General features: G+C 38.2%; 5 protein-coding genes and 1 pseudogene across 9 annotated transcripts in view; 1 reads left to right on the plus strand and 5 right to left on the minus strand.

Moving 5' to 3' along the window:
• Nucleotides 1–42,432, minus strand: part of vps13a (vacuolar protein sorting 13 homolog A) — a 54,799-nt gene extending 12,367 nt beyond the window's left edge. Inside the window, exons 1-61 of one of the 3 annotated variants that reach the window (XM_026269692.1) lie at nt 42,136–42,432; nt 40,745–40,788; nt 40,610–40,652; nt 40,398–40,493; nt 39,946–40,047; nt 39,757–39,866; nt 39,523–39,582; nt 39,070–39,129; nt 38,901–38,981; nt 38,760–38,817; nt 38,546–38,673; nt 38,369–38,475; nt 38,118–38,289; nt 36,228–36,290; nt 35,879–36,011; nt 35,343–35,437; nt 34,830–34,972; nt 34,271–34,472; nt 32,174–32,288; nt 31,868–32,004; nt 31,126–31,258; nt 30,935–31,052; nt 30,691–30,835; nt 29,767–29,851; nt 29,454–29,623; nt 29,152–29,308; nt 28,114–28,193; nt 27,963–28,022; nt 27,660–27,846; nt 27,461–27,577; nt 27,276–27,379; nt 26,636–26,803; nt 25,903–26,210; nt 25,639–25,786; nt 25,422–25,563; nt 24,559–24,680; nt 24,279–24,448; nt 23,674–23,897; nt 22,957–23,285; nt 19,041–19,394; nt 17,240–17,341; nt 17,007–17,159; nt 16,656–16,914; nt 15,255–15,415; nt 14,202–14,305; nt 13,325–13,610; nt 8,795–9,205; nt 8,602–8,706; nt 7,524–7,670; nt 7,315–7,446; nt 7,103–7,236; nt 5,511–5,597; nt 4,774–4,900; nt 4,393–4,622; nt 3,905–4,058; nt 3,101–3,247; nt 2,877–2,958; nt 2,641–2,710; nt 2,444–2,558; nt 1,059–1,172; nt 234–379 (exon numbers count right to left, since the gene is read on the minus strand). In XM_026269692.1, coding sequence (XP_026125477.1) covers nt 234–379; nt 1,059–1,172; nt 2,444–2,558; nt 2,641–2,710; nt 2,877–2,958; nt 3,101–3,247; nt 3,905–4,058; nt 4,393–4,622; nt 4,774–4,900; nt 5,511–5,597; nt 7,103–7,236; nt 7,315–7,446; nt 7,524–7,670; nt 8,602–8,706; nt 8,795–9,205; nt 13,325–13,610; nt 14,202–14,305; nt 15,255–15,415; nt 16,656–16,914; nt 17,007–17,159; nt 17,240–17,341; nt 19,041–19,394; nt 22,957–23,285; nt 23,674–23,897; nt 24,279–24,448; nt 24,559–24,680; nt 25,422–25,563; nt 25,639–25,786; nt 25,903–26,210; nt 26,636–26,803; nt 27,276–27,379; nt 27,461–27,577; nt 27,660–27,846; nt 27,963–28,022; nt 28,114–28,193; nt 29,152–29,308; nt 29,454–29,623; nt 29,767–29,851; nt 30,691–30,835; nt 30,935–31,052; nt 31,126–31,258; nt 31,868–32,004; nt 32,174–32,288; nt 34,271–34,472; nt 34,830–34,972; nt 35,343–35,437; nt 35,879–36,011; nt 36,228–36,290; nt 38,118–38,289; nt 38,369–38,475; nt 38,546–38,673; nt 38,760–38,817; nt 38,901–38,981; nt 39,070–39,129; nt 39,523–39,582; nt 39,757–39,866; nt 39,946–40,047; nt 40,398–40,493; nt 40,610–40,652; nt 40,745–40,788; nt 42,136–42,235 — 8,636 coding nt within the window. In that variant the 5' untranslated portion in view covers nt 42,236–42,432. Of the gene's footprint in view, nt 1–233; nt 380–1,058; nt 1,173–2,443; nt 2,559–2,640; nt 2,711–2,876; nt 2,959–3,100; nt 3,248–3,904; nt 4,059–4,392; nt 4,623–4,773; nt 4,904–5,510; nt 5,598–7,102; nt 7,237–7,314; nt 7,447–7,523; nt 7,671–8,601; nt 8,707–8,794; nt 9,206–13,324; nt 13,611–14,201; nt 14,306–15,254; nt 15,416–16,655; nt 16,915–17,006; nt 17,160–17,239; nt 17,342–19,040; nt 19,395–22,956; nt 23,286–23,673; nt 23,898–24,278; nt 24,449–24,558; nt 24,681–25,421; nt 25,564–25,638; nt 25,787–25,902; nt 26,211–26,635; nt 26,804–27,275; nt 27,380–27,460; nt 27,578–27,659; nt 27,847–27,962; nt 28,023–28,113; nt 28,194–29,151; nt 29,309–29,453; nt 29,624–29,766; nt 29,852–30,690; nt 30,836–30,934; nt 31,053–31,125; nt 31,259–31,867; nt 32,005–32,173; nt 32,289–34,270; nt 34,473–34,829; nt 34,973–35,342; nt 35,438–35,878; nt 36,012–36,227; nt 36,291–38,117; nt 38,290–38,368; nt 38,476–38,545; nt 38,674–38,759; nt 38,818–38,900; nt 38,982–39,069; nt 39,130–39,522; nt 39,583–39,756; nt 39,867–39,945; nt 40,048–40,397; nt 40,494–40,609; nt 40,653–40,744; nt 40,789–42,135 lie in introns of all 3 variants that reach the window. The other 2 variants (XM_026269691.1, XM_026269693.1) reach the window with 2 other exon arrangements.
• Nucleotides 42,433–48,217: 5,785 nt separating this feature from the next.
• On the minus strand, nt 48,218–73,721 carry LOC113107291 (RING finger protein 122). 2 transcript variants are annotated; one of them, XM_026269697.1, is made up of 6 exons: nt 73,410–73,721; nt 52,880–53,036; nt 51,606–51,651; nt 51,440–51,481; nt 50,376–50,455; nt 48,218–49,409 (listed from the first exon to the last, which is right to left on the minus strand). In XM_026269697.1, exons 1-6 carry the CDS (start codon nt 73,432–73,434, stop codon nt 49,295–49,297), a joined length of 465 nt encoding a protein of 154 aa, XP_026125482.1. In that variant the 5' UTR covers nt 73,435–73,721; the 3' UTR covers nt 48,218–49,294. The 2 variants fall into 2 exon arrangements, with proteins under 2 accessions (XP_026125482.1, XP_026125481.1); XM_026269696.1 differs by having other exon boundaries at nt 50,376–50,458.
• Nucleotides 73,722–74,692: 971 nt separating this feature from the next.
• LOC113106741 (gamma-glutamyl hydrolase) lies at nt 74,693–78,314 on the minus strand. Its single transcript, XM_026268770.1, has 9 exons — nt 78,085–78,314; nt 77,812–77,926; nt 77,238–77,288; nt 76,968–77,052; nt 76,647–76,785; nt 75,750–75,856; nt 75,343–75,436; nt 75,120–75,257; nt 74,693–75,027 (listed from the first exon to the last, which is right to left on the minus strand). Exons 1-9 carry the CDS (start codon nt 78,176–78,178, stop codon nt 74,909–74,911), a joined length of 942 nt encoding a protein of 313 aa, XP_026124555.1. The 5' UTR covers nt 78,179–78,314; the 3' UTR covers nt 74,693–74,908.
• A 1,183-nt stretch (nt 78,315–79,497) lies between these two features.
• LOC113107292 (DNA-directed RNA polymerase III subunit RPC4-like) lies at nt 79,498–89,704 on the minus strand (annotated as a pseudogene).
• Nucleotides 89,705–98,430: 8,726 nt separating this feature from the next.
• Nucleotides 98,431–118,704, plus strand: LOC113107293 (phytanoyl-CoA hydroxylase-interacting protein-like). Of its 2 annotated transcripts, none has more exons than XM_026269700.1 (5): nt 98,431–98,730; nt 103,259–103,458; nt 114,698–114,872; nt 115,397–115,514; nt 116,648–118,704. In XM_026269700.1, the coding sequence occupies exons 2-5, from the start codon at nt 103,285–103,287 to the stop codon at nt 117,180–117,182; spliced, it is 1,002 nt and encodes a 333-aa protein (XP_026125485.1). In that variant the 5' UTR covers nt 98,431–98,730; nt 103,259–103,284; the 3' UTR covers nt 117,183–118,704. The 2 variants fall into 2 exon arrangements, with proteins under 2 accessions (XP_026125485.1, XP_026125484.1); XM_026269699.1 differs by having other exon boundaries at nt 98,432–98,730; nt 103,282–103,458.
• Nucleotides 118,705–118,789: 85 nt separating this feature from the next.
• Nucleotides 118,790–120,649, minus strand: LOC113107294 (protein phosphatase 1 regulatory subunit 3C). Its single transcript, XM_026269701.1, has 3 exons — nt 120,496–120,649; nt 120,300–120,405; nt 118,790–120,004 (listed from the first exon to the last, which is right to left on the minus strand). Exons 2-3 carry the CDS (start codon nt 120,311–120,313, stop codon nt 119,248–119,250), a joined length of 771 nt encoding a protein of 256 aa, XP_026125486.1. The 5' UTR covers nt 120,314–120,405; nt 120,496–120,649; the 3' UTR covers nt 118,790–119,247.
• Nucleotides 120,650–121,896: the final 1,247 nt, after the last annotated feature.

Genomic DNA, 121,896 nt, shown 5'->3' on the forward strand with positions numbered 1-121,896 from the left:
ATATAACAATGCATGTCTAATTTTGAATCCTCATTGCTTACGCACAGTTTTGCTCCCTTGACATACAAGTTCTAGCTTGTTTTGGTCTTTCCACTAGAGGGCAGTTTGACAGCACAAAAAGTAAGGAGTGTGTTTTGTTGACAGCTTCTAACCACATGTGAACCAAATGTGTGAAGTGAGGGTTCAGACTGGAACTACAGATTTCCTGCCGCAGTGAGAGAGTGTGTAATTACTTGAAGAGGACGTCCTGAGCGTCAGTGAGTGTTGCTCCAATGCTCTTCAGCAGGAGGTGGAGAGACTGAACGGGAATGACCTCTGTCTCGCGCTCTTTCTTATTCCCGTCTTCACCACCGGTGCTCAGAGAGAAACTCAAGTGAAGCTGCCCCACAGAAACACAGTTACACAGTATATGTATACACAGTATATGCCTTTTTCTTTCAGACGAATCAACACACATTTTCCTGGCTCTTTAAAGTTCTATCATTGCAGTGGGTGGGTGTTTCTGTTCAACAGTCCAAAACACGTCAAATAAAGTGCATGCATCCATAATAAAATGTGCTCTGGGGCTCTGAATACGAAAAATATCCATATTTCAACGGTAATAAACAATAAAGGTTCTTCACTAATCACACAATGCCGATGTCCCACATCATCCACCGGAACGGCTTCAGCTTTTCACAGTTAGATGAAGTGAGAGACGTGATTATAACATTTTAAATATGGAATTTTTTCTTATAAAAATGCATCAGTTCCCTTCAGGAGGCCCTTATTCCCCACCCGGATCCTTGTGAGACACTTGTTATTATGGATGCACACACTTTTTCTGATGCCTTGTGGACTGATGATAAAAAGCACCTGCCCATGCTATGATTGAGCTTAGAAGTGCCAGAACCATTTTTTATATAAATCCGATTGGATTCGTCTGAATGAAGAAAGTCATACTCTGTACACCTAGGATGCCTTGAGGGCGACTACTTTTTGGGTGAGCTAACCCTTTAAGCTTTTATTTCTGTGCTTGTGTGGCTACAGTGAATTGGGCCAAGGTTTTGGTAACTGACCTTGATGGGCGAGATGTGGAAGTACTCGTACAGGCTGATGGGTGACGTGTCCGTCGCTGAACTGTGATTCAACTCAGTCTTCAGGTACTCAATGTCCTTCTCAAACAACTCCACCTACAGTACAACACCACACACATCTCTTCAAACGTCTCTTATGCTCACACAGGCTGCATTTATTTGGGACGGGGTGACATTTAACAGGTTAAAGCATCATTACTCCAGTCATCAGTGTCACGTGATCCTTCAGAAATCATTGTGATGTGTCGCCTTGAAATAGAAACTTCAAAAGAACAGCATTTGTAGCTATGGTGAATGTTAATGGTTAACTAATGAGATTGTAAAGTGATACCTATGGATCTTTATAGTTTTTCTGCACTTTAATCTGTGCAAAACTTTTAACTTTATATATTTTTCTTTATTGTTTTATTTTATTTAAATGTTCAGTAATTTTTGTTATTAGAAAAAAAATTTTTTTAACTAAATTTCAATATTGTGATAATACCGTTTACCGTGATAAAAGCATGAGCAATTAATCGCAACAGGAGAACTTGATACCGCCATTTCCCTAATCCCAACACTATGTGTGAATGTTATAATAATTTATTAATAGAGCTGTTGTAAGGAAATTATTATTATCATCATTATTACTGACTTTTTTTATTGTATTTTATAGAACACCAGTAAAATTTACAATTCTATAATTTATACATGTCAGTGGAGTTGTTGCTTTTTCTCTGCTTTTATTTTGGGCAGAAACCTGCAGGAAGATCTCTGTACTTTTTTTTTTTTTGACAACAGCAGATTAATAAATGATTCTCATGACGAATTTGGGAGGATGTTTGTCGCCCATATCACACATATCACACATTGTCATATGCCTTTAAAAAATGTCATAAAAATGTTACTGAGCAACTTTTTTTACTCGTCTTACAAAAGCCAAAAGATCCTATGAATGAACAACACTGAGTGGATAATACTCTCCCAAATAATAATAGTGCAGTTAGCGGGTAATAAATGTTGCCAACATATGTATAGGCAAAATGCTACTATGAAATGGTAAGTGGTTTATTTTAGCCTTACAACTTTCACACATAGCTAACTTTGTGTCTTCTTCACTAACGGTAAAAAACTTCCACACCAGCGACATGTTTGCATGCGGCTTTGACGTCAACATTGCGGCTGTGCTTGCACTCACAACCAGATGTAGACATATCAGCTCAAAATCAGAAAGATGTGAGACTGATCAGCCGATCGATCGGTGCATCTCTACTGAGAAGTATCAATAGACGAGAGTATGGAGTTGCCGGCACATACAGAAGAATCAGTGACTGGTAGCTTTCACAGATGGCTGTGCAGATCTTAGGGCTGTGGGAGCATTACTGTACCTCCTGTTCAGAAGTGACAGCACTGGCGTTCTCAGCAGCAAAGAGCTCAAGTATGGCATACAGGAACCCTAGATCTATCCGCAGGTCCATCTCCTGAATCAACACTTTAAAATACCTGCAGAGCAGAAAAGAAGCATGTTTTGCAGTTTCTTTAAAAGCAAGAGGTGAAATTAAATTGTATTAAGGAGGAAACATACTTGATGCGAAGAATGTCTGAATGTCCGGCTGCTCTGGTGATGATGCTGACATCAGCGAGTGGTTTGGGCTCTGAAATAATAAGAAAATGCCAGACTGGTTAGACACAAATAAATACAATAATATAGAAAGAAATAAAAGAAAAATAAATAAAAGAAGATCGAATTAAATAAAATAAAGCAATTATTTTTGCATTGGCTTTTGAATGAATAGGCCTCAAGGCTGTGGATCGACTGACCTGAGTCCATGCTGACTGATTTGGGAGGTTTGATGGGGTAGAACACAAATGGGAAGATGGCTCCAGGCAACTGATTTTGGATCTGAGGAGTAAACAGGGGCATGTTCATGTTCACTGACCATAATAACTGCATCAATTATTGAATTGTGCTGATCTATGCTCTGTGGACGCTCTGGTTTTATAATGTGTCTGAAGCTGGATTGGTTCATTGGGGTGAAGCAGACCTGAATCCTGTTGATCTGGACTCTGTAGGTCTTCTGGCGGGTGGAGACACTGTACTCCACCTTCAGTGCTGGCAGGAAGTTCCTCCTGAGCGGCGCGTCAAACGGCTGCATTATCCTCATGTCCACCCCGTTAGCAGCAAACAACACCTGATGAACATTCAGCACAGCCAGAGACGGATTAAAACAGACAGAACCTTCTCTGAATAACCTCGGTCCTTGTTGCAGCCCATTTTATTCAGCAACGTGGGGAAGAGTAAGGTTGTGGGTTCGAGTCTCTTTTAATACTGTTATGCAAAAGCTATTTTATCTAAAAAGTAAAAATGCAATTGCAATATGAAACAGTTTCAAGCATATTATACAAAATGTAAACACTTTGCAAACCTTGAAAATACTACATTGAAATTAAGCATTTCAAGCACCCATACAAACCCTGAAAAATGCCTCTTACACAAGCTGTTTTTTATTTATTTATTATACTGCGTTAAGCTGAGTCTTGTTATAGCACTTGTATATCATTGCTCTTTTGGTTGCTTCCATTCTCCTCATTTGTAAGTCGCTTTGGATAAAAGCATCTGCTAAATGACTAAATATAAATGTGAATATGGTAGTTGAAAAATGCATATGAAAGCAATGCAAGTTGATCACTTGAGAGTATTAGCTCTTGAAGCTCTGCCTCTTCTGCAAAGGGGGTGGGAGCACCAGCTCATTTGCATTTAAAGGGACAAAGACAAAAAAAAAAAGGGGCGTTTTGGCTCATAATAGGTCCCCTTTTAGAGCTGTGAACTGGTTCATGTAAGCACTAACCTGGTAGTCGTTCTCTAGGTCAATGACGATGCTGTCCACTGGCCCGCTCTCCATATAATCTCTGTAGCGCTGCTCCAACATCGTCACCTCTTTACCACTCAAAACCTTCCACCGGCTGCGCTTCTTGGGCTTGGTTTCCCACACCACATCAGAACTGACCGACACACACAAATTTAATTCATTTGATCTATTTCAGTAAGCAAAATATGAAGAGTTTATTTGCAAAAACAGATTACTTAAATCGTGTTTTTTTTATGTTTTAGTGTATTAGTTATTTTTTAACCTAATCAAAATAACCCAACTGCAGTTTAACTGAGATTAACTGGAATGCTCAATGAAAAAAAGCTGAGTAATCCGTTTTGGCAAATAAACTCTTCATATATTCTAAGTTGAAGTGGATGCTAATATAGCTAACTTTCTTGTTGTGAAAAGGCCTTAAACGTGCATAACACTTTTTTGACGTATGCCACCATGACCCCCAGCAGTACCTGGTGATGCCAATGAAGGCCACTTCCTGGCTGTTGGTGTTGTTGACCAGTGAAATGCCCATGTTCTGTAACGAGATGCAGGTTTCCTGTTCAGCCAGCTCCATTTTCTCGTTATCGTAAATCTTCTTGAAGACACGCAGCTCGGTGGTGAAAAGCACCACACGCTGGAGGCCTTCATAAAACGAGATAACAAACAATTTCCCCTCCTTGTTCACATCCAATAACTGGTCCTATAGAACAAAAAAAACACAGAGTCAAACGAGCATCACGTTGCACATCTTCAATGACGAGTGAGGTTTAGTTATCACATTTAACTGAATGCAATTTATCACAATTAAATGTTGTTGTTTTCAATCACCAGATCTGATTTTTATTTCTAACCTCTTCACTCTTGAGCTCTCCTTTGTATTTGGCCCATTTCCAGCTCAGTATCCTTGAGCCGGTGGGCTCGGCCCAGGTGTAGTACACCGCCTGACCTGGAGCCAGATCATCCATTTCTGCCTGAGAGCTGCTAGAATAAAACCAGCAGTTCAGACTTGCTAAAGAATATATAACATCCTCACAAAACATCCAACAACTGCAACAAACTTCAACCAATTCTGCACAACAATGCAGAAATTATAAGCATATAGTATTAACAAAATAATATCTGAGAATAATTTACACTTGATATAAAGCACAAGCAGTTAACTTCCCTTTAACAGCAGCCAAAGTCACAATAACTAAGTGTCCAATGAGAGAAAAAAGAACCTGTATCTCATCAGGTTCCACTGAGACACAAGAGAATACATTTCATTTGTTAGGAAGTGGAAATGAAAGCAGCTGTAAGCACAGAATCAGGAAGCAAGTACAGTAGTTTTGTCCACAAGGTGCAAAACATCCTGCAAAATCATCACCGAGAAGAGAAAGATTCACTTCAGACGGCAACCTTAAGCTGTGGAAGGAAAATGAGTTAAAGACCATAATAACTGTACTCATGTTTTTCCCCAAAGTGTTTTGGAAGGGGTCTAGCAGCTCCCCTTCACCAAATCCCACGTTAGCTTGCAAGGAGAAGAAAGAAATACTGTTTCATGCATCTCAACCAACATCACTTTGTTTGTCAGTGTGAAAGTGTGTACCAGAGGGATTCAGTCTCTTCACAGACTGATAAAGAGAGATCCAATCTCTCATCCCGAAGCCAAGTAGAAGCTTTCCGCTTACTGGTGCTACAAAGAAAGAAGGATACAACAAAAATGCAACTAAATAAAACACTCTAGTAACATAAATACAAAAAAAAGCAGAGAATTAAAGAATTAAAAAAAGAAACATTTTGGTTTTCTAGCTGCTCCCATCTACTGCAAAAGCATTTTTAACTTGATTGACAAATGCATAAAGAAAATGTATAAAGCATAATGAATAAAGCAAAATTTTGATTGGTTAACTATATAAAACTTATTTTTTTTAAATATATTTTAAAGAACAAATTAAATAAATGTTTACTTATTTGCCCATTTCTGAAGTGATTTATTTACATTTTTATTTTTGAATTAAAACACTTTGTGTTATTTTTAGAAGCAACATTCCTAATCTCCTATAACAGTGAACATCAAGCTTAAAATAATATAGTGTGAGATTTATTATTTAATGACAATAATTATAATAATAATTATATTTTCCTATAATATTAAAGATATTTTGATATTAACTTTTTGTACTACTTGTTTAAATAACATTTTCAGTGGCCCAACCAAAAAAGTTAAATTAAAATTAAATTAAAGCAGGGGTTTACACTAACTTTTTTTGCACTTGTTGCACTGGTGCACCTAACTTTTTTTCACAAATGTTAGTTGCATCCAAATCTTTGACCGCATCGCATTTTACACCACAGTTTTACCAAGTTCACTTTTCTTTTTTTTTTTTAATCGCTGTCCATTTAGGCAATATTGACTTGTAGCCTAAATGATTAACTAACAATTTAACTATTTTTTCAGAAAAATTCATTATATATTGCCTGATGCTTCAAAGACTATGACAAATCAATCAGTTTGAACCCCAAACTACCAACGATAACTATTCTGATACATCTAATTCAGAAGAATTTACAATCACAATGTCCAATTCCTCAATAAAAACTAAATCCTTGCAAGACATATAAATGTACCGTATATGGGGCCGTTCACTTATCGCGCCTAAAAACGGGTGGAAAACGCTAGGCGCGCCGCTTTTTCCTTCTTTCCAAAGCGCTCGGACAGTTGCGCTCCTGAGGTGCCTGCCTTTGCTAAGCAACCATGATGTGCTCACTCCATGAAGATGCCGAAATTTCAGCGAAGGATAAATGGATTTGCAGCACTAAAAATCGCTCGCAGTAGCTCTGCTACAAAATTTATTTCAAAATGGCAATCCATATACAACTATGGTCAGCTGTTCCTTCATCTTGGCTGAGTTTTCAACGTTGTTATGGAAAAGGATGAAGCTGATTGGTTAGTTTTTGTCACATGACCCGCGGTGCGCTTGCATTCTGAAAAGTTGAGATGTTTTTAACTCGATGCGGTGCGGACGCGCCTGGAAAAACGCGCGCGCCTACATTGGAAATAACGAACTTGCGCGCGCAAAAGACGCGATATGTGAACGGCCCCGAAGATCAACAAGGCCAGAGACCACAGCTGTTTCTCATTGTTTCTTTATATAGTTTGATCTTAGATCACAGATCTCATGTGTCTGTCCTTCTCACCTCTGGTGGTAATGTAGCGTCTCATCTTTAGTGTGGTTGATGAGGAGGAATGGAGCGGCACCATCGTGGTAATCAGAGAAGCGGATCACGGCAGAATGTTCTGTCAGATTCACATCCACAATAATACCACCCAACTACAAACAACAGGAGACAAGAAGAGGATCAATCGAGGGAGAGTGTGCTTGCAGTCTGTGTAGGAAACACTAACTCACGGTTTTGTCCAGATGCAGCAGGAGGCAGTTCTCTGGCTGGTGGAAGAAAAATGCCCGTGGTGAGGATTGACTGCCCTCCACTTTGACTCTGAGTTTCTTTGAGTCTTTTTCTGGCCAGAATGGAACAGCAGCCTAAGAAACAGATGGATAAATCTCAGCATTCAGAGAAGGAACATTTCTCCTGGTCCAGTTGGGTTGAGTTTCCTGACCTGTCCGGGTCGGGCCTCTGTCCACTGATCCAGACCTTCCTCACAGACTCGGATTATGTGCTTGGTTCTGTTCACCAGCATGTAGAAGGGCAGGAACGTCACCAACCGCGTCAAACTGAAACTGGTTGCATCTATCTTCACTCCCACCTAACAGCAAACCGATCAACACTTAACAAATATTCAATTCAAGTGGCATTCGAAATCCTTTTTTAATTTTGTAATCAGACATATTGAATGCCAAAAAAAATTCAATAAAAGAGGATGGTACTTGATTTTATCCATCAGTAATTTGATTTGATTGGACTGTTAAAGTGTTCATCAATCTAATGTTGATTTATTATGATTTACTATTAGTATTCAGTATTATGTACTTTTATAGTTTTAATTCATATTTTTAATTGTATATTTTCAGTTTTCATTTTAATCTTAGTTTAGTTTTAATAATTCTGATGTGCTTTTGATATTTTAATTCGTTTTTGCATTTTGTAATTCCTATTTAGGTAGCATATGTTATTATTTCAGATTTAATTGCAGTAATTTTAAACTTAAACATTTCAACTTTTTTAATATTAAAATTGTAACATTTTATTTCAGTGTAATTTCAGTTAATGATGTTAGTGGTTTAGGTTTGTGTGTGTGTGTGTGTGTGTTTATATATATATATATATATATATATATATATATATATATATATATATATATATATATATATATATATATATATATATATATATATATATAAATATATATATATATATATATATTATTATTATTATTATCAGTTTAATAAAAGTACATTTTAAAAGAAATAAACAATATAAAAGTTAAAAAAAAAAAGAATATTGGATCTTTTAGCTCAAAGACATTGATTCCATTCCTCCAGATCTCATAATGAATGTAGTAAATTTCACCCATTAAATTTTTTAAAAGTTGTCAATTTCCTCTATATACTTTCTTTGAGAAAAACGAACCAGAAATGAGATCACGAACAAGTACCAAGAAGGTAAGTCAATTCAATTTTGATTTCCTTTAGATTAAATGTATTAAAATCTGAAGGTTGTAATGAAAGAACGGTCACCATGTAATCCTTCTGCTTCCCTTTGCACTTGACATCACCATAACTCCCAACAGTGTCGATGGAGAAATCATCTGACAATTCACTCTCTGAAATCATCAAGCGAATCTGTAAACAACAAAGCAAGAATGAAAAGTTAGAAACTTGATCAATAAAACAGCTGAAAGTTTACTACATGCTTGACGTTCTTCCAAACCTTGTTGTTCTGCAGAAAGTTGCGTGGCTTGAAAGAGAACAGGAGGGGCATGTCGTAGTCCTTTGCATGTTTGCGATGAAGATCATCTGCCTTGTACTGCAGCAGTCTGCCCGTCTTATTCACCATCCAGTACGGGGAGTGGACGGCCACCACCAGCTGACCCTCCTCCTTCTTAACATGGACAGCGATGTCCAGATCCGGCTTGGCCTCCGTCTCCTCGTCCACTCGCAGCGAGCGGAATTTGATGAAGCTGATCTCTTCACAGTCGCTGCACAGACTGTACTTGGACTCCCAGTCCTGCTGCATGTATCCCAGCAGCTTCAGCTCCAGAATGGAGAAATCCATGATCGCCGTGTGGATCTGGGAGGAGTGGCCTGCTTTCAGTTCAGAAGGGGGGACATCTCCATTGCCCTGTAAACAATACAGTTTTGCTAAATATGGAACTATAAATTGAATACCTGTTACATACCTGAAAGTAGTTTTGTCAAAAGACCTTCGGTACCAAGCCGGTACTAAAATAATGAAAATGTAACGGTACCAGGTTTCTTTAAGTAGCGGTGGTACAGAGCAGAATTTGTCAAAGTTAGCATAAATTAATCAAATCAAATCTCCATATGGACCAGTATCTGTAAATGTTAAGCCGCAAAAGTTGTTTGAAATATGAATCCGTGTTCTGCGCGTCTCTGTGTGAATGAATGAATGGCAGAGACGTGCGGGTTTGTTTACTACATAGACTGAAGCGCATGACGCTTGCATTAATTTCTGCATCTGCCATCTCAATGAGGACATAAATACATAAACAACATCACCAGAACTGTTCTGAGTCACTTCACAAGCATTTTACCGTTTCATTTGAGTAAAACCAGTGTCAAAATAAAAGTTCCCAGTCAAAATAAAAGTTAATTTTTACATAAAGGCATTGTGCTAGAAATATTTACTATTATTTAGTAAAATGTATGTGATACTGCTACTAATGTTTAAAAAATTTATAAAACTGTATTTTTTTAAGAAATAAATTGACACAATATTTCTTCCATGTTTTAATTTTAATAGCAAATCTCCATTATTTACCAAAAAATAAAATGTAAAAAAAAAAATTAATTAAAAGACTAATTAAATTTGGGTGAAACTTGTTTACTGTTTTTCATAATTATATTACTTGTAGAAAAACTTTAAACACAAGATAAATAGTTTTTTTTTTTTTACCAGCATATTTTTGTGTTTTGCTTTGGTACTGAAATTGGTACCGAGAAGAACCGTGGATTTTCACTGGTATCGGTACCGAATACTGAAATGTTGGTACCGTGACAACACTACCTGAAAGTACGCAAAACAACATCATATTCTATAGAAACTCCAAACAAACTTCGACTGGGGTGGAATTTACAACAGCAGCTATTTCATAATAAAGACAGCAGCAAAATGCATCACCTGTCCACAAATTACAGCTTTTGAAAAAATTAAACTAAATACTATCACAGTCTTTTTTATAGCTAGCTGTCACACTTGGAACTGAGATCAAATTAACTGAATTTTTTTTTTTTCAAATTTCATTTTCTTTAGAGTTTATCTTTTAAATAATGTTGATGGATATTTACATTTGTGAGTTAAAAGTGGCTTTCAAAATATCCATATAATTTACCATTTAAAAAATAATAATGTGTTGAATAATTGTTAAAATGACTGTTAAAGTGATTATAAATATTCAGGGTGATCTTACATAAAAATGTATGTTTTAAAATTAATTTATACATTAAAATTCAGCTTACTCATGAGCTGATGTTTTGATTTATGTTATGGCTAATAACCTATAAATCTACATGATTACAATTCTATATCATTTTGTATGAATCAATAAAAAAAAATTAGAATACCTGCATCTGAAATGAAAATGCAATTTTACCAATATTTGTTCGATTTATTTTTTATAGCCTAAATGTCATGTTTTAATTAAAATAATGTTTATAGAAAAGAGATCAAAGCACCCCAGATGTACAGTATTGTTCAAAATAATAGCAGTACAATGTGACTAACCAGAATAATCAAGGTTTTTAGTATATTTTTTATTGCTACGTGGCAAACAAGTTACCAGTAGGTTCAGTAGATTGTCAGAAAACAAACAAGACCCAGCATTCATGATATGCACGCTCTTAAGGCTGTGCAATTGGGCAATTAGTTGAAAGGGGTGTGTTCAAAAAAATAGCAGTGTCTACCTTTGACTGTACAAACTCAAAACTATTTTCTACAAACATTTTTTTTTTCTGGGATTTAGCAATCCTGTGAATCACTAAACTAATATTTAGTTGTATGACCACAGTTTTTTAAAACTGCTTGACATCTGTGTGGCATGGAGTCAACCAACTTGTGGCACCTCTCAGCTGTTATTCCACTCCATGATTCTTTAACAACATTCCACAATTCATTCACATTTCTTGGTTTTGCTTCAGAAACAGCATTTTTGATATCACCCCACAAGTTCTCAATTGGATTAAGGTCTGGAGATTGGGCTGGCCACTCCATAACATTAATTTTGTTGGTTTGGAACCAAGACTTTGCCCGTTTACTAGTGTGTTTTGGGTCATTGTCTTGTTGAAACAACCATTTCAAGGGCATGTCCTCTTCAGCATAGGGCAACATGACCTCTTCAAGTATTTTAACATATGCAAACTGATCCATGATCCCTGGTATGCGATAAATAGGCCCAACACCATAGTAGGAGAAACATGCCCATATCATGATGCTTGCACCTCCATGCTTCACTGTCTTCACTGTGTACTGTGGCTTGAATTCAGAGTTTGGGGGTCGTCTCACAAACTGTCTGTGGCCCTTGGACCCAAAAAGAACAATTTTACTCTCATCAGTCCACAAAATGTTCCTCCATTTCTCTTTAGGCCAGTTGATGTGTTCTTTGGCAAATTGTAACCTCTTCTGCACATGCCTTTTTTTTAACAGAGGGACTTTGCGGGGGATTCTTGAAAATAGATTAGCTTCACACAGACGTCTTCTAACTGTCACAGTACTTACAGGTAACTCCAGACTGTCTTTGATCATCCTGGAGGTGATCATTGGCTGAGCCTTTGCCATTCTGGTTATTCTTCTATCCATTTTGATGGTTGTCTTCCGTTTTCTTCCACGTCTCTCTGGTTTTGCTCTCCATTTTAAGGCATTGGAGATCATTTTAGCTGAACAGCCTATCATTTTTTGCACCTCTTTATAGGTTTTCCCCTCTCTAATCAACTTTTTAATCAAAGTACGCTGTTCTTCTGAACAATGTCTTGAACGACCCATTTTCCTCAGCTTTCAAATGCATGTTCAACAAGTGTTGGCTTCATCCTTAAATAGGGGCCACCTCATTCACACCTGTTTCTTCACAAAATTGATGACCTCAGTGATTGAATGCCACACTGCTATTTTTTTTTAACACACCCCTTTCAACTAATTCAACTAATTGCCCAATTGCACAGCCTTAAGAGCGTGCATATCATGAATGCTGGGTCTCATTTGTTTTCTGAGAATCTACTGAACCTACTGGTAACTTGTTTGCCACGTAGCAATAAAAAAATATACGAAAAACCTTGATTATTCTGGTTAGTCACATTGTACTGCTATTATTTTGAACAATACTGTACATTGACAATTTTATTTCGTGCCTTTTAAATTATCTAAATAATTTTATTTAAGGGGCCATGACATGGAATTTTTCTTTGCTTTTTTTTTTACGTTCCTTGAGGTTAATTTATAAATGTTAATAAAGTTTTTTGCACAAAAACAAATTATTATTTTCAGCCTTTTTAAGGGGCGTGTCCTTTAAGACTTCCCAGTAACTGGCCACTGCTATGCTTGGCTTATGTCATTACGTAGAAAATAGTATCAATGCCCCCTCACTATTGTACGTGTGTTTTGACAACATTAACAAAATAAAACAGTCATTTCCAGACAACGCATTATTAAATCATGTACTTACGGATTGTGACGTAGCTATGGCTGTGCAAAAAATCTAATGCGATTTTCATGCGCATCTCATCAGTAAAGGCGCTCCTGTGATTAGTAGTATATCTCCAGCAGCATCAGGGTTTCCAGGTTTTCAAAACAAAGCCTGCCCAGCTACTTCTAAAAAAGGGTCCAAAAATAGTCCAAAACTAGCCAAAACGCATTTCTAGGGGGTTCCCTGATAAAAATTGCATTATGGGGGATACCAAGTATGCGGTTGTTTTTAACGCCTGCGGGTTGAATGCATTGTATTTTAATGTCCGGAATGAAACGTGATTGGGCCAGTTTTAAAAAGCAATTGGCAAGGTTTGTTTTGAAAACCTGGCAACCCTGATCTGAACGCACGTGCTGGAAGTATACTACTAATCACAGGAGCGCCTTTACTGACGAGAAGCGCATGAAAATCGCAGTCGATTTTTTGCACAGCCCTAGATACAGCTGAAGTCAGATATAGTAGGCTATGATAACTCTAAAAGATAATAACTGCACCAGTTCAAACCACACACATCTGGCTCAGTGAAGAGGGACTTAAATGTGTACCTTTATCTTGAAGGTGATGGGGTATGGCAGGAGGTTTCGGAGGAGAACAGTGGGCCACAGGTGCAGAATGATGGGCTTGTCAAAATCCTCCTCAGTGCTGTGTGACATTAAAGCGTCTGGGACAGGAACCATGTTGACCTTCAGCATCTGGGCACTATCTCCATGATGATGGCAGGTTTTCACCACACACTCTCCAGGTTTCTGATTCACCTCAGTGTAAGTGAAACCCTCGGAGCGGTCGTACTGCTCCTCGCCTTCGGTTACAGGCTGCAGGCTCAGTTCAGCTCTGAGAAAGAATCAAACCAGAATCGAAAATGGTGAAATTTATATTTAAGGGACATACTGTATGCAGGATGAAATAATGGATTCGGCTCAATACAAGCTATAATATAATTAATATTTTAATGGGTATTTTTCATCCCCACTTTCACCCTTATATTTAACCATGCTTATCTGTCTCAAACTTAAAACTATAACATAAATTAAATATTAATGAACAATGTTATTTTATAACAACTTATTTTGAGAATTGTTGTTTTTAAAGAAAAACTTAAGGTTAGATATGGCAGAATTAATATAAATGTTTAAATAGGGGAAATGAGCATGTATATGTGAATATCCAATATCGGCTAATTTGTATCCAATGAAAACCACTAAATTAAGGATAACCAATTTGGTACTATTACAGTGGACATCCCTCATAATTATAAAAGATAATACCTGTGACAAGCATTTATTATTCTAACTGGATTAAAGGTATATTCTCTAGAAAAAACTCTTAAAATGTTTGCTTTCTAAGTAAATTTATTTATTATACTCTAGACAAAAATACTGATTTAGAAGGAGTGTATGTTTGTGAAAGTGTGCTGTAACGGACCTGTAGGAACCCAGAGGCACACAGAACTCCTCTGTAGGCAAAGAGATGCCCAGACACTCAGATCCCTCATAAACACGGAAAGCCACCGAAAAGTGATTGATGATCTAGAACATAAATACAAAACAACAGTTTCATCCACAACCAGTCTGTCAACAATAAATACAATAAAACAATAAAAGTGCAGTGTAAAAATGTGTGTAGGCTTAAAGGTACAATTTGTAAGATATTTGCAGTAAAATATCCAAAAACCACTAGGCTAGTGTTATATATTTTGTCTAGCAGATTACTAACAATATCTCTAATGTTTTCAACTACTTGTAAATCATGAGAAAATTCCCATTCTAAACAGTGACACGGGGCAGTGCAGTCACCTGTCAATGACGTTAGTTCTTCTTCTTCTTAGTTTTATGGCAGATTACAACCATGGCTTATCAGGTGCATGCCGCCACCTACTGTATCGGAGTATGTAGCAGGGATATGAATCTAATGACATTAGTTACCATTTGTTATCGCCTTTACTGACGTAGAAACCACATGACAACAGTGTCGTGGACAAATGCGGAAGTAGCTTCGTGACAAACTTCAACTAGAAAGAGATGCCGATCTCGCTTGTGTTTTACTCGACAGGTGAGTTGTATTGATTCATATATTTACAGAAAACCTATGCTATTATAATGATCAATAAGATTAGTATTATGGGGCATACACGCCAAACGCGGGTGATCGCGTCTGATCACGTCTTTGCATTGACTTTCTATGTAATCTACTCCACAAATTGTTGAACTCGCGTTAAAACCTTGATTTATGTTTCCATCTGATTTGATGGCTGTCAGCGGTTGAGTAGAAGACAACAAAGCCCATCATTCCACGCTCCTTCTTAGCATCATCAAACCACGCGATTGTTATTGTTTTGATAGTGCGCCCTCTAGTGGCAGGTCCTACAACCTGTACCTTTAATGAGGAGTCTAAAGTGAAGGGTCTGCTGTATATGTGTGTGTTTGTGTGTGTGTGTGTGTGTGTGTGTGTGTGTGCATAGGTTTTAAATATATGCACCTGGAAAGGAGAGCGAATCTTGACATATTTGCTTCCCTCGACGGTGTAAATCTGACAGACAAAGAAGCGTGTGACACCAGAGTCATGGTGCATGACGCTGTACATGTCCCGTCCTGTTTTGATTAGTGGAATCACACTTGCAGTAGTGTGGCCAGCTGGAGCTGGAAAAGAGGAAAAAAGAAAAAAAATAGCTTTTATCTTGCAATTTTGCAGAATGCAACTATAAAATGAATAAAATATGCTGTTTTAAATTAATTTCAAGTCATTTGAAAATAGATGCCTACGGTATGTTGTGCACACTCTGAAAAATAAACATTTGTTATTAGCATCTATGGTTCAACGAAGAACCTTTAACATTAATGGATCTTTTCCATTCCACAAAAGGTTTTTTATAGTGAACAAAGTTCTTTAGATTATCAAAAAGTAAAAAAAAACAACAACAACAAAAAAAACACTGTTTCTTTTAAGACCTGTTCACTTTGGGAACCCAAAAATGGTTCTTCTATTGCATTACTGTGAAAACCACCTTTTGGAAAGATTATTTTTAAGAGTGTGCAAGTAATTTTGTGATTCATAAAGGTCAAGTATACAGTATAGGCCATGGATTTTTTATTAGGGATGTAATGATTCACCCAAGTCATGATTTGATTAGATTCATGATTATTTGTTTTTCAAAATGAGATTTAAGACAAATTATAAATGAAATGTGTTCATTTATTGCTGCACGTTTCTTTGTGAAATTGAAATAACACATAATATACTAATCTATATAACACTTGCATATTATTGCTCTTTTGTTGTCTATTGTCCTTACTTGCAAAATCGCTTTGGATAAAAGCTTCTGCTAAATGTAAATAACAAAAAGAAATTGAAATTTTAAAACAAGGCTTTGCCTGTGCTTTCCATTTAAAATGAGAGGCAACCACTGCATTTTAATCATGATCCAAACATAGATGCTGCATATATACAACATAGTCAGTTTTGAATCTAAATTAGATTGTATAATTTTGAATTTGAAGCCAAAACAAAAAGATCTGACTTCAGTTTTGTGAAACTGTATATAAAAACTATCTGCATGAAACAGAAACATCAGAGCTGAACGAGATGCAGATTCACTCTCTACCAGCAGGTGGAGCTTGCTTTCCTTGGTTTCTGCTGTAAACAAAGCAGCGCTGCATTTATGAACTTTAATATGCATTATACATATGCAAGATAAAAAGAAAAATGACCATCTAAACTTTTCTAAATACAGTAAGTTCCCCTCATACATACATTCATATAAACTCCTTGCCCTAACTGAATCGCGATATGTTTAACATCTAAACCAATTTGAATTGATACATATTTGATTTGATTTTCAACCGGCTCAGGGTTAATCGTTACATCCCTAGTGAGTCTTACTGGGCTGTATGTAGTTTTTGGCACTGAGGCTTGTCATGGCTGAGAACTGGTCACTGGACTCAGCAGTGAGGGTGTAGTCCATATTCAGGCTCTCTCCATGCTGGAGCTCCACCACTCGATTTTTGGACTCTTTACCGATAGGTCTAAACACTTCACTGTGCAGCACTGATACTGGCAAACCCAAATTATTCTTCACCACAAACGGAGCCTGGTCTGTTTGAAAGCACTCAGCGGTCTGCTTCGTGGCCTCTGCAAAAGCCTGCAAACCAAACAGAAGAAACCACTCGTCTGTAACACCTGTCAGAGAATGACCCTTTTTAACCATCTCAACAACACATCTCAATCTCTTACCGTTCCTAGATTGCTGAGCATGTGGAGGCCACACTTGGAGAGGGTGACGTTGAGCTGGTCTTTACTGGTGAAGCTGATGACCGTTTTATAGTCAGGCACACTACCGTCCACCTCATCAGATACTCCAGAATATGATACTGGCTTCTTCTTCATCTGTAGACATTACATTATTTGTTTTTTGAACTCATGAAAAGTTCTGTCAATAACAGGTTAGGCATGAAATGAAAGACAACCTTCATTGCTAGAGTCCATGGTCTGAAGCCATCTTTTTCCTCATCGTCCAGCGGCTCCAAAAGTGGTTCCCATACACCCATCATCTCATTATAATAGTTCACCTACAGGAAACAAACAACTTGTTACAGGGTACAAAATCTAATTTGTTAATGTTACATTTCACAGTTTTTTCAGCATCTCATGGCATGAGTTCTTTTAAATTGGTGCACAGGTTAAAAGTTAAAGTTGCAAGACTAGCAAAGTAGTTAAAATTGTTCTGACACTATTAATAACAATAATTATTATTATTATATTTATTAGGCGGCCTTTTATAATCCGTCTATCAAACTGCCCAGCCATTTCACTTCAGCACTGCATTTTACACACACACACACACACACACACACACACACACACAAGCGCAAAATAGGATTAGAGCCTATATAGCCTTTTATTGCACTTTAACAAGTAATCTGAATGGCCTATATGTGCAATATTTTAAATGAGCCCTCACCAGCTGAGTTTAATGCCACATCTCATACTTGTCTCAGTCCGGAGCGCTGTATGACTGATGCAGCAATTAATTTCAACTTCCTCCAAATATATGAACTTACCTGTTTTGAACACTTTATATTTAACGTGTTCATTTATGTCCAATAATAGTGTTAAACTGTTGGACTTTAAATTAAATCTAGTATTGATTACTGTTGACTGATTTTGCAGAACATTTAGACTGAAAACTTCCGTGCGCAGATGCGGCAAATCTGTCACAGGACGCCTCGATATGCCGCTGTCACAGGATACACGATTGCGTTCGGCCATATATGAACTAGCTGTTTTAAATACAGTATTTGTATATTCAACGTTAGTTTATCAGTATCTTTGAAAGTATATGTTTTGATTATTGGTGATTCCATAGGCTCTGTAACAGTTATGCTATGACAAGAACAAAGAGTCTCTCTCTTGCTCCACCCATGCACGATAATATCGTGTATCGTCGAACTCACGGACTGAAGATATGACGATATTGCCCAAAACTAATGTACAGGCCTGGGGCGGTGTCAGTGCATTAACTGCATTAAAATATTTTAATTGCGTTTTTTTTTTAGAACTAATTAAGTTAACCCGTTAAAGCAGACAGCCCTAATAATACTATTTAGTTAAATTACAAGCTTTGCAATTTGATAAATTACATTAAGCCATATCAAAACTCTGGTTTTATTTTGATTGATCATTGAGCCCTAGCCAGGAGTTCATGATTACTCATGTCATTCATAATGGATAATGGATTCAAATAATCATTCATAAGCAACTTTGGATAAGCATTTCTCAAATGCATAAATGTAAATCAATCATGATATCTCTCAGAATAGTTCTGGTATGTTAATGTACTATATATGACAAGTTAATATATTTGGTCTTTTTTTGCACTAGCACTGCTACACACAGCTGATGTAGAGCAAGCATGGACTTGCTACTGCCAATAGATACTCAGACTGCTGTAAGCATGTAAAATATGCTGCTGCACAAATATGCATACATAAATCCAGTAGCAGATCTAGACAGGTGGTTCTGGGGGAGGTGGAGGGTTTCAGAGGAACTCAAATAGACACAGCAGGACAAGTTTACAGTCCAAACTGAGCTAGATTATTTAAATGCTGAGCTAGCAATCTCATCAGTTGCAGAATGCTAGCAATGAGCTAATGCTATGTAATAAATGAAGTGATTGCCAGCAGACTGCATATAAAGGGCCTATCAGCCTGCACTATCTAAAGTTTCATGATCTGGATCCGTATACAATGCATTACAATATTCTCTTACCTCCAGGTCCAGGTGACAGTGCAGGTTAATGAGAGTACTCCAGTTTTTCACGTCTCCCTTGAACGAGGCTTTGGCCAGCAGCATGGGCACAGTACGATGGCCCACACCGGCCTCCAACGTCAGGCAGATGGACTGGATGTTCATTTTCAGAGACTCTCCATGAGGAACGAGTGGAATGACAGACCGGGTGACTTTCTCTTCTTCCTCCTCCAGGAACCAGAGCTTTAGGTCTCGCAGGTTGCGACGATCCCACAGATCCTGGGGCATAGGACTCTCCAGCTCCTCAGGGGTCTCGGCTGCAGGGCTCAGCGCTGACTGAATGGTGATAACTGTGTTTATGATGATGGGAGACACCTTAGGGAACAGGAAGAGAGTAGATTTTATCAATGATATTACACCCTTTTACTGACCCTCAGAATCTAAAGAGCCAGTAAGAGGAAAATTCTAAGCTTCCTATCACTGTTTATAAGTCCTGTACAACAGGTTTAAATCCCTCCAAGGTTAAAAAACATTGTAATTTTGTCAAAATATCATTTTAAAATTACCTCAATTCTCAGAGATCCCCAAACGGTTCGCGCGAAGCTGTTCAAAAGATTCAGTTTCTTTAAACTCCAACTTTCGGTAGCATACTGTGTTCTGATTGGTCAACTAACATAGTCAGGTTTGATTGGTTGTTCCGCACACAACTTCATGGTAAACAATGCATTAGCATCTTTTTGGGGTGAATTATGTCTTATTCCTCTCACCGCGAAGCAAACAGTAAAATAAAAAACTTGAACAGTCTCGCTCACATTAGATATAATGAAGGGAGACGTGAAAAACGGACAACGGACATTGCGTTGTTTTCATATGGATTACTTTATCACAGAATATCTGTTTTCTGCAGCACTTGTTTAGTTTTAAAGAAGACATGTCAATCTTTCTATAGATATCTCTCTCATGTCTCTTCATTGAGTATTCACGGAGTTACACTTCATTTTAATGACGTGTTTGTTAATGAAGATCAGCGCAGACAGGCTGCAGACAGCACACATACTGATAAGACGCTCGGGAGAAAACAAACACATAACTTCATAATCATACTTCGCGTTGTGATTCGGAGATGCTCGTTGGTCCAAATAAAGTTGGTAATGAACCCAAACGCTTTGAAAATCCCGCCTTGAACTCACCGAGATTAGAAAAGTCATCAGTGAAATGTTGTGAACACAGCAAAAGCCATTGGTTCTTCTGATCTTCATTCTTTGGCAGTGAAAATAAAACAAACTTGCCTTTACAATTAAAAACACACTGTCTCCTCGACATGATGCTATCACACCAACCAGAGCGTCTGTGTGTGGGGTGGGACAGGTCAGAGTTCCGTTTCTCTCAAGACGGTAGGCGGAGATTATTATGCAAAGTGTTCCTAGTGACGTACATAGAGATGGGCAAAAGATTTGAAATCTATAACGACTCATTTCAGCGATTCAGAGTCGACTCCTTACTTTAGAAGCCAATAACTTTATAAATCGTGTACTTTTCGGTTTAATTATCATACACTGTAATACAGGTAATTTTTGATTTCCTATCTGTGTGGCTCTTTAAAAAAAAACAGGTTTGATGCTATTCCTTTAAAGGGTTAGTTCACCCAAAAATGTGATTTCTGTCTTGAATTACTCACTCTCATGTCGTTACAAACCCGTAAGACCTTCGTTCGTCTTCAGAGCACAAACTAAGATATTTTTGATGGAATCTGAGAGCTTTCTGATCCTCCATAGACAGCAAGGATATTACAAAAATATCAAGGACAATTATGTTATAATTTTTTCTTTGTACACAAAAAGTATTCTCGTAGCTTCGTAAAATTACTGTTGAACCTCTGATGTCACATGGATTATTTTAACAAAGTCCTTGCTGCATTTCTGGACATTGATCGCGTAAGGACCCTTGCTGTCTATGCATGGTCAGAGAGCTCTCAGATTCCTTTAAAATATCTTAATTTGCAATCTGAAGATGAATGAAGGTCTTACAGGTTTTGAATGCAATGAGGGTGAGTAATTAACCCTCTGAAGTCGATTAACGGTTATACGCATTAGGAGCCATTTTCTCCTGATAACCCCTAAAAGAACCTAAATTACACTTTCAGTTTTGATCGTACAGATAAGAGCAATACATCAATCGAATCTGTAACGGGGTCTACTTTTTTTGTATACAGACATAACAACACCAATACTTTGTGCATTTATAAAATAAAGATAACAAACAAGGTGTGCTGTCTGCAACCTTTGTCTGCGCTGATCTTCATTTACAAACACGTCATTAAAATGAACTGTAACTCAGTGAATACTCAATGAAGAGATATGAGAGAGATATCTATAGAAATCCTGACATGTCTACTTTTAAACTAAACAAGTGTTGCTGAAAACAAATATTCTGTGATGAATTAATCCATATGAAAACAATGCGATGTCCGTTTTTCACGTCTCCCTTCATTATCTTCTAATGTGACCACGCCCCCGCGCTGAACATTCTATTCAGATTCGAATGTTTCAAACTGAAGCGCGCGGATTGAAGACGCCCACACAACTGAAGACAACACAGTGAGACTGTTCAAGTTTTTCAATTTCACTGTTTGCTTCCTGATGAGAGGAATAAAACAATTCACCCCAAAAATATGTGATGTGGATTACCTCAGGATTGGAGATTTCCTCAGAAAAAAAGAATGAAGCACTTTATTCAGCGGAGATCATAAACACGAGTAAGTGTCTTTTTATTTATTTATACACTTGTACTAGTTTTTTACATAACGTGTAAACATTTTACTAGTTAGACTTTTTCCAAAGACTTTTTCCAAACTATAATTCCTGACTAAATGTATAATCAAGTGAAATATTATTAAGTTTCAATAACAATATACAATACAAAAGCTTGATGTAAATAATATAAATATAACAAATAAAGATAACTGTAACAAATGTAACACAATGCTGTTCTTTCAATTTATCCCCCCTAAAAAACCTGTAAAAAATATTCTCTGCTCTTTTCAACATTAGTAATAATAATAATAATAATAATGATAATTATTTTTTGTAGAAAATAAGATTGTTAAAAGGATTTCTGAAGGATTGTGTGACTGGATGCAAAAATATTAGTTTGAAAGTCAGCTTTGTTTGTTCCTAATAAACTGTTTAACTGCACCACTCCCAAGTGGATAATGAATTATGATGTGGGATAATTAAATATATTCTAAATAAACTACAAACATAAAATTATATAGATTTATTTTGTCCTCACATTCTTTCTTGTAACTCTTCCCCCTCAGTGGCACAGCTGACTAAATGGCTCATTATGCAGCTCATTATGCAGCTCATTATGCAGGCCTTTGTCTTCTCAGGTGTAAATCACAATGATATTCATGATAGTTGACACCTACTCACATATGACTTTTACCAACAAAAAGTGTCTTAGAAAATTTAAATCAATATATTGTTTTCTGTGAATGAGTAAACAAGATGATTTTCACATAATTTAGAAAGAAAAATTCCAGGCTTCAAGCTCCAGTTCTCAAAAGTCCCGGGAACCAATGTTCTGTATGTGTTTTTTTGCCTTATTCAAGTGATTTAACATTTTTAGTTTTTCACTAACCACGCATAACATTTTTTTTTCTCAAAAACACAATCATGTACATACATGCATTTCACATATTATTATAGCCCAGTCTGTGCTGATTACAATGAGATTAGCGTTAGCCATTTAGATGTGTATAAGCAACTGAAAAAAGCACAAATGTCAGGGCATGACAAAACTTCTCCAGGCCCCAAAAATACCCTTAGACTCGAGAGGGTTAATGACAGAATTTTCATTTTTGGGTGAACTATCCCTTTAAGTCTCTACGAATTCAAAATATGAAATTATCACAATTTCAGATGTTTAGCCTCACCTTGAGCGTGAGCGAGCTGATGGACAGATTGATGGCCTGAGGCTCGGTAGGCGACTGGTTGCTTTGGAAGTACACCTGACAGGGTTGAAGCACCGTCGTCACATTGTGCTCCCGCTTCTCTCGCAGGAGAGGACATGCCACCACCTTCAGGTCTGAAATTGCAGCAGTCATTGACTGACCGCTGGGCTCGTTCTTCATCACCAGCTCACACTGCGTCGTCATAACGAGAGCCGGAGCTTCAGCACGTGTGAGGTCGGCCACGAAAACGATCTCAGGATTTTTTACCACAATGTTCATCTCAGTTTTGGCAACCACTGGCACAGCAACCGCTAGCAAAGGAAAGACACAATTGATTCACCATTGATACAATTTTCTATCATTTATAACACAATGATTCCCTGCCATTGATATTTTACAGCATTTCATGTTTTCACTATTATGCCGTATGGGGGCACTATTATTTGTCTTTCACATCTGGAATTAGAATCCCCGGTTCAAAGCGTTGCTTTTATCAAGTATTGTTAAAAAGATTGTATGAAGCTAGACCAACATGTTTGCTTTGTTTTTTTTTTCTGATCTTTTGTTTGAAATATTGTCTGTTCAAATATTCAAACAACAAAATAATCAAAATTGCTAAATTTGACATCTTTAGTCTAATAACACTTTCTTGAAGAAGATCTGTCTTTATCAAGGTAGTAATGAAGTGCGGTCACTAACCTGGGTCTTTAGATGAACTAACAGGTTTGTTGTTTTTAGGGGGACCAGAGAAGCCATCTGCCAAAGCTTTAAGAAAGACATCAGCTACTGTGAGCAGGAACTCCATGCTGGCACACAGATAGAGGTCCTGAACCAGGGTGTCCAGCACGGTGCCGTCCCGGCCTTGTCTATAACTGACGTCTACCATCACATCCCCTTCCCTGGCCTGACGCATCGCCATCATCCTAAACCAGCATTAAATTAGGGTAAACAGTTAATGACATTTAGTGACTGAATAACTAACTTTGTTTACCATAAGGATGCAAATAAGATTTTTTTATAGTCAATTAATCAGCTGGATCTTTCTTTGATTAATCAGTTTATTGAATATCAAATATGTACTTTGTGCAAAAAAGTTTTAAGATACAAATGTTACAATATTAATGATTTCAGATAAAGATGTTCTTCATGCACAGAGCGAAATAACTGATGATTATAGATTTATCAATTAGTTGTTAAATCTATGTACTGTAGGAAAAACGACTAATGTCAGTTGTACAGGGCAGGAAGGAAATTTGTACACATAAAACAAGAATTAAAACAAACTGGAGTGGGTCGAGTTTTACCTGGATGTGATCATTTTCACCCTCTGTCTCTTGTCATCCAGCAGACAGTTTGTAAGTTTGAGGGAGGCTTTCATGGAGCTGTCAGAGAACATGTGCACAGCGGTGGAGATGGTGCCCAGTGTGAACTCTGCCAACTTCAAACTCTCATCACGGGAGTCTGATAACTGGATCTGTACACAAACAGATTGCTAAAACTGAACCAGAATGCTACAAATGTAAACCTGGTTTCACATGTAATCATTACACTCTGATCTAGACTGAACTGAGTGTATTATGTCACCTCGTTGTTTGGGCTGTACAGAACCAGTGTCATGGAGTCAAACTTGAAGTCCAGTTTCAGAGTGTTCTTTAGTTTGCCTGTTTTCTGGCCCTCCACCACTGCTGCGGTCACAACAGTGTTCCCTACAACACACACACACACAAAAATACTGTTTACGCACAAAAAACCCAAAAACATTTTAGTTGTTTATTAATTTTTTTAACCAGATGTACTCCAAGACATCCAAATCCTGAATTGGGAAATGTGTTTATATTAATAAAATATATGAGTAATTTGTGCTAAGTATTACAAAATCGGTCTTAAAATTATGCAACTTCTGACTAACATTTTAAATCATTCACAATTATTGTATACATTTTAGAGAGTGATGATTTTTTTGTAAATGCATTTACATATTATATTACAGATTGAATCTTTGGTTAAAATGTAAAATAATAACAGACATTTTAAATGTTACATTATACAGTATATACATATTTTATGTACATACATCTCATGATAATGAGCAAACAATGTTATACAGTGTTTTTTTTTTTTTAAATAAACATGCAAAATAAGGTTAAAAATGCGGTGAAATTTTAATGTGTAAGGCTTAATTGTACAGTATATCGAAACTAAGGCTATCATTAAAACCATTATTAGATTGAATTGTATTTTAAAATGTCATTAAATATTATTTTACATAATGTCATAGCAACTTCATATTTATAACAAAAAAGATTATTTACATCAGTTTATGTAGAATGATGTTAAATTCATGCTTAAACAGCAGGATATCCAAAGACACACAGAAAGTACACAAAAAGCATGCTTGATTTCTTCATTTTTTCATTTTTTTATCTGTATTTGTGTGTAGTTTATACCTCCAGAACTCTGAGAATCCTTGGTAGAAGTCATGTCTCCTTTATCAGAGCTGGAAGGAGCTGGAGGAGCTTCAGAAGTCTCAGACAGATTCTCACTTAGAGTCTTCAGCACTATAGTTAGGTCCTCCTGACTCAAGATTAGCTGCAAAAAATGCACATTAATGTTATCTCCTACACCTGAAGTCTGACATAGAAACAAACACAAATATGCACTTACACTCATGGGTTTGAGGTGTGCATTAATCTGGATGTCAGGTATGCTGTGATACCAGGTGGCAGAAAGATTGCGTTTGATTGACAGGTCCATGTTGACTGGTTTGAGTAACTGAATCTCACTCCTAAACTGTCCATCAGTAAAAGTGGTCCTGGGATAATAAAGACATATTATAGACATCAATTAATCAATGAGTCACATTAAATTAATTAATTCATCAATTCAAACAAGTAAACAAGTAAATTTATGCAAAAATGCTGAACTAACCTGTACATTTTAAGATCACTCAGTGCCACAGCCATGATGTCCATGACAGGGGGGATCTTGGTGTGAGTTGGCGAGGAGACAATTTCAAAGTGGTTCTTTACAGTCACTAAACCCAGATCTGCCACAATTACATTTTGGGAAACAGAGGACTGTGGGAGGAAAACAACCGGAGCTTTGATGTCTACATCCAGGGAGATACGTGTACTTCTCTCTGCCAGCTCCAAAACCCCTGTGGCTGCTTTCTCTGCTGCCTGGGCTGTCACCTCTGCCAATGCATTTTTAGCCTCTTGGAAATTATTAATAAATGCCTGAGGAGCAAAAATAAAGACAGGAAGAGAGACGAGAGAGACCATTAGTCAACAGACAAATATAAAGGCAAACAGAGGAAAAGGAAGTCACATGATCATTTCCAAATTTGCTGTGATACTTAAGTGTAGGTAACACAATATATACTGAAAAACAGGTGAAATAAAATAAAATAAAATAAATAAAAACAACTATGCAGCAATTTGTTTTTGTAATTTTGTAAAAAAAAAAAAAAAAAACTGTAGGTGACCCCCAAGGTTCAGTTCTAGGACCTCTCCTCTTTTGTAATATATATAGTATTTACAGGTGCAACAAAATAAAAATGATAACTATTAGTATAAGTATTATTGCACTTTTTCAACAACTGTAACTTCCTTTGTATAGGAAAAATGGTAGACGCAATTGTAAATGAGAAATTAATACTTACCAGGATTGAGGACACAAACTTGTTGAGGAAGATAACCTGAATGCAGCCCACAGTCAAAGTTACACTAGTGTCCACAATGTGCATGTCTGTGTAGGCATCGCCCTCTGTTGCATCCACATGGTTCACCATGCGGAAATCAAACACCTCCTTATCCGCGATGGACACTGCCTATTTAATCATCATTCCAACATTAGTTTAAATCAATTCCATCTCACATTCTCACCTTTTAATGCATGATACGAAATAAAAAACAAACAAATCCCAATTTTATTTTAGCTCAGTAAGTTGATATTAATATGAGGTTTTCTTTAACATAATTCTTGCATAAATTTGTGAGCATAAAGATTTTTTTATAAATCTCTTTAATGTCACGATTTTTCTTTATATACATTTATATATACATTTTTTAAAGAATTGTATAATCTAAAAACAATACTGTTACTTGAGCCCAATTACACAGAAACTGTTAAACATGAAATTGTTTGTTTTGAGGTTAAAATACTTATTTTATTGCTTTTAATTCTAAAACTATTAATAACTTTTTTTCTAAAATAATATAAAAATGAGTGCTAGTTGTCTACTGTGCCAATTTAGCTCCCGTTCTATGATCTATTAATCCTTGAAAATACAGCACATTTACCTTTTTATATAGTGCCTCTTTGTCACAATCCAGAATTACAATGTTCTTCAGGTTAGCCAGAATCTCTACGGACTTCTTCTTCATCTGAACTTCAGAAACAAGCCCTGGTATAAAAGAGAACATGCAGTACTGAGACATATCCTAACTTTACTGTGTTTATGTGCATTTACAGAACTGTGTGTTACCCTCGATGCTGATCTCAGAGATTCTGGCTTTCTCTCCTCTAATGAAGACCTTGAGGCAGCTGAGGTCTGCTCGGATGTGCAAATTCACCACATCCTCAAACTTTGACTTCTTATTGGCTGAAGAGCAAGCCAATTATATGAGATTAAAATTATACCATGACAGATCAAAAGATGAACCACACAAAATGAACTTTCTTACAAGATTTCTTGGTAACAGCAGAATCCTCTATATTTGCCTCCTCTTCTTCCTCCTCTTCCTCCTTGGGTAGGACGGGCTGCTCCTCTTGTGCCTCTTTCTTCAGTGGTGGAAGAAGGTTATTTAGGAAATTTATGGAGTTGAGGAGTGCCTCGGTGTGCAGGTGCACATCCAGTGAGGAGAAATTCACCTGGTGCAAAGAGCATAGTTTAAGAACTTTTAGAATGCGGTTTATAAGCTTTGTGATCTGTGTGCCTCACATCAGCTGTAGAGAAATTCAGAGCTCTGATCTGTGAAGAAGCTCACCTTGATTAGTTGCTCTGTATTTTTATACACAGCTTTAAAATCTGGTGCATTTTTGTCCGCCTGAAAAAGAATAGAGTATTATTTAACAGCGCTTATACTTTTACCTGGACCCAAAGAAGGATGACACGTGAACTCACTCAAGCAAATTTACCTTGATATACTCCAAAGTAAGCAGATCTTCCTCAGTATTATCCAGAGTGGTGATAAGGTGAACGTTCTTGTCCTCAGAATCTTCACAAAAATACACAAAGAACTTATAACTTGCTTGTTTAAATACAGAAATCATTCTAACATGCTGATCTGACCCTCAAGAAATGTTTTTATTACTGCCATTTAGGGCTCCACGATATTTGAAAAAAATGACATTGCGATATTTAATTTTTCTGCTATATATATTGCGATATGAAATCGAATCAAATTTTTTCTTACAAACAAAAATGGGGTGAGCACACTTACATTCTCATTTTAAATTATTTAAACATCGACACCATCGTGTCAATTGATTAATATGCGCGAGGGAGAGAGAGCAAGACATCGCTCGTGTTTTAATTGTCTTAAAGTGTGTGTTTGCTAACGCACGTGAGCTCTCTTACGCTCTCTTGTTCTCTATCTCTCGCGCTCTCTCCCTCTCTCTCGTGCTCTCTCGTGCTCTCTCCCTCTCTCTCGTGCTCTCTCGCGCTCTCTCGCGCTCTCTCGCAATCTCTCGCTCTCTCTCGCTCTCTCTCGCTCTCTCTCGCTCTCTCTCGCTCTCTCTCGCTCTCTCTCGCTCGCTCTCTCTCACAATCTCTCTCTCTCTCTCTTGCGATCGCTCTCTCTCTCGCACGCGCTCCGCAAATCACATTCGTCAAGGGCCGGGGAGCAGCTGGCCCGTACAGTTAATGAATAGGATAATGGATCAACTACGACAGCCTACATCGCACATCCTGCGATGTGACTATCGTTGATTTGTACAATGCGATATCGATGCTTAAACTACACATCATACAGCCCTACTGCAAATGTTGAAAATTGTTGTGCTCTGCTTAATATTTTGTGGAAACCAAGAAACTTTTTTTCCAGGACTCTTGACAGCTTTTATTTGAAATAGAAATCTATTTTAACATAATAATTGTCTTTACTGTTTTTTTATAAATTTAATGCATCCTTGCTCAATAAAAGTAGCGCAGTGTAGTGTGTGCAATGCACTTACCCAAGTACTCTGAACACTCGAGGCAGATCTCACGCAGGAAGGTGTACGATGACATATCAAAGGTACGAAGTTTGAGTTCTGTCCCTAATCCATCAATGGACAGATGCATGACGCTCACTTCCTGTCTGCCTGACAAGCGACACAGCTGAATGGAAAGCTAGAGGAGAACAAAGGAGGGAAAATGTCACTTGAAGCCTTGAAATGTTAATGCACATTTATCTGTTATCATCTCTATAAGGACAGAAAGGTAAAGTTGAAATATAACTTATACAGTTTAAATCTAATAAAGAGCATAATCAGACCTTGTTGATCTGGAATTCCAAGAATAACTCGGTCATGTTCTTCTTGGGGTCTTTGAGCACCATGCCCAGACGCTTATCAGAGGCTGAACCCTGCAGAGAGTCGGACGAGGCCTCAAAGAACGGCAGATCCTCAATCGGTGAACTAGGGGCATCGAAGAACAACTCCTCCTCTATAAAAAAAATTCAAGGCAGCATTTTATTGTCATGATATTTGATTTCTAGAGTAGATCTCTATGTTTTATCACTGATGTTCAGAGAAGACGTGGCACTCGTCATACAAACGTAACACTGTTTGTGTGAAGGTGCATCTGACCTGAGCCGTATATGATGGATGCACGCAGGTCATCTATGGCTGGTCTTCGAGGGGTGAGCTGAGGTGTGTTCACTCGCTTGTAGGCCTAATGTAAAAAAGCAAAAATCACACAGCTGCAAGAAAAAAAACTATTCTCAACAACATTGGTGGATAAGAGCAAGCAAAATAGAAATATGTCCAAATAAATCAGATCTAAATTTATCTGAATCAAATCTGCTTGTGAATTGATTTGGGAATTTCTAATAGATGACCAAATTAATTTAAGTAAAAAAAATAAATAAATAAAAAAGTTATGAGAATATTAAATAAAATAAACAATTATTAGCTTTAATATTTGAACTTATGGGTATGAGATGATAACTGTGACTCCATATCAGACAGAGTTGTTATAGTTAACTAAAACAACTACAAATAAATTTCATTATTTAAAATGAAGCTGGAAAAAATTAAGCATAAATATAAAAATAATAATAATAAAAAAACTTAAAATGAGTTGGAGTTGAAGTGAAATTACTAAAACTAATATTTAAATACATTTTAATTAAAGCTAAACAGAAAAGTAGAATTTTAAATGAAAAAATCTAATTATAAAAATAAATTACTAAACCAGAAAATATTAATAATAAATATATTAAATAATAATAAATAATATCATATATTATAAATTACACTAAATTACAATGAAAGAAGCTTCAGTTTTAGTTTTTGACATTTTCAAAGTCTACTGTTGTTTACTGCATAATACATTATTTTATTTCAGCAACATAATTTAATCTCAATAATTCGTACCCATTATTTTCTGCATTACATTTTATTATTTAAAGTTGAACAATTAAGAACCAAAAGGTCAGTTTGTCGAGTGACAATGACAATCTTATCTATATTTGTCTAGGAAGACACACCCATAAGCGTTCTTCTAATTACCTTGGGTGTAACTTGTGGCGCTCGAGTCTGTGTGGCCGGGCGACTCTCAGGAAGAGGAATGCTGCTGAGCAATGCCAGGACACCACGCACTTTATCATCAGAGATTCGCAGAGACAGCAGAGGGAGCTCACCGGAAATCTTAAACCTGAATTAAAAACATTAGATACAAATGTTTTAATGCCTAATGTGTGCGGCACAAGACAGTTCAATCCCACGCACACCAGACAGGGAATATTCTGCTTACTTGGGCATCCGTGAGTCCGTCACCACCATGGCTCTGCTGAAGACCACCTTCAGGTCCACAGGCTCCAGGATGTGAAACGCAGACTGTCTCAGAGGACGAGCCCGCTTCCAGTCACCACCTGATAACACACACAGCGCATGTAAAACCCTGTGAAGTCTGCATCATATCAAGCACTGTGCAAGTCTGCGCACCTGCTTTGGTGTAGAGGAACTGTAAGCTGCTGAGCTGGACATCGAAGCTGTCGTAAGCTCGAGACATGATGTCCTCTATAGTGCTGCTGCTCGCAGACAGCTGAGGCAGGTCGGCTCTGCTCTGACTGGACATCTACACACAACAAACACACACTTTAAGACAATTACGTAAACACCGTCATCCCCACACTGGTAATGCCCTTTTTAGAATATAAGGCAACCATATCATTTCATGTATATTTATATACATGCATTTAATGTGATATTATACTAAGACATCAAAATAAATGTTCACAAAACCATATGTAGATACACTATTCTCTTATTAAAAGCCATTGATGTCAATAGATGCGGTCAATAATTTCATGATTTGTGACAAAAATTATCAAAGACCCATACACAAGTTAACTCTGACAGTCCTAGAAAAAATAAATTTTTATTGATTTTATTTTTTGTGGACCACTTTATCACCTCATGGGGGGTGGGTGCTGATTTTTTTGCCGGCTTTGAAAACAAAGTTTTGGCAGCTTGCTGGATTTTTTTTTTCTTTACTTTATCTTGATTCAAAAACAAGTATGACCCATCAGGGAAAAAAAACTCCCAAGACATCTTTCTGTTTGTTGTTTTGCCTGATATACATTATTGGAAGCACTTCACTGAAACCTAGCTTATTAAAACTCCTACGTCAAGTATGATTTAAAAGAATAAAGATCCATGTGCACTGACAGTGGCTTGTTTTTACCTGGAAATGACCTAAATCCAGAATAGCAAGGTTGTGTTTGGGGTCATAGAAGCCATTTTCTGGTACAATGACATAGGAAGCCATGAGGTTTATCTTCAGATCCAGAACCTTCTGAGTCTCAATGATGTACATGAGTCCTGTGGACAATGAACAATACTGTTTTAGTACAAGCTACTATTTTATAACCACAGATTATAAAAGGTGCATGTGAATCTGGAGTTATGAGAGCTTGTTTGGCTGATCCACACTGCACCACTGAATCTGGAAATGAAAGCAAGTAGTAAAGCCTTGTGGATCGGCACACACCTGTGGAGGTCTTGTCTCTGAACTGCTCCAGCTTCATGAGGGTGGCATTGGTCAGTTCATCCAGCTGCAGGTCTTTCGGAGGCATGAAGAAAGCGGACATACTGTTCACTGTCATCTACAAAAAGAACAAGAAACACTTAATATACACCATCCATTATCACATTTGTGTTGGAACTGCAGGGGGCTTGTGACTATTAATTATTCATATCACACAACCGTAAAACGAAAACAATAAAATAGATAAAGTGGTCTGCACATGGCTTAACTTGATTATAAAACCCCTCTAATGCACGGTGTGTGTTCATTTACATGCGAGCAGCTCCAGATTCAGTGGATTTACAGTAAATGCTGCTCTGCACAAACAACATCTCTGCTTCTGCTGTAAGTTTGAGTCTCTGATAGCCTGCATATGTGAACGCAACAAGGGCCAGGACCCATTTTACCAGATTTGTCACAAGAAGCGTTTCTAAACCTGTAATCATAAAGACAATTAAAGAGACTTTCCGGCAGTTTCCCCCCCAAAATAAAACATTAAGAATTTAACATTTGAAGTGAGTGTTTATTAGTGTTTTAACTTGCAGAATGAAATAAAATGACTATAGTATCAAAAAAATGTTTAGCTATAAAGAACAATTGTATTATTACAGAGTTATACTGTATGTATATTTCTGTCTTTTTCAGTTCTTTTGTTGTCGTTTGCTTGTTTGTTTATAATTAAGGTAATAATAATAAATAATTCAACTTTTCCGATATTTCTAAAATTCTACTGGCATCAGACTGTGGCAGATTAAATATTACTACTGCTGCTGAACTATGTGGACAAAAAAATAAAGACATTTTCAAATTAAGATTAAGCGTTTATCAAAAAGCAGTTCAAATTGCTATGGCCGTATATGACACTATGACGATATTCACAATATCATTTTTTTACCAACTTGTGCAGTCCTATACTGTAAAAATACTTAAGTGAAATTAAATATTTCTCTTTTTAGTGTTCCTGTAGCTCAAGTGGTAGAGCATTGCATTACCAAGCGCAAGGTTGGGGGTAGGGTGACCACCCTCATGCGTCCCACAAATTGAGACTGTGTCACGCATAATCAATGCTTGCTCAAAAAAAGTTGGTCGCTCTATATCCTCGAGCCCCAAACGAACATTACTTGACAGTTCAGCACGGTACTGTTGCCACACCCTACCCTAAGTTTAACTGCTAACTAGGTTGTTGTCAACTTTTTCTTTGTTGTCATGACAGCGCAAACACATGCATACCAGACACACTAGGAAGGAACTTTTAGATGCACGCTTTCCAATTCGAAAAATGGAGAAAGTGAGGCACCGCCATCATCAATTAAAAAAAAGAGAAGGTGTGTCCTGTTTCAAATTGGGTTTTTTTTCATGCGCCTGCCTTTACTAACATGCAAGTTCACCATCATTTCTCCCCCTTCTCGTTCCGTGAACCTCTGGAGTTGTGAGTTTAGACTTTTTTTTTTTAACTGTTCCTGTGGTGTTGAGCACCTACAATTCATTTTAATCCTATAATCTTATATTATAATTTATTTAAATTGAATAAGTTGTAATGAAAAATAAATAAAATAGCTAAAGTAAATCGTAAGTGGAAGTGCATCTGTCAATTCTGTCATGAGCATACATCAGCAATTACACATGTTTAGGGGAATAGGGCATTATTAATATACCATGTAAGGTGGGATGTGCTAGAAATAGGTAAACCACTATCAGTGAGTCTGCCCATGGTGTGGGGACACCGCCGCGCAAGGCAGTGTCCCACATTGTCCCTCAGAAACATACCCCTTGTCCCCCTTTGGGCTTATTAGCAGGTAGTCACCCTAGTTGGGGGTTCGAATCCCAGGGAACACATGTTAGGAGAAAATTGTTAACCTGAATGCAATGTAAGTCGCTTTGGATAAAAGCGTCTGCTAAATGCATACATTTTATTTGTTATTTTATTTAATTTTACATGCATGTCATGTGACCATTAACCAACAGCAGCGTGCATCGTGTGTTGTTAAATTATTGAGATATTAACTTAATCTCAAGAAAGGGGTTCAAAAGCATCAAGGAGGCATGCTCCCTCACACTCACAGCATCATAGATGATCTCTAGCGGCTGGGACTCGATGCGGAGTCTCTGGTCCGCACTGGCGTCCAGTGGGTTCGTCTCAAACATGAGGTTCAGTAGAGTCGTATCTTTCATCCCCTCCACACGACGTGGAGACAGCAGGATGGGGGCCGACTTGCCCCGTGGGAGACCCGACACTTCAAACGATGACAGTAGAGCAGAGATCCTGGCGAGTAAAACATTACGTCACATAACCGCATGCTCTGGGTTACAAGAGCTCTGACTAACAAAAAGGAAGTGTGTGTGGCAAGACATTCTGGAGGGTTAAAAAAGCCAAATGTGCAACTTGTATATCTTGTGCACATCATGTGAAAGTTACAGCAAGATTTCTTCCAGTGCAACGTCTTGCCCAATCCACTGTCATTTTGAGTGCATTACAGTAAATTATTTTTGACCTTGTTTCACAATTAAGGAACAAGTTAAATGTATGTGACACTAAGTCGAATCGAACACAGACAATTCCTTCAAGTTAAATAAATAATAGTGGCTGAGATGAGTGGACTTGAGAAGAGAAAGGCAGTACTTTATAGCTTGGGCCGCAGGTCTTTGAGTCAGCATGGCTTTCAGATCAATGACAGACAGTTTGATGATCTCCGGCTTCTCTCGGCTCTCTTTGATCGACAGAGACAGGTGATTAAGCTGGAAATTTATCTTCATATTTTCAAACTGCAAACAAAAATATAAGTCAGTGGTGTGATGCTTTACATGAACCTAAGTTGTGTAGCTTCAATGGACTGAAATGCTTTTTGACTTTTATACAGCACAATTAGAATGATTTCTGATGGATCATGTGACACTGAAGACTGGAGCAATGATGCTAGAATATAGCTTTGAAATCACAGGAATAGATTTTAAAATCTATTAAAAAAAGAAAGCAATTATTTAAAAAAGTATTTCACATTTTTTGCTGTATTTTGGATTAAATAAATGCAGGCTTGATGAGCAGAAGAGATTTCTTCAAAACAAAACCTTATAAATCTTACTGTTCAAAAACTTTTGACAGGTGGTGTTCATGTTATGATAGTTTGTCACTAACATTTTTTGGCAGGTTTGGATTGACGGCGGTCTCGCTGTATCCGATGGCAGCGTATAGTTTGGCTTTCTCTGCTGGGGTCATGAGCTCATCAAACCCTGAGAGATATGAACCAGAAGGTCAATGAATCTACCAGAAACAGATCTACATAATTCTGTGCATATTTAAATTAGTACTGGGCAACAATAAAACATTTGCACAATTAATCGCATGATTTTTCTGCGATTAATCACGCTGTTATGCACAAAATTCAATAGTGAATTCAAAAGTAGTGTATTGTGCACTTTTTCATTTAAAAGTACTGCTATATTAACAAAAGTGCAATAACACTTGGTTTACAAACACTAAACAAATAAGGTGCTTTTCTACAGCAGTATGCCTTTTACATAGTAGAAGTTAAAATATTTATTGTAAATCTCTTCTTAATCAAATTAAATATAAAACCAAAGCTGTTTGCAACTTCTAGGGCATTAATGTTTTTTATAAAACATTGTCTGAGATTCTCTGTAGGAATAAGCAGATGCAGTGCACAGACAAACCTCCGGTTTTGACATCTTTGGTTTGTGTGCTGCTGTCTCCAGACCAGCTCCACATCCAGCCGATCCAGCCCTGTGACTGTTCCTCCTCCACCTGCACCCCAGGACGGTATATCCTGAACCCTGCCTTTGAGGCCTACAACACAAGCCACAGAATATACAGGAGTCAAATGGCTTTATTCAGTCAGAAACCAGAGATTTTATCAGAGACCTTTATGCTGTTAGCTTCATACTCCACTAGTTGAACTACAGGAACACATTTCCAGTGATATAAGCCATTGGCCACTTTGTATTAAGGAGTCAAATCCATATATTATTATACGAGTGAAATGTGGATGTGCTTTCACGTCACCTCCATCTCAGCCTGCTGTCTCGCCATTGTGATGTTGAAGATATCCAGGGTTCTCTCAGTCTCCTAAAGAATGGACAAAAATACAAACATTCTGTTCAAAGCAAAGCAGTCACAGAAATGAAAACATTTGGTATTTGGTTCTTCCTTCATTTCAACATTCATCAAAGGCATTTACAAAGGTTAGAGGATAGAAATGGATCTGTTGTGATCAAAACACACCTCCTTTTTGTAAGTGATACCAGAGTTATGGAAAATCACATTTTTGAATTGTAACGAGTAACTAAGTAGTTATGTTGCATTTTTATTATTATGTAAAGTAACAGATCATGCATCAGTCGGCAGAGGCTCGTCTCTTTCAGAGCAGCAGTGTTATGTTCACCTTGAGGTGTATTTTTAATGTAGCGCACACTCTCATGTCACTCCAAACCCACATAATGCTATTTATTATTACAAAAAGAAAATTATTTGAATAGTCTTCAAAGACAGTTCAGTGACCACAGCCATCAAACTCCAAAACAAAACCAAAAATAAACAAAACAATCAAACAAAACCATATTATACCCACAGCTTACTAAGACAAGACAATTCATAGTCACCACAGTTAACTTCAAAACAAGTAAAATTAATTACATTAACAGACACACACACAAACCAAAGATATATTTCTCAATTCAGTGCACAAAATTTCAAAACAAAACAAATCAATTAAAAAACAGCCATATTTGACAGTTCACAAAGGTCGTTCATAGTAACCACAGCGGACCAACTCCAAAACAAGACAAACTAAAAAAAAATAAAAAAATAAAATAAAAAAAAAACATTATATTATTTGACAGTTTACAAACCCCGTATGGTTAGTCATGGAATCCCCAATGTCAGTGCAGACCGGTTGTACAGGGGTACTAGACGGGGCCAAATACCCTCAAACCAAAGCACAAACAATTGAAGATCTGGCAAACTACCCAATGTGTTTTTGTGGCACTGAGCGGCGTAGCCAATCACAGACCTATATGTTGATTTCTTCAACGCACTGGCCAATCATAAACATTATTAGAGATTTGCACGCTTGTGAATCATCTCTTAAGTGCAACTTTATGTAAATAAGAGATTCATTGTGTAGTTTAGAGAGCTTTGTTGATTATAACAAAACATTGTGAGATTGCAATGAACTAAGATGAGTGACGCGTTAAATGATAATTTCATTTCCAGTAAACATATGGTAGAAATTTCAGAAATAAATGCTATGCAATTTATGACAGAATAGTCTATCAAATGACCGTTTATTTTTTTTCCTCATGTCTCACCTTTAGTAACAACGATTCAAAACGGACACATTTCAAGAGAAACGGGAAAAACAGACATGGAAAACTTAAATTAACTTCAAAAAAAGCATGCACTTTTAAAAATAAAAGGCCACTTAAAACGGCACCATTCAAATCAGCAACAAGTTCCTCAGTTTAGTAAACACAGCCAACCCCTTTATTCTTGTTATTCTTGATTGTATTGCATTGACTGCTTTGATGCGTGGTAGAGCAGTGTTTTGATGCATACATCTGAAAAACATGTATTTTGACCTTTTTTTGCTTTTGAACGATCCCATTAAAAAAAGCTATATTTGCTAGTTCACAAAGACTCAAAATTCCCAAACAAAACATAAAAACAAAAGCAAAACAAAGATAGATTTGTCAATTCATTGTACCTAACTCCAAAACAAAACAGCTATATTTACCAGATCACAGAGACAGTTCCTTGTGATCACAGCTATTAAACCAAAAAACAAAAAGCTGCCATATGCCGAGAAAAAATAGCAGCATATGGGTTTGAAACCACATGACAATGAGTAAATAACAGCAGATTTTCATTGTGTGTTCGTGATCATTGCTCACCCACCTCAAGCTCCTTCAGCAGACTCTCCGCAGGCTTCTTACTGGTGATTTTTTTCTTATAGATCTCTCTGTACTTTTTCACATGCTGCCGATGTCGACGGATGTGCTTCCACGACCACATGTGAAGGCTGGGCTTGACATTGACCTCCAAAACACCTGTGATCACATATCTCCACCTACGAGATCCACAAAAACGTCAGCACAGAGCCTCATCAGATTAAATAACAAAGGGAATTAATCTCCAGATGCACTTACCACTGATGTGCATTAGTGTGAACGGCCACATCTGGGCGATACTTCCTGTACGGGAGGTTACGGGTCATCATATCCACCGACCCCAACAGCTCCAGGATGCTGACGTACTAGAAAACAACTAAAAGTCAATTCACATTCATTATTACAATCACAAATATGCCGATGAAGTGTGCACACCTGTGGCCGGCTGAGTTCAACGGCCACCTCGGGGAGGTTGACTACTAGATCGACTTTCGGTGAGGAGAAATCCACATCGGAGCGCGGATTCATGCGCAGCTTGGCGTTTGCAGATATTGGACGAAAGACTGAAGCAAAAACACAAAGTTGGTTTGCATTTCATAGAGAAATCACTGTTGGTGTTGGATACACATGAAATACATCAGGGACTCACTGAAATGATAATCCTGAGGGATAGTGCTCTGGATGTCGACACTGTGCTTCAGGTATCGCTATATAAAAAAAATAAAACACACAAACAATGAAAATGTGCAATTTCTTCGACTAGAAGTTTAATCAAATTTGAAGAGCCTACCAGAGCCTCCTCAGGGTTGTGGTTGGAGTACAGCTCTGAATTCACGTTCCAGTATGCGAACAGATTGTCCAGGCGTACAAGCTAAACGATGTACCAAACAGGATTTAGCGAACAACACCGGCTAATAATGCTACTCATAACTGTGGAAGTGAAGACGACATGTTTGAACCTTGAAAAACAGCTTGGCTTTCTCATCCAGAAGACATGGTTTCCAATTCTGATCAGCTGTCTGGAAAATTCAACAGAAATGTTCATGGTTTATTGTTATTCAAAGAGTCTATTAGGAAACATATGAAAGCATGACTTGGTCGTACTGTATTTCACCCCAGAATCTAAGGAGTGTAAAGAAAAAAAACTAAAATAAATATATTACACAATGTTTAATACATTTTAATAAAATATTATATTGTATAAATATTTTCTTAATTTGTTAGAATAAAAAAAAAATAAAGAAATAGTAATAAAATAGTAATAAATACATTAAAAAAAAAGAAAGAAGAAGAAAATATGCTTTATATTCTTTTTGCAAAATGCACTTTTTTCCCCCTTCTTGATTTTGGTGTTAAATATCCCTAAGAGATTCGATAATCTCATAATTCAATCAATTTATTTATGGTTTTACCTGGAGACTGAGGTTCTGCAGAGACACTCCGAATGAAAGCGGAGCACTCGGATTGGTGACCTGAACACATGGGTAACATTTGAGTGATAATGCACACAGAACTACACTTCATATCACTCAGAAATAAAGCACATGTAAACACAGATGAATATACAGTATATCGCAGGTTTTTGGATATAAAAGCTCCAAGCTGAAGAAGCGCAGAGAATGTGGTTAAATGTCAAAAGTACTCACATCATCCTCATAGCGGACGTGTATGTTGGAGATCTTCACCTGCAGGTTTTTGATCACCTGTGTAACCAGTTTCTCCACAAACGTATCCTGCTTCTCCGCCTTTGGATTCTCTGAAATACAAGAACACAAATGCAAATTCAGCAACTACGTTACCCGTCTCGGTGTAAAGCCAAAGTGAGCTTCGAAAACCTTTTTCTGCGGCTTTCTGTTTGGACTCCTCGATCCGCTGCAGCTCCCTCTGCCGAGCTTCCTGCAGCTGTCTCTCCTCCTTCTCCGCGTCATACTTTATACCTGCGTGTAAAGTGCGGTAGCATTTTAGCTGTAGCTTAGCATAGATCATTGAATCTGATTAGACCGTTAGCATCTCACTCAAAAACGACCAAAGAGTTGCTATATTTTTTCCTATTTAAAACTCTGTAGTTACACCATGGAATAAGACCGACATAAAAAAAGAAAAGTTGTGATTTTCTAGGCTGATATGGCTAGGAACTAGACTCTCATTCCAGTGTAACAATCAAGAAACTGTGCTGTTGTAGCATGGGCGCAGTGATATAACGCAGCGCCTGGAAATAATTATATTATTCCGCCTGCTGTAAAGTTCCTTGATGACATCTTCATGGGTCAATAAATTCAGCTCTTACTAGCTGTAGGCACGATGAGCAGGTAAACTTCATCCAGCGTGGCCTCCACAGACTGAGTGTACAGCTTCTTCCAAGGGATCTTCAACTCCAAACGACCTGACAAAGACACAAACATCCACTGCATGAGCTCAGATCTGACTTTATGCCACCACAGTGCATACTGGTTTTACAAAGCAACATCAGTGCATCACGCTGCACTTCTCTTCTCTTACCTATGTGTCCCGCTCTGACTTTGAAAGGAATGTCCAGTTGACTCTGTTTCAGAAACAGTTCAGGAAGCACAACTTAACAAAGCATTAGAAGGATTCACATTACAGGACATGACCGAGAAACAGAAAGCGACATACCAAGGCATTTTCTTTTATCTCGAGGTTTCTTAATATGGCATCACCTGCGAAAGAAACATTGACACAATGCACAGGGCTAAATATTACCAGTCTATAACAATTAATATATCTCTGAGCAAACATTAATGCATGTATTAAAAGCTTCTTATCAGTAAGTCAATAAGACACATGGCACATCATAAAACTCTGCAGGATGAGGGAAGATTGAACATCCCGGTATTCCTCATTCCTCTGACGAATTTAGCATTCACTACAATGAAGGAATCAAGTGAGACTATCCTAGACTATCCTACTAATCTTCTGCTATTAACAGAAACTGGGAGTGATATACAGTATAGCCAAATAATTATACTTCTTCTTGGGGGGAAAAGTGTTCGATTTAGGATTTGAATTAAGTTCTAATATAATTAAAGAGTTTGTATTCTGTGGGCCCTGGTTGAGAACCACTGGACTACAGGATGTTTTAAAAACGGATGGTTTGTTGGCTTTGATCATAGACACAACATTTCCCAATGTTGTTGACATATTATATAATATATGTATTATATAAACAAGAGACGTTTCTACAGGAGGTGTTTTTACTTATCGGACAACTGTGTAACTTTTTCCATTAATATCTGATTGTATTAACAAAAAGCAGAGACAATATTTGATTTTAACCTCCTCAGTTTTTACAGAATATAGTAGAAATGTAAGGTTTAACGCTAGTCACATACATATAATATTTGTAAATAATGTATTCATTTTAGTTAATGTTAGTATTTAATATTTATTAATACATTATTTAAATACATTGTATCTGTTGTTATTATTATTTAAGATATTTTTTTATTAATAAAGCGAAATTAAATGGTACTGTGTTGCAAAATATTGCCAATGCTAATCTCTGATCAATGTCCAAATTAAAATATTCTGGATTTAGAAACTAAAGACAGTTGTGTCCCATAATGCATGTAAACAGAAGTTGCATGCAGTGTGTCTGAATGAAACTCTTATACAGTAAGAAGAAGCTCATCCAAAAGTGAAAGCGGTCTCTTTAATTACTTCCCAGGTAATTCTGCTCAACTTAGTATCTTGACAGCAATAGCCCCCATTAACTCTCATTGTACAGAAGCAGCTGGATGTTGTTTGAGCTACATGGGACTGAACAGATGACATGAGTTTATGCTATATTCAATAACAATCCATTTAAACCACTATGCATGGGTTAGCTTTGAGTTAAGGGTTACTGTAAACGCTCAAAGTCAAAGCATGATTCAAGGTAAGCTCGAGCTCACTTTATCAACGTAAGCAACCATATGTTCGTGTATAATCATGAATGTACGCAAAAACGTCTCTGGAGCAAATCAAACAGCAAAGAAGCATTCGGCTTTGACAGCTGGCACGTTTACCTCCCCAAATGCCGAGGCTTAGCTGCGAGCTGTCGAGGTTCACCACATAGTCCCCCAGAAACCTGTTCAGGACATCGACCACCACCGACTCAAACACCATCTTCAGCACGTCCCGTTCACACACACATCAGCATGCTTGCCTTCGTCTGCGATCCGTGCACCACCCGAGAATGTAGCTGTAATTACTGACTGTGTCCCGTTTCCTGAAATAAACATCACTGGAAGGACTGGGAGGTTCTGTGCTGATCACTCGTCACTGCTTTCCCTGGGTTACACTGCCCTCTGCTGCTGACATCCTGCGCCGTCGCGTCGGTCACGTGCGCCTCCGGAGCCAATCACGGGACGATCTGTTGCGTTTCAGAAGGTAAATAGGAAGTGGTATATAAACAATCGCACCTATATGTGATACATAAGCATCAGATTTGGCTAAGATACTACCATTTGAAAATCTGGAATCTTACGGGTGCAAATAAAAAAATATATACATGGATATAATCGCATTTAAAGTTCTGTTTTCGTATCTACTGTTTTAATTTAAACACAATTTTTAACATGTTTAACCCTGCTCTTGTTTTAAATGAATGGTTTACCCCAAAAAAAAGAAAAAAAAAAAAAGAATTGTAGCTAACGGTACTCACCCCCAGGCCATCCAGGATGTAGATAAGTTTGATTCTTCATTGGACCAGGTTTGGAGAAATTTAACATTGCATCACTTGTTCACCAGTGGATCCTCTGCAGTGAATGGGTGCCGTCAGAATGAGAGTCCAAACAGCTGATAAATACATCACAATAATGCCACTTGACTCCAGTCCATCTTTTTTCAAGAAACAAATTAATTCTTTAAGTCTTTTAACTTTAATGCATCGCTTCTAGCCAAAATAGTAGTCCATAATTGATTATCACTGCCTCTAGTGAAAAAGTCCATCCTCTGTTGTCCTCTCACATCAAAATCCTCCCACATATTTGTTTAGAACTGTTTTCACTTGTGAAGTGCTTGATCGGTGCATTTATCTCTCCTGATTGAGACAGTACAACTTTTTTCCCACTGGAAAAAGCTAAATTATGGATACAGCACTCATATTTGATCTTGAAACAATGTTTTAAAGTAAAAAATTTCTTAAATAATATGCTCAATTTCTAATTTTTAATGGGATGCTCAATTAGGAGTGATGGTCAGGTCAGCTGTCCACATATGTTTAGCCGAACTTTCTGCAAACCTTTCTTTGTAGGACTTCTTCCTATTGAAATTTTCACCTGGATCAATCTCAAGACAACATATTGCTTGTTTGTAGCAACATACTGTAGCAAAAAAAAAACATATATAATAATAATAAAAAAGACTTGAGACCAGAGATTTTTTTCTTTGACAGGACAAAGCAAACAAGATCAAAAACAATGCAAGGTCTTTTTTATTAAATGCGCATATACATGGTAATTTCCACGCTGTAAGTTTATAATGTTAGAGAATGATGAGGGTAAATAAGGTGTCTTCAGCCCTTGTTACTAAATATGAGTTCATGAGAGAAAAGACTAGCAAGTGCCAAAGAAGAGCAGTTGGGGGAGATATTGTTACTGAGCTGGATGAAGAAAAACAAATCTGCATTGATTTGGCACACAAAGGTACAGTAATACATCACTGATTTGTATGAACGGGAAAGCAAATAATCACAATGATCAGAAACATAGTATGCCATATTCATTTGAATAAATTTTCAATTTAAGGTCTCAGTGGTTGCTGCTCTCCTGCTGTTTCCACTTCTGTTAAAGGAGAGTCTGAGATCTCTTTATGTCATCAGTGAGTTGAGTGTATTTGTATCCATAATCTCTAAATCTATAAGTGTTTTTATTTTTCAACCCCTTCTCTTGGTTATGATTTCTTCTAAACATTTGTGTAGAATGGGGGTTATTCTGTGGGACTGTTTGTGTCCATGCAGGTTCCACAGTAACAGCAGGAAGATTGAATAAGGGGAACATTCAAACAGAAATTAAATTCTGACATCATTTTCTCACCTTCATGTTGTTTCAAACTTGTATGACTTTATTTTGTTCTGTGAAAGAAATTATTTTCAAGAATGTCACTGAAAATCACTGACATGTTGTTCTGGACCCCAGTGATTTTCATCATATGGACATCCTGTAACATTCTTATTCTTAATATCTTATTTTGTGTTCTGCAGAAGAACAAAGTTATACAGGTTTGGAACATGTCGAGGAAATTCTGACCAAACAGAGTTTTGTATTTGTATTGTTTTAATTCTCTGCAGAGAATGCAAAGAGATAACACACATACTCATAGCCCACCTTTTATAGTATGTAAAAAGATACATTGAAGGACAGATTAGGACCTTTAAGCCAATCATGTTGCTTAGTGCACATCACCTCATAACACATGCACATCTCATCGTAGATGCCTGGTTACTCTCAAAAATTCCCCTTCCCTGGTACACAGTTTCCCCTTAAATGTTGTTTTTCAACTTAAAGCAGTTACGTGCACAAGTAACATAAAATAACTCAGTATCCCTATGGACTATATATAATACCTTGGTCATTTGTATGTTAAAAAAGTTACTTAAATGAGATTTAAAATTATAAACGTCACGTTTACTACTAAATATTGTAATAGTATAACATTATTCTCTCCTTGTTTAGGAACCACATACACCCAGCCCTGTGCTGTTTATAAAGGGCTGTGCCTTAGATGCAGAGTCTCTTTTAGAAATACTGATGGAAGAAGAGGAGGAGGTCTGTGAACACAGCTATACTGAGAGACACCCTGACATTCACTGAAGACTGTTTGATGTATTATAATGCCACAACCAATATGCCACCCACAATGGCCAATTTGATATATTTTACTTGATTAAATTAATGTTTATGTATATAAAGGCATGATATTTTTTGTTGTTTATTTATGTGTTTGTTTGTTTGTTTGTAATACATATTTTTGGATGATTGTTGTTTATTTATTTGTGTTTGTTGATTGTGTGTAATACATATTTATGTATTGAACAGTTTACGGACAATCATGGTCTTTATAGTGAAATTGGATTAGTAATGTATAATAACAACAATAATACTAATGTTATTGCTATCTAGAAGAAGATTGAAAAGGAACCAGCGTGGGTCATTAATGCACCTTTAAGTGAAGGTTCCAATTAGAACCTTTTCAAAAAGGTTAAAAAATTAACCTTTAGGACATATAATTATTTCTTTAGTTGAACAGAGATGTTAAAGCGATATGACAATGTTTAACAATTCGTAGTGATGTGTCTCTGGGGTTAAACAATGGATGGTGCAAATAATTCAAAACAAAAGTCTTACCTTGATTACATTTTTCTGCAGTACCTTCACGTTGTCGAGAATGTTCCAATACTGGCCTCTGGGCATTGCAATTTTAACAGACTTCATAAATTGCTCCAGGTGTTCTGCAAATAAGGCCTCACACTCACACTGTGATAAAAACACAGTCCCATAAGAAGCCATTAATGCAACTTATTATTATATGTAAAGTAATTGTTTCGATGTTCTGTAATACAGAGAAAATTTCACAATACTCACTGGATTCTCTATTTCTCCAGGTGTTTGGATTTGTACTGGTTTACTGACATCCTAGAAATAAAAAATAAAAGTCAGTTGATTTTAGTCCATATTAGTACTTATGCAGAAAGTATGTTAAGCCAAACAAACACTTCTCTTATTCGACTTGTGTTTAACTATTTTTAAGAGCTAAATCATTTCTCTTACGCCTTAATACAAAAATAATCGTCTTACCTTGAAATCATGCTTCTCAAGAATTTCGATCCTGTTCAGAAGTGCACTGAAGGTTTTAGCAATGACTTTTTCCGTGCTTGCGTAGCTAAGAGCAAACAGTTGTCACAGTGTCTGGGTTGTGTTCCCTGGGATTCCACTAGGTGTCCTCCTTTCTCACGGTGTCTGTCACCTTATCACTTCCTGTTCCCTTATTTGGTCACCTTCCTCCTTGTTGTGTAATTGATCGTTCCCCACCTGTCTCCTGTTCCCTCATTATCCTTCCGTGTATTTATACCCTGTCTGTCTGGACGGAGTCCTTGTTTAATGTCTGAGTATTATTCATGCCTTGCCTTGCCTTGCCTTGCCTTGCCTTGCCTTGCCTTGCCTTGCCTTGCCTGGACTGTTTACCCCTTTGGAATATCCCTTAATAAATGACTTCCCTGCAATTGGTTCCCTCTCTATGTTTCCTGTACACCAATCGTAACAACAGTGTCATCAGAAGAACTATCATGTTCTTGTTCGCATGGATGTTTTTTAGAGATAATGATCTTATTCTGCTCGCCGAAACGCGTCATAGCTCATTAACATAAAGTTAACCTGATTTCAACTCTCCTCTACACTCTCAACCATAGACTGTATAAAAAATCAACGGCCAAGTCGATCATCTGCAGTGAATGGGTGCCGTCATATTGAGAGTCAAAACAGCTGATAAAAACATCACAATAATCCACAAGTAATCCACATCACTCCAGTCCATCTTTTTTCAAGAAACAAAATCATCCTTTAAGTGTTTTAACTTTAATGCATTGCTTCTGGTCAATAGTCCATAATCTATTATCACTGCCTCTGAAAAAGTGCATCCTCTGTTGTCCTCTCACATCAAAATCCGCCCACATATTTGTTTAGAACTGTTTTCACTTGTAAACAGTGCTTGATCTGTGCACATATCTCTCCTTTTTCCACTGGAGAAGCAAAATTATGGATAGAGCAATCATATTCAATCCTGAAACAATGTTTTAAAGTAAAAAATGCATAAATTATAGATTTGTTCCTTACAAACACACAGCTTTACACTTCATAAGATGTTAACCGATGGACTGGAGTCATATCAATGTTTTTTATCAGCTGTTTGGACTATTCTGACGGCACCCATACACTGCAGAGGATCCACTGGTGAACAAATAATTTAATGCTCAATTTCTCCAAATACGTTCCTATGAAAAAAAACCTCATCTTCATATTGGATGGCCTGAGGGCGAGAACATCTACAGCAAGTTTTAATGTGTGTGAGAAAAAAATTTTTATTTTTTATTTTCCTTGAATGTACATTTTTTTATATTTACAAAGGAAGTAAAATGGGCTTGGTTGGGGGCAAATCCAAAATTGCTCTGATTACTGTATTAAGTTTAAGATTGTTATTTTTTTGATGGCTGGTTTTCTTTCCTCTTGATTGTTTAAGTCAAGTCATATTTATATAGTGCTTTTCACAATACAGATTATGTCAAAGCAGCTTCACAATAATGAGCAGGAAAATTATTTATTTAGTGAAATTCATTAATTATTAAACAAATTTGATTTCAGCTATATGCAGCTCTACAGGAGACAAGTGTCATTATTTAGCTCAATTTAGTTTTGAATAATTAATTATTTGGTTGACTGTATAATTCGTTTGCTTTTTCAGATAACTGGACAACAATTATCTGAAGCTTACTCACTTATCAGCTGCATCTTCACTAATCAAAATGAAACTTTACACTACATATAGTTAAGTTTAACTTAATGAAATCTGTACTATAATTGTTCCATGTTTGGTTCTTGTAGATTTTTTCTTCAAAATATGCTTCTTTCTCACATATGAATGTTTGCTGTCTGATATTATTGGAGGTCATACACATAATTGACTTCCTTTTTGTGTTTTTGTTTTACAGTATATGTGGTGAAATTATAAGAGAATGCTTTCATTCTGACGGCACCCATACACTACAGTTGGTGAGCATGTGATGTAATGCAACAGTTCTCTGAATCTGTTCTGATGAAGAAACAAACTCATCTACATATAGGATATCCAGAGGATGAGTAAGTTGTCAGCAGATAGCTTAGCTTTTGAGTGAAATATTTCTTTAAGTTAGCTCAATGAAAAGTAAAATGATAAATGCATCAAATGACACGTTCAACATCCTTCCCAAATGTAATGAAAGGTCCTGTTCTACCATATCTATTAAACTGAAAATATTTAACTTAGCTATAAAAAAGACATGCACACACTCACACACACACACACACACACACACACATAATAGAAAATCAAACATACTGCACAGAAAAATGCTTTCAAAAAGTTTTTTTTTTTTTTTTTTGGGGTGTGAAAACATTGACTAAAACACAGCAGGTAGTAACAACAGCAACCAGATTACAGTGAACAAGCACAATACAAAAAAAATACAAAAAGAAAGCCACTTGTGTTTTCACTGGCAGCCCATTTCTGTGTCCGGGACTCGGGGAACTGTGGTAGTGTTTGTTTAAAATCTCTTAAGACAGTCGATGATTTGTGCACACATAATCTAGAATGAACGAGACATCCAACACTACTACTGGTGACTGTAAAACACACTCACACTCACACACACACACACTGATAAAGTGATTTGGGCCCAGTGTACTGTGCTGTTGTCACTTGCGGTCCAGTGTTCAGTGCTGGAATGATGTAAATCCTGTTTCCTCCTCATCTGGTCGGATGTAGAGCATTTACAATACAGATATTTAGCTTGTAGTCCCAAAACCCGGAGGATTTCTCACAGGAGTTTCAGTTGTTTTCTCAGTGGTCTGTTTACATTTCATTTTGGCACATTTTGTTGTACAACATAAATTACACTTATCCATACCTCAAATGTAAAACTTCTGTGTGCTTTAAAAAGTCACTACATAAAGTCTACAACAGTTGTTTGTTTCATCGTGTGTGTAAACACACATCCTTGTGGTAGTTGTAGTTCTTACTGTAGCAGCTTGAGTTTATAAAGCACTCAAGAGTTTCCCAATTTAAATTCTTCATGAATCTTAAAGTAGTGTTTCACACAGGCCTTGTTTTACTCAGAAATCAAAACCCGTTTGGTTTTAAAAACCCTTATTAATTCCTGAGGGATCCGGAGGTGAATTAGCCTTCTAGGATAGCATACGAACCGACATTATGACTGAACAGCTCAGTTAGCATTCACTGTTAAATTAAAGGCTTTTTTACTCAAAAGATACAAAGCCTTAGCCCGGAGGTTTCTTCAGTCGAGAATCTACGGTCTCCCTTAATGTTTTATCGAGAAGACATGCCTCTTGACCTCATCTGAGGTTCAGTCTCACAATACAGTGAGGGTCACAGTCAGGTCTGTAGAGATTTTGAAGGCTGATGTGGGTCTTGTCCCTACACCAGCTCATCCAGCAGTGTGCCTATGCTCTGGTGCTGTTCGGAGGATCCCGCCAGGGGTTTATTACACATGGGGCAGACGCAGCGCACCTCCAGCCACTTCACCACACACCTGCAAACACACGTTCTGTGTTCAAATAATGTCAAACTACACATTACAAATGTGACTTTAAAGATATAGAGAAATGGAGCATCACTTAGTTTTACCAATGGATCCTCTGCAGTAAATGGGTGCCGTCAGATTGAGAGTCCAAACAGTTGATAAAAACATCACAATAATGCCACTCGACTCCACTCCATCAATCAGTCTTGTGTTGTGAAATGTGTTTGTAAGAAACAAATCCGTCCATTAACAAATCACCAAGATACAAATCAATGATCAATAATACAAAAGTGAAAAAAAGTGTTTTGAACTGTTATGGACTGTTTTCACTTGTAAACGATGCTTGATCTGTGCATATTTCTCCCCTGATTCAGACAAGGTGACTTTTTCACTAGAGATAGAAATATTATGGATTATGAAGCTATGGTTTAAAGTTAAAAAATACAATTCACAATAAATTAATTGATGGGCTGGAGCGGTGTGGAGTACTTGTGGATTATTGTGATGTTTTTATCAGCTGTTTGGCCTCTCATTCCGACGGCACCCATTCACTGCAGAGGATCCACTGGTGAACAAGTGCTCTGATGTTACATTTCTATTATATTTCACATATATTATTTTGTTAATAAGTTTTAAAAGTACTAAACTGAACAGTAGAGAGTAGTTAACTTCACAGTCAGCATGTTTAACCTCACATTATGGGGGCAAAACACATCTCCATTAATGGCTAATCGCTAATGGCTAATAGGAAATCAAATTTGGCAAGGAATATATATATCACAAATAATTGCATTTCAAATAGTTAATGCATATAATCTGGAATGATCTAAACAGAGAAATGGAGAATGTTTAAGAGTAAAAGACCATGTCTGTAAACATGAGGTATCGAGGATCAGTCTGCAGAGCTGCTAACAATAGCAGGATGCTGCTGCTGCTTTATGAACACCAGCTGCCAGACTCCAGCTCATTACTCACCTCCTGTGAAAGGCATGTTGGCATGGCAACACTCCCAGCTCATCTTTCACCTTAAAGTCCTCCAAGCACACGGCACATGTCTGCTGTGGAGGGACGTCACGCACCACAGGGGTGTGGAGACACAAATAAAAATGAGGAAAAGTGAAAAAAAGAGTGGAAAGACATGGGTGGAAATAAAATAACTCTTGAAAGCTTTCCAAAGATATAATAGCACAGTAAAAAAAAACACACACATTTGATCATGGGTTTAAGAAAGGTTCACTGGATGCTTCTGCAGTGATTATCTATTTGGTAACACTTTAGTTTGGGGACCAATTCTTAACTTGCTGCTTATTAGCATGCATATCACTAGCATATTGGCTGTTTATTAATACTTATAACGCACATATCAATGCTGTATTCTGCACAACCATATTTTAGATCCCTTACTTAACAAATACCTTACTAACTAATAAGCAGCAAATTAGGAGTTTATTGAGGCAAAAGCAATAGTTAATAGTTATTTAATAGTTAGAATAGGTCTCCAAACTAAAGTGCGACCATATATTATTTATAACATTGTGACATTACTTATATTTGTATAGTGCACACACACTGGTCAAAAGTTTGAAAGAATTAACTTTATGTTTTTGAAAGAATTTGATCAAAATACATGAAGTAAAAATTAAAAATTTATTTTTAAAATGTGATGGTATATTTATAATTCAAATAAATTTTGTTCTTTTAAAAGTTCTATTCAGAATCCTGAAAAAAAAAACACGATTTCCTTATAAATATGAAGCAGTTGTTTTCATTGTTGTTGAATAATAATAAAATCAGCATATTAGAAGGATCATGTGACATCTGAAAATTGCATTAATGCATTACAAGAACAAATTACATTTTAAAATATACTACAGTAGAAAATATTTTACAATATTACTATTTTTACTATATCTAATAAATGCAGCCTTGGTGCGCATGTCTTCTATGACTGCTCCAGGTCTGGGAATTCCTGATATTTCCTGGTTTTCCAGGACGATGGAAGCTCTAGCATTGGGAATGTAGACAGGGCAGTTTCTTACCCCATGAAGATTCAGCTTCTTTGGATCTCCTTTTAAAATGACCTGCATTGCCCATATGCTAACAGTTAGTACAATTAGCCTTGATTAACATAATGCTTAGAAAAAAATTAATGATAAAAATGTAAGAGAAGACCTCTTTAATGTATATCTGCTTACTCTCGCTTACCTCTCTGTATCCAAAGCGTTCACTTTGGGCTTGATGTCTCAACTTACTATTGATTAAAAAAGAAAAAAATAAAGCATACAGTTACTGATAAATGATGAGAAATGCACAACAGTTTATGTAAGTCACTCAGTTTTCAGCAAGTCCCTCTAGCATCTATGGACTGAACGGTGTTCTCTCTCTAATGTTAGGAGAGGGATTGAGGATAAAATCAAACTTAGTGAGACTGAATCTGTGACATGGACACAACAAAATGAATCATGGTGATACATGCAGGCGTGAGTCATTTTCTGAGCTGGGTTCGAAACCCTGAGTTAAATTTTGCTGGTGAATCACTGATTTGACTGCTCACGACACAAGCTCTTGAGGGTCTGAACACTTGTTCACACAGCACTCTTCAAGAGCTTTCATTTGCATTTGACATGATTTACATGCTGTCCAACAGTCAAGAGCTAAGAGAGAAATCTCATATAACTATATAGAAGTCTTCTGTCTGTATATAGGAGTCTGTGCTTTGCCATTTATGTACTGTACTTCATTTTGCAATAAAAGACACAGATCAAAGACAGGAAAAAGAAAAAAGAAAAGAAAAGAAAAAAGAAAAGAAAAGAAGGTTTGATAGATTAGAAAAGAAGAAATAGATAGACAAGGAGGAAAGAAAGAAAGAATAGATAAGGAAAGAAATGAAAAAAGATTGAAGAAACAAAGAAAAGAAGAGAAAAGAAAGAAAGAAAGAAAGAAAGAAAGAAAGAAAGAAAGAAAGAAAGAAAGAAAGAATAGATAAGGAAAGAAAAGAAAAAAGATTGAAGAAACAAAGAAAAGCAGAGAAAAGAAAAAAATAGGAAAGAAAGAAAGAAAGAATAGATAAGGAAAGAAAAGAAAAAAGATTGAAGAAACAAAGAAAAGCAGAGAAAAGAAAGAAAGAAAGAAAGAATAGATAAGGAAAGAAAATAAAAAAGATTGAAGAAACAAAGAAAAGCAGAGAAAAGAAAGAAAAAAAGAAAGAACGAAAGAAAGAAAGAAAGAAAGGAGAAATAGGTATAAAAAGAAAGGAAAGGGAAGGGTGGGATATTTGAGATGGTTTGTATTGGCCTGTAATACAATAGTTACATTAATAACAGTGTTCAGGAAGCGTCCTGCTGACGTCTAAGAGTGTATCATCAACTACACTGCGACTTCCTGTTGACTTTCACCGCCGGCCCGTCTACAGCTGATCAGTCCTCAAACCACACATATGCTTGAGTGTGTGTCGTGTGTGTGCGTGAGATCAGACTCACCTTATAAAATAGCAGCAGAATATAAGGCTGAGAACGAAGACGAAGATGCCTGTGCCGAAGATCACCATATAGATATTGAGAGGAAGGTCCTGGAAGGTGACGGATGACATAGTGCAGGTCTTATTGAAGTAGATCAGTCCCAAACCGCAGAAGCACCCTACACAGGCAGTGAAATCTCATCAGAAACACGTACAGCATGAGAACAACACATCAGTTACAGGTCTGTATTAGAGCACAGATATAGCTCTCCTCTCCTCTGATGACAGGTTTGATGACTAATCTAAGTGTTTCAGACTTGAGCACTGGGTATAAACAGGAAACATTGAGGGCTTTCACTCAGTCGAGTGTCTAGGTTCTCTGTCAGACATGGGACACAACAGAAATGCAGATGTGGTAACTGACTGCCAACTATCATTACATCATCAGAATTTGGTTCCAGAATCATGAGAGAATCTGATAATCCAGTGACTCTTTGGACCATATCTTTTGTGTTTAACTTTACTGAATGTAAACTTTTAGTGTACTTTGTATTTGCAATTAATATATACCCTGGGTTTGGGACAAAATTCTGATTTCAGAGCCCTCCCCTTCAACAGCATTCCAAATATGCATTACCTTTACTCTGTTTATTATATGTAAGTGTGAACTTGTGAATTAGCTCTTATTAGTTTCATGATGGAAGTCGCAAATAACGTAAGTGAGGACATTTACTGGGCTGCTGTGTTAATAATAATACTATTTATTATAAATCATGCTTGTTTGTCATGAAATATCTATCATTAATTTGTTTGCTGTGAGCTCTGACCTCTGTCCTGACATTTTTCGGTTTTGTGCATGGACCAATTGTGTGGTGATGCATTTCAGACAGGACCACTTTGGCAAGTTACTTGAGTTTATTAAACATAATTTATCTTTGGAGGTATGGTTCCTTATGGGGGTTCTTGCTCCCAAATTAACTGAACATACAAGAGCTTAAACATTAACCCCCCAAAACCATCAACTTGGAAATAGAAGATAATTAAGACACTTAACAATGTATTTAAAAGCAAACAGTGGTAATCGTGTAGATGTAGCAGTGGGACGTCTATCCTGTTGCTTGGTTATGAGGATGAGTGTCTCTCAGTGGACCTCAGTGAAGTCCATGCCAACCGGGACTTGAAAGCTTTAGTGATATGAAACAAAGCTCATGCTTATAATGGGGAGGGAGGGAGGGTTGTGAGCTATTTGACCATACTTACCGAGCAGTAGTCCCATGTATATATGTCCTATGTCTAATTGGAGAATGGTAGTGATTCAAGCTATTTGACAGCTGACCGCATCAGCTGGTCGCAGCCTATGCCTCCGTGGCCTGACTGAACTAATGCTGCACTCGATTTGTTATAAGAAGTTTCATTTTACCTAAATTTAGCTGTTTTATTTTGGTGATATCAGTCACTTTCACTTTCTTCTAGTTTCATTTCTGAAAGAAAGTCAGACACGGGACATGTCGCATCCAGTCTAAGATGCCAGTCCAAAACCTTTAATCTATCCTCCAAACAGCTAAAAGTCAATTTGAAGAATGGGCGAGTTGTATCAATGAGTTTAAAGTTCGATGATTGAAAAAACCTATAGGGAGAGGGCCTAGGTTCAAGAGTAAAGATTCGCTTCTGTTGTTTTTAAAGTGTGGAGTCATGTTGAACACTTTTTATGATGGATGGATTGTCATGGTAAAACCGTCGTCTTAATCTGTTACGATGTGTGTGTCTCGTGTGCACTAATCATTTTTATGTGGTCGTCACCGTTAATTGTTGCATCTGCAACAGCTGCCATTAATTTCCTACTCCCTATTTATTGCCCTGTCTTTCGTCTTGTGTTTGTCAGATTGTTGTTGCAGTTTCCCGTGTTCGTGCATGGTTTCTCATCCTTGTTTCTCTCCTGTTCTCACGCTACATGGATCGCTTCACTTCCGGACTCACCCTGCATTCCTCACCTCCTCTACTCATCACAGGATTGCCAATCTCAGTCCCTGTGTCACACTCTCCTGCTGACCGGTTCTACACCTGCTCCCTGGCCGCCAGTGACCTTCTCCATTTCCATCCTGTTGATCTGACTGTTTATTATCTTACGTTCTGTGCTACCATACCTATTACTTTACCCATTATAGTACGATCTGACCATTTATGGAAGTTCATCCATCACAGCGTCTGCTGGATGGATCAGCAGCAGGAGAGCATCACCAACACCAGACGCGCAGTTCAAGGGCTCGTGATGCAGGTGTCTGAGCTCACCCAGCAGATCCAACAACTTAGCATTCCTGCTGTGTCACCTGTCTGTTCCCTGCATTGCCCCTGAGACAAGTCATCGACTGGAGCCCCATCTACCCATTCCTGAGAGTTATGCCGGTGAGCTGAACTTTTGTAGAGCATTCCTTTATAAATGTTCTATGCATTTATCATTACAGCCCCGTACGTTTGAGATGGAGGAGTCTAAGGTAGCTTTCATGCTCATGTTATCAACGGGACGGGCAGCCTTGTGGGGAACGAAAGTGTGGAAGAAACTTGAGCGTTTTTGTCCCATTGTCTATCACCTGGTAACAGAGAATTGTTGGCTGTCAAGTTAGTATTGGAGGAATGAATGGCATCATTGGTTAGAAGGGTCAAGGGTAACTTTTATCATCTGGACTGACCATAAGAATCTCAAATACTGTATATTAGATCTGCAAAATAACTCAACTCCAGGCAGGCTCGGTGGGCACTTTTTTTCAAGTGTTTTGACTTTTCTCTCTCATACCGCCAGGGTTCCAAAAACATCAAACCCGATTCATTAGCTTGTATTTTTGATCCACCTGAATGCCCGGACACTCCCGAGTGCATTTTACCCAAGAAATTAGTTATCTCCACACTCATATGGGAGGTCTAATTGAAGGCCAAGACGGCTTTAGAAGGGTTAATGCCTCTGCCCGGTTGCCCACCGAATCGATTGTTCGTTCCCGAGGGGTTACGGTTCGACGTGATTCAATGGGGTCATTGCTCCAATATGGCTTGTCATCCAGGAATAAACTTTACTAGCTGTTTAGTAAAGCAATGATTCTGGTGGTCATTAATGGCTCGCAATATTGCGATTTATATTCAAGATTTTGTTTTGGCTTGCTCAGTTTGTGCCAGTGGTAAGACGTCTAACCGACCTCCAGATGGGTTACTCCAAATGCTGTCTGTCCCTTCGAGACCCTGTTCCCACATCGCACTAGATTTTGTTGACGGTTGTTTTGACCATAGTGGACTGGTTCTCGAAGGTGGCAAATTTCATTCCCTTGCCCAAATTATCTTCAGCCATAGAGACAGCGGTTACTGTAATTGATCACGTATTTCGGTTACATGGCCTCCCAATGGACGTGGTCTCTGACAGGGATTCCCAATTTGTGTCTAAGTTTTGGCAAGAGTTTTGTAAATTATTGGGAGCTACGGTAAGCTTGTCTTTGGGTTATTATCCCCAAAGCAATGATCAGTCTGAGCGAGCCAACCAAGATTTGGAGAGAATGTTGTGATGTTTGGTATTCAAGAATCCTTCATCCTGGAGCCAACAACTCTCTATGGTTGAGTACTCGATAACTCGTTACCAGTGTCATCCACAGGCCTTTCGCCATTTGAGTGTAGTATAGGTTACCAGCCACCAGTTTTTCCTAGTCTTGAATCTGAAGTCACGATCCCCTCTACTCCAGAGGTGCCACCGCACATGGACCAGAGCCCATGAGACTCTGCTCCAGGTGAGAGCGCGCACTAAGGTTAAGGCCGATCGCCACCGGTCAAGGCCTCCCGTATTCGCCATGGGTCAAAAAGTGTGGCTTTCTACTAACAACATTCCGTTACTTTTTCCAACAAATTAGCTCCCAAATTTATTGGCTCGTTCCCTGTCACCAAGATCATTAGTCTGGTGACAATTCGCCTCAAACTTCCTCCACCGTACAGGAGAATTCATCCCACCTTTCATGTATCTAAAATCAAACCTGTGGTTATAGCCATCTGCACAAGGCTAGGCTGGTCCTTGCAAGGTCCTTCTGACATCATACCAGTCTCTTCTCACCAGTCTTCCTGTCTGCACATCGCCACTGAGTCTTCATATACTGAACTCCTCATGAATGTGGAACGTCTTTGGCACATTGACACAGTCCCTTATGTCAGTGAGAAGACTGCAACACGTTCCAAGCAAGACCAACAGGCACTCATCCTCTTACAGACAGCCTCCGAACGTGTATCTGTGGATGGTACCCAGCGCTACGCTACTCCACTTTTGCGTCATCAGCCAGTCATCCGCCTTTATGCACAGCAAGATGCCGTGATGCCTAACCTAAGCAGCACTGAGCGCCGGTTGGCCAAGGATAACGCTCGAGCAGCCTCATACTGCAAGGAGATGGATAAACTTATTCATTCTGGTTATGTCACGGAAATCTCTACAGAAGAGGCAGCAAAGTCCACAGAGTCGTGGTATGTACCTCATTATATGGTGCACCACAATGGAAAGGACAGAGTAGTATTTAACTGTTCCTTCTCCTTTAATGGCCTGTCCCTGAATGACCAACTCCTGCCGGGACCAACGCTCGGTCCAACCATGATTGGAGTCCTGATGCGGTTTCGATGTCATGCTGTGGCCATCAGCAGAGATATTAAGTTGATGTTCCACCAGATCCGCTTGTTGCCCAGTGATAAACCACTCTTACAATTCCTGTGATTCAAGGGAGGTTTCGAGATCTGGCAATGGGCTAGTAACATGCGTGAAGTTGTAGCACATCTACCTCCTGAGGCGCAGTCGGCTAGCAGTGAGCTATGGCTATCCAAGGCCAGTGACAACCTCCAAGAGCTCACGCTTGGACTCTGCTGGGACTGTCTGAACGACACCCTGAGTTACAAACATCGCCATACTGAATCTTCAGACGCTACTCTTCATAATGTCTACAGTGTCCTTGCCAAGCTTTACGACCCATTGGGCTACATTGTGCCATTCACAACAAGATGTAAAGGAATGGTTCAGGACATGTGGAAGGCCAACATTAGCTGGGATGACAAGATCCAACCCGCTGACCTTCTGGAGAAATGGTTGAATTGGGTGCAGGAAATTCCCACTTTGCAACATCTCAAGCTGCCTTGTCCCTATGCACCAGCCACTGCCGATACTGCCAGCGCAACCCGTCACATCCACATTTTTTGTGATGCCTCGGAGCGCGCCTATGGGTCAGTAGCCTACATGCAGACGACAGATGAGAGTCAACAAGTCTATGTCTCCTTCTTGTTTGCCAGATTGAGAGTCGCGCCCTGTAAACAGATGTCTATTCCGCATCTTGAGCTCAGTGCCGCGCTTACAGGTGCACAGCTGGCTAGAGTGATCGAGACAGAGCTTGCAGTACCCCCTGAGCACATCACTCTTTGGTCAGACTCCACAACTGTACTACATTGGATCAAATCAGAATCCTGCCGTTACAAAGTGTTCATTGGAACACGCGTCGCAGAAATCCAGAACCTGACCAATCCTGTTCAATGGCGGTATGTTGATACTCTAAACAATCCAGCTGATGATATAACCCGCGGACTCACTCTGCAAGAAATGGTACAGGATCATCGCTGGAACAAAGGTGCACATTTCCTCCATTTGTCTGAGAGGGAGTGGCCCAACATGCCTTCATCTGAGGTAGAACCAGACACCACAGAGTTAAGGAAGTCTGCCTTCATGGGAACTATGTCCAGCATCTTGCCAACACAACTTCCAGACCTCAGTAAGTTCTCCAACTGGAAAGAGCTTCTTAAGGAAACTGCTAGCTCCCTTCACAGGGCGGCTGATCCTATTACTACAGTACACTTTCCCACTGCTGATTTTCTGCAAGCAGAGAAGCTGATGTTACAAAGGGCTCAAGAGGACTGCTTTGCTGAAGAATTGAGAGCTCTCAAAGCTGGACGTACTCTTCCTTCAGACAGTCGTCTCGCATCTCTGTCACCAGAATATGAAGGAGCCACAGAGCTACTCAGAGTCGGTGGCAGGTTAAGGCATGCTGAAGGACTAGACCTGGATACTATCCATCCAGTTATCCTGGACCCAAGCCATCCCGTGACAAAGCTTATCGTCAAGGATTTTGATGAGTCACTACTGCACCCTGGGCCAGAACGAGTTCTTGCCGAGATCAGACGCAGGTTTTGGATAATCCGTGGTAGAGAGGCTATTCGAAAGCATCATTATTCATGTCTGGAGTGCCGGAGATGGAGAGCAAAACCCGATGTACCGAAGATGGCAGACTACCCACCAGCTCGGCTACGACTCACTAAGCCACCGTTCTATTCAACCGGAGTTGATTGCTTTGGACCTTTCCAAGTGAGGATTGTTCGCCGCACTGAAAAAAGGTGGGGCATTGTCTACAAATGCATTACAACTCGCTCGGTGCATCTGGATCTATTAGAAAGCCTTGATACCGATGCTTTCCTGCTGTCACTGAGAAGATTCATCTTTCGACGTGGTAGACCGTTCAAACTCCTCATGGACAATGGTACCAACTTTGTCGGTGGAGAGAGAGAGCTACATGAAGCCGTTGCTGCCATGACACCTCAGTGGAGAGAGCAATTTGCTGAACAGCAGATATCCTTCCGATTCAATCCTCCAAGTGCTCCCAGCTCTGGAGGACAAGGACGAGGAAGAGACCACCAAATAGACTTTCTCATACTCTTTCAACTGCCATGTGGACAGTTGGGGGCGGCCTTGTCTGAAAGTCTATTTGTTTAGCGCTGAAGTTTTCTAAGCGCGTGAACGCTCCATCACATGAACTGCGCCTGGACAGAGAATGTAGTGCGCTGCTCAGTTGTTCGCACTCAGGGATGACGAGAGAAGACCCTGAGACCCTTTTCGTTACTTTTGTGTGCGTTTTATGAAAAGCAAGTAAGTTTTTACTACTGTTGCATGTTTGTACTGCATTGTGATGAATGTTTTGAGATTCATGTATGTTCATACGAACTAGTTTTAGTTGTTGAACTGCGTGACTAATTAGTGTAGTCATGATGCCAGAGCGTGATATAATATGCGACATGTTTCCTGTGTGCAATAATTAGCCCTCTATATGTCGATTTAGACTTTATTTGTGTTAGTTATTTAGAGATATGCTTCTGTGTTTCAGTGCAGTGCATTTACTGTTTATTTGGTGCTAGCTGCATCGACTGTTATAGTGATACAGTGTCAGGCTGCATAGCCAATTAAAGATGCAGCAGTATAGACATTAAAAGGCATAATAGTAACATATTTTGTTGCACTGTATTAACGTAAATTATTATTTATGTACTGTACTGTTGTGAATGATGACAATGAACATAGTATAGCATTCCTTTATTTGTTTATTAATCAGTTATTCTTACCATTGCATTATTTCTTTTTCTTTCTCTCTGTTTAGACCACATACACACTTATAAGAACTTGTATATTGGCATCCTGATCTTGAAAATAAAGCTGATAAAAGGATTCTCTGGCCGGAATCTTTCTGTAGTGCTCCCATCCTAAAACGAACCACTAGTCCACACTTTACACAACCAATCATGTTTCGTTTTGTGCCACGTCATGTTTAGGGGAATAGAAATGACAGACCATTGTGTAAAATTCTTGGACGTATTTTAAAGAGTCTATTCCACAAACTTTACATATTTCACATCCTTTTGTAGACCCAGTGTTTAGTTGAATCTATAAGTGCTCATTGTCATAGTTGTAAATACGATGGCTTTCTCCTTTCATTAGGGGATTTGGCATTTTTTCCAGAATGCGCCACACGCTTCCAGGGAATTCTGTATAATTCAACAAATCAGATGACGACTTTGAAACTTTCTAAGTGTTTCGAATTTTCTGTGCCATATTCAGTGTTGGGAAAAGTTACTTTTAAAAGTAATCCATTACAATTTTGCGTTACTCCCCTAAAAGGTAACTAATTATGTTGCTTATTAACATTTGATGGGAAGAAATGCGTTACTTTACTTTTGAGTTCCTTTTTAAATCTGGGCGGGGCTTGCTTGTTGGTTTTTAATATATATAAAAAAAGTTATTTTACAAATGTAAAAGCCTTTTCACAACAAAAGTGAAATTAGTTTGCATATGACTGTTTGTATTCATTTTGAGGAACACTGAATCTGATTTTGTGTAGGTGAGATAAGTAAATACATGTTTATTTTTAGTCAAGAACTAGTCTAGAACTACAGTAACATCACAGCGCACACAACACCTCTGCACTTACTCCCAATTCTTCTTAACATGGCAACACGAGTGGTGTCAGTCAAGACATGGGAACAAAGTAACTGCCGTTACTTGTTTGAATAAGTAACTCAGATATTTTTCTTCTAAATTAAAAAGTAATGTGTACTTTGCTAGTTCCTTGTATTGCTTTACCCCCAACACATATGCATCAGACGTTCAGCCGATGGTCTGTATGCGTGACATCTGAAGCTGAGACTAGGAAAACAATGGAAAAAAACGTGATTAGCAATGGGGCTAGTTTTGTTTGACAGGCAACCTGGCAACCTGGAAACATTCCTCAGAGATTTTGGTCTATATTGACATAACAGCATTGTGCAGTGGTTGCAGATTTGTCAGCTGCACATCCATTATACAAATCTTCCATTCCACCACATCCTGAAGCTGCTTTATTGGATTGAGATCTGTGACTGTGGAGGCCATTTGTGTTTAGTCAATTCATTTCCATGCACAAGAAACCAGTTTGAGATGATTTGAGCTATGTGACATGGCAGCGTTATCCTTCTAGAAGAAGCCAGATGGGCACACTGTGGTCATAAAGGGATGGGCATAATCAGCAACAATAATTAGGTAGACTGTGGCTTTAAATGATCCTCGGTTAGTACTAAGTGGCCAAAAGTTTACCAAGAAATTATACCACACCATTACACCCCCAGCAGCAGCAGCGTGAACCACTGATACTAGCAGAATGGATCCATGCTTTCAACGCTGTTTACACCAAATTCTGACCCTATACCATCCAAATGTCACAGGCAACCTTTTTCTAATCTTCTGTTGTATTTTGGTGAACCCCTAATTATTATCAGTTGGTAAGGTAGTTGTTAAGTTTAGGTTTTGAGGATTAAGGTTGTCGAATATGGTCATGCAGAATATGTGTTTTATAAGTACTAATAAACAGACAATATTTTAATAAATGTCATGCTAATAAGCAATCCCTATACTGGACTAGCACTAGTTGATTAGCCTGCTAGCTTACCATAATGATACCTAACAAAGCATGTTTTCTTAGCATAGTGATATGGCCAATTATCTTTGTAGCTTAGCATAGCCTACCATAACTATTAGCCAGTGAATCTGCTAGCTTTGCTGCCAGTGCTACTCAAGAGTAACTAAAAATGCTATCAGATTATTTAAAAGATAATGCGTTAACATGATACATTTTTGAAACAGACATTTCAAAAGGGGTCAACCGTTTAAAAATATTATATATAGGCTACAGTACACATTTCAACAAAAAATATGAAGCAGTATAATTGTTTTTAACATTGATGATGATTATAAATGTTTCTTGAGCAGCAAATCATTCTATTAGAATGATCATGTTACACTAAAGACGAGTAATTATGCTGAAAATTCAGCTTTGCATGACAGAAATAAATGACATTTTACAATATATTCAAATAGAAAACTGCTATTTTAATATTTCACTATATTACAGTTTTTTTGGGATCAAATAAATTATATTGTATGATGGTAGTCTACAATATCAAAGTGTCAGGACATAAATCATAGATATTTCACTTATATCTGATAAATGTAGGGCTTTGATGATAAACAAAACAAAATGTTCAACTTTTTTTAAAAAATATCTGTACTCTATATCTCTCAAATTACAGGGTTACTTTTTAAACATGATCTTTTATTTAATGATATTTTTTTTGTAATATTCTTTTACTTATATCTTCATATTTTGGTCCAAAACAATCTTTAAAGGGGGGGGGTGAAATGCTATTTCATGCATACTGAGTTTTTTTACACTGTTAAAGAGTTGGATTCCCATTCTAAACATGGACAAAGTTTCAAAAATTAAGTTGTACGTTTGAAGGAGTATTTCTGTTCCAAAAATACTACTTCCGGTTTGTCACAAGTTTCGGAAAGTTTTTTTCGAGTATGGCTCTGTGTGACGTTAGATGGAGCGGAATTTCCTTATATGGGTCCTGAGGGCACTTCTGCCGGAAGAGCGCGCGCTCCCGTATAGCAGAGCACTGAGAGGCTGAGCATAGACATTCATTCACTGATCAGAGCGAGAGCGTCGCGAAATGTCACAAAAGGAGTGTGTTTTTGGTTGCCAGGGCAAGACAACCCTGCACAGATTACCAAAAGAGAAACAGCATTAAGGGACCAGTGGATGGAGTTTATTTTTACAGAGCATCAACGGAGTTGTGCAAGTGTTTGTGTTTGTTCCCTGCATTTCGAAGATGCTTGTTTTACAAACAAGGTCCAGTTTGACGCCGGATTTGCACATTGTTTATTTCTTAAGGATAATGCAATCCCAACGAAAAAGGGCCACGATCGTGTGTTGGAACCACATGCGGTGAGTAAAACTGCTTCAAATATCTATGTGTTATTAACTTAGCTATCGGCGCATAAGCACATCAAGTAAACAACATGCGATGTTGTCATCAAACTGCACTTTCCACATGTACAGCTTAAAAAAAAAAAGATGACAAAGTGGAACTTAGTCATTTTCCAAAACCGCTAAGCAAATATATACAGTTTCAGTACATACCACATAGAGACTGATTGCTGATGCTGCTCTTGTTCAATTTCAGCCTCTGGATCTGATTCTGGATCATAAATATATGCTGAATCTGACTGTTAGCCATGGTTTGTTTTGGTTGGTTTTGTCCTCACGGTGTCACAGCTTCCAGACGCGCTCAACGCAAAAGCCTACTGGCGCTCGTGATTCTTTCGGGAAAAATCGGTACAGACTATCTTTCTCTTATGAATATAATAAAACTAAAGACTTTTTGGAGTTATGAAGGATGCAGTACTACTTTATAGGTACTCAAGATTAACAGGAGAGTGAGTGAAAACGAGCATTTCACCCCCCCCCCCCCTTTAAAGACATTAAAGGTATAGTTCACCTAAAAATGAAAATTTTATGTTTATCTGCTTACCCCCAAAGTATCTAGACTAAGGTCTAGACTAAATGTGAATGTGCATTAATTCACCCTACTCGCAAAAAAAAAACTGATTTAGTGTTCAATGAATTAAATGAAATACAATCTCAGAAAATGATGCAAACCTGCAACAATTAAATGTTAAATAACACAAATGTATCTAATCCCATTTTATTAACTAATGTCTTGGCTGCTGACCTCTGATGATTCAGTTCAACCATACTAATAAGCAAAAATGACTTTAGATAAACGAATAATTGTGCTTCATTTTTTTTTTTTTTTTTATTGCTGAAGAGTGTTGAACTGTGTTCTACTGTACAGACGTGAATGTACTTTTCCTTCAGTCTGAGGTTTATACATAACACTTTTTGATGTGAAAGGGCTTTTAAATATGCTATAAATAGAACTTCTTATATTAAAAACAATCAAGCCCTGCTCATATTTAAAAAGTAATGCGAAATTAACGCAACAGTAGCGTAAAGCATTACTTTCTCTTAAAAGTAACTAAGTAATGTAATTAATTTACTTTTTTAGGGAGTAATGCAATATTGTAATGCACTTTTAAAGGTCCCACTTTTCATGTTTTTTTGAAGCTTGGATTGTGTTTACAGTGTGCAATATACCATGTTTTCATGTTTCGCTTTTAAAAAAACACAGTATTTTTCACACAATTCGCTTATCTGTATACCGCTGTTTTCAACACGTGCTGGAGATGTACTTCTAATCAAAGAACGCCTTTACTGACGAGATGCGCATGAAAATCGCATTAGATTTTTTGCACAGCCCTACCATCTAGTTAACAAAGCTAAACAGTGTTGCAGTTTGTGTAATAAGTTACATAAACTGTTAAACGCACCAACTTAAATAATAAAATACACTTACTGGTTGTGGTCCATAAACAACACCTTCTCCAGACAAAGAGGGAACTGCTCCATCTTTCAAGAATAATCTTTGTGTGAATCTGGCATTAAACTGACTGAGATTGAGGATGCTGTTCTCAGCAAAATGTGCTGCACGTAGTTTTACAAGTGGATTATAATTTTCAGGAACCGAGATAAACATAAATTGTAACCACTGATCTCTAAAACAAAGATGACTGGACTCCGAGATGAAAATAATAGCATTTCGACGACATGGCGACAAACACACTCAAGTCTTCTACAAACGCAACTCTTCCTTCTTCTCCGTGGGAGTGCGACAAAACCACGCCCTCTTTTTTGTGTATTCATGTGGGCAGAGGTTAGTCAAAAAATGGTTCTATTGATGTCATTACTGCAGGAACTAGAGGGATGTAGTCCAAACTGGCCGTTCGATGTAGGCGAATTCTGTTAAATAAAATATCTCGCTTGGCATTGAACTTATAGCTTTAGAATTTTACAGATATTATTTATACTCTAACAACAACATTACACACTAACTAAAGTTTGAAACATGGGATCACGAAGAACGGGACCTTTAAAAGTAACTTTCCCCAACACTGCTGGCATGTAACGCGTCTTCTTCTTCTTCTTGCTTTATGGCAGATAGCAGACTTATAAATGCATAACCGCTACCTATCTCTCAAATGGACCATTGTGACTCCTAATTGAGATTGTAGATAGAGTTTCAATGGTCCATTTGAGAGATAGGTGGCGGTAATGCATTAACAAGATTCAGACATTCTGTGAATCAGAGGTAAAAAAAAAAACTATATAAATACTGTTCAGTTTCTTGCACAAACCAATAGTTTTTTGTCTTCACACATCAATGTATCGTCACGAGCCGCAGGGTTTAATTTGGTTTTGTTTGTGTATGTGTACTGACATACTGGAATGGTTTGAATTAAAAATCTTCGTTGGTGTTCTACTGAAAAAACAAAGTCACCTACATCTTAGATGCCCTGGCGGTAAGCAGATAAACATCACATTTTAATTTTTGGGTGAACTATCCCTTTAATATGTGATACTAGAATCATTTTTAAGATACAATATCATTATGTATAGCATTATATCGGTAAATCACACTGGAAAATGTCTGTTACTGTGACTTTAAAAGAAAAGCAAGGAAAACAGATATTGGACCTGATGAATGATTCAAAGCTCTTCACCTTACCATTTATCAAGAGGTCCCGTGGGTCGCTGCTACACTTAAAGTGCAATTAGAATGCTGATTGAGTCTAATTTCCCTCAGTAACGCTGGAATAATCACTGATTTTAAGCAGCTGGCTGAAAGGAAATTCCACCAAGCATTGCCACAGCATTACACAACATGCATAGGCCTGTTCTCAAGTCAAAACACACAGGAGGACATTGCATGCTTTAATAACACATCAGTGATCTGTGATTGGACGAGTGCCCATATAACTTCCCCACTTGCTGTGTTCTTATTGTTCAGGAGCAGAAGTGCCTAAACTGCTCTGCTATTAATGAATAGGTGCCTGTGGCTTATAAATTGTAGACATTCATTATGCTCACATGCATTTTGTTGGCTGCTTGTAAAAAACAATCAAGAAATGGAGGACATCAGATTAAAAATAAAATGTGTTTTAAAAGCTAGACTGATGTTTATTATTTTCATAAACCATTCTCAGGGAATCATTTGCCATTTTGTGCCTTATGTGTTTCTCTATGACCTACTGTATACTCTAGATATACGTGTATATAATTCACAGCACAAACCATATTATTTAATATATATTTACCTGTTTAGTGTGTAATACAAAAAATAGTCAAATTAAACATTTTTTGCATGTTTACAACACTGTTGATTTTTCTAATAAGCTCTATGTAAAAGCAGATTTTGTTTTTGCCCTTGCACATTCAGCCCTGTTCTGCTGGAACATTTTCCCATTTAAATGCAGCTTGAGCTTTCTGATATCATATTTGTAAGTTAAGTTTTTTTTTTACTTTTTTCATACCTAAATATAGAAAAATAATTCCAAGAATATCACAAAAGATATTATTTATTATATATTATTAGAAAAATTTTTTTTTTAAAAAGTTTTAAAAGTAACCCTTCTATGTATGTGCATCTGTGCAAGACACAGGTGTAAAAGCTTCAGAATCAAGCGCTGGTAAACCCACATAACGGTATCGTTTCCTGATAATAAGACCAATAAAAAGAAATACATTTGGATGGCACTTGGTATTCTTGTACGAGATTCATCAAATAAAAACATAAACACCCGGCTCTTTCATTTCTGCTGTCTCTGTCAGCTCTTCAGAAGTTACCTGGACCAACAGAAATCGATAACATTGTCATTTAACATAATTTCTGGTGAAAGTGAGACTCGTCTGCCTCAAGTAGAGTTGTGCTTCCTAGAAGGGAAATCGATAGCAGATCACTGCTGCAGTCTCAGTCTCTCCACTTCATTTTCATACTCCCTGCTGACAAAACAACTGATAATGGCCTCTCCAGTGTTGCCAGGTTTTCACAAGAAAACCTGCCCAAGCGTTTTGAGGGGGTCCCCAGTTAAAAATTGCGTTCCAGTGGGTATAATACACATTTCCTTTCTAAAATTTGAATTCCAAAAATATCATAGGCAAGTAGGCGTCTCGTTGCAGTCTGCGGTGGACATCCAACCCCGCCCACATCCAAGTGTGACGTTGAAAGCCACACCCACGCCCGAATACGTTACAGTCTCATTCATTTTGAAACAGGAAAAAGCATCCTTAAGAAGTTAAGTCGTATTGTTTGCCAACCACTAAAAAATAAGTTGTTTGCCGTGTCGGTAAGTAAAAAAATTATATTTGGTCTATACCAAGACTTAAAACATTGACAGCATTAAAAATGTGTGCATCGTTTGTGTGCATGAGTATAAACAAAGGTTTGGCATGCTTAGTATGTTTTGAACTTTATATAGGCACGTTATTACATAGCTAGCAAGATGGTCTCTCAGTTTGGTTCACTAGGCTACATAATCATGGGGAAGACTGCAGATCTGACAGTTGTCCAGAAGACAATCATTGACACCCTTCACAAGGAGGGTAAGCCACAAACATTCATTGCCAAAGAAGATGGCTGTTCACAGAGTGCTGTATCCAAGCATGTTAACAGTAAGTTAACTGTCAAAACGGTCAAAGAAACCTGGGCTTCCAGACCACGTCAGCAGTGACACAATCTGATCACCTCCATGCCACGCCGAATTGAGCAAGTAATTAAAGTGAAAGGAGCCCCTACCAAGTATTGAGTATATGTACAGTAAATTAATATACTTTCCAGAAGTCCAACAATTCACAAAAAAAAAATGTATTATTATTATTATTCTTATGAAGTATTCTAATTTGTTGAGATCATCAACTCAAATTGTGAAACTTGTGTATTAAATAAATTCAATGCACACAGACAGAAGTAGTTTAAGTTTTTCTTTTAATTGTGATGATTTTGAAATATCTGTACTATTTAACTGTTTTCTATTTAAATGTATTTTAAAATGTCATGTGTCCTGTGATTTCAAAGGTAATTTTAGCATCATTATTCCAATCACATGATCATTCAGAAATCATTCAAACATTCTGATTTGCTGCTCAAAATACATTATTTCTTTGATGAATGAAAGTTCAGAGCATTTATCTGAAATAGAAATCTTTTGAAATATTTTGCCTTTCTCATTAATTTTGATCATTGTAAAACATCCTTGTTAAATAAAATGATTCATTTCTGTGTTCAGTGTTTGTGGGTCTGGTGGAAACGCTGCAGTTTTGCAAGTATAGGTCTCTGCAGGAAAGTAATGGGAGTTACGAGATCAAGGTGTTTTTACACCATGATACCTGATTAGTTGATTTAATAGTGACGTTAGGTTTAGGGGTGGGGTTGGGTAAGGGGGATAATTTAGATTGCATGATTCAGAAACACCCAGCAGTTTCAAAACACCCATATGGTGATAAACGCCCACTTTTGCTCTGCAGAGACCTAAGTCTCCAGTTTTGAGTTATATATATATCTTATCAAAAACCTTTGACTGGTAGTGCATTTTTGTTACATTTTTAATTATTATTATAATTTGTATTTGTATTTTTGTAAAATAATAAATATAAAAATACCCAGTGAAGCAATGAATGTCTTTTTTTATTCATCTTTAAGTGTGTGGAGAACCCAATTTGATGAACAACCCCTCATGTTACTTACTGTGTGTAATCTACTAAAGCAAGTAATCTCTACTGTATGTAGCCTATGTGTAGCCTACTGCATATGGAGAACTGTTGCTTCTGTCATTCAAATATGAACACTTTATGATAAGTGGAACACATATTTAGATAATTAAAATACAATTATAAATGAATGAAAATGCGTTTTACCTTTAGAACACCAAAATCTAATTGTCCCCTTTAAATTTTATACATTCAAAACTTGCCTTAGGTAGGTCATATGCATCTCATTACATAAATGAACAAGGTAAGCTTTTATTATTATTAATAATTAGCCTTATTTAATCAATGCAAGTGTTTTACAAGCTATGATGACTAAATCAGCACCATATATGAGCAATATTACATATATTAGATTTAAGTTGTGCCATTTTAGCCTAGACATCCTTTACAAAAAAATAAGAAAATGTGTATTAGTAAAATGAAGGACAACATTATTTTTTTTAGAACCCCCGAAATTGCCCTAAATTGCTTCAACGTACTTCTGGGTTTCCCGTACGGGGATGGGGAATCACAAGATGACGTATTTGACATGGGCGTGTCTTCCGGGAAAATCTGGGATTTGGCAACACTCTCAAGAACCTCAGTAAAGTACTTTGAATATATTACTGAAAAAACTGCTTTGTCCAAAAGAAGTCCAAAACTTATTTTAAACGTGTAAATATTACCAAGTACTGGCATATGCTTCCAATTGTTTATCGATGAGCTCTTTTCCTTATGCTTGATCATTATCAATATCATTTAATAATATAATCTGTTGCTTTTTCCCCAAATAAGTTTACAGTTAAGGTTTTCTTTTAATATTGATATTGCATTATTTATCTGATTATAATTTATAATGTGTAATTAAGCATTCATTTAGCCTACATTTATTCATTTTGCAGCCATTTTTATCCAATTGGGGAATACATCGAGCGATTCATCTTAAAGAGGCAAACAGACCCAGGAAGTGCAAAAGAAATTATGTTTTATATAAAATACTTAACACTTTCTAGCATGGTATTTGCAATTAATTATAAATGTTTTATAGGTTGAATTTATATTAAATGCAATTAGTTGAACTTGAGGATGACCTAAATACATTTACATGCAAATTAATAATTCTATTCTATTTTGAAACGTGTGCTGTTGATTGCATTCATGCTAAACTATATACCGTATTTTTCGGACTATAAGTCGTACTTTTTTTCATAGCTCGGCTGGTCCTGCGACTTATAGTCAGGTGCAACTAATTTATCAAACTTAATTTGACATGAACCAAGAGAAATGAACCAATAGAAAACATTATCGTCTACAGCCGCAAGAGGGCGCTCTATGCTGCTCTGTGCTCCTGTAGTCTACACTGAAAACATAGAGCGCCCTCTCGCGGCTGTAGACGGTAATGTTTTCTCTTGGTTCTTGGGTCTAAATAAATGCGATTTATAGTCCAGTGCGACTTATAATCAGAAAAATACGGTACTTGTAATTTGTATTGAAACTTGTGATGCATTTAAATATATTTGCAATTACACATTTGTAACGATGATGTTACAATTTAGTACATATTTCCTTTAAAGATAATATCGAATAACTCTAATTATAATTAAGTACTTTACATGTGATTTAGCATGTTAGTTGGCACATCAAAATAAATTCTTTAAATTATGACAAAACACAATGATTTCAAATTAATCTGGTAATAATAAAAAGTGTACTTGACAGTATAGTCTCTTTAAGTACTATTAAGGTTCTATTAATATTATATCATCTGCAAGTACATTTGAAAAACAAATGTAGTATTCTACAAATGCACATTCGATACGATTAACTTCTTATTCGCAATAAAGCATAAATAAAAAATCGAGCAGGAGGTGAGATGAGAGGTGTTTGGAAGAGACATACACAAGAAGGCGTATAAATGTTCAAACTAGGTCACTAGAGTTGCTTGCCATTTAACAGACACATTTGCTTCAGTAACAGAAAGCCATTTGCGGAGGCCTTCCCGCAGGAGCAAGCACATGGTGAGGAGTCTCTCACTGATAAAGCAGGGTTGAGTCACCCCTTCTTGGGATTTAAACCGTGCTTTCTGTGTTGGCAAACCAGACCCTTAAACAAACCATGCATTTGCCAACAGAGCTCTTTGCAAAGCAGCTGACCTATATTGTGAGGATAATGCCGGTGTGAAAAAGATGGTTGCTTCCTGTTCTCTGTCTGTTATCAAAAAAGATGCAGCAACATTGACACAGTTACAATCGATCTAAATCCATTGATACCTTAATATTATAAATAATTGTTATCAAGTAAGTACATATTTTTAACCTTCAGTGTTTCATTGACATTAAAATAGTTAGAATTCTGTCATTATTTATCTTCTTTTGTGGAACACAAGAATGTATTAGTCATGTTTGACTGTGTAATAATAAAATGACTGCTTTTTTACATAAAGCAGGCCCAAAATGTGCATTTCAGCTTATTCTGATCTTTTTAGTTGAGTTTTGCATTAAATATTAACAAGCCCACGAGATTATAGAGGGCTCTCGTCTGTGAAATGCTTTCAAGACAAATATGGAATGACCTATAAATATGAAACAAGGGTATGATCGAAAAATTTGAACAACTCTCAGTGACTCCAGACAGAATGAGATGTAGATCTGTATCAGATCTAAAAGTATAATCAGATGAATGCCACAGCTTTGGTGTATTGGGGAAATATTAATAATCTGTTGAGAGATGTATTCTGTCAAGCTGATTGTCCCTTTACATGTCAACATCATCAAAAGTCAGTTTGAGGTGACAAGCTGACAATCAATCTAGGCTCCTTTAATTAATGGTTTGAATATATGACTGTTGAAGAGTGACTAGAATGAACCTTGTATTATATGAAAATAGATATTGCATATGGGTCAATAATAAGACACTTTTGACTATCTCCTAAGCTATTAAAAAATGCATGAAAATTAGTGCTGTCAGACGATTAATTGCATCCAATATAAAAGTTTTTGTTCACATAATATATGTGTGTGTACTGTTATGTATATAAAAATTAGGGGTGCTCCGATCACGATCGTCCGATCGTTATGCGCATCTCATCAGTAAAGCCGGTTCTCTAATCATCGGTTAATTCCATCAGGTGCATGATTTCACACAGAGCAGCTGTTACTACACAGAGCCGTTGTTAATAGAGAAGATGCGCAAATCCACTTCATTTTCAGCGTTTATTGGCGCATCTTCTCTATTAACAACGGCTCTGTGTAGTAACAGCTGCTCTGTGTGAAATCATGCACCTGATGGAATTAACTGCTGATTAGAGAACCGGCTTTACTGACGAGATGCGCATAACGATCGGCCGTTCGTGCGATCGGAGCACCCCTAATAAAAATACACACTCATACAAAATATATTATGAAAAGATTTACATGTATTTACATGTATATATTTATATCATTTATATTATATAAATATATTTAATACAGTATATATTTCTTAATATATGCATGCATGTGTGTTTTTATATATACATAATAAATATGCAGTACACACACATATATTATGTAACCTAAACAAAAACTTTGATTTTGGATAACTTATTAAAATACAGTTATAAAAATGGTTTAAAACATCTGTTCAGTGATATAAAAAAAAACAAAGTTCAGTTTCTAGTTTTAAAAAAAAAATGGTATGTTTCTTTTTAAATTATTAGCAATGTTATTATATTATTATATTGTTTGTTGGCATATAATAATAAATGAACCATCCTTTAATATAATATTATTTTTTTCTGCCAAATCAAAGTCATTTTATAACATGACAATAAAACCATAAACAGATCCCTTTAGACCAATCACTCCATGTCAATGTCATTAAGTTTGATTAATATATAAATTTAATTAATCTTACAAATGAAGTAACCCTGAGAAAACTTAAAATACACTGTTATAATTATTGGATATTCAGGACTCAAAATGTGTGATGGTTGTAAAAAAATTCATTCGGTCATTCGGTCAAAAAGTCATTCGGTAAAACTTTTTTTTTTTTTACGAAATAATTGTTTTTTCAAAATGTCTCAAACCAGTGTGGATACAAATATTAGCCTACATTTCTAAGACCTTGCATGTGCGTTTTAAATTAGATTTTTAAAATATTACTTTGCCAATTTATAGAAACATCTCATTGTTATGAACACGGTGTTTGTTTATATCAACCCTCACGCTTTTATCTTCATTCACTGTTTAAATATAGCAGCATATAAAATAGCCTCCAGTATTTGAGGACGGATCCTACCGTTGCACCACTGGAAAGGGTGCATCAATCCCCGTGTTTATAAACAGAGTCTGTCTGTCTGTCGCGCTGTCAGGCCACGCAGCACAGCTGGATTCATCTAAACACACTCCTCACTCGTCCTCATCGCGATCTCAGGTCTTGTCAGCTAGTAAATACGCGCACATTCACCACATCTGACTCGTATTCAGCTTGCGTTTAGGTCCGTCCTTCGTTGTACATCTGATCGCGTGTCGTGGCTGATGTTGATGGCATCCATTGAGAACTAAACAAGAGCGAATTAAAGTCCCTCCCAGACGGAGTGATGGACACAAAATCGAGCCAATCTTCCTCTCCACTGTCTTCTGTGACTCACACATGAAGACATAAACAAGACAGTCCTCTGGCTGTCATTTTGTACGTTCATATGACACATGTCATATAATCAAAAAAGAAATAAAATAGCAATGTGTAATTACACTTTCTAAAGATTTTTTTTTTCAGTGCAACATTCATGACTGTGTTGGATTTTGGGGTATGCTGGAATTAGTCAATCCACCCTCATGCCTAGTTCTGAAATGTGACAGTGGCCCTCAAGAGCCCACAATGGGCCCCGGTATTAAAAAGAGCCCACCCTCTTGTCTTCACAATGTGGTGGTACTGAGATATTAGAGGGGCCCCTAAACTGTCACAAGTATAAAAGAGTACACCCAGCATGTCTCTAAAATATCCTCATCTCGAGGGGCCCCTGAGGGCCTCAATACACAATACAGCACCCCGGTGCCTCTGTGACGTTGTGGTGCCAAAATATCTATCTACACAGAGTTGACTGGTTGCCACAGTACTCATTTTTCTGTTTTTATTTTTATTTAAAGCATTGTTTAAGCCTTTGAAGATATGAAAACATTAGTTTAAATGTGATTAATAAAAGTTTTAGTGCAAACTTAAAATCAAGTAAAAAAAATTATAATATTCAGTAATAACACATGGCTTGTAGATGGGAAATATTTATTAAATTGCATATTATAATATATACTAATTATATATATATATATATATATATATATATATATATATATATATATATATATATATAGTTAACATATATTATTATTATTACTAATATACTGTGTATGTACTTTAATATAGCCTACTGTTATACTGTAAAATATACATAAAACTGTTTATATATATATATATATTATAGATTATAGATTATTTTACAAAACAACATGAGGGAAAAGCAATAGATTGTGTCATAAACATGAAAATACTGCCCTCTTCTGGCACATAAATCAACAAACATGCATAATACAATATTGATTCTATTTGAAAGGAATCAAATATGTAACCATCTTCATAATTAATGAGTGTTAAAATAAATGTAAAATCATTTAATAAAACACTGATTATTTGAATTGTCTCTCAGCTAAAAACAATATTCCTAAAATGAGATGAGGTCTGTGATGAGGGTACATCTTTTCTTTCTTTGTTTTGTTCAGTGTCCTCCTATATTGTGCCTCTCAGAAGAAATAAGTCTGTTCATATGCAGAGATATTCGCCACATACACAGGGTTGTAGTTGTATATGAGCGCGCCGCTCTCTTCTGCTGCTTCACTGAAGCGGTGGGAGCTTCTCCTTCCTGAAATACACACATGTATTTGTTTCATCCCAATTCATAGAAATGAGGAACAAGCAAACACATAAATAAGTAAAGTATGAGACTGCAGTTACCCTCATTAACGAAGAATTCAGCCAGTAAGGACGACACGCGCACAGCATTGCTGGAATGAGGAAAGTTGTAACGGGGGTCCCACTGAAAGCGGTTCACTTCCGGATGCCACTGTACCCCATAGAAAGGGTGCTTCCTGCCTGCAGGCCAATGATATTTCATCCACACTGTGTATGAGTGCTTGTATAGGTTGTTTTAAATATAAAAAACGTCTGGTTTTGTTACCTTCCATGGTAGATACAAACTCAAGGCCATTCTGTGCTATGTTTGTGGAGAGCACTGAAAAGAAGCCACTTAATTTCTCATTTCCCATGAATGCCTGAAAAAGAGGAAGACCTTATAGACCTTAATCAGGTTAGACATCATACTGAATTAACATGGAGGGATGTGAGAGATAGGCTTAGTGTCTTTACAGTGGTGCATGCTGTATAAAGGTCCTAGAACACATACAGCTGTTAAAACACACAACTTTCTAGTCTGTTTTATGTTGTTTTTGTCATCTGAATGCGCTGTACTTCTATCCTTCACAGCCTAGAGGTTATGGCATTACCCTGACTAAGGTCTATTTCTCCTTTCTTGTTATTTTAATTAGAAGTATTTAAATGAATATGGTGTGCTTATAAAAGATGTACCTCTTTGGTCACTCCATAATGGTGGAAATTTCCAGTTAGCGGTTCCTGGGACAATGCTTTACGAAGGTCAGATGGGAAGTTGGTAAACATACGACTGGATGAAGCCTCTGGTAATCGAAACATTGTGATTAAATTAATGATGTTTACACCTTCGTTTGAAGCAACTGCATGCCATATTTTTCTATGACAATAAACCAGCTGAAAACACAAACTGAAACACTTTTATTGCTTTTCTATATTATTAAGTCTCAAACGTCAAATTTGATTGGTTTCTTCTAAAAAAGGTACAAATATGCATGGTATTATATTATTAAACTTACACTAAAACATAGATAACATTTTGAAAGAAAAAAAGCATCTTAAGCATCCAGAATAACATAAGTTGAACAATTAATTGATGCTTTGAACGATGTAATTGTGGCGTTTGTAATTGTAATCACGATTAGAAATTGGGTCAATTGTGCAGCCCTAGTATAATATGATGATTTATCAACAATTTTGAAAAGTTTTGTGCTGCTTAGTATTTTCTTTGGTACACGTGATACTTTTCCAGGAGTCATCAATGAATAAAACAAATTAGAAATCTTTTTTTAACCATATACGTGTTTACTATCCCTTTTTTATCAATTTATCACATCCTTGCTGAATAACAGTATTAGAAAAGAAACAATTACTGACCCCAAACCTTTGAATGGTAATGTATATTTTTCTTTAGTTTAAAGAAAATTTTAATAATCTACCTTTAACAATAATCATTTTTTTCCACTATAAAAGGACCTTTTATGGAATGTGAAGATTCCATGGATGTTAAAGTTTCTTCATGGCACCATTGATCACAATAATAAAAAAATATATAATCGGCAAAAATAAAAAAGTGGACCATGTTGGATGACGTACCTGCGGTGAAGTTGAGGGGATAAGTCACATTCTCTGCAGTTGTCTTACTCAACAGGTTTTCTCCAGCCACCAGCACCGTGAGCAGCTGAAAGCCCAGGCATGTTCCCCAGATGGGAAAGTAATCACCTCCATCATTCGCCTGAGACGGCACAAAAACAACTCTGGATAAGACTATTGGTAACGTCTAGCAGTTTAGTTCCTAAAATAGATACAGTAATGGCACATGATAAAGTCCAACTGCTCCAATAAACAACGTTGATGATAAAAATACCATCATTTTATTAACAATGAATTATTCAGGATTCACTGTAACTCCCTCACCTTCAGGGCCAGTCTGAAGTAAATCCCGGCGGTGTGAGCGAACTCAGATGTCTGCAGATCCACAGCGCCTCCGATCAGAAGAAGTCTGATTGAGAGGCAGACAGGGAGTTTATGCTACAATGATCTTTGTATGTTAAATATTATTGCATTAATGTGAACCACAGCTTTTGTTTCTGTAAGTTACATTCAGACATGGACTTGATGGACTTGTCAACACCCCATGATAGACTTTTGAAAGAAACATGGACAACATACCCATACCCAACTTACCCATTTATTGACCTGAAGATCTGTTCATGCTCTGCCAAACTCTGGTTTAGCCTGTAACAAAGAAAGTGTGTTCGTTGAAATTACACATCTTGAATATGGATTTGCTGTATTGATTTTATTATTAATATGACTCTTCTGAATCAGTTCCCCTTCCCGGTTCATTTAGGCCAAATGAATCACTCACTCACACTAATTGACTTATGTTTGTAAATCACTCGATTGACATGGAGATAAAACTTTGCAGCCTACTTCGCTGGACATTCATTTCAAAGAAAAAAAAAGAGAAGAAATTATTAAATAATATCCCTAACGTGGGTCAAAAAGCACTCTTACTATGTTCAACTATCTGTATTTAGCCTAATATAAATGTAAAGTATAATACAATAAACTAGCCTAACATGAAGTGTCCTAAAACATTGCATTAATTAAGTTCACACATAAGTATATTATGCATCTTTATGTAGAGTGTACTATTTTTCCATGAAGAAAAAGCCTACTTTGGTGTTACTTGAATCGATTAATCGAATTTTAAACATGAATCGTAACCTAATGCTAACAAACACACAAGACTTACCTAATCGGCACAACTCTAGCTCCCCCAGATTCAATGTACTTCACATATGATGAAGGGATGTACGTCTTTCCAAACTTTCTCATTGACTCATTGTCAACCTCTTGCGTCAGAATCCCTAAAGACAGAGTTATGCTCGAGTCACGTGCGCTTAAAGGTTAGTTGTTATTTATTACCATGATAAGAATAAATTCAGTAAATCTAATTTTGCGAGCCGAAAAACTTTAGTGCACACATCATCTTGCCATACAAACAGTGTGGGGGTAAGAGGTTTACCGATGATCGGTCTGTCGTTTCTCTGCGGGTGTTTAACCGGAGCTGCGCTGCACAAAACAACAACACACGCGCACAGGAGCGCGCTGAAGCCCATTCTGTCCACACACACACACACTGGTCCACAGAAAACCCTCTGCGACCCAGTGCTCCTTCACTTAAAATATGTTCCATATAGCATCTGAACTGAAAGTTCTGAAGGAAGTCATCAGATGGGCGGGGTTTGTACTTTTTGAAGGAAGGAAAACAGGTTTACATCAGTAGTAAAATACCGCTTATGCCAGTTTGTTTGGTTAAATACTGAGTTGTTGGGTGAGTTGGCAAAAAACTGCAGCCGCATTCTCCACACACGAGACCAGAAGTTCCTGAATATTTTAGGAACTTGTATTTTCCGAAGCGTTCTCACGGCCAGCGTTTATCACGAAGTGTAATGTGAAATATTAGAACATCAGCAATCGACTAGGCTTTATATAAATTTATAATCCACAAGTGAACCTCAGGCTGAATTTCGTCGACTTCAGGAGGGTGGAAAATGCAATTCTTCGATATGGCTTTTCCACAAACAAACTTTCAGAGCAACACAGTGGAAATCATTCAAATTATTGTACCATTTAAAACAACCGTGCACCAAAAAAATGCATATATTAAAGTAAAACAAGAAATCAAGTAATCGAGTTTTAACTTGCATGTTTTGTGTAAACAATTTTAGTTGGAAAGCCACATAAAAGTAAAAAGTGTTTAATAATGAAAAAGTGCACTTTAGCAAACTATTTTTTTAAAGAGTATTTATTAACAAAATTATATATGTGAGCTGATATCGAGCAGTTAGTCTATTTTTGTATTTGCAATCAAATAATAATACATTACAGTTTAAAAATATAAATGCCATTAGTTGAACCCAGCAGAAAATCATTCAGATTTAGGGATTCATAAAATAAAATAATGAGCCGACTATTTATAGGACTCTTAATGAGTTGACTAGTTATTTACTGTACAGTCCCACAGCAGAAGAAGTCAATAAATACATGATTGCACAGTGGGATTCTATGCAGTGCATTCTCAAGACCCCATCGTATATCTAAATATCTAGTCAATAAAATATGAAATTCACTAGTTGTGAAGAATTACAGTTGGTGGCTCCCTTGAAGTGCAAGAGTGTGCAATTATTTTCATATTTATACAGAATACGTAACCTATTACAAATATACAATAGCTCCTGTTCCAAATGTAATGTTTTTTTGTAAAAACAATGATATTGTAAATCAATGTTACAACTTTAATATATTTCCAAATGTAATTTGTTCCTTTGATACATGATCCTTCAGACATCATTCTAATATGATGATTTGCTGCTCAAGAAACACTTCTTTATCATTCTCATTTATTATCAATGTTTAAAACAGTTGTTCTGCTTCATATTTTTGTGAAACCCATGATACGTTTTTTTAAGGATTATTTGATGAACAGAAAGTTCAAAAGAGCAGTCATCTGCAATAAAGGAAAGATGCTTGTGAATGTCACATTTGCCATGACTTCTCATAGCGTCACTTCAGCTTCTTGTTTTTAAAGCTTTTATAAAGCCAGTGCCGTGTAGTTCAGAAGTACAGTGTCACAGTGACATATTAGCAAAACTGAGCAACAGTCCCTTCACGAGGAGCAGTTCTTTCTGATCATTCTTCAAATCACAGTTCATGAAGTAACAGCAGTTTTTATTATTGTGTTTATAATCTAAGTAGGCTAGCTGATAATTCATTATGTGTTCATTCTCCTTAACCCTATGAATGTTTTATTAAATTAAGTTTAGTAACACAATGAAGTCAGACTATGTATGCATGTACAATGTAAAAAGTGGACCTTTAAAAACCCAGGTTGATTCAGTCACATTAAATTAAAATAAAAAAATACATTAATATATTTGACTTGAACAAAAGCAGTTCGTTTAAATGTAACAACATTAGCAACATTTTTTTTCCAGCATGTCTTCTCTGAGTTGTCCATCTGTGATGGTGCATGGGAACATTTCCTCAAATTGATTTACAGCACTGAAGTGAATTATTGGCGTTTCTGGCTAGTTTCCCAGAAGAGCCTGGAAGTCCGGTGAACAAACCAACTTGTGTTTAATGTGTCCCAGCACAGACATGTCTCCCCTCCTGCCCTCTGTATCCACTGAAACCAGTTCCTACAAACACAGAAAGAACAACAGACGATGTAACACAAACCTAAGAGCAAGTATGAGACATACATGAAGAAGCTAAATAGTGTATAAATTGCAAGTACAGATTAAAACCGAAAGTCCCACGAGGAGTACTGCTTGGTCATGTGCTTATAAAGCATTTGTCACCAATTTCATTATTTAGCCCTTGGATCTTCAAATGCTGTTATAACATCTTTATCCCAGCAGTGGATGATTCCCCACCAACAGGTTAAAGGAATAGTTCACCAAAAATGAGAATTTGCTGAAAATTTACTCATCCTCAGGCCTAAGATGAATTTGTTTGTTCATGGGAACAATTTACAGTATCATGAAATCACTTGCTGACCAGTGGATCCTCTGCAGTGAATGGGTGCCGTCAGAATGAGAAAACATCACAATAATCCACACAACGCCAGTCCATCACTTAACACCATGTGAAGCGAAACGCTTTGTGAGAAACAAATCCATTTAGGCGTTTTAACTTTAAAAAGTTGCTTCTGGCCATAATCCATTATAACGCTTCCTCCAGTGAAAGATCCATCCCAAGTTGTCCTCTCGCATCAAAATCCAAAAACTTCTAGAACTGTTTTGGATTGAGTTCACTTGTATTTGTCGTTTGATCTGTGCCTATTTCTCTCCTGATTCAGACAAGATGACTTTTTCATTGGAGAAAGCAATATAAAGGACTCGTATTTTAGCTGGAAGCAACAGTTTGACATTTAAAAATGTGTTGATTAAACTTTCTTATAAACACGCATCTTTTCGATGGATGACGGCACCCATTCACTGCACAGGATCCATTGGTCAGCAAGTGCTCTGATGTTAAATTTCTCCAAATCTGTTCCCATAAACAAACAAACTCACCTATTTCTTGGATGGTCTGAGGGTGACACACTGGACTGAAGAGGGTAACTGACCTGCAGGAAGGCGCAGGGGGTTCCCAGGGCCACATCTAGGGTGACGTTACCCAGTATAAGCTGAACTTTGCCTGACTTCCTCACAAGCATCTTTCCCACCAAACCCTCCTGTAGATCCTTAAGACAACAGGTGTTCTCATCTTGAGATTCATCCTGAAAAAAACACATGCACACGAGAACAAAAAATGCATGAGTATTTGCGCAAACTAACATGAATCTGTGATCTAAACCTAGCCAGCGCCAACCTGAGTCTCGGTCTTCTGCATCACAGCCTGTCCGTCGCTCGACTGCACCTCTGTTCTGGTGGGCCGGACGTCACTGGTGGGCGGCTGGCCTGGCAGACAGTCAGGAAGCTGCATGAAGAGAAGCTCCTCCTCTTTGCAGTGATTCCATACCTCCAGTAAATCAGGCAGCAAATCAGGTTTGGCCAAGGGTGGCTGCCTGAATATAGGCTCCGCCTTCTTCGGTTCAGGACTTTCCAAAGTTATTTTATTATAATTTAATTAAATTCTCAATTTTTTTATATGACCAACTCTTGAGTATGAAATTGGCCAGTGAAATTTGGCAGAGCAACTTGAAAAGTGACCACACTTGAATATGTTTGCTAGTTTGTGCATGTTTGATGAAGTTTCTCCTACTCTTCACTTCAGCTCCAGTGTTGTCTGTGCTCATCGGTTCAGGGTCTGAGGTGCTCTTTTTTTGATTTGAGAGTCTCCTCGCTAAACTCCTCTTTGAAGACCCATCCCGACACAGCCAGCGGCAGCTGCACAGGACAGCTTCCTCTTTCTCCTCTCAGGTGAGGGTCATCCAGAAACTACACACACAGAACCAAAGGCTTGAGAGTGGATCATTTTTCGTTGAAAAAAAAACATAAAAGCATGGTCAAGGACATATTTCACTATGAAAACAAACTGCAAAAAAAGAGGGGAAAAAATTATTATATTTTGCCAGATAATTAAGCCTGTTAGGACCATTATGTCTTTGCATAATGACTTAATCAAATTTTTCCACATAATTGCCATCAGTTTAAAGCACCTTCCCAATCGTGGTGATTCTATTGATTAATTCACTATTTTTTATTTTTACATCATCCATGAAAAAGTTGTACAATAAACTTGTATGTTGTATAATAGTTTACAATTTAAAGAATAAATCTTTATTTTATTGTATTAAAGTAATGTGAATCAAACTTTGTCAGTGCATTAATGAGAATTCATTTTAACAATATGATTAATTATTATAAAAAATTGTGTCTCAATGGGAAAGACGTAAATGGACCTTAAGTAAGACTTCTTTTCTTTTCGTAATTTCTTCCTTTTGATTTTTGGGCACAGTTTTGAGTTAATAAGTTAATTAGAAGTTAACAAGTTTCAGTTTTTTTAAACACACATTGTCCTTCTCAAGTTTGCGCAGGATTTCTTTGGTCCCCTCTTCGGTCTCTCTCTCCTTTTTGATGTTGATGATGGGTGAAGGGCCACTGTTTGTGGTTTCTCTGGTATCATCATATACACCTAATCAAATAAAACACATTAAGAGAGCACGGATACAAAAGACATGTCACAACAGAAAATGCTAATTAATTTAATTAATTTAAAAAGTTATTTAAAAAGTTATTTTTCCATGAACATTCAAACCCATTGTAAATAAATACAGACTACCATTCAAATGTTTACTTTATATTTAGCAAGGATGCATTAAACAGCAGCAAATCAGCATATAAGAATGATTTCTGAGGGATCATGTTTTACTGTACTATTAATGAAATAAATGCATTACCAATGTTTTGGTGAGCAATAGTGACTTCTTTCAAAAACAAAAACGTACCAACAACCACAAACCTTTAAACAGCAGTGTACATACACCTGTTACTTAAAGTGAGTCTAGTGTCTCAGATATTTGAAAAGATCTGAATGTCAAGTTGTTTGACTGTAAACAGCCTCAACCCAGCAAACATTGGTCCAACGGCGACGTCGTGTGCCCGGCCAAAAATAGTCGCGGTAGGACGGCATCAATCGGTAGAAATATGTAACAGAACATTTCCTAAAAATGCATTCAGATAGGTTTGTACATGTCTATCGTTCTATGGGGTTTCATGTATAATTGTTTCTTTGACTTTTAGCTATGTGTAATTCAATATTTACCAGTGTTGTGAATCGGTTATGAGAGGACGTCAATAGGTGACATCTTTTACACGTGCATTACACGTCCATCATGACCCTCTGTGAAATCCTTGTGGAATATGCAAAAGCTGTGCTTACACCTTGATTAATACTGCAATAATTAAAGTGCACCAAGTAGTTTTTAAGAGGTTTTAAAGAGGATATGAATAGACATCCACTGACGTCTTTTACACGTCTAGTCATGGTTGTGAAAAGACGTCCAACCAAGACTAGCAGGAAAAAAAAAATTGTATACAAAGTAAATATATTTACTTTATCTTGTTTAAATTATAATCACAAAGTGCCCGGTGTGGTTAAGGGATTGCAAAGCCATGCTGCAATTTAGTAATTATTTCAACCTGTTTTGTGTATTCGTTGTTATTATTTTCATGGAATCTATGCATTTACATGTAAAACAGATATATACTCGGTCACCATTTCGGTCTGAGTTGGATATAATTGCCAAAATGATGCTGTAATATATTTTGTGATATTACAAAATCCCACGATAGGATAGATTAGGATAGAGGAAGTTAAAATGTAGTTGTCAGAAAACTAGTCCTAAAGTTTAATGAAGACAAAACTGAGACCATTTCTTCTGGATCTTCATTGTGTGTCACTAATATTGTAAACCAAAGAGGTTCCCTGACTTTAACACTGCACAACAGAGTCAAGAACCTAGGCGTTGTCTTTGATTCATTTGACAAACAGATCAATTCTGTCATCAAAGGAAGCTTCTTTCCTCTCAGATCCATTGCCAAATTAAAACAGTTCCTCTCAAAGGAAGACCTAGAATTAGTGATCCATGTATTTATTACATTATTACTGCAATTCAATATACAGGTGCTGGTCATATAATTAGAATATCCTCAGAAAGTTGATTTATTTCACTAATTCCATTCAAAAAGTGGAACTTGTATATTATAATCATTCATTACACACAGACTGTTATATTGTTTATCAAATGTTTCTTTCTTTTAATTTTGATGATTATTACTGACAACTAAGGAAAATCCCAAATTCAGTATCTCAGAAAATTTTATAGTAGCTTAAAGGGTTAGTTCACCCAAATATTAAAATGTCGTTCCAGACCTCCGTTCATCTTCAGAACACAGTTTAAGATATTTTAGATTTAGTCCGAGAGCTTTCTGTCCCTCCATTGAAACAAAGCTAAGAAAAACATCGTCAAAGTAGTCCATGTGACATCAGAGGGTCAGTTAGAATATTTTGAAGCATCGAAAATATATTTTGGTCCAAAAATAGCAAAAACGACGAGTTTATTCAGCATTGTCTTCTCTTCCGTGTCTGTTGTGGGAGAGTTCAAAACAAAGCAGTGTGTGAAATCCGGTTTGCGAACAAATCAATCGATGTAACCTGATATTTTTGAACCAGTTCACCAAATCGAACTGAATCATTTTAAATGGTTTGCGTCTCCAATACGCACTAATCAACAAATGACTTAAGCTGTTAACTTTTTTAATGTGGCTGACACTCCCTCTGAGTTAAAACAAACTAATATCCTGGAGTAATTCATGTACTCAAACAGTACACTGACTGAACTGCTGCAAAGAGAGAACTGAATATGAACACAGAGCCGAGCCAGATAACGAACAATAGACTGACTCGTTCATGAGTGAAGAACCGTTTCTGTCAGACGTGTCTGATTCGAGAACCGAGGAGCTGATGATACTGTGCATGTGTGATTCAGCGTGGAGCAGACCGACACACAGAGCATCTGAACCGAACTGATTCTTTTGGTGACTGATTCTGAACTGATTCTGTGCTAATATTATGAGCGCGGGTAAACCGAAGTCTTGAATCAAGGGCAATCATCGCCAATGACGCCATTACGTCGAGCGCAAAAGAACCGGTGAACCATATTATTCAACCGGTTTATTGAATCTAACTGTCCGAAAGAACTACTGGTGATCCGAAAACCAATGCTTCCGGTTCTTGACTCGTGAACGAGTCAGTTTATTGTTCGTTATCTTAAAATATCTTAAACTGTGTTCCGAAGATGAACAGAGGTCTTACGGGTTTGGAACGACATGAGGGTCATTAATGAGATAATTTTTATATTTGGGTGAACTAACCCTTTAAGACCAATACAAAGAAAGGATTTTTTTGAAATCTTGGCCAACAGAAAAGTATGAACATGTACAGCACTCAATACTTTTGCCTGAATTACTGCAGCAATGCGTCGTGGCATGGAGTCGATCAGTCTGAGGCACTGCTCAGGTGTTATGAGAGCACAGGTTCCTCTGATTAGTGGCCTTCAGCTCTTCTGCGTTCTTGGGTCTGGCATATCACATCTTCCTCTTCCCAATACCCCATATATATTCTATGGGGTTAAGGTCAGGCGAGTTTGCTGGCCAATTAAGAACAGGGATACCAAGGTCCTTAAACCAGGTACTGGTTTTGGTAGTGTGTTCTGGGGCCAAGTCCTGTTGGAAAATGAAATCTGCATCTCCATAAAGTTGGTCAGCAGCAGGAAGCATGACGTGCTCTAAAACTTCCTGTTATATGGCTGCGTTGACCCTGGACCTCAGAAAACATAGTGGACCAACACCAGCAGATGGCATGGCACCGCAAACCATCACTGACTGTGTGGAAACTTTACACTGGACCTCAAGCAACGTGGATTGTGTGCCTCTCCTCTCCTCCTCTAGACTCTGGGACCTTGATTTCCAAATGAAATGCAAAATTTACTTTCATCAGAACATAACTTTGGACCCCTCAGCAGCAGTCCAGTCCTTTTTGTCTGAGAGACACTGTCTGTTGTTCAAGAGTGGCTTGACACAAGGAATGCGACAGCTGAAACCCATGTCTTGCATACGTCTGTGTGTAGTGGTTCTTGAAGCACTGACTCCAGCTGCAGTCCACTCTTTGTGAATCTCCCCCACATTTCTGAATGGGTTTTGTTTCACAATCTTCTCCAGGGTGCGGTTATCCAGGGGCGTTGCACCCATATATCTCTGTGTTTTAACACCCACACTTTTCCCGGTGAGAGGGTTCAACCCCCGCACGTTTTCCGCAGTTTTGCACAAATGCCTTACTACAGTCGCTCCTCCGTTTCTCTTGCCGCTCTGTGTCTTCGCTCGCTGCGGCTGCCTCTTCCCCCCTCCCTCTCGGTGTACGTGACACCGGCTTTGAGTGTGACCGGCTGATGATTGGCTGTTCTGCCTCTCTTGGAGTGTTATTGGTCAGCTCGTGCTGAGGAGGCGGGGACTTATTGTTATGGTTATTTACGTCTCCCTTTTCCAGGTACTTTGAATGAGTGTTTATGCTTTCGAGGTTTTTAAATAAGCTTTGGGAAGATGTTCTGTTATAGTTTTGTTGACATGTCGAGTGTTTTCGGTATTATATTTGGTTTTTTAGACTAATGCTATTATTGGGATATTGTTTGTTGATTAGCTAAATACTTTTGTGGATACCTGTTGTGTGTGATTGTAACGTTACCTGTTGAGGAGAAAAAAGTGATAAATGATGACATTGTTTGGATACCTGTTGAAAAACTATGAAAGAAAATTGTATATTATTTGAATGTTTAAAAACAGTAAATTGTTACATTATTTATACCACTATAGAAAACGCTTTATGTGGGTGTTTTTTTTTACTGCCCTTTTCTATTTTTTTTAAATGTAGGATTATTTTTTTTCCCCAGCCAAACGCTGCAAGCCGGAAATCCCGCACAGTGCCGGAGAACTTTAAGCCCGGCATTTTGTACCCCTCTGCCACTGTATTCATTGTTTTTATTGTTTATAAACAAACCACATCCATCCCCCGCACTTTTGAAAAGCTTGCTACGCCCCTGCGGTTATCCCTATTGCTTGTATACATTTTTTCTACCACATCTTTTCCTTCCCTTCGCCTCTCTATTAATGTGCTTGGACACAGAACTCTGTGAACAGCCAGCCTCTTTTACAATGACCTTTTGTGTCTTGCCCTCCTTGTGCAAAGTGTCAATGGTCGTCTTTTTCAAACTGTCAAGTCTGCAGTCTTCCCCATGAATGTATAGCCTACAGAACTAGACTGAGAGACCATTTAAAGGCCTTTGCAGGTGTTTTGAGTTAATAAACTGATTAGAGTGTTGCACCAGGTGTCTTCAATATTGAACCTTTTCACAATATTCAAATTTTCTGAGATACTGAATTTGGGATTTTCCTTAGCTGTCAGTTATAATCATCAAAATTAAAAGAAATAAACATTTGAAATATATCAGTCTGTGTGTAATGAATGAATATAATATACAAGTTTTCACTTTTTGAATGGAATTATTGAAATAAATCAACTTTTTGATGATATTCTAATTATATGACCAGAACCTGTATATGGGTCAATCTCATTCCACTATACATAATTTGCAGTTGGTCCAGAACGCAGCATCTAGACATCTGACAATCACAAGGAACAGAGAGCACATTACTCCTGCTCTCACTTCCTTGCATTGGTTACCAGTTAAATACAGTCGATTTTAAGGTTTTACTGTATGCTTACAAAGCTCTGCATGGGCTAGCACCTCAGTATACTGCTGATCTCCTTAAAAATATACTCTGTGTCAAGAGCTCTCTGCTCTTGTAACTGATTGCTTCTTTCTGTTCCCGGTCCCGTTTAAAGACTAAGGGTGACCGAGCCACGTTGTACACTCATTTACTCTCTTTAGCCTATGGTGTTGCCTGAGAATATTGGGATTATAAAGCGGTTTATGATTCATCTTGCATGCTTTTATTTGTATCTAATGAGTTTTTATCTATTTGTTATTGCTTTTTGATATCATTTAATGATGTTTATAAATTGTACAGCACTTGTACAACACAGCATGCTAGTTGTTCTCAAAGGTGTGTGTTACTGTGATTTCACTATATTTAAGAGGTGCTGTGAGGCACAAAACAATCATTACTGCTTTAATGCCATTTAGTGTAACAAATAACATGCTCTGGCTCGAATCTCAGTACTTGGCCAAAGGATTTCTCAGATCCTCCCCTGATGACCTGCTTTACCTTTCCTCTTGGCCGTCATCTCTGCAGGCCCCTGCTCAAAGATAGAATGAGACTGGATGACCCCTGGGCGACCTCGGCCCCTCCCTCGGCCGTCCCGATGCCGACCTCGATCCACATCCTTCTTATCCCGTCTTGTTCTTTCATCAGCCTTTAATCTGCAGCCAAGTAAAAAAACACCATCCAATGAATTACTGACGATATATTGATGAATTTCTATATTGATTGTAAATGGACACCAATTATAAAAGAGTCTGTCACTCACTCCTCTTTTGATTTTCGACCAATAATATTGGGCGTGAAGGTTTTCTGCAGCACAAATTAGAAGATGTCACTTTGAGTTACAGCATGAGGCATCTGAAATGTCTAGCGTGACTGTAATGTTCAGCTATGTATGGTGACCTTTTTGACTCCTCCTAATGTGAGGTCTCTGGAGCGCATTGTGGGGAGGCGTCCCGGAGAGATTGAAGCAGGCAGACGACGGCCCATCGGCAGCCCTCTAGCTCCCCCTACATGCGGCGTCCGTGGAGGACCACTGGGGTCACCAGAGCTCTCCATCCTCACTGACAAAATGAGAGAGGGTTACAGCAAGTCAATTTTGACATGCAAACTCAATTTGCTTTGAGAAAAGCATATTCAAATCATCTATAAGCAAATGTTTTTTTTATGAGAAACTAGCATCGGTTTGTTAGCAAATGCTTAAATGCCATTGTTCCGTTCCAGTCCAAAACCTTTTAAAATTTCCTTCTAAAGTGAGCATTTTTCTGAGGCTGCTATGTTTATGTTCTGTCATTTCACTTTAATGGTAATGAAAAGAACCTATTCAGAGACTTCTGAACTAATATATATATATATATATATATATATATATATATATATATATACACGCACACACACACACACACACACACACACAGTAAAAATCCCCATTAGGATCATTTTGGATTGGTTCCAGATTATGATTAGAGATATTCTGTACTAATTGTTAACTTTATCGCATTCGGATGTTTTGTCTAAGATGATGACACGCCACGTTACTGTGAACATCAGTCCCACACATGTATTTACACACATGTCCAACAGACAGCGGTATTCTCACGCTTCCGAACACATGGCGAGACAAACACAGACTCATGACTGGACTCTTACCAGAGCGCTTCCTCTGGTGCAGAGATTCCTCAAACACAGCTTACTAAATAGGCTACTGCAAAATACAATCGAGCTACAGAAGAAATCCAGATTTTACGATGATGATATCTAGTGTAAATTTAAGGCGGAGTTTCACGTGTAATGACCATAGACAGTAAAGGTAATGACCTTTCTTTTACTGTCTATGGTAATGACACTTTGACCCGTGTGACACAGTGCTGTGTTTGGTGAACGTCAACTCTGCACCACTTTACGCAGATGTTTTTTAAAAGCCTAACCAACACGGGACCGCTCACATTTCAAACAAGCACAATCAATTTTATAGTAAATAATTAAACTACACACACACACACACATATATATATATACACATTTAGATGTTTAAAGTGAGGATAAAAATCAGGTTCAGAATAAAATTGAATGATGACGATGAACATAATGTTGAATATTAAATATTTCGATGGGTAATTAAACACTATTGACTTCCACTGATCAACCCCCCCCCCCCCCCCCATTAAAAGCCAATGGCTGCCATCAACTGTTTGATTACATTCTTCAAAATATCTCCTTTTATGTTCTATAAAAGAAAGAAACATCACTAACATACAGGCAGAACAGGAAAATTAATCTTAAACAAGTACATTATTTTATAATTACTGTATATAATCAGTAAAAAGGGGGGGGGGGTGAAATGCTCGTTTTTCACTCAATATCCTGTTAATCTTGAGTACCTATAGAGTATTACTGCATCCTTCATAACTCCAAAAAGTCTTTCGTTTTATTATATTCATGAGAGAAAGATAGTCTGTACCGATTTTTTTCCCAGAAAAACACGACCGGCTGGAGGCGTGACGTGTGGGCGGAGCTAAAGAATCACGAGCGCCAGTAGGCTTTTGCGTTGAGAGCGTTTGGAAGCTGTGACATTACCTTGAGGACAAAACCAACCAAAACAAACCATGGCTTACAGTCAGATTCAGCGTATATTTATGATCCAGAATCAGATCCAGAGGCTGAAATTTAACAAGAGCAGCATCAGCAACGACGTCTCTATGTGGTATGTACTGAAACTGTATACATTTGCTTAGCGGTTTTGGAAAATGACTAAGTTCCACTTTATGTCCTCTTTTTTTTCTTTTTTTTTTTTTTTTTAAGCTGTACATGTGGAGAGTGCAGTTTGATGACAACATCGCATGTTGTTTACTTGATGTGCTTACGCGCAGATAGCTAAGTTAACAACACAGAGATATTTGAAGCAGTTTTACTCACTGCTTGCGGTTCCAACACACAATCGTGACCCTTTTTCGTTGGGACTGCATTATCCTTAAGAAATAAACGATGTGCAAATCCGGCGTCAAACTGGGCCTTGTTTGTAAAACAAGCATCTTCGAAATGCAGGGAACAAACACAAACACTTGCACAACTCTGTTGATGCTCTGTAAAAATAAACTCCATCCACTGGTCCCTTAATGCTGTTTTTTTTTTTTTTTTTTTGTAATCTGTGCAGGGTTGTCTTGCCCTGGCAACCAAAAACACACTCCTTTTGTGACATTTCGCGACGCTCTCGCTCTGATCAGTGATTGTCTGTGCTGCTCAGCCTCCTTGCTCTGCTCTACGGGAGCGCGCGCTCTTCCGGCAAAAGTGCCCTCAGGACCCATATAAGGAAATTCCGCTCCATCTAACGTCACACAGAGCCATACTCCAAAAAAACTCTGTAAAAATACAGAGTACAGAACAAAAATACTCCTTCAAACGTACAACTTAATTTTTGAAACTTTGTCCATGTTTAGCATGGGAATCCAACTCTTTAACAGTGTAAAAAACTCAGTATGCATGAAATAGCATTTCTCCCCCCTTTAATTTCTGCTACACGTCTATATGATAACAATATACTAAACAATCTCAATCATGTCCACTACTAAGAAGAGCATTTCAAATGACAAATCAGAATGTGCACATCTCTGAGGAAGCTTGTCCTTGCATGTGTGTCAGGGTCTATTGTGTTTTAATGATCTGTGGTCCTTTAATTACTCTCCATCCTGAGAAAACTCAAGTCATCTGTGTGATCCATCAATCACAGTGAGTCAGAAACACGGCTCTGGATCATCTGACCTTCACACAGCTTCAGTCAGACGTGTCGCTGTGTGTGTGTGTGTGTGTGTGTGTGTGTGTGTGACCATATGGTGCAGCATTTGGTGAGTTCCTCTGTATGCTGGAGCATCAGATGGTCCTGTACTTGAGTAATAACATGCTGGAGCGGACACTGATATCAGTGTAGCAGATCCACACGAGCATGTTCTTGAGTTATAGTGCGTCACAGTGGAACCAGTGTAGTCTGGCCCTCAGTGTAATGGTGACACACTCAATAGTGTGCTCGCTGCTTCTGGACTCAAGCCAGTTTGATTTCTTTGTGCATGTGTGTATTCCTGCAGAGTCTGAGCTCTTTAAGTCTTATTCTTGAGTTTGTTTATGAAACTCAGATTCGGAGTCTGACAGCAAGAATATTAGATATGGTTTTAAATCCTAAAATAAAAATGGTCCCGCAGTAAATCCTGTTCTACAGACCATCTACATCTCAAGAGGGGTGTGAGATACATGAACACACACTCACTCAATGTTCACATCACCACCATTGTAAGACTATGTGAAAATGAGAACAAGTATTTAATAATAATTTTTTATGTTTTTAATGTTTTTAACAAGGTTTCTTATTCTCATCAAGGCTGTATTCATTTGATCAAAAATACATTTAAAAAACTGTAATTTTGTGAAATATTATTGCAATTTAAAATATTAGTTTCTATTTGAAAATATATTAAAATATAATTTATTCCTGTAAACCAGAGCTGTATTTTCAGCATCATTATTCCAGTTTTCAGTGTCACATGATCCTTCAGAATCTTTTATTAGTGTTGGAAACTGTTGTGCTGCTTCATTTTTTATTTATTTTTTTGAAAAATAAAAATAAAAGCATTTATTCAAAATATAAATCTTTTGTTACAATATGCACTACCGTTCAAAAGTTTGGGGTCAATAAATTGTTTTCTTTCTTTTTTTGAACGTAATGAATTCTTTTATTCAGCAAGGATGTGTTAAATAGATAAAAAGTGATAGTAAAGACTTCTATTGTTACAAAAGATTTCTGTTTTAAATAAATGCTGTTCTTTTCATATTTTAATTGATCAAAGAATCCTCAAAAAAGGTATCACAGGTTTCGAAAATAAATATGTCACGGTTAATAAATATGATCTCTGGGTTTTGCACGTTGTGGGTGAAGTCTGTGTGTTACGCGTCAGCACTGATTAGTTTGTGGGCGTCTCCGTTAATTGTCATCTCAACTCCGATGAGATCTCAGACCTGCGACAAGTAAGATCTTCGGTCACGGACTATTCCATTCAGTTCCGCACCCTGGCGGCCTCGTGCCAGTGGAAAGAGGCGGCGCAGTGGGATCGATTCCTACATGGACCGGCCAACCATGTTCAGAAAGAGATCTACCTCCTCAAGCTTCCCCCCAACGCACAATGGCCTAATTAACCTTCCATCTAATCCTGCCTGGTAAAAGAGCCAGCCCGGTAGTAAAGATGAGGCTACTATAGGGTGGGATCTCCGCCGGGAAGTCCTCAACAACATCATTGACTCTCCTTCCAGTGAAACTGCGGTGGGAGAATCACACTCACGACTGTCACACCCTTCTGGACTCTGGAGCCAAAGGTAATTTCAGTGAATCTCTCATTGCACGTTACTTGAACATTCCTGTCCTTCATGTGTCTCATCCCATCCATGGAACTGCCACATGTCACCCACTACACTGAACCCATCACTCTGCTCACCTCAGGCAACCACAGTGAAACCATATCCTTTTACCTCATGGACTCCCCCGTAGCTCCCATTGTTTAAGGTCACCCCTGGTTAATCAAATATAATCCACGAGTGGATTGGGGTTCCAACACTGTCACATTGTGGAGTGAAAGTTGTCATGAGTCTTGTTTGGTTTCTGCTTGTCCTGTTGTGCCTGTTTCTGTCTTTCAGAAAGAGAACATGGTGTTATCAAACGTGCCCGCAGAGTACTTGGACCTGAAGGAGGTGTACAGTAAGTCCCATGCTGCTTCTCTTCCTCCACATCGTCCCTACGACTGTGCGATCGATTTAGTGCAAGGTAAGTCTCCGCCTAAAGGCAAACTTTACTCTTTCTATTCCAGAGAGGAAGGCCATGGAGAAATACATTTCTGATTCCTTGGCATCTGGGTTCATCCGTCCTTCCTCTTCTCCAGTGGGGGCGGGATTCTTTTTTGTGGGTAACAAGGATGGTTCTCTGGGACCTTGTATTGACTACCAAGAGCAATAAAGAACACCTATCCTTTGCCGTTGATATCTTCAGCTTTTGAGAGGTTACAGGGAGCATCCGTATTCACAAAATTGGATTTACGTAACGCTTATCATTTGGTCCGCATCAGGAAGGGGGATGAATGGAAAACCACCTTTAACACCCCCAGAGGGCACTTTGAATACTTGGTGAATGCCGTTGGGGCTCGCCAGGGGTTTTCCAAGCACTCGTGAATGACGTGTTGAGAGACATGGTAGATCAGTTTATATATGTTTACCTGGATGACATACTGATTTTTTTCTTTATCTCTCCAGGAACACGTTCAACACGTCAGACGAGTGCTCCAGAGATTACTTGAGAATTGGCTCTTTGTCAAGGCGGAGAAATGCGTATTCCATGCACAGTCTGTTCCCTTCCTAGGGTATATCGTCTCGTCCGAGGGAATACGTATGGACCCTGACAAAGTTAAGGCTGTGATAGATTGGCCATCTCCAGACTCCCTTAAGGACCTACAGCGGTTTCTGGGGTTCGCCAATTTCTATCGACCTTTCATTCGCAATTTCAGCCAACTAGCCTCACCTCTGACGGCCTTGACCTCCCCAGTACTCCATTCAGGTGGTCGGATGCAGCCAAAACTGCATTTACCAACCTCAAGAGCGGCTTCCATCCTTGTGGCCCCTGATCCCACATGGCAGTTCGTGGTGGAGGTCGACGCATCAGTGGTGGGGGTAGGAGCAGTGCTTTCCCAACGTGCTGTCTCGGACAATAAGATGCATCCCTGCACGTTTTTCTCCCATTGTTTATCTCCTGCTGAACGCAACTATGACATTGGAAACAGAGAATTGTTGGCCGTCAAATTCGCTTTAGAGGAGTGGCATCACTGGTTGGAAGGTTCAGGTGTACCTTTCATTATTTGGACTGATCATAAGAATTTAGAGTATATTAGAACTGCCAAAAGACTCAATTCCAGGCAGGCTCGGTTTGCACTTTTTTTCGGTCGTTTTGATTTTACTCTATCGTACCGCCCGGGTTCCAAAAATGTCAAACCCGATTCTTTGTCACGTCTTTTTGATCCCTCCGCCCGCCCGGTGACTCCCGAGTGTATGTTACCTGAGAATATAGTCATCTCAGCACTCGTATGGGAGGTCGAATCGAAGGTCAAGATGGCCTTAGAAAGGGTACCGCCTCCACCCAGATGCCCACCGAATCGTTTATTTGTGCCAGAAGAGTTACGGTCCGAAGTCATTCAGTGGGGTCACTGCTCTAGCGTTGCTTGTCATCCAGGGATTAGCCGACCACAATTTTTGTGATTTTATTATACTAAGCTCCATCCACCCCACCTGCCGGAGTTAGATGCAAGTTTCACTGTTAATGTTATTATTAAATAATGAGGCCAAAAATAACGTTGCATTCAGTTAGAGAGAAAAGGAATGAAAACATAACCGGCATATTATTTGTTTTGTTTTGCTTTTTACCCTTATTTTCTTCTTCTTTTTAGTGTTTATTTTTTTGGCCATAAAACACAGGCGGCTGTGTCTTATTGAGTCCTATTGCTGATTAATGTAAAATAAATGCTCAAAGACTCATTGGATACTATGAAAAATAATGTTTAATAAACAGAAATGAATCTGCCGGTGGGGGCGGAGCTACATATGCGCGTCAGTTTACAAATCCGAGGGAACGGATTGCGAAAGCGTGCGCACGGATTAATATGAATTCGTGGGTACGGATTCAAAAACTGAGGGTACGGTTTATCTGAGCGCACAGATTGGGAATTCGTGGGCACGGTTTGTTAATCCGTGGGTAAGATTTGTTAAACCGAGGGAACAGTTTATGAATTTGTGAGTACGGTTTATAAACTGAGGGGACGGATTGCAAAACCGTCGACACAGATTTTTTTTTTTTCTCCTACAGGTGATGTGCGGGGCTCCGTAATATCCTCATCCCCTGCCTCGTTCCTCTTTTCGCCCCCAGAAATCTGTCCCAATCAAGGCCGCATTTAGTTTAATCTTAATTTTTTTCTTTAATAGCTAACTCCCTCCTCTTTCAGTCTATGCTCCATGCTCTGGCTCCATTCGTTTTTCTTCCTTGTGTTTTCTGATGGACGCTCTATTCCTTTCCATGTTTTTTCGCACTGGTTTCACTGCAAACTGCGTGCAGCCAATGAGCATATGAAACGTCATCACGTAGCATTACAGCACAGTGTTCATGGGAAATGTAGGAAGTGCTGCCAGGGGGATAAATGACCGAGAACAGAGCCTCATGTCATGCATCACCAGCCAAACTGGCTAGTAAGTTTTAATTAACACCCGCCAAAATGAATTTTAACCCGCATTTGGTGGGTTGGCAGGTGTTAAATTAGAACCCTGCTCGTGACGTCCACAATTTTGTTATGGCTTGCTCAGTTTGCGCCAGTGGTAAGTCATCTAACCGGCCTCCTGATGGGCTCCTTCAACCGCTGTCTGTCCCTTCGAGACCCTGGTCCCACATTGCACTAGATTTTGTTACTGCCCTCCTGCCCTCTAATGGCATGATGGTCGTTTTGACCGTAGTGGACCGATTCTCGAAGGCAGCACATTTCATTCCCTTGCCCAAAATAACGACCGCCAAGGAGACAGCGGTCACTGTCCTAGATCACGTCTTCCGGCTACATGGCCTCCCGGTAGACGTGGTTTCTGACAGGGATCCCAATTTATATCCAAATTTTATATCCAAAACAGAGCGTCAGTTAGCCTGTCTTCGGGTTATCATCCCCAGAGTAATGGGCAGTCTGAGTGAGCCAACCAAGATTTAGAGAGGATGTTGCGACGTTTGGTCTCCAAGAATCCTTCTTCCTGGAGCCAACAACTCTCAGCCACGGGCCTCTCTCCGTTTCAGTGCAGCTTAGGTTACCAGCCACCAGTATTTCCTAGTCTGGAATCTGAAGTAACGGTCGCCTCCGCTCTCGCATTTGTCCAGAGGTGCCACCGCCCCTTGGACCAGAGCCTGCGAGACTCTACTCCGGGTGAGGGAGCGCACTAAGGCCAAGGCCGATCGCCACTGGTCAAAGCCTCCCGTTTACATCGTGGGTCAAAAAGTGTGGCTTTCTACAAACAATATTCCTCTGCGTTCCGTCTCTAAAAAATTAGCTCCCAAATTTTATCGGCCCGTTTACTATCACCAAGATCATTAGTCTGGTGACAGTCCACCTCAAACTACCTCCAGCATACAGGAGGATACATCCCGCCTTTTATTTGTCCAAAATTAAACCCATGTTTTATTCACATCTTAATCCGCCTACTCAGGTTCCCCCGGCGCCACGTCTTGTAGATGGGTAACTGACCTATTCAGTTAATCGTATTCTGGACTCAAGTCGGAGGGGATGAGGATTCCAGTACCTGGTGAACTGGGAAGGTTACGGTCCAGAGGAGAGGAGTTGGGTACCTGCTAGGGACATACTGGATCACTCCCTTATTGATGATTACAATCAGCAGGTAGGCCCTTCTGGGGGGGGTACTGTCACAGTTGGTAAACCGTGATCTCTGGGTTTTGCACTTTGTGGGTGAAGTCTGTGTGTTACGCGTAAGCACTGATTAGTTTGTGGGCGTCTCCATTAATTTTCATCAGCAACAGCTGTCACTCATTACTCATCCATATATAATGGCTTGTCTTACGTCTTGTGTTAGTGCGAGCGTTGTTTCCTGTTTGTTAACTCGTGCCTTGCTTTCTTGTGTTTCTGCGTGGGATGTCATTGTCTTTCCCCGGAACCCCGTCCACTCTTCGCAACCACCATCAAGCAACACTACTTACCTTTGGCTCACTTCCCCGCAGTTCCTGTGCCACCCTCTCCTGCTGCCAACTCACCTCCGTCTTCCGGATCCATCACTTCCCTCCACCATCTTGGACAGTGCCTTCATCCCAGCGTTATTTGTGTTCCAGTTTTGTATTGTCTGCCTTCTCTCATTAAACATTGTTAACCCGCATTTCGCTTCTAGCTCCTCCTTCACCCAGTCGTCACAAAATACTGAATACAGAATAAATGATGCTGAAAATAAATCTTTGATCACAGAAATAAATTACATTTTAAAATATATTAATACAGAAAACCATTAATATTATTTCATATAACAATAATAATTTTTATTTTGCATATATATATACATATCATATATCCTAAATAATATCATTGCTTTAATAAGTTTTTTTTTTTTTTTTGACCATCATGTAGTTTTGTAAGAAAAGATATAAGAAGGAACAGAATTATTATTATTTTTAACATTCATTTAAATAAATCCTGTTCATTAGCCTTTATGCTATTTTTTTAGGATAAAAAAAAATCAAAGTCATTTATATCATAACTATTCTTGCAAGATAAACAGTTTGTTACCTACTAGCAGCATTAGCAGCTTTTTTTAACCCTTAGAGAAAAAATTATATAACTTCAGTTTAAAGGCATCAAAGCTTTAGACACCAGAAGACAACAACCAGAAATCCTAAAACTCTAGGCTTCAAACTCATTTTTGTTAAATATCAGGAATATGGAAGTGCAGGTTTTGAGTCCCACTAATGAATGTGATGATCATGACTCTTGGTTTGTCGCTGATGTAAAAGTGCATGCTGTGGTGGTCTCTGTGAAGGTGGAGCGAGGAGCTCGTTACATCACTTTTACGGTTCAGTGATGCTGCACTTTCTCATAGCTGTTCACGTCCCTCGGCATACAGCTGTAGAAAAACAGAGAGAGAGAGAGTGAGAGAGAGAGAGAGAGCACGAGTGGGCAAACGAGAAACCTCTCGCTCTCAGTTTTCATCCTCGTTTAAAGAGCTGGCAGCAGTGAAAGAGAAGAATTACAGCCACACTAATTTCTTCAGCTTCTGTCAGTGGAGATATCCCTTCTTCATCATCATCATCATCATCACTGCTTCTGAACACACAGGTACGTCTTTCTCTTTTATTCATTAAAAGCAACACTGAATTCAGAAAAATAAGAACGTTATAACATAATATATTATAATACAATAGATTTATTTACTTTTACTTATTTATCATTATTATTCATTTTAATTTTTTTGCATATCTTTTCTCTCCACAAAACTGTTGTTTTCCTCTGGAGTGCAGTGTGAATTGAGGTCAGGACTGCCTTGTAGACGTTCACCGTCCAGAAGAGAAGCACAGATAATCAGATTAGAGCGTTTTGTCCGAAGTGTGCTTTCATGCGCTGATGTTTTATGTTTCTCTCTCTTTTGTAGTTGTGTGTATATCACAGTGAAATGTAGAACAGTGTTGCTCTTAATAGTTTCACTGGCACCACGGTGGAGCTGCATTGCAGAGACATGTGAGAAGCGCTCATGAAGAGAAATCTGAAGCATGACAGTCATTAATACTGTGCGAATCAGCCTCTCGTTTCTCCCTGAATCACATTCACTTCTCTGAGACTGACCCGGTGAACGTTTATGTGTATTATGGGTCACTCAATACACTTATGTTGAGGTCTTATCAAAGTGGAGATAAAGAGATTTGGGTAAATTGTTTCTTAGTTCACAAAACTCTGTAAAAGCAGTTTGCATCTTAAGATTTGCATCTCTGTAGTTCTGCACACAAGCATGATGTTGTATATGTTAATGTGTATACATATTTACACATTCAATAATTTCCTGACATGCTGCAGTGTTTATTAATGCTGTTCTGCTCTGTTATACCACTGAGTGAATCTCATAAGACCAAAATCAAAAGAACAAAATATAGTATATAGTGCAGTTTGCTTGAACAAATAAATTAGGCCTAATTATAGTTTGCATTATTATTTATTTATTATATTATTATAATGCCGATATATTATGAAAAATGGTATAATCTTATTCTATAGTGATTATAAGCATGTTTACATTGTCTTTATTTATATTGTATTACAGTCATTTTTATATTAAATGTACATTAAAAATATTAAATGTTTTATTTAACATTTAGATTTTTTCAAAATATATTTGTAATACATTTGTATTTTTTAAGTATAATATTGAAGAGCAGACAGTTTCTTTTGTATATTTATATTTGAAATAAATTATCAAATCAGCCTTAATGAGAATCAAAAAAAAAATTATATGTTTTTAAAATAATTACATACATTTTAGCTGACTTCTTTTTTTCTCTATTGTTTTTATTTTCAGAATAATTGTAATCACAACACACAAAAACCCAAAAGTAAAATGTCTGGCTGTAATGAGACATTACTGAAATGAGACTTCATAAAAATAACTTTTAATTGTCATTAAAAAAAAAAAAACAATGCAAAAAAAAAAAAACACTTTATGGTTCTTAAACATGCTATATTTTTATGTTTAAAATATAACAGTTTTTTCTTTCATTATGAGGTAAAATGTAGCTTAAACATAAGATTTGCTTGCCATTTTTTAAGCATATTTTATAACAGACAGCGTGCAGCATCCTGATTTTTTACTGAGCACTAGAGCAAAACTCAAAAATGTTCAAAGGTTTTTCTAAAATAGTAAGCAAGCGGCTCCACTGCATGTGTGTGTGTGTGTGTGTGTTTTGCAGCTTTGATTCAAGTCCTTTGAGGGTGTTTGTCATGGCCTACATTGCCTTTGACTGAGCGGCAGCCGTCTGGGGAGCTGAAGTGTTTCCATGACATTAGTCACTGCCTCCTGTAAGATGGACGGTTATTTCAAAACTCACAGTTCGTTAATCTTAAATTACTTTTTAAATTATGCTCCATCCTGCGGCAAAGCAGATGATCACTTCAGGCCACACACACATACACATGTCCTCCGTGGAAAAAAAAGGAGTGCGCTTAATTGCATTGGATAGTGAACTTCAAATCTGTATTTGTACTGAAATAAATGTTTGCTTAAGTGAACTAGAACAGTGTCTGCCTCTATTCACATTTTTAAAAAGTGCCCTTTGCAATAATGTCAAATTACCAATTTTACCTAAAACTCCATTATGTTTTAATAATATGTGTTATATTTTAAAGAAGCACACTTATTTTGATGCGTTGACTAATACACAAATGCACATTTAAAGTACTTGATAATTTGTTATTACATTTAAAGTTCATATATTTTAAATCCACTAAATTGCAACGTCATCACGACAAATGTGCAGTTACAAATATAATGCATCACATACAAGGTTCAACAGAAATATTTCAATAGATATATAGTTGGGCATAAATGCTCGCCAGTATTAAACAGCAAAAAGTAATTGTGAAATTACATAAAAAGATGCATTTAAAAATCACTCTTTAAGTTCAGCTGATTTAATAGTAAGTCAACTATAATACATATCCATTTCATTATAAATAACATGGATTTAAGAATACAAAAACATTAAATTCAGTACACACTCTAGTGAAATGTTTCCTAATAAATTGCTAAAGTCTATTGCACTTTCACAAGGGATGCCATGTCTCTAAGCCAAAGCATTCATGTGTGAAGTACTTGCTGTAAAACATATTCTCATTTTCTGGCATGCACACATTTATGCCGTCCAGCATTGCTCTTGGCATTGCGCTGCCTCAGCACTCTGTCCATATGGGAGATTTACACCAAAATACACCAAATTTCTGACAATTTAGCTTACACATACATTTTACTGACCCCTAAATGCATTTGGACACTTAAGAAGTATATGTCAAAAGAGTAAATATCGAAGAGGACAACTGCTATGAGGAAAAGAACTGAAGGAGGACAAGAAAGCGAGGTGTTTATAAATCACCCTGCCGTCTCTCTCTCAGAGTAGTGAGTGCTTCACGGAGCACAAGGGCTGATAATAGATGGTGTGACTTCACATTACTCTAGGGTCAGCACTCACAGGAAGAGGAAGTGACAGCTAATCAAACACACACACACACACACACACACACACACACTCACGACAGTAATCACACTCTGAGGAGAGCACCTTTCTTATCTCTCCTCTGAGAGGCATCTGTCAAACCATACTTCACCGCTTTGATTAGATTAGATAATGTGTTTACCTGTTAATGTGCCGTCTCCAGCTAAATTCAGATATTTTGTTATTCAACTTAGTGATATAAAGAAGTCTTCATTAAATGTAATGGGGGTGGATGGCAACAAAGTTGAGTTTAATTAGAGATTGCATGGTTACAAAGCAACTCTTAAAGAATTTAATTCTGATCTTTCTATGTATCCACTTTGTAATGTTCATTTGTTTACTGTACAAAATCATGATGTTATTCAATTAGTTATTGAAAGAATTATGATGTCATCATGTCAACAAATTATGGAAAAATAGTTTTTTTTTCTTACCATATGGTACCATATGGTAACAGGTTTAACAGTGACCCAGAAGTGTTTTATTTAACTTTTTTCATTGTATTTTAACTCTACTCGCTACTGTTGAAAAGTTTGTGGTCAGTACAATTTTGTTTTTTACTGAGCCCCGCACATGACATGCAAGAAAAAATAAATAAATTGTGCGCACGATTTACTAATTCCTTGCCTCAATTTACTAAAACATGCACACGATTACTATTGCATTCCCTCGATTTGCCAAAACATTTGCACAATTTAGCAAATCGAGGGAACAAATTAGTAATTCATGCACATTATTTAGCCTTATATTTTTTCCTGCATGTCATGTGCTCCGTAGTTTTTGAATGTTTTATAAAAAAAATTTTTTACCAAGGCTGCATTTCTATAATTTAAAAAAAGTAAAACAGTAAAATTTAGAAATATTATTACAATTCAGAATAACTGTTTCCTATTTGAATATATTTTAAAATATTTTTTATTTATTTAAAATATTTTTAAAATAATTTTCAGCATCATTCCTCCAGTCTTCAATTGTCCCATGATCCTTCAGAAAATCATTTTAATATTATGATTTGCTGCTTAGGAAACATTTCTGATTATTCTCAATGTTGAAAAAAGTTGTGCTGCTTCATATTTCATGCACGCCATGATACATTTTTGTCCAGGAGTCTTTGATTAACAGAAGGTCCAAGATAATAACATTTTTTAAAAATATATTTTGTAATATTATAAATGTTTTTACTGTCACCATTTGACCAGTTTAATGCATCTTCGCTCAAAAGAAATTATTTAATATTTAATATTTTAATATTTAATATTTTATTGGTCTTTTTATGTGTTAAGAAAGATGTCTGTATTGACAACATCTATAAAAGTCAACATTATCTATACTTTGTATAGATATACTTTTTGTATACTTTTTTGCATATATCTCTCAGTTTTGTGTAATTTGTTGCATTGTCGGCCATAATGACGTCGCTGGGAGATGTCATAAGTTTCCAAGCATAACATAAGCACATTTTCCCCTCAATTGTTCCATTTGTATAGAAACCAGGTGGTTAATGAATAAATAAGTAATTCAATCGGCTGTGTCTGAAACTACTGCTGTGCTGCCAAGTCAGAAGATGTGTGTTTTCTCCATTAACCGTCTGTGATGTTTCGGTTTGACAGGTTGTTGTGTTGTGTTCCTGCAGGCGATGGCTGAGGTGGAGCTGCTCTCCACACCCCATCATATTGAGATCAGCGATGTGACCTGCGACTCTTTCCGGATCACCTGGGACATGACTCCTGAGGACGCGTCCCGAGTGACGCATTACTTCATCGACTTGAGCCGCAAAGAGGGCAGCGAGCACAACCGCTTCAAGCACAGAGTCAGTATCCTCCCTGTTGATCTCACAGGAGAAAACACAGCCCTGATTCAGTGTCAGTGCAATCTGTCAACTTACTCTGAACTGAGGGACAATCCTCTCAGGACAGTCCGGGGTTAAACCAGGACACTATAGTGAGGGTGATGATTGATTACTGGTGCTTGAGACCACTGGACCCTGTTGACTTTCATTGTCAGAAGACATTATTACTTTTAATAAACAATTTTAAAAAGATTTTTGATAAGCAATTGAACTAAAAGCACCTAAGGTTTATTAATGACTCTTCCTCAGTAGGGAGTCAATTTGACTGGAATTGGGTTCAGTTCAATCACACTATGAAAAACAAAAACAAACAAACAATGAATCAACAAACAATAATTTAATTTTAGCCCGTGCATGATTCTCCACACACGAAACCTGAACATGTTTTATATACTGTACAGAGCGCGCATTCAGGCCATGCACACAGCACTATTTATAAGCTGTCGACCCGAGTGTATTTTTTTAAAGAGCCAGTAAGATGAAAATTCTAAGCTTCCTATCACTGTTTATAAGTCATGTACAACAGGTTTAAATCCATCCAAGGTTAAAAAACATTGTCATTTTGTCAAAATATCATTTTAAAATTACCTCAATTCTCAGAGATCCCCAAACGGTTCGCCCGAAGCTGTTCAAAAGATTCAGTTTCCTTAAACCCCACCTTTCGGTAGCATACTGTGTTCTGATTGGTCAACTAACATAGTCAGGTTTGATTGGTTGTTCCGCACACAACACAGGCCCGCCTGCAGGATGAAATTACTGAGGGGGCATGTGAAATTGTTAAGGGGGCTTAACTTTATTACACCATCAATGATTAATACACACAGAGATTTCGCTTTGCAACGACAGATTTTTAAATACAGCGCTCTCTAAAACACTCCATATGCAAGGTAACCAGAGACTAGCAAATTTTAAACAGTGTAATGATGATAGATCATGCCCTATACCTTTTTAGAAGAGCTGCAGTCTCCTTGATTTGGCACTGAATCACTTAAGTTTAAAATATCCTAACTGACTCCCGAGAGTAAGATTTTTTCAAGGCGACAGTTATTTTAGAATGTTCCCCCTTAATGTTTCCATGGCAACGCGTCATATTTGTCACGTGAAACACCGCAGCCACAATAATAACACTGTATAACAGATGTAGGCTATCCTTCATTTCGTTTTTCCTTTTTTATTTGAAATATTCACAAACTTACTTACCATGTCATCAACTATCCGATTCTCAAATATGTGTAAGTGAGTGTGTTTGGTCGTTTAAATTTTTTTATAACAATAGAGTAAACTTTATTGTTAGCCTTGTTTATCCGATATGAATAACACACGTCGGCAAATTATATTTGGATAGATTGTTTTTGCTGCTTTCACAGACTCCAAATGTAGGCTATTGTTTTACCAGTTCTTATGTGTAGCCTATTTAAATGTATGAAATCTAAAATAAACATTATGAGGTTGAAAACACTGCATAGTTGTGATATGACAGCGCAAAGTTCGTCCGTCTCTGGCTCAGCGCCAACCAACGCGACACTAGCACTTGCTTCCACAGACATCAGTGTGTATTTTACAAACTCCAAATGTAGGCTGTTGTTTTACCAGTGCTTATGTGTATTTAAATGTCTGAAATCTAAAATAAACATTATGATGTTGAAAACACTGCATAGTTGTAATAAATGACAGCGTTGAGCTCGTCCGTATCTGGCACAGCGCCAACCAACGCGAAAGACGTTTGAATCTGGCAGTAATGTCACGAGTTACAACACTGAACATTCTAAATCCCATGGGGATAAGGTTAAATTATTATTTAACTCAAAAGGTTGAACATTTTATTTTTAACCATGAATACAAAAATGAAACAGAGGGGGCACAAGTCAGATCTGAGGGGGCATTGCCCCCTTCTGCCCCCTTGTGGCGCCGGGCCTGACACAACGTCACGGTAAACAATGCGTTAGCATCTTTTTGGGGTGAATTATGTCTTATTCCTCTCACCGCGAAGCAAACAGTAAAATAAAAAACTTGAACAGTCTCGCTGCTTTTTCTTCTGTGTGGGTGTATTCAAGCCGTGCGCTTCAGTTTGAATCTGAATAGCGCGTTCAGAGCGGGGCCGTGGTCACGTTAGATATAATGAAGGGAGACGTGAAAGATTGGACATCACGTTGTTTTCATATGGATTACTTTATCACCGAATATATGTTTTCGGCAGCACTTAATTAGTCTTAAAGTAGACATGTCAAGCTTTCTATAGATATCTCTCTCATGTCTCTTCGTTGAGTATTCACGGAGTTACACTCCGGGGAAAATGACTCATAACGTGTATCCGCGTTAATCGACTCCAGAGGATTTTAACATATAACTGTTTGTGCTGGCGCGACATACTGATAAGACGCTCGGGAGAAAACAAACACATAACTTCATAATCATACTTCGCGTTGTGATTCGGAGATGCTTGTTGGTCTAAATGTAGTTGGTAATGAACCCTCTTTTATGGCCAAACGCTTTGAAAATCCCGCCTTGAACTCACCGAGATTAGAAAAGCAGTCATCAGTGAAATGCCATTGGTTCTTCTGATCTTCATTCTTTGGCAGTGAAAATAAAACAAACTTGCCTTTACAATTAAAAACACACTGTCTCCTCGACATGATGCTATCACACCAACCAGAGCATCTGTGTGGGGGGGTGGGGCAGGTCAGAGTTCCGTTTCTCCCAAGACGTTAGGCGGAGATTATTATGCAAAGTGTTCCTAGTGACGTACATAGAGATTGGCAAAAGATTTGAAATTTATAACGACTCCTTTCAGCGATTCAGAGTCGACTCCTTACTTTAGAAGCCAATAACTTTATAAATAGTGTACTTTTTGGTTTAATTACTTTGCACATTGTTTACACTGATGGACAGCTACATCATACACTGTAATACAGGTCATTTTTGATTTCCCTTCTGTGTGGCTCTTTAATTATGAATATTATAAATGATACTGTAACAATTTTTGATTTTTGATTGATTTTTTTTTTTTAAACAACATAAGTAGGGAGTGGTGCTTGCAACGTCATGAAATGGGTTCGGTTCAAAATAGCAAAAATAACATGACGAACTATTAAACATGTCTTCAACACAAAACGTCTTGGTTACGTATGTAGGAGGGAACAGAGACGTTACGAATGGGGATCTCGCCCGAGAGCCCAATCACCTTCGAGTGGTACAAAACGAGCCAATGGTACACAAAGTACCTTGGTCTGCGGAATTTGTATCGAGAGCTCCGCCCCGCAGAGCGGGTATATAAGGAGCAACGCGAGCAACTCGCATTCAAGTCTTCGCTGAGGAGCCGAGCCAGTGACCTGGCCATTCAGCGGAACAGCGATGGTGATAGCACCCTGTCGTGAGGCCAGCACGAGTGAGGGCCTATAGCTCGCACAGAATACACTGGGTAGCATATTCCAGCTGGACATATGCTAGCAGGCTGCCTGCCCGTGGGAGGACTTACAGAAGGCAGGTATCTACCAAGGTGGTGATACATAAGAACTCTGAGGTACCCAGCCTGCAGGGTGGAAGTTTCAACGACAGAGCTGGCAAGGGGCTTGCCAAGGGAAAGACACATGCTGCGGAGAGACTTACTGTGGACATACACACGTGGGATTACCCAGAAAGGGGAATCACGACACATGGAGGCACCTAGTCCCACACATGGCTGACCAAGGGGCATGTACGCAAGTGTTGGACATTAACAGTGCTGGAGGAACCCAGGGTTCTGACTGAGGAACTCACCTGAGGGTAATAGCGCACGCATCCAGTCCGCGGAGTGGAATGGCGCAGCAAGCGGATTGACACCGAGCAGGTCCTTACTGGCCCGAAGGGGCGAGTACCCGGGAGGACACGGGCTCTACACAGAGATTAAAAATCTCGCGAAAGTGTTAGGTGTCGCCCAGCCCGCAGCTCTACAGTTGTCTGCTAGCGAGGCGCCATGCGCCAGCGCCCAGGAGGAAACTACGCTCCTAGTTGAGTAAGCTCTCACCCCTAGGGGGCATGGCAGGTCTCGAGCCTGATAAGCCAGGACAATAGCATCCACTATCCAGTGGGATAACCTCTGCTTGGAGACAGCCTTTCCCTTCTGCTGGCCTCCGTAACAGACAAAGAGCTGGTCTGAGGTCCTAAGGCACCAAGTTCTGTCCACGTAGGTGCGGAGCGCACGTACTGGACAGAGCAGCGCCAGGGCTGGGTCTGCCTCCTCCAGGGGCAGCGCTTGCAAGTTCACCACCTGATCCCTAAAAGGAGTGGTGGGAACTTTGGGCATGTACCCAGGCCGGGGTCTCAAGATAACGTGAGAGTTAGCCGGCCCGAATTGCAGGCACGCTTCGTCAGCTGAAAATGCCTGCAGGTCCCCGACCCTCTTCACCGAAGCCAAAGCCATCAGGAGCCCAGTTTTCAAAGATAAAAACTTTAGCTCTACTGAGAGCAAGGGTTTGAAGGGAGCTCTCTGCAGTGCTGATAGAACCACTGCGAGGTCCCAAGAGGGGACTTGCTGAGGGCGAGGCGGATTGAGCCTCCTTGCTCCTCTCAGGAACCTGATGATTAGATCGTGCCTCCCAAGAGACTTACCTTCAACATGGTCATGGTGAGCCGAAATGGCAGCCACATAGACCTTGAGGGTGGAAGGAGACAGCCTTCGTTCCAACCCCTCCTGAAGAAAGGAAAGCACTGACCCAATCGGGCACTTCCAGGGGTCCTCACGCCGCGGAGAAAACCAAGTGACGAAGAGGTTCCACTTCAAAGCATAGGCATATCTGGTGGACATGGCTCTAGCTGAAGTGATGGTAGCTACCACCTGTGGTGGCAAGGTACCTAAACCTTCCGTGACCCGTCCAGAACCCACACATGTAGGTTCCACAGATCGGGACGTGGGTGCCAGAGGGTGCCCTGTCTCTGAGAAAGAAGGTCCTTCCTCAGAGGAATTGGCCAGGGAGGGGCTGTTGCGAGGAGTACAAGTTCGGGGAACCAGGTCCGGCCGGGCCAAAAAGGCGCAACCATGAGGACCTGCTCCTTGTCCTCCCTGATCTTGCACAACGTCTGTGCAAGAAGGCTCACTGGGGGAAACGCATACTTGCGCAGGCCCAGCGACCAGCTGTGTGCAAGGGCGTCCGTGCCGAGCCTGAGTGTCCGGATGAGCCAGCGGGAAGGCCTGGGGAGCTCTAGCCAGGCTCCCAGGAACCAAACCAGCGGGGTCAAGGGGACTACAGGCATACCCACAGTGGGGCAGCGTGGTGGAGCAGACAGCCCCGGCATGGGAGGCATAGCATCCCTTAGCGGGGGCGGAGTGCGGGCACTCGTCTGACTCCAAGTGGCAAAGAGGGCATAAGAAGGCGAAGCGTTCTTGAGCCGTCTTTGCATGGAAACTGGCAAGGGGAGAGGAGAACGAGAGCGGCGAGGAAGCACATCGCCAGCTGTCGTTCGTGGCCTCTTGGGACCCGGAGGTAGAGGAAACAGCTCTTAGTGAAGGTTTGGGTACCACCGGCCGCAGGGCCAGTGGCGGAACAAAAAGAAAACGAGAACAAAGGATTCTTTGGAGTGGAAGGAGTGGTCCTGCTACCACCTCCTGATGAGCTGACGTCTCCAACTCCGGGTTGCTCGTCTCAGGAACGCTGCTTGGCCTGGCGTTTGGCAGGTTTAGGGGCAGAGACGGGTTGCGCCGCCCTTCTGCGGCCATCTCCTCGCTGCGGCCGGGGTGAAGGCTGCTGCTGTGGCCGAGCGGGAGTGGAGGAGGCCGCAGGGGGGCGCCCTCGGCGACGAGCAGGCTGAGGTTGTGCCAGCGGCGGGGTGGAAGCACTAGTGGGCCGCCAGGGCAGGATGTGTCTAATGGCCTCAGACTGCTTCTGGGCGGCAGAGAACTGCTGGGCAAAGCTCTCTACCGCGTCGCCGAAGAAGCCATCCTGGGAGACCGGGGAGTTGAGGAGCTGAGCCGGATCAGACTCCCTCATGTCTGCCAGGTTCCAAGGAGCGCAGTGACCTTCGTCGCCCGGAGAGCGAGGTCGGTAGCAGTGCGCGCCTCCTGCAAACCCCTGGGTCAGCACTGCCCTCGTGCAGCTGCCGGAGCAGCTTGGCCTGATAGACCTGCAGTGAGGCCATGGCATGCAGGGCAGAAGCGGCCTGGCCCACAACTCTGTAAGCCTTGGCCACAAGTGTGGATGAAAACTTACAGGCTTTGGAGGGCAGCTTGGGACCACCACGCCAAGCGGAGGCGCTATGTGGACACAGTTGCATCGCAACAGAACGCTCCACTGGGGGAATCCCAGCATACCCCTTGGCCGCCCCGCCATCGAGAGCAGTGAAGGCGGAGGAAGAACCAGAACGGTTTCGGGCAGTTAAAGGTGCCTTCCATGAACTAGTTACTTCCTGGTGCACTTCCGGGAAGAAAGGAACCAGAGGGGGGTGCTGGCGATCTGCATGAGCAGCCCCCAGGAACCAATCATCCAGCCTCGAGCGCTCGGGACAGGGTGGAGGATTCCACTCAAGCCCGATGCTCTCCGCTGCCCGGGAAAGCACAGCCGTCAGCTCGGGATCGGACTCGGACAATGCTGGCACTCCCGAGGGAGGCAACGCAGCCGAACCCTCATCTCCCGAGGACTCAAGCCCGCCTTGTGATGCGTCGATCGACATACGGTTCTCTTCGCGAGCCCCGAATGAGATGTCAGGAGCCTGAGAGGGTCCAGCAAACTCATCCGGGAACTCAACCGGCTGCGGCGTATGTGAGGGGGGTGTGGCCCGAGGAGGTTCGCTCGTCGGGGAAGCCCACACAGTAACCCTCAGATCACCCTGGCCACCAGCCGAAGTAGCCCTCTTACGAGAAGAGCTAGAACGGGGTGTGGCAGAGGGGACTCTATACATTTTAAGGTATTTGAGTCTCGATCTCAACGCCGAGATGGTCATGTCCCCGCAATGAGAACATGAGCCATCCACGAACACGTGACACAGCGATCGTGACCGTCACGAGGAGCGATATATCGACCGCACCCAGAAACACACGGGCGAAATGACATCTTTAAAAAGACGCAAATCGGCCCGTATCTCTTTTGTGAGAGAAATTGCTCTTTTAGGGGTGTTGAAGCGCTCAGGGGAACCCAGACGAACCGCTGAATCGCGCCGTCACACCAACACCAGCACTTGCTTGTAAACACTCCGGTGATTGCAGCAAGCGATGTGCTCGGCTCCGAAGCGAAAGCTTGAATGCGAGTTGCTCGCGTTGCTCATTATATACCCGCTCTGCGGGGCGGAGCTTGCGATGCAAATTCCACAGACCAAGGTACTCTAGGTACCATTGGCTCGTTTTGTACCACTCGAAGGTGATTGGGCTCTCGGGCGAGATCCCCATTCGTAACGTTGAACGTGACCGACTGAAAGGGAACATCCTAATCCTAATATAAATTTAATATGAGTAGCCTATTGAAACTTTGCAGGCATGTTCATGAAACAAAATGAGAAAAAGTCACAGAACTTCAAGAAAAATCATAGATTAACCAGTATTTCCAACAACTAAAAAATGTATGCCACGGTCAAATTGACCTGCAGTGTAATGGACGGGTTAAGATCTGTTTTCATGTTATATTTCTTTAAGCGGAGCATCCCCTGCTTTCCTGCCTGAGTAAAGGAGAAATAAAGCAGGCGCTGGAGAGGCAGATGCAGGCTGATAAAGGTGGTAGGTGTGTTGTAATGAGCACATCGGACAGTGCTTCAGGGCTACGGTGATGCTCACATCACTTCTAATACAGCAGCAGAGAAACTTGACCAAAGCTGCTATGAGCGGATAATGACTCACCACGACACAAATCCCCCAATCCCAGGCCAAGCACCCCTTTAAGAGCATGTATGAAACTAGGATATTGCTTTGGAAAAAAACTATTTAGTGCACTAATAATTTGGGGCATCATGCACCTAATGTTTATTTGTTTTCTGTATTTTTTCAGTAAAAAGTTCACACATCTGAACATTAAAGTCCACAACAGTGTTTAAAAAAACATAGCCAACCAATTAAAAAGAAATAATAAGCCAAACAAAAAAATGTATTACAATTAGGATAATAAATTACTAGTAATTTGTGGCTTTATGCACCTATTTGTTTATTGTTGAGTAGGAGTCCTCACCATCTGCACATGAAAATCAACTATTTTATTTTATTATTTTTTATTTTATTTATTATTTTTATATTGAGTCCTCAACACTCACACATGAAAATTTAGATACTGCTTTGCAAATATCTAAATTTAATACACTAGTATTTTGATCATCATGCACTTATTTTTTTTATTCAAAAGACAAATGCTATTGTTTGTACAGAGATCATATTTTTTTACATTCGTAAACCCTCCACAAACAACCGAAAACAGGCAGCCTATTATAGATACTACTACTACTACTACTACTACTACTACTACTAATAATAATAATAATAATGATGAAAGAAAATCTAAATAAGACAAAGATAACAAAGATGCAATAGTTGAAAAATGACGACAAAAAAACTAACAAAAAAAGTAATTGGATACTACTAAAATGTATTTTTATTATTATTATTATTTGTTTAATTATGTTTTACAATTTGTATCTCTTTATTTTTGAGCAGTACTACATATATAAAATTTAGACATTATTTTGGAAAAAAAAATTGTACACTAGTAATTTTGGGAATCATGTGCATATTTTTTATTTGTTTAGTTTTTTTCTTTTTTGAGTATTCCTCTCTACTTACACATGAAAGTCTGCAGCAGTCTTCAAAAAAAAAGAAAGAAATATATATATATATATATATATATATATATATATATATATATATATATATATATATATATATATATATATATATATATATATATATATACAGTACAGACCAAAATTTGGACACACCTTCTCATTCAAAGAGTTTTCTTTATTTTCATGACTATGAAAATTGTAGAGTCACACTGAAGGCATCAAGGGCTATTTGACCAAGAAGGAGAGTGATGGGGTGCTGCGCCAGATGACCTGGCCTCCACAGTCACCGGACCTGAACCCAATCGAGATGGTTTAGGGGTGAGCTGGACCGCAGACAACAAGTGCTAAGCATCTCTCGGGGAACTCCTTCAAGACTGTTGGAAGACCATTTCAGGTGACTACCTCTTGAAGCTCATCAAGAGAATGCCAAGAGTGTGCAAAGCAGTAATCAAAGCAAAAGGTGGCTACTTTGAAGAACCTAGAATATGACATATTTTCAGTTGTTTCACACTTTTTTGTTATGTATATAATTCCAGATGTGTTAATTCATAGTTTTGATGCCTTCAGTATGAATCTACAATTTTCATAGTCATGAAAATAAAGAAAACTCTTTGAATGAGAAGGTGACCAAACTTTTGGTCTGTACTGTATATATATATATATATATATATATATATATATATATATATATATATATTTGTTTTTATCTACAATAACTGTAACTTAATTATCAAAAATCCAACTCATTTCATTGAAAGCTGCATTCAAAGTCTGCTTGACTGAAACATCTACAACACTTGCAAGACTTAATTGTCAATTTAGTGCACTATTTAGAAAGTGCTAGGAGGATGCTGATGAGATATTCAGAGCTGAATGAATGAAAATCTTCATTGTGTTTCTTGTTTTTTAAATTCTTCCTGACAAAATGAAGCTATAATGTAGGAGTATTACCATGCATCTATTCTGCACTCATTGGCTGCCAAAGATAATACAGGCATGAATTGCTGCTAAATTACTTCTGATTTTGCCACGGCTCTAATATTGCATTTGTGGCTGAAAGGACTTGCTGAGGAAGTTGCTATGGTTCCGCCCCTCTGAGCATTTCATAATTGGTTCTGCTCGTCAGGATCTCGAGCCTCCACAACAAGACTAATTAACTGTGAACGAGCTCTTATATGTGAGAGGAAATACTTTACGCTTAGTGAAGTTTGAAAATGTCTGTCACCTCTCAGAAAGAAGATTCGTCTAAAAGATAACAGGCATAAGATTACTGCACTGGATGAGACGGATGCGGATGTTATCTGCTCAGAAATCATATTATCTCACTGATTAGGCTGCATATATAATTATCAGGCAATTAGTGTTTCCCATGACTCATTTTACTGGTAATCTATTATACGTCAATCACGAACTTGATTTTATAACACTAGAAATGTATAAATACATAATCAGACATATATACTATAGACTAAATTAAATTCATTGCATTGCGGTCTGTATTGTTTTATATTCACTTCTTATGTCTCTTTTAGTATGATTTTGTACAGTTCTGTTGTGCTTTATAAATCAATTTTGATTTGATTTGACTAAACTATATACAACAAATAAATTATATTTTGGCGTTTATAAAGATACTTGATTTTTTCAGTCTTTGGTTGGTTCTTCTTCATATTCTTTTTTTTTTTATTTATAGTTCATTTTTCAGTCAACTTAAAAAAAATCCAACTAGCCTGTTATTTTATTATACTACTATTATAATCTGTATTTTCTAATACTATGAAGTGGCTTTTATTTTTAGATTTTAATTTAATTTCAAATATATTTAACATTTTAATATTTAAATGTGCTTTGGTCAACTTTTTGTTTTTTCTTAATTTCTATTTAACTTTAATTTATTTTAAAACAGTTTTAATTAAATATATATATATATATATATATATATATATATATATATATATATATATATATATATATACATACATTTTACTTATTTTATTTTAACGTTTAAGTTTAAGTTTCATCTAATTCTCATATTTAATTGATTTAATTTCAGCTCAAATTTCAATAAAAAAGACCAGACCTGATCTGACTACATTTTGTGTCAATCAAATGCCATTCATAAAACTTTTTTAGTTTATTTTAGTTTTTTTTTCCCCAGACGTTTCTGCAGTGCAAATTTCAGATTCTATCAGATCTCTCTTCTTTGATCCATTTAAAAATGTATAAAATGTATAAAATGTATATGTAAAATGTATAAAAATCCTTTTATATGACTTTTCAAATTTGAACAGTTTTTGAAACTCTAGGCTTGAGGATCACACACTACCATACTTTATACCCAACTTGTAGGGGTTTAACAAACAAAAAATGGTCAAGTATTGTAAAGGGTTGGTTGTTTTCTTGAAGGCTGAACACAAACCCTTTAAGCCAACAATCAACTATCAGGGCCCTCTGTTGTTTGGCTTTTCAGGATGTCCCCACCAAGCTAGTGACAAAAGCAGGACCCCTGCCGATGGCTGTGAGAGGCCACTGGTTCCTGAGTCCTCGAACAGAGTACTGTGTGGCTGTTCAGACCGCCATCAGACAGCCGGACGGAGACTATCATGTGTCTGAATGGAGCCAAGTAGTAGAGTTCTGCACTGGAGGTGAGCAGAGCGTTTTCAGGGTTAAAATCGTTCCTCTTGTTCCAGCGTAATATGCAAAGACAACTGACCAAAAGATTTGTCATTAAAAAAGGGCTAAACACTGTGACTCTGTAGCTCCATCAAATAATTTGTCAACACAGCAACAGGCTCAACCAATGGTGTGAGTTTAGGGGAGGGGATAGTTTTTTCCAACCAATAACAAACAGGAAGACTATTTGGGGAAACCTGTTCGGAAACAACCATAATTTCTGCACTACTTGGCATAAAAATGACACACTAGCACTCTGTATAAAGTATCATGATTATCTTAAATTATTCTTCAACGCACACATTTGCCATTGAATACTAATGCTAAAAAACTCATGAACATATGGCTTAACATACCTATCGTCGGATTGAAGACACAACCAATTTGGACACATCTTGCTTGCTTTTTTCTTGCCTTCAGGGTCATAAGTGTTTTATAGAAAGCACTTGTGTTTTATGTTCAATAGTGATGGTTTTAAATGGGTTCTTTTCTGCAGATTATGCCATGGAGCATCTCCAGCAGCTGTTAGATAAAGCTCAGGCTGCTGCGGGGAGGCTGCTCAGGTTCTCCGTCTTCTACCGCAATCAGAGTCCTGAATACTTCCAATATGTCAGGTAAGTGTCATCTGTCATCCTCAGTCTCTCTAGATCTTTCCTTGACAGCTCTGAGACTGCAGTTTCTGATTTATCTGTTGTGTGTTTTTGTGATTTGAGAAGGCTAGTGAACTTGATATGAAATCAAAACAGACTCTATCTCCTTCTTTCATGTTCCTTGTATCATTGCATGGAATTCTTCATTGCATGTTACTTGAAAAACGTTAGTCTTTATACATAATATAACATCAAAATAGAATTGCCTTTTAATATCTCGCCATGCAGTTTCAGTTTGTCATGGAGTTTGTCATATAGTATGTCATGCATTTTAGTCACCAAATGCAATAATAGTGTGTGAGAATGTTATCATCCATTGGTGTTGACATAAATTGTTAGTTATTGTCATTTCTTTGAAGAGGTCTTTAAACCAAGCCCCGTCCTTCATTTGTGTCATGCTGAAGTCCTGTGTTCATCACATTCAGAAATAAAATGAGTTGCTAATACCACGTACAGTCATGAAAAAATGGAAGGAGTGACAGATATTTATAGCAGGTTCAATAACTTGGTTCACTGCGTTGGTTGTTGATTAGATGAAGGCAGATCTCAATGTAAACTTGCAGTCGACTGTAAGGAAAGGGACAAGATTTAAATGGACTAAATGATTGGAGAAGTCCAGCGTACTTTGCCCGGGGAAAAATGTAAAGATATTTGATATTGATTAAACATGATATTTTGATTAAAATGAGTAAGGTAAAAAATAAAAATAAAACACCCTTACGAAAGGAAAATATATTCACCAATATATTTCTTAAAATATATTGTGATATATTGTAATATATTATTTTCCCTTTTTATTTTCTAATATTTTATATATTTGAATACATTTAATAATATATTGACGATACATATATTATATAATATATTGCAAAATATACAAATGATTGCCACTTTCAATATATTGCAATATATTGGAAAAAAATATATATATAAGAATATATGCCTAATATATTACATGATATTTTCCAATATACTGCAATATATTTTTGTTTCATAAGGGCACGCACTGATGATAGGTGATTTGTCCTTTGAATGTCAACATTTCAGCTTTTTAGTGATTAAAACAGCAGATTTTTTATTATTCTCTCTCTCCATAGGTCAGAGTGTGGAGGTGCAATGCTCCCATCTTTCAAAGACAACAGTGGAAGTCACGGCTCCCCCATCAACGGAAAGCTCCGTGGCGTCTTCCTCAGCTGCAGCACAGAGTTCGACACAGGCCTCCCTCCTAAAGACTCCCCATACGGCCCTCTGCGTTTCCAAATATCTGCCGATCGTGTCCTCACCCCGAGTACAAACCTCTACTTTGCTGACTTCTACTGCATGTACACAGCGTACCATTATGTAGTGCTGGTGCTGGCCCCTGCTGGATCGGAGGGGGATAGCTTTTGCAACAGCCGCCTACCACGACTGGACCTGTCAAGCAATCCCTTCCTGACATTCACCCCTGGAGACGCACCGGCCTTCTGTCACGCCAGTGATGTCATTCTGGAGGTGCTCTACACAGAGCCCTTGCTTCTGGAGCACGGCATACTCTCTCAGATCAGTGGCCGTCACCAGCTCATGAGTCTTTCCACCGCAAACGCCAAAAAAGACCCGAGCTGTAAGGTGTGCAATATCAGCGTGGGCCGCTGAGCTGTGAATGGCAGCTATCACTGGAAGTGCAACCGGAAACCGGATCGTGAGAACCTCTCTGGTCTGGAAATGGACCCAAAGTCCTAATGAGGATCTGAATAAATATTCACTTATGAAAATTTGAAAATACACCAAAGGCATTGCACAAAAGAGGCAATTAAAAATAAAAATAAAAAATGAATGGGGCCATGATAGTCTGGCCACTTGTCGTGAATCAAAGCCATATGGTCTGTGAGGAAACTATTCAGATCTTAAAGAGACTGTTCACCCCAAAATATTGCATCATTTACTTACTGTCTTTTAAAACTTGTATTTTAAAGCACGATAAAAGTGGTCCATGGGACTAGTGTTATATTTTTAAAGTCTTCTGAAGCCATAGCTTGTGAGTCTAACCGTATATAAAGGTTACATTATTGAATTATGTAATTGATTATGTTTTGTTTTTTTGTATTAAGTCTTTTGGGTTGTCACCTGTAATTAATTTCATGTGTCGTTGTGTGCATGTATATGCATAAATATGTTACATCAACTGTATTGAATGCTTTAACATTAAATAAAATACTTTTATTTAGATTGCATTTTGTAGGTTGTGTGCGTGAAAATGGTTGTTTCAGTACAGCTATGACCAAGTTTTAGTGGTTTTGATGCACACACACACACACACACAAACCTTGCAAGATGCTTATCAAACATAGTACTGCATAGGTATCATGGAGAAAAATACATTCACATCTTTGTTTCAGAATTACATATGATAGGCCTCGAATTGTCAATATTTGAGTGATAGTGAGAATGCTTGAGCTTCAAACTCCAAAAAATGAATGAAATCCACAATATATAATAATTTGTTCCAAAAAGGAAATGGAAGAACTGCCTGAAATTAAACATTTCTAAATAACATAATATAAATACACAGAGCATATGAAAGCCATTAAATCACTTATGTCATTATGTTAGATATTTGCTCACTGAAGGTGGCTGGTGTATGTAATACATAATCTGATCAGGGTTGATTATGAACAGGCCATTCCTAATCAGACTGAACAAGCACTGATCTCTATAGGTCTGTCTGTCTGCAGCTGAGAGCAGGATTTATATTGCACATCCTTAAAACTCACATGAATAAGACAAATTACAACATAAGCTCTCAATTTCCCTGCCGGCAGGGATGATTTCTTTGGTTTCTGCAAAGCATTTTGTGCAGCAGTCCTATATCCTGGAGGTCAAATGAAATAACTTGATTGCGTTTAGTTTTCCCACTTAAAATAGTTATCAAAAACCTAAAACATCAATAAAAAACATAATTCTCAGATAAACAATCAAGCTACATAAATGACATCAGTTTTCGATCAAGGGTTCTTGCATCAATCCAAAGACCTGTCAGGCACCAGTCCTTGGAGTTAATGGATTTAAATGGATTATACTGATAGAGTCCAAGTCAAAAACGTCCTGGGATTTGAATGAACCTCTTTGATCCTATAGTTTGTGTCCCATGCGAAACCGTTTTAGCTCATAACATTTGTTAGACTAGATTAAAAAAAAAAAAAGGAAATTTTGATATAAAAACGCAATAGATAAATGCAAGAGAGAATGACCAATCATTAGGATGCAAGTTCAATGAGCTTTATTTTATTTAATAAGATACTTTAAAAAAAAAAAAAATTAAATTACCCACAGTATGGAAAGAGTTTCATCAACATGTTAAAGTGCGCAGACTCCCAAAACAAGTGGCACATTCCTAAAGTCATCTTTAAAAGTATAAGAAAATATAAAATGACATTTATTCGATACAAATCCCAAAATGTTTTCCCACAGCACGCAAGGTATAAAAAAGGCAATACATTTTCCACAGTATGGGAGACTTAAACGCGTTGATTTGCCAAATATTTCCAATACACTTAAAATGTATAAAACAGCATAGTCGAGTGCTCAGAAAGCATTCCTTGGAATGTTTTAGTCAGTAGATGCTGAACGTGTCAGAAAACAGGTCACAAAGTGCAACGTTTGTAGTTTTTGGTGTGTTTGCACAAACAGTGCGAGTGTCGTTAGAAAACCGCACATTCATTCACACTTCACACACATAAATACAGTAGTTTTTTCCGTTGTTATTGTCCCATTGAGTAGCACTGAACGCAGCGGGCGAGTAGGACACGCAGAACTCGACGCGCTCGCGCGGCTCTAACCGCTCAGGGACGCTGATGTTGAACTCAAACACGTCGGTTCCAGGCTCCCCATAACTCTGCTCCAGGTACCTACACGCCACGTCCTGGTAGCTGCGCCAGGCGTCGAAAGTTATCCGGATGTGCACCGCTTTCTCAAAACAAACGTTCTTGACGCGCACGGTGCCGAGGATGGAGCACCTGGTGACTTTACAGCTCTCCAACGCCACCATGCTTTCCTGAATCCGAGTCCTGAACGCCTGGAAGTCTCCACAAGGCTGCTCAAACCCAAGCCTCAACCTCGAAGTATTATGGACGGTCTCTTTAGCGCAGCCCAGCTTCTTCTTCAGCCGTGGGGTTTTCACCGGTTCGCGCGGGATTGTATCCTCTTTCTCGGAGAACAGGCGCACCGTGATGAGCGAGAGTCCTTTGGTGTCCGCGAACGCGACGCGTTTCTCCCTGCGGCTGCTCTTGGCTCTGACGAGGCCTGTGGAAGGGGAGTGTCTGTACTCGATCACCGGCTGATGGGCGATGCAGGGCCGCAGGGGTTTGGGGGAAGACACGCCGCGCAGGTGTGTGATGTTTGGCGATCCTCTGCACCTGAAGCCCACGGTCATGTCCATAGACCTCACGGAGACCTGTGGCCCAAACCTCGACATCACACTGGAGGTGCACAAACACGACAACATTAGCATTTTAACACTTCACAATCTCTGTTGCCACAGTTTTTGACCAACGTATATAATGTTTACACTCACAAACAGTGAGTTCTAGCTGAAGAAGTCATTTAGAACAAGGGTTTAATAGAAATATTGACCACAGAAATTCTTATGACTAAATAGCATTTTAAAAATCACTTTTAATGACTTGTTCAGACCTGGAAACTAGGCTACACTTTTGAAATATTTCCAGATTTTTCATCACTGTGGAAACCCTAGTTGTATTAAGACAAACTTACTTTGCACAAGTCATCTTCAGCAATATAATAGTGAAATTGTCCTTCAGAACTCTTTTTTTCCCCCTTTTCCTCCCAAAGCAGTCACAAACTTTAAAGTGAGCAGATGCTGTAAAAACAAACATAAGTGGTTTTAATAATTTAAAACATTTTTAACATTCTTCATCAAACTTGGGAGAAAAAAACAAACAAATCTTACTGTGCTTTAATTTCAAGCATTGGATTATCCGATGAAATCCTTCCAAAATAATCTCTCTCTTTTTTATATATTTTTTTTTTTTATTGAAGGACAAGTTTGAGATGTCTTGTGCCACCTGCTCAGCTGAGCTTCAGGAAGCATTGAGTGAAATCTTGCGTCACTTCATCTTTTATAGTAGATTGAACCCTCCTCCAAATTCAAGCCAATGAGCTTTTCAAAGACCAGATAGGACTTAACCAGCTATTTATGACCTGATCTGTGGGCTAAAGAGGAGGAGACTAAATCCTAGGGTAAAAACATTTGGATACTTGACAAATATCAGGAAACATTCAGCTGGATGAATATCAGGTTAACATTCATATGAGTGCTTAGGGAAAACAGCTATATTGTATTTCCTGTGTCCTTTATTTTTCTTTAAATTATTTATTTATTTATTTCAGGTGACTCAAGTAGTTTTAAATAGTCCATCGTGACAAATTAAATTATTTTTAAGGTGTAAATACACCATGTACATTATTATATCTTATTACAGTGCAAAACATCACTTTTTTAAAAAAAAATATATATTTTAAATTTTTAAAATCATCTATTTTCTCTGTGTCTGTGTGTGTGTGTGTGTGTGTGTATATATATATATATATATATATATATATATATATATATATATATATATATATATATATATATATATATATATATACACAAAAATAGTTTTCTGAATAAAGAAAAATGTAGTGACATGGTTCATTTACTATACATAATGAGTGGCACTTATGCAATTTTTTTACTACTTCTGACAAATCTGGATGGACAGTAATGATATTTCTATTTGATGCAATTTATGTAACACAGTGAAATTAACATAATTATGCCTTAGGATGATGGGAAAAAGCATGAAATTTCCTCAAGGCCATCTACCCAAACAACCCAGTGAGCATGCTTTTTCAGCTCATTAGGCTTTCATTCTTCATGCTTGAGCTTGTTTTACAAAGAGAGAAAATAACCATAGCTGCCATATCAGGTCTGTAGTATGGCACGTAGCATGAATGTGGTTTGAACTCATGCCAATTGGTCTCTCAAAAACAGAAATGGCAAGCTGACTCAGTGTCAGTTTGCTTAACAAATTCTAGTTAGTAGTAGCAAAAATAACTTGGTAGTGATAAGCAGTGTGAATGTCAGAATATGAATATACCATTCAAGGCACTAAATACATTTTAAGTCCAAGTCTATGCTTAAACTAATGCTTACAGAAGTTAAGTTTAAGTCCACAGGGCCAAAAATGCCCATATGTCCAATTTTATATTTATTAAATGAATACTAAAGTAGCAGATCTGGACCTAAACATTGCACACTTGGTGTACGGTGGTGGAAACGCATAATAATGATTTTGGCAGAAATGCT

This window comes from Carassius auratus, chromosome 8 (assembly GCF_003368295.1).
Source record: "Carassius auratus strain Wakin chromosome 8, ASM336829v1, whole genome shotgun sequence".
Taxonomy (NCBI): domain Eukaryota; kingdom Metazoa; phylum Chordata; class Actinopteri; order Cypriniformes; family Cyprinidae; genus Carassius; species Carassius auratus.

Excerpts from the sequence above, each read along its gene's own strand:
- LOC113107291 (XM_026269696.1), bottom strand. The coding sequence starts at position 73,434 with ATGCACCCTTTCCAGTGGTGCAACG. Across the intron at positions 53,037-73,409 it reads CCCTTTCCAGTGGTGCAACG|GGTGCTTCTGCGGTTTGGGA; the intron begins GTAGGATCCGTC and ends CTGCCTGTGTAG. Across the intron at positions 51,652-52,879 it reads TTCTGCTGCTATTTTATAAG|TAAGTTGAGACATCAAGCCC; the intron begins GTGAGTCTGATC and ends TTTAATCAATAG.
- LOC113106741 (XM_026268770.1), bottom strand. The coding sequence starts at position 78,178 with ATGGGCTTCAGCGCGCTCCTGTGCGCGTGTGTTGTTGTTTTGTGCAGC. Across the intron at positions 77,289-77,811 it reads GCTAGAGTTGTGCCGATTAG|GCTAAACCAGAGTTTGGCAG; the intron begins GTAAGTCTTGTG and ends TCTTTGTTACAG. Across the intron at positions 75,258-75,342 it reads GTTTGTATCTACCATGGAAG|GCAGGAAGCACCCTTTCTAT; the intron begins GTAACAAAACCA and ends ATTGGCCTGCAG.
- LOC113107293 (XM_026269700.1), top strand. The coding sequence starts at position 103,285 with ATGGCTGAGGTGGAGCTGCTCTCCACACCCCATCATATTGAGATCAGC. Across the intron at positions 103,459-114,697 it reads ACAACCGCTTCAAGCACAGA|GATGTCCCCACCAAGCTAGT; the intron begins GTCAGTATCCTC and ends TTGGCTTTTCAG. Across the intron at positions 115,515-116,647 it reads GAATACTTCCAATATGTCAG|GTCAGAGTGTGGAGGTGCAA; the intron begins GTAAGTGTCATC and ends CTCTCTCCATAG.